Source organism: Mobula hypostoma, chromosome X2 (assembly GCF_963921235.1).
Source record: "Mobula hypostoma chromosome X2, sMobHyp1.1, whole genome shotgun sequence".
In the NCBI taxonomy this organism is placed as follows: domain Eukaryota; kingdom Metazoa; phylum Chordata; class Chondrichthyes; order Myliobatiformes; family Myliobatidae; genus Mobula; species Mobula hypostoma.
Window position 1 is genome coordinate 32013869 of NC_086129.1, and position 144179 is coordinate 32158047.

A 144179-nucleotide genomic window follows, 5' to 3' on the forward strand; every position below is an offset into this window, starting at 1 on the left:
CCAGCAGGTCACACCTTACGGAAACATCAACTATAGGAAGAAGAACAGTCAATGTTTCAGGCCGAGACCTTTCGTCAGAACTAACTCTTCTTTCAGATGCTGCCTGGCCTGCTGCATTCCACCAGCATTTTGTGTGCATTGCTTGGATTTCCAGCATCTGCAGATTCCTCGTGTTTCCATTGCAGATTATTGTCATGTTTCTGCAGTGAGCCACAGATGTGTCAGTGTTTCAGTCCAACAACATTTCAGTTGACTGAAAATACACATGCCAGGGTACAGGCTGAGTAGAATGATGGCCCTACCACAATGGGAAAGAACAGAGGGCCTTTGGCAATGCTGATGGAAGAAATGGAGCAGGAACCCCAGAGTGGTCCTGATGACACTACGACAGATATATCTGCTGGTGTCATTAATTGTGGAGATTGGCTTGCAGTCATTTATGACCAAAATTGGTGGTTAGCAGAGGCTGTCACTGTGGATGCTCATCATCAAGATGTTCAAGTGGAGTTTTTCCACCCTCATGGGCCCAACACGCGCTTCCATCCAAAACCAGATGGAAAGGCTATGTGCTTCATACCAGTTGAAGATATTCTGGTCAAACTGATGGAGCCATCATCACTGGGTCATGCAAGCAGGACGAGGGAGATCTGCCACCTGTCTGCTGAAGTTATGGACTTCATAGAGGAGGAGCATATTAATCGTCTACTTCCTGATAAAGCTGACTGAACGTTTTTGAAGATTTTCAGGCCCAGAAATGGAAGAATTTTTTTTTTAGTTCCTGGTGTGTTTTCTGATGTTTATGCTTAAATGTTGCAGTTGTACTGTAATTTTTATTTTGCTGTTTACCATTGTTGCTAATATTTACAGAAGGATAAAATGTACATGACAAATTGTTACTTGTTGTACCAAATTGTTAAATAAAGTTGTTAAGCAAGGAAGCATTGACTTGAGTGGTGAAAAGGTTGACAGAGCTCATCAAACTGTATGAAGACAAACTAAAGAGTGAAAAAAACAACACATGTATGCTTGGTTCAGAACCAGTCCATTGTTTGTTGTAATTAGGTCACTGCCACCACCGTCAGATGGAACTTTCTTTGTTTTAAATTAATATGCTTACAATCTGTTCCTCCAAAACGGTTGATTTACTAAAGTAATTGTCTCTTTAAAGTTAAAAATATGTTTTTATTTCCAAAATTGTTATTTTGTATATTTAATGCTTATGATAAAAGTTGCATGATGTAAGAGTTTTTAAAGGAGTACACGTGAAATAGTATAAAAAATGAACAAAAGTGAATATTCAACATTTAACAGCATATATGTGTAGCCCCCTGGTAAGCCTCAGGCTCGCTCAACTTACTTTCGTCTAGGGGGAGCAGTCTTCGGCCCCGCCAAACTGGGCAATCAAGCCTGTGGCATCATTTCGGACCGGAGGAATCCTAGGAGACCTGTAATGGCTGTCTTCTCCTTGTTGGCCTCACTCATCGGGATCTGGCAACATCCACTCCTCAGATCCAGCACATTAAACCACGTCGCACCACACAAACAGACCATAGCGTCTTTGGCCCTCAGGACCGTATTCTGGTCAATGACAGTGCGCCTGCTCAGAGTCCTATAATCCACACACACGCTGCCTACGTCTTCCACGGCAACGGGGTCCGGTCGCCGCGACCTCTCTCTCACCGAGGTGTCTTCAGCGGGCAACTCCCTTCCCTCGTGGTATTTCAGAGCATCTACTAAGAGGGTCTCACCCTCAGATACTTCCCCCAGGCCGTACCACTATCGGCTCTCATTTAAATTCAGTACCGGCCCAAGACTGCTAGACATGTCCTCACAAGCAGCTCGAAACACTGGGTGCACAGACAATGCCCCCATGAACTCCAGTTTCACTGACCAATAATCGTCTTCTGGATAATCATTGGCACTAGTACCCCAAATCTCCAGTGCCTTTAATGTCGTCAAGGGTAAATGCTTCAGAAACCGGTTGTAAAACGAACTGTACAACAACTTGACCTGCACCCCGGGGTCGAGGATGGCTTTAGCATCGCTTCCATCTATCTGTAACGACACATGGGGGCGTGGTCCCTCTAAGACTTCAGGAATAGGGTATTTTCCTTTCGGAAGTTCCTTGGTACATTGCTGGGAGCGTGCTCCCCCAGAGACCCCAAGCCGTTCCCCCACTGGGCCTCCACTAATTTTCCCGACACCTCTCTGATCAGCTGAACAACTGAAGGAGGGGCTGATCCCCCTGGCACTGCAAGCAATTTAGCTGCCCTTCTAGCCAGAGAAGATACACAGAAAGCTTTTCCTCAATCTCCTGACACAGGTATGGAAAGCCCCCCCAGGCGCTACATTTCGCTTCCATTCGAACCAGACGCATTTCCCCCTGCTTTCAGATAGCTGTCTGCTGTCACTATGGGGTAATTGACCCTGACAGTTCTAACACCATCAACAGCCCGCCGAGTCAAACTTTCAACCAATCCTTGTCGCTCTCCCTCAACCGAGCACTGCCATTCATCTAACAACAGAGAGATTCACTCTGCCCACGTCTCGTACGCCTCCGCCCCTTATCCCATTTATTCGAAACATTTATTCGCAGACACTACCTCCGAATCAGACCACTCTTTCCTCTCTCTCCTAACAGTATGGACAGCCCATGGTCCCGCCTCACCTGGGGCACCAATAGACACTGGCAGTCCCACCACCAACTCGTCAGCGCCAGTCTGAACTCGAACAAAGACCTCTGGGGTACCAACAGCCACCCCACCCAACACGCCTGCAGTAATAACCAGCAATCCCACAGAGACACACATTACTAACCACAGTCCCACAGAGACACAGCAGCACCGATTTAAACAGGGCAATCACACAGCACCCCACTGAATCCAATCTCAGACGAAACCCCCAAATGTAGCCCCCTGGTAAGCCTCAACTCCCTTTCGTCTGGGGGAGCAGCCTTTGGCCCCGCCAAACTGAGTAATCAAGTTTGTGTGGATGCTGTGTGATGTACCCCACCCCGCCAAATAACAGACAGTACACCATATGCAATTAAATGATTACACTTTATTGATCTTGCTGGAACTATGTAATTAATAGAGATAAAATATAAAAGGAAAATTAAAGGCGCCAAACTTATCAAAGTTCAACCACTTCATGCACAACAGTTGGAGCTAAAGTAATGGAGTCTTCTTTCCACCATTCGATCCCCTCCGACCCCCTCGACCCACCACCTGAGACCAACCACGGTGGTCGACCAGACGCTCCACACGAGTCTGTCTTCATCTCCTCTCCTCGCTGAAGACCCTGGGCCTCGGACTCCCGCTCAGGGTCACAGCATCACATCTCCTCTCTCTGTCCCCATCGCGCCTTCTCCCCCAATGCCTGCGAAACACAATAGCTTACAGACACACAAGAAAGAATAACATCTATCCCAATTGGTTCATTCTTCCTCTTATCAATAATATAACCCAAACAAGCAGAGAGAGAGAGAGAACTCCTTACATCGCAATTATCATTACAGAAAAGCCATTTTAATTATAACATAACAAAGAAGCCATTTTGTTAGCCTTCACAGTAACATAAAAGAAACCCCTTACATGCGTGTACCTATGGTGTAGACACAATGATTTAAAAGCTCTAAGTATATATATAAGACTAAATAAATAGGAATAATTAGCTTTTTATCGTGTCTGACTGTGTTGACAAAAGCTAAGTAATGACAGGAAAAATACATATTTTGTGAAAAAATTACAAAAATCAGGAGGTTGCACCAAAATATTGCTTGATTGCTGAGGCCTTGTTCTATATACATATAAGTTTAGATTTCTTAACATTTAAAGTTTTTTCTTTTCAAAATTAAAACCTGTTTTATCCAAATTCTAAAGAATCAGTGACATTTAAAGGAGCAGTTGAAATCACTGTGCCAACAGAAACAGCAGCCATAGATGCAACTCTGGAGGGAAAGTGAGCATGAAGAAAATTGCAACGTCTGAAAGAACTTGCCTGGCTGAACAAATTCTGTTGTCATGTAGCAAGGTCTCACCAGACCAATGCAGGTGTAAAGGAGAAACTTGCAGGAAATGCAATATACAAAGAGCGTGCTGGGCAGACAAGACTAAATCGATTGCACAGGGAAGAGAATAAGATAAAAAGCCAAGTTGCAGTTTCAAAAATAGCACTAATCCGTATGCTGTTGGTGAAAAATCTGGTAATGATGAGAATCACATGGGACTGAGTAGCCTTGCAATTTACAATGTGAAAACTAACAAGAGACAAGCAATACGGCTTACATCAGAAGTGAATGGCAAATTAATTAAAATGGAATTGGACACTAGCTCAGCTATTTCAATCATTCCACAAAATGAGTTTAACCAGCTTCTTAAAGATACTGAACTGAAGCCTGAAGAAATCCAACTATTAACTTGTACCGGGAAAAGATAACTCCTGTGGGAATGACATTTGTAACAGTGAAGTACAAGAACCAACAAGCCAAATTGGGCTTGCATGTGGTAAAAACAGCAAGGCCAGCATTGTGGGGCCATGATTGGCTGAGACAGCTACAACTTGATTGGAGATCCATTCACAATTTGTATGCCACATCCACTACAATAGAGTCAACTGAAAGTGAATTAAGAAATGTCCTGGATGATGCCACAGCAGTGTTCAAGGATGAAATTGGAAAACTCAATCATATCAAAAGTAAAATAGTGTTAAATGAAAATGCCACGCTCAAGTTTTACAAAGCCTGACTGGTTCCTTGTATGATCTATGATAAAGTAGCCAGTGAGCTAGATTGCATGGAGGCTAAAAGAATTCTCTCCAAGGTTGAATAGAGTCCATGTACAATGCCAGTGGTCCCATTAGCCATGAAGGATGGGTCTGTCAGGATCTGTGGTGATTTTAAGGTTACCATCAACCTAGTACTGAAAGTAGATCAATACCCTCTTCCCAGGATAGAGAATATCTTTGCAAACCTTTCTGGAGGAAAACACTTCAGCAAAGTGGACTTAGCTGATGCCTACCTATAGATGGAGATGGAAGAAACATCCAAAGTGTTTCTCACCATAAACACTCACAAGGGCTTTATCGCTATAACAGGCTTATTTCTCGAGCAGCATCTGCACCTGCACTCTGACAGAAAGCTTTGGACCAGGTGATGCAAGGCCACCCAGGCACTCGGTGTTACCTGGATGACATCATTGTTACTGGCGGGGATTACAAGAAACATCTCTAAAAACTCAAGCAACACACACAAAATGCTGTTAGAACTCAGAAGGCCAGGCAACATCTACAGAAGAGAGTGCCGTCGATGTTTTGGGCCGAGGCCCTTTAGCAGGACTGAAGACGGAAAGGTGCTGAGTCGGAGTTTAAAGGTGTGGAAAGGGGAGGGGAAAAGACGAATTAAGTATACGTATGTATATCAAATAGTTAAATTAAAAATAGTGCAAAAACAGAAATAAAAAAGTAGTGATGTAGTGTTTATGGATTCAACGTCCATTTAGATTCTGGACATTTAGAAATTGGTTGGCAGAGTGGAAGTAGTTGTTCCTGAATGGTTGAGTATGTGCATTCAAGCTTCTGTACCTCCTTCCTGATGGTAACATTGAGAAGAGGACATGTCCTTAATAATGGATGCTGCCTTTCTGAAGCACCGCTCCTTGAAGATGTGCAAAGGGTAGTACCCACGATGGAACTGACGAATATTACAACTTTCTGTAGCTTCTTTCGGTCCTGTGCAGTAGCCCCCCCTCGCCCATACCAGACAGTGACGCAGTCTGTCAGAATGCTCTCCACTGTACACCTGTAGAAATCTTTTGAGTGTTTTATGGGACAACTGAATCTCCTAATGAAATATATTCGCTGTCTTGCCTTCTTTATAGCTGTATTGATATGTTGGGACCAGGTTAGATCCTCAAAGATCTTGACACCCAGGAACTTAAAATTGCTCACTCTTTCCACTTCTGATCCCTAATCAGATGAAGCTTCTCCAAATACTCGTAAATCCTGTCTCTAAGAATCTTCTCCAATAATTTATCTAGCACTGACAGAAGACTCACTGGTCTATAATTCCCAAGATTATTCCTATTATTCTTGAAATAGCAATAACATTTGCAACCCTCCAATCTACTCCTGTGGCCAGTGAGGTCACAAAGATCATTGCCAATGGCACAACAATTTCTTCCCTCACTTCCTGTTGTAACCTTGGGTATATCCCATCTGACCTTGGGGACTTATCTATCGGAATGTTTTTCAAAAGTTCCAGCACATCCTCTTGCATGTTCTGGCATATCACCTTGTTTTACACTGTCCTCACAAACTTCAAAGTCCCGCTCACTGGTAAATATTGAAGCCATATTCATTAGCGACCTCCCCCACCTCCTATGACCCCAAGCATATGTTTTTTTTTTCACTCTTCCTGATCAGTCCTCCACTCACTCTGGCTATTGTCCTGTTCTTAATCCTATTTGTCAAGGCTTTCTCATGCCCCCTTCCAGCTCTCCTAAATCCATTCTTTGACTCTTTCATGGATACCTGGTAACTAACTGTCTGATTCTTGCTCCCCAACCCTAATGTGAGCTTCTTTCTTCCTCTTCACTCCACATCTCGTCAACCATGGTCCTTTCACCCTATCATCCTTTCGCTACCTCAATGGGACAAACCTATCCAGAACTCCCCAGCAAGTGCTCCTTAAACAACATCCACACACTTGCTGTTATATAGTTCCCTGAGTACATCTGTTCCCAATTTCTGCCCCCTATTTCCTGCCTAATAACATGATAATTCCCCCTCTCTCAATTAAATACTTTCACATATGGTCTGCTCCTATCCCTCTCCAAAATCTATAGTAAAGGTCAGGGAGCTGTGGTCATTGTCTGGTTATGGAATGTCCTAACGAATGTTCTTTTTAAACTGATGGTTACTGAGTTCCAGAATTTTGAATGATTGTGCATTGAATAATGTGACTATGTTCCCATTTGGATAATGTGAGATTTGTACAGAAACATGGAGGTGACAGTGTTTCCCTGTCCCTGGTGGTAGCTACTGCTGCAATACACCATGTTGACTGTGTACATTACACTCATATATGTTGAATAAGATAGATTGTGCTGCTTAAAGGGATGGATAAGCTGCCAATCAAGCAGATTGCTTTGTTATGAATGCTGCCACATTCTTTGAATGTTGTTGAAGATGGATACGACCCAGTCAGGTGGAAAATATCTTTTCCCTTCCTGATGTATCTTGTAGGTTGGAAGCCAAAAAATTATCCTCAGTGCAAACTATCAAGATCTGACACCTATTCATTGCATTTATACAGCTGTGTCTTTGCTAGTATTTGTCAGGCAGCCATTCAGGATGTTAAAGGTCGGGATACACTGATGCTAATGAATTGTCAAGGGGAGATATCTAGACTCCGGTTGTTGGGAGAGTCATTGCCTGGCAGATGTTTTACTTGCTATGTTCAACTTAAGTCTGGGTGTATCAACTGCTTCATTAATGAATGCTGGGTGACCATCAGTCAGAAGCCCTGTTTCTGACCATTTGGATGGAGAGAAGATTGTCGTCAAAGATTTCTAGAGCTATGACATTGGCCCTTGGAACTCCTGTAGCGAATGAAGTAATTAATCTGCTACAAAGTTATTCCTGACTATCTCATCTGAAAAAAAAAAGCATCTCCATATTGAGAAAATGCTGCATTAAATTCTCAGCCTGGATTTCATGTTCAGATCTATGAAGTAAGTTTAGATCCTTCGGAAACAGTAGTTTGTAAACATTGAGTCAAGCTTAACATTTTGAAGGTTATGTTTTCACCCAAGGTTAACTTAGCATGATTTACAAACAAAAGAAAATCTGCAGATGCTGGAAATCCAAGCAACATGGGTTAACCATGAAGGCAAAAGCACATTGAGCAAAGTACCTTTTTTTCATTCCTTTAAGTTTCCTACCTTCCTATGGCACTAAATTTCCCTCAGTTTTCTGATACTTCATAAACTTGTGTAGCTCCTTTTTAAATGTCTTCAATGCCTTATCTTCCACAATACCTCAGGGTGTAGAATTTCAGAGACTAGACTCTTTCTTCAAGAAGAAATTCCAGCACACTTCATTTTAAAATGACCTACCTATCATCACATAACTAAAACCTCTCATTTGAGACTTTCCTATTAGTGGAAACATCACAACATCTACCCTATCCTCCCTTAAAGTATACAAATATTTGCTATTTGCAATAGAAGAATTCTCTCATTCCTGGGATTAGTGAATCTATTCTGGACTGCCTACTCAAATAGAATTCTGACAATCCAGTATTCAGAAATCCCAACGGCCTATCACTTGATTCATGAAGTAGGGGTTCACCTGCTTCGTTGAAGACAGCAGAGCTGTCATTCCAAAAGTTCAAAGGTTCATTCCCACACTCCTTTGCAACTCACCATTGTCACAGTTTCTGCGCTCCCTTCAAACTCACTAAGGCCCTTACTCCCATTAGTTTTATTTTAATATTTTGTTCCTTATAATTGGGATTGTTACAAGTTTCTTCCTTTTTGGAACAATCCCATCCAATATTAGGATATTTGACTGAGAGATTTGCTAGTAGAAGAGTGATAAGACTGTAGGGAACTGTATAGCGTATGAGGATGTTGGCAGCATTGGTAAGGAATGTCATTGCAAAATGAGCTCACTCTCCTTAATCGTTCATGTGAATTCATTATGCTTTGTGAATTGTGTGCAGCATGTTTAATGAGCATCACTCCAAGCATTAATGGGTGCCACTGTTCCTTTTACTTGCAGCTGAGCATACATCTGGTAGGTCTCCCTCAGTTCTACCTCCTCTGGCATTTCCATCAATGATTCATCAAAAAATGCTTGACTGTGAGATTCAGCTCATAAAGGACTTCCACCATCTTTTGCAGCTACTCACAGGAGTGTATGCTGCCTTTCAGCAGAATGGTATATTCAGAACATTGGGCCCTTTTCTTAAGGAGAGTGTTGGAACATGTAGAGGAACTGTACCTTGTTGAGGGAACATTATACTTATTTTTAACAGACATTAATATTGCCTCATCTATATTTCCATGGTGTTCGGCAACTCTTTTGCCTGCAGCCCAGTGTCACTGGGTGTTCAGCATTGAATATGAGCACATGAATTTAATTGAGTGCTCAAAGTCAGCATAAACTCAATGGGCTAAAGTGTCTGTTTCTGTGCAGTACGACTCTATGGCATAGTCACAGGGTCACGGAGCATTCATCTAGTCTAGTCACATTTTAACTGCTTTTAACTATACTAAAGCTATCTTTTTGGATAATAAAGAAAGCAATAATTACTGTATGTTCACAACTTGTGGACTAATTTACTTGTAGAGCACGCAATACTCACCGTGCAAATGCTTAAAGTGTTGTTGAATGCAATATGTGTTAAATATACATTATAAGTTCAGCCTTGATCTTATGCACAGAAGACAGCCAACAACCAAATATGTACTGTTGAGATATTGCTTATTGAAGGCATAAAAGAAAGGCACATTTATTGTAAATAGGCCTGTGAATGCAGTGTGGCAGTTGGGTTGCAAAATACCGTTCTCACTTAAAACCACAATTAGTAATTGGTAAAAAACATGTTCACCTTTTAATTTCATTATTTTGCAAGAAAGACATTTCCAACATAAAAACAAAAGAAGTGAAAATTAGGTTGGAAGTAAATGAATGTGATTGTAAACTGCCTTCACCAATGTTTCCATGGCTTTGCTGATGCTCACTGCCCCCATTATGTCACTTCACGGAGTGGAACCAGAGCCATACACATGATATGTTGATCCATAGTTGAGGTAAACTAAAGTACAATTTATCAGCTTATAGATGAACTATCACAGAATTCCTCAGTGAAGACATAATAACTTCATTTCCACAAATGATTTTTCCTAATTCAGTCATGGAAATTACCCACCCCTATAGCTGCTATTGACAAGGTGTCTACTGTATGAGTGCCTAGCAGTTGGAACAGCTGGTGTGGTGAAGGTACGTGTGTAATGCTGACAGTGCCATAATTATTACCCAAAACAGTGCTTTATATCTAAGGCAGAATGTTATATCGATGGAGAGGAACTTAGAAATGGTGGTGCTCCTGTATGTGCCAATTGCCTTTGATCTACAGTATTTAATAATGGAGGACAGTGGTTTCTGAGGCACTTTAGGAAAAACCATCCATAAACATCACTTCAGACTTAACTCCTGAACAACATAGCACAAATAAATGGGAAGTGTAGATCAGAGTCAATGGAGGGGAACGCAAACACTACTATAAGCCTACTGACTCTCACAGCTATCTGGACTATTCCTCTTCTCACCCTGTCCATTGCAAAAATGCCATCCCATTCTCACAATTCCTCCGTCTCCGCCACATCTGCTCTCAGGATGAGGCTTTTCACTCCAGGACAAAGGAGGTGTCCTTTTTTACAGAAAGGGGCTTCCCTTCCTCCACCATAAACTCTGCTCTCAAATGCATCTCCCCCATTTCACGCACATCTGCATCCTTCCGCCACCCCACTAGGAATAGGGTTCTCCTTGTCCTCACCTTCCACCCCACCAGCCTCCGGGTCCAACACATAATTCTCCGTAACTTCTGCCACCTCCAATGGGATCCCACCATTCAGCACATCTTTCCCTCCCCCCCGCCTCTCTACTTTCTGCAGGGATCGCTCCCTACGCATCTTCCTTGTCCATTCGTTCCCCCCCATCCCTCCCCACCGATCTCCCTCCTGGCACTTATCCTTGTAAGCGGAACAAGTGCTACACACGCCCTTACACTTCCTCCCTCACCACCATTCAGGGCCCCAGACAGTCCTTCCAGGTGAAGCGATACTTCACCTGTGAGTCAGCTGGGGTGATATACTGCGTCCGGTGCTCCCGATGTGGCCCTCTATATATTGGCGAGACCTGACGCAGACTGGGAGATCATTTCACTGAGCACCTACACTCTGTCCGCCAGAGAAAGCAGGATCTCCCGGTGGCCACACATTTTAATTCCACGTCCCATTCCCATTCTGATATGTCTATCAACGGCCTCCTCTTCTGTAAAGATGAAGCCACACTCAGGTTGGAGGAACAACACCTTATATTCCGTCTGGGTAGCCTCCAACCTGATGGAATGAACATTGACAACTCAAACTTCCATTAATGCCTCACCTCCCCTTCGTACCTCATCTGTTATTTATTTATTTATATGCACACTTTCTTTCTCTCTCTCTCTCCTTTTTCTCCCTCTGTCCCCCTCTCTATACCCTTTGCCCATCCTCTGGGCTTTCCCCCCTCCCCCTTTTCTTTCTCCCTGGGCCTCCTGTCCCATGATCCTCTCATATCCCTTTTGCCAATCAACTGTTCAGCTCTTGGCTCCATCCCTCCCCCTCCTGTCTTCTCCTATCATTTCGGATCTCCCCCTCCCCCTCCCCCTCCCACTTTCAAGTCACTTACTAGCTCTTCTTTCAGTTAGCACTGATGAAGGTTAGCCCTGATGATTGGTATCCAAAACGTCGACTGTACCTCTTCCTAGAGATGCTGCCTGGCCAGCTGCGTTCACCAGCAACTTTTATGTGTGTTGTTTCAATGGAGGGGAAGCCGGTTTTCATGATGGGCTGTGTTGACAACTCTCTGCAGTATCTTCTGGTCTTGGGCAGAGCAGTTTCCATACCAAGCTCTAATACTTTCATGTAAAAGGCGTTTTATGGTTTCAAATCTTTGGCGGTTTATGTTTCTGCAGAGTTTCTGCAAGAGTCCTCTCGTGAGTGCCAATTACCATTTTATACTTGCTTTGAAGCTCCTCACATAGAAATTTGCAAAACAGCACAACCATCTCCAGCAGTAGAGAAGAATTGGTGAGCATGAAGAGATGCAACAAAGTGTGTGTTACAGTTAGGCATACGATCATAAAACATATAGTAGGAGCAGAATTAGGCCATTCAGCCCATCAAGTCGTCTTCGCTATTCTGTCATGGCTGATTTATTCTCCCTCTCAACCCCATTCTCCTGCTTTCTCCCCGTAACCTTTGATGCCCTGATTAATCAAGAACCTATCAGCCTCCGCCTTAAATAACCTAATGACTTGTTAGTTCAATTTTGCCTTTGACCTATGCAAATGACCCCAGTTTATAGAAGTGAGAGAAATTGAAAAATGCAATTCTGAGAACTGATTTCTCTGACTCAGAGATGTTTTCTCCGATTTTAAAGGTGATTATAATGTAGGTGCTGCCCTTCGACAATAATATGAGAATGTAGATTTCCAAAGATAAGAAAAATGTCCCTTGTCTCCATCTGTTTAACTCAAGTGAAAAAGCTGACCTTGATGGAAAATAGGGTAAATGTCTATGTAGTTATCAAGGTAAATATCTTGAAAAAACAGATTGTGTTAATGTTAACAATCTATTCTTTTTAATAGCTCTTAATTCAAAAACACTTAATATCATAGGGACTCTAACATATGAAAACCAAACTGCTTTTCCTTCAGCAATAATTCTAGAAAGAAGTTCACAATGTGCCACATAAAAGATTGGTACCCAGGACAATTAATCATTATATCAGGGGACATAGAAGAATGGTTATCAGATAGAAGAGAGAGTTGGTAAAAATGAGACTTTTTCAGACTGGAAGGAAGTATCTGCTAAAGTACCCCAAGAATCAGTTCCTAGTCCTCAATTATTTACAATTTATATTAGTAACCAAGAGGAGGGGCAAGAGTGCAAGATACCTAAATTTACTGATAATAGGTGGGAGGGCCAATTATGTTAGATTGAGGATATTTGGATTTTTCAATAGAATGTAGATGAGGTGACTGAGTAAGTGAAATATGGTTCTACAGAACTTAATGTGGGAAAGTGTGAGGAACCTAATAGGAGAGGATAGTAAACCATGGATGAAAGTGAAGGAGGGGAACCAGAGGAAAGTGATGGGTAGGTGACAAGATGAAAAGAGATAGGAGGATAACCAGAATGGGAAATGGGCAAAGAGAGAAAGGGGAGGTGAAGTAATTACTGGAAGTTAGAGTAATTGATGTTTCACCTATCCACCTCTTCCACCTTTCACCTTTCACCAAATTCTTACTTCATCCTCACTCCCCCACTCACTTACCTTCCCCCTCACCTGGTTTCACCGATCATCTGCTAGCTTGTACTTCTTCCTTCCCCGCCCCCCATACTTTTCTGGCTTCTGCCCATTTTCTTCCCAGTCCTGATGAAGGCTCTTGGCCTAAAGTGTTGACTGATGGTGCCTGATTTGCTGAGTCTCTCTAGCATTTTATGTGTGTAGCTCAAAAAGGTTCTTACACCAGATAAAAGTTCAAATTGTTGGGAGCAACATACTGAGCTGGTTTGGCTGAGTTTATCTAGATTGCCTGGACTCACCATGTTCCATACTCAACTTCCTCAGATGCAGAAGGCTGCATAAACTTCCCTTTGCAGTCAGGAAATGCCTGACAGATAGAGTCAGCAAGTGATAATTGTGTAAACTTCACCTGCTGTATTCTGAAAGGCCTTGATGGCCTTCTGGTAGCACATTGCTATCGAATTGACTTGAATTGACTTTATTACTTACACCCTTCACATACATAAGGAGTAAAAATCTTTATGCTTCTTCTCCGTCTAAATGTGCAATGTGCAATTTATAGTCATTTGTAATAAATGGTATCTACAACAGAACAGACAACAAAACATAGAAATACAATTGTCTCAGTGTGAATTAATCAGTCTAATAGCCTGGTGAAAGAAGCTGTCCCGGAGCCTGTTGGTCCTGGCTTTTATGCTGTGGTACCATTTTTCAGATGGTAGCAGCTGGAACAGTTTGTGTGAAGCACCTTCAATAACTCCAAAAGACTGAGGTTTGGTAAAATACTGAAAGGCTTTTATTCGCTGTACAATACGACCTCCACGACCTCCACAGTGAGTGTCTGCCCCCGGACTGAGGAGGAGGGGCAAGGCAAAACACCTTTATACAGGACTCTGTGGGAGGAGCCACAGGAGCAGTCAGCAGAGGGGCGTGTCCAGACAGTTAACCCAGTCACAACATATATATATATGGTCTACCACATTCACCCCTCCTTTTTTAAAAAGAGTCCCGCGGGGTGAAGTGACTGACAATATTTACAAGAAGTATATTTACAGGTTAAGTCTATCAGGCGGTTGAGTCCATCGCTGTGATCTAAGTAGCAGCGGCGATGGCGGTTGTGCTGGCTCCGGCCTGACTTCAGGTGCCAGCACGTTAGGCATCGGTAATCCCTCGTGCGTGTGCGTCGTGCCCGGTATGGGAGTGTCGTGTGGTGTCTGTGTAGGGTTTGGAGTGCGCGGTGTCTCGTGGGTACGTATATCGGTGGGTACGGGGTCAATAGTCACCACGGAGTGTTCAGGGTAGGAGCCCGGTGCTCCTGTGGGCGCCAAGTCGCGGATGGAGACCGTGTCCTCCCGCCCATCGGGTAAAACCACGTAGGCATACTGAGGGTTCGCATGAAGTAAGTGAGTCCTCTCAACCATCGGGGAGTATTTATTGCTCCTCGCCTGTTTCCGGAGCAGCACTGGCCCCGGGGACGTCAGCCAAGTTGGTAGGGTGGTCCCAGTGGTCGATTTTCTGGGAAAAGAAAAGAGCCGCTCATGAGGGGTAGCATTGGTGGCCGTGCATAACAGGGAGCAGATGGAGTGGAGTACCTCGGGAAGGACCTCCTGCCAACGGGAGACCGGCAGTCCCTTTGACCTGAGGGCTAAGAGTGTGGCTTTCCACACTGTGCCATTCTCCTTCTCTACCTGTCCATTCCCCCGGGGATTATAGCTCGTGGTCCTGCTGGTTGCAATTCCCCTAGCCAGTAGATATTGGCACAGCTCGTCACTCATAAACGAGGACCGTCTGTCACTGTGGATATAGCATGCGTATCCGAACAGAGTGAAGAGCTTGCGCAGGGCTTTTATAACTGACGTGGTAGTGGTGTCAGGGCAGGGGATGGCGAAGGGGAACCGCGAGTACTTGTCGATAACATTAAGAAAGTACACATTGCGGTCGGTGGAGGGAAGGGGGCCCTTAAAGTCAACACTCAGTCGCTCAAAAGGGCGGGTGGCCTTGATGAGTTGTGCCTTTTCGGGTCGGTAGAAGTGCGGTTTGCACTCTGCGCAGACTTGGCAGTCCCTGGTCATCATCCTGATCTCCTCAAGGGAGTAAGGCAGGTTCCGGGCTTTCACGAAGTGGAAAAACCGGGTGACTCCCGGGTGGCAAAGGTCTACATGTAGGGCGTATAGCCGGTTGATCTGCGCGCTGGCGCATGTTCCCCGGGATAGGACTTCGGAGGGCTCGTTGAGCTTCCCAGGCCTGTACATGACATCATAGTTGAAGGTGGATAGTTCGATTCTCCACCTCAGAATTTTATCATTTCTGATTTTGCCCCGCTGTTGGTTATTAAACATGAACGCGACTGAGCGCTGGTCAGTTAGCAGGGTGAACCTTTTGCCGGCAAGATAGTGCCTCCAGTGCCTAATAGCTTCCACTATGGCCTGGGCCTCTTTCTCCACCATGGAGTGCTGAATTTCAGGGCCTTGAAGGGTACGGGAGAAGAACGCCACTGGTCTTCCCGCCTGGTTGAGGGTAGCAGCCAGTGCAAAGTCGGAGACGTCACTCTCTACTTGGAAGGGAATGGCCTCATCCACCACATGCATTGCTGCTTTGGCAATGTCACCTTTTATGCGGCTGAAGGCCGCGTGGGCCTCGGCAGAGAGGGGGAATGTGGTGGACTTGACCAGAGGTCGGGCCTTGTCTGCGTAGTTAGAGACCCACTGGGCGTAATATGAAAAGAAGCCCAGGCACCTTTTGAGGGCTCTGAGGGTGTTGGGAAGAGGGAGTTCCAACAGGGGGCACATACGATCGGGGTCAGGGCCAATGACTCCATTCTCCACGACACACCCAAGGATAGCAAGTCGGGTGGTCCCGAACACACACTTGTCCTTGTTATAGGTGAGATTGAAAGCTTTGGCCGCTTGGAGAAATTGTTAGAGGTTGTTGTAGTGATCCTGCCGGTTGTGACCGCAGGTGGTGATGTTATCCAGATATGGGAACGTGGCCTTCAGTTGGCACTGGTCCACTATCCGGTCCATTGCCCTCTGGAAGACAGATACACCATTCGTGACACCAAAGGGGACGCGCAGGAATTGATAAAGCCTGCTGTCCGCCTCGAAGGCAGTGTAAGGGCGGTCCTCCCGGCGGATGGGGAGCTGATGGTAAGCGGATTTTAGGTCTATGGTCGAGTACACCTTGTACTGTGCTATCTGATTGACCATATCCGCGATGCGGGGTAGAGGGTACACGTCGAGCTGCGTGAACCTATTGATGGTCTGGCTATCGTCCACGACCATCCTATTCTTCTCCCTGTTCCGAACAACCACCACCTGCGCCCTCCAAGGACTTGTGCTTGCCTCAATGACCCCCTCCCTGAGCAGCCGCTGCACCTCCGACTTAATGAAAGCTCTGTCCTTCGCGCTGTACCTCCTGCTTTTAGTTGCCACAGGGTTACAGTCGGGGGTCAGGTTGGCGAACAGCGGTGGGGGAGGGATCCTGAGGGTGGAGAGGCGGCAAGTGGTGTCGGTAGCGTGGCAGTTGGCATGGTGTTGGGTGGGATGTGTGGGTCGGTGTGTGTGTGTGGTCAGTAGTGGGGTACGTGAAGTATCCCTACAAAACAGGGGATTTATGACAGTAATTGGCGGGAGGGGCCCATCATACTTCATTGTCACGCTCTTCAGGTGGCTCTGGAAGTTGAGCCCCAATAGCACAGGGACACACAGTTGACGCAAGACAGTAACGTAAAGTCTCGATGTTCTGTGCCCTGCACCACTAGTGTCGCTACACAACCCCCCCGGATGTCTGTTGTATGCGACCTGGAGGCCATGGTGACCCTCTGACTTACCGGCCGTATCATGAGTCCACAATGCTGCACCGTGGCCGGGTGGATAAAACTCTCCGTGCTGCCTGTGTCAAACAGGCAGCTTGTCCTGCGCCCCTCCACCAGGATGTCCATCACTGACCTTGTGAGCTGGTGGGAGCACTTTGGTCGAGGGTCACGGAGGCCAGGGTTGAGTCGCTGTCTTGGTCCGGCGCGGTGGGGTGGCCCGTGAGCACCCGTTGGTCGTAGGCGGTGGGAGGTGGCGCCGACCAAGATGGCCACCCCCATGTCTCACACGTGGTGGTGGCATGCAGGGAAGATGGCGGCAAGCAAGATGGCGACCCCCACGTCTCGCACGCAGCGCTGCTCGATCCCACTCGGGGTTTTGACTTACAGACCTTAGCAAACTGGCCCTTCTTTCCGCAGCTGGAGCAGGTAGCTTGTCGGGCCAGGCAGCATTTCCAGGGGTGCTTCTCCAGTCCGCAGAAGTAGCACTTCGCGGACTCACGACTGGTGGCAGCCGAGGTCGATTCGCCGGCGGGTTGCGGGGTCTTGCGACTGGCGGCAGCCGAGGTCGATTCACCAGCGGGTTGTGGGGACTTGCGACTGGCGGCAGCCGAGGACGATTCGCCGGCGGGTTGCGGGGTCTGCGGCGCCCACGAGGCCATTGGGGGATCGCGTGCCTGGAGACCCTCGGAGTTATGCAGAGCAGCCTCCAACGTATCAGCCAGCTCGATCGCCGAACTTAGGGTAAGATCGGCTTTTTCCAGCAGCCGCTGGCGCACGTACACTGACCTGGTCCCCGTGACGAAGGCGTCTCTCACTAGGAGCTCTGCATGCTGCGCCGTCATCAGCTCCTGGCAATTGCAGGCCCACACAAGCGTCTGTAGTGCCCGGACAAACTCAGCACTTGATTCCCCGGGCCGCTGTTGCCGTGTCGCTAAGCGGTGCCGAACATAGACGCTGTTTATCAGCCGCAGGTATTGGCCTTTGAGTGCGCTCATCACGCCGTCGTAGCTCTGCTGGTCTCTGATCAGTGAATAGACCAGTGGACTGACCCTGGAGAGTATAACTCTGCACTTCGCTACGGGGTCGGTCGCTTTAATCTCCTCTAGGTACGCTTCGAAGCAGGCCAGCCAGAGTTCGAAAGCGTTCCCAGCTTCTGGCGTTTTTTGCGGATCGAGGTCTAATTTGTCTGGTGTCAGTGCGTGTTCCAAGCTTTAAAATGTACAGCGAATAAAATTGAAGCACCTTCAATAACTCCAAAAGACTGAGGTTTGGTAAAATACTGAAAGGCTTTTATTCGCTGTACAATACGACCTCCACGACCTCCACGGTGAGTGTCTGCCCCTGGACTGAGGGGGAGGGGCAAGGCGAAACACCTTTATACAGGACTCTGTGGGAGGAGCCACAGTAGTCAGCAGAGGGGCGTGTCCAGACAGTTAACCCAGTCACAACATATATATATGGTTTACCACATTATGGTTGGGGTGTCTCGGGTCCCCAATGATCCTTTGGGCCCTTTTTACACACCTGTCTTTGTAAATGTCCTGAATAGTGGGAGATTCACATCTACAGATGCGCTGGGCTGTCCGCATCACTCTCTGTAGAGTCCTGCGATTGAAGGAAGTACAGTTCCCATACCAGGCAGTGATGCAGCCAGTCAGGATGCTCTGAATTAAAAATTTTTGAACTATATTATTAAATGTTTCTGATAAAATTAGATACTTAACAACTATTCAAAGGGACTGAAATAATGAAAATAAAAATGTGGAAAAATTAAATATGTAAAATGTTACTAAATAGTATCATGAAATAAATAGTAAAACAACTTCAGCATTTACAAAACCTTCTTTTGATGAGGATTGATAATCATCTTCAAGTTATTGGATCCCTACTTGTGCACAAGTCCTTCCTGGGACAAAGCCAAGATAAATGTGAAACATGTCAGCAGCACTACCGTGCCTTTGAACAGGAAGACAGATGAGCTGGGATAAAGTTCCTTGCAGCTTTCCACCAGGCACACATAAAACTTCAATTAGCTCTCTGGCTGTCTTTCCCTTCTGACCCTGCCTGATACATTTCATCCACGTGACCAGCTGCTCGGTTAGAATAAGCCAGGGTCACTTTTAAATTGACAGTCAATGAGGTGCCACAGAGACAGTACTGGGCCCTCCTACTGTTTGTTACTTACATTTGTGACAGACTAAGAGGAAGTGAGTGACATATCCAGATTCCCACTGATAGTGAAAAGTGAGGTGTATGTGAAAAGCAAGCTTCTGGAAATTGGAATTCACCCAGTTTCAGTGTGTTAATTTGGCACTGCAAGTAGCATTAGTGCCCAATCAGGAATCCAAAAAAATTTTGTTTAAAAAACCCTTATGAGGATGCTTATCACCAAATCATGTGCAAAGTTTGTACTTGTGCACCTTCCAATCTCAGCTTATAGCTACTCTGTCACTTCCACCCCAACTGTTGGAAAGTGTGCCAGCTCCAGGACAAAACTCTCTCCGGCAGAATTCATGTAGAACTGTTGGAGAATGTCATAAGCTACAGAGGTACGGACTGTCAGGACATTTGGCAGGGATGCAGAAGAGGGTGGCAAGAACATGATTGTCTTCTGACTATTTTATTGCTTTGGCTCAATGGGACCCATATTGGGAGTGACCCCCGAGCTGCCGTAAAGTACTAGATCATCAACAAGCGTTATCAAGGATGCAACTCACCTTAACCATGGACTTTTTACTCTCCTCCCATCCAGTAGGCGCTACAGGAGACTCCGCTCCCGCACCAGCAGGCACAGGAAAAGCTTCTTCCCTGAGGCTGTGACCCTGCTGAACCTCACATCACAGCGCTAAGCATGCCCATATTGTACTGTCTCAGTACTTTTATATTTGTGTACTGTAGCACTTCTTATTCACACTTATTTTGTAAATAACACTATTCTTTGCATTTCTGGTTAGATGCTAACTGCATTTCATTGGCTTTGTAACTGTACTCAGCACAATGACAATAAAGTTGAATCCAATCATCAAGGAGTGACTGATCACAACATGTGGCACTGGGCCTAATGTTATAATTATCGCCACTGAAGCTGTGGTGGCCAAAAGCAGATAAAAAATGTGTTTGGCAAAGACTGTGTGTAAGAGACAACCGTCCAAGTGGGACATACTAATTCATTGCCAACTAGCTGCAGTTACAGCTCACAGAGCAGCATGACTCTTAATCTCCCAAAGTTATTAAAATCCAATTAAATGTCATGAATAAAATAATATAAATACAAACACCATTGATAACATGACATATGGTGTTAGATGAAATTAATTTATATAAAATATTCCAAACTATCATATTCTAGCATTCTTGAGTATGATAGCTTGTAATTCTTGAGACAACTGACACTCTTTGTAACAATTATAAAACCCTTTTCCAGGACGTTCTTTATTTCAGACTTTGCTTCCTCTTCTGTCCAGGATTTGTGTGTTGACCTTCCTGATGATCATTTGAACATTTGAATTCAAAGCATCTTGGTGGGTGGGTGGGGGTGTTACCTTGCTTCTTCCCCCAGAGCATAACCAACTTCCTCAATACTCAAACCCTGTATTACAATCAATCAACTTGCCTTTCTCGATAACTATACCTTAACTCCATTTTCTTTTCTACTTCTCTCATTTCTCCAGTATTCCCTTCCATTTTCTTGCTATTACTATATCCTTCTCCTGCAACCTTTCATTCTGTTCTTGAAGATATTTTGTCTTTTCCAGCTAATGACAACAATTTTATATCTTCATCCATATGTTCCCACAATAACGGATTTCTGTTTATATGCTATCAGCCACATACACTTTCTCCATTTTTGATCTTTCTTAGCCACAGAAGTCTCTCTCCAGCTGTCTGATATTTTTAAAGGGTAAGTGGCAGGCATAGTAACACATATCCATTCCTTCAGATTTTCACACCTATTGCTTTACCTTCTAGTTCAATCATTTCTGCTATACATCAAATATGGAGGTAGCATCTCCTGAGTTATTCTCTGAGTTTGACCAAACCTCTCTAGGTAGGGAAAACTCAGTTAAGGCACAACTGAGAAGCCTTTTAAAAAGTTTATGAAAGCATAACCAAACACAATCTATGAAATAATACGGATACTAACACATTAAATAACATAAGGGCTATGGTCCCAGTGCAGGTTTGATGGGAATTGGCAGTTTAAATAGTTCATCATGGACTAGATGGGCCAAAGGACCTGTTTATGTGCTGAACTTTACTATGACTATGAAATTACCTGAAGTATTATATAAATATTATAAACATGAGAAATTATGCGGATGTTGGAAATCCAAAGCAATACACACATAAAGCTGGAGGAACTCAGTAGGTCAGGCAGCACCTATGAAAATGAATAAACAGTCGACATTACAGGTTGAGACCATTCATTTCTATAGATGCTGCCTGACCTGCTGAGTTCCTCCGGAATTTTGTGTGTGTTGATATAAAAATTATAAACTGTCATGTGTGAATATGATACCTGCATTCTGTACCTTACATCACTTTAACCCTTCACTGTAATTCCTGGTCTCTCTCTCTCTCTCTCTTTATTCCTCTTAACACTTCTCTCGCTATTTAACCTTTAACTCTAAATTCTACTTTTCCTTTAACTAGAGACTGAATGCACCATGGCAACCATTCAAGATGTTCTATGACTCTTTGCTCCTCATGTCTCCTTGAGCTCTCTTATCATTCAAAAATCATAATCTTGACAAATTAATTGACACAACCTCGCCTTCTGACTGCACCTTTATGTTTGACTGATAAAGAAATGCTTGCTGGCCAATCAGTAGTACATTAAGATGTTTTAATGGAATATAGGTATCCATTAGTCTCGTGAGACCATGGATTTGCGCCTTGGACGGTTTTCAGGGAGCAGGCCTGGGCAAGGTTGTATGGAAGATCGGCAGTTGCCCATGCTGCAAGTCTCCCCTCTCCATGCCACCGATGTTGTCCAAGGGAAGGGCACTAGGGCTGATACAGCTTGGCACTGGTGTCGCCGCAGAGCAACGTGTGGTTAAGTGCCTTGCTTGAGGACACAACACGCTGCCTCAGCTGAGGCTCGAACTAGCAACCTTCAGATCACTAGACCGACACCTTAACCACTTGGCCACTTGGAATAAGTTTGAGATAATTAACAGGCTAAAATTTGTAAGCACATATTTTCCTGAATACCATACCTGTAGATGCTTGTTGAGGACAAGGCCAGACACACTTGAGTCATGTTGTTATTCATACAATTTCTTGTTACGTTGGTTATGTTGTCACAGAAACAGAATGCAGAAAAAAAAAACTTGTGTTTGCCTAAACAAATAATTCTGAATAACTATCCCAGTGTATAGCACTTTTGAAAGTGTAGCACTGACTTTGAATTCTCCACAATCAGTCATTTTTGTTTTTGTCAGCATTTGGTTCACCATTCTTAGTGAAGACCATGCCTGAATCTATGGATGTGCAGGCAGAGATTTGAAATATCACTCTGGGGTCACAAGTTTAATGATTGCTCGGAAAATATCACAATTAAATAATTGAAGAATTCACGGATCAAATTTCCAACATATTTGTAAATTTGCTCTGTGTTGTCTCTCCACTACAATCCCATTTTTCTTGTAATGTGGTTCTGTTTCTGTACCTTGATACTGATGTGGTTGGTACAATCAAAAAGTCAGAAACGTAGTTTGCAACCATGAGATTTGTGATGTGTAGGTACAAATAACAACATAGAAAACCTGAGAAAGCAAATGGGAGTTTTGTATGCATTTCTAGCATAGCCATTTTGATCCACGCATCACATAAGGTATCTTTTTAACCAGAGTATTGATCTGCTACATACACTATGCATACATGTTCTTTCCACCAGTTAGTATCCTCCCATTTATTGTTCACGTCTGTTTGCACCTCCTCAAAGGTTCATTTTAAAAGTTCAAAGGTTCAATTAATATCAGAGAATGTATACAGTATACAACCTGAAATTTGTACTCTTCACAGACCAATGCTCCCTCTAATTTGTAATGACCAGTGTGCCCAAAAATCTTGTGCTGTGCAAGTTTTTGCCCAATGACAACATGTGCGCACTGATTTTTTAAGTGGAAGTAAACCATATACAGTTTGCTTGCTAAATGATGCTTTAAAAAGTTAAGTTTCCAAATATCACTCCACTTCTTCCTACTTGCAAATTCTCCAGCAACTTTTGCATCGTGACAATACGCGCCGGTAACACCAGTTTCTGTATTGTACATAACTATTTCTTGTAGCTGCACATTTCTGATTTCATGAGCTTTCGGTGTGACAGTTTCTACTGTTTCATTTAGCCATTCTGCTTTAAATGAGCTAGCAGTTCTTCTGCACTTCACACCCTTTGCTTGTTTGGAACTCGACATACTGAGTCAACAATTTCTTCAATAAAAACAGTATAAATAAGCCAGTTCTAAAATCTGCAGACAACTCATTGCCAGCTCCATGTTGTCAACACCGTCCACATCAGAAACTGGAAAAGGAAATGTGATTGTGTACAATTGTGAAATAAACTTAACATGCCAATGAGGTAGAAGACGACATTCTTTTGTGTACTAGTAGGGGAAAAAAAAGATTCAAAGGTTAATTTTATTACCAAAGTATGCAACTCTGAAATTCTTCAGTTCTCCAGGTAGCCACGAAACCAAGAATGAAAAGAAAGGCAGCACAATCACCAACCCCCAGATCCCACCTGTCCCCAAAAAAAAACAAACAAAACGGATCAGGCACATCGGCTCCCCCCAAATCTCCCTCCGTGCACAAAAAAAATGAGAAGATTGGGCCAAAAACCACAGAATATAGAAATGATACAATTGAAAACAAGATTTTATAGTCCAAGTCCACATCGACCTGGGCACCGCTTTCTGCAGCGACAGGCTCTCCCCTCTCTGGTATCGTAGCAGTGTGATCAAAAGACAGGCAGCCAGTGCTCACCCTCCACACTTGCTTCAATGCTTCTAATCTCTCTTGTTGCTTTAGTTGACGTTTAGTTTATGGGAGTTTTAACCATTGAAAAGGAGCTAAATATTGGCTTGCAATATTTAAGTCCTGCAGCTTGCCCGCTACGAGGTTTGCACACGCTGCCTCTGCCTCTTGGAATCCTCTCGGAGACTGCGGAGCACTTGAACATCCAAATGTTCTCCAAACTTCCGCATTCACCTTGATGTTTCAATAGCCCTCGTCGCTTTAATCAGCAAACAATGGAAGCTGTAATCGGCGATGTGGGGTCAAACTCTGGCTTGCACACCGTTCTGCGGACATCTCAGCATGAAGTTCGCTCATGCTGCTTCTGCCTCCCAGAATCTCAGAGACTGCAGAGTGCTGAAGCACACAAACAATCTCCAAACAGCAAAACACAGTCTCCAACCATTCTGGAATCACATCCAAGATGAGAAACAAATGTAAAAGACATAAAAGAAGGGAACATTGTCACAGACATTCACAAAACAATGATAGAAACACAAATACAATCATTTCAAATACAAGAAATTCAAATACAATAATCTGAACTAAATTCTATTGGCCACATTTCTTTGTTCAATTGTCCATATACATCTTCCACGCTGTCAAACTTGCATCTAATTTTTGTTTCATCTGTAAACTTCTAAGCTATTGATAAGGACAATTAAGGGACAAGTACTAAGATCTGATGAAGTCTCAGTTGTGTGAATATTTGTGTTTTGTGCCAGATTATGCTTTGGTTAATTGCAACGTGTGCACAGAGTAAATCAACAGTAACATGATCAGATAAGGTATAAATGTCATACTTGCATTCAGTTTCACAGTCAACAAAGGTTAAATGTGAATGAGATAAGGACGGATGCAGAAGCAGTGTAGCTTTGCAAACACTAACCCACACATCGACCTTCTCATTGGCTCACTGAGACTTTTAGGTTGCAAATGATTATGGAGCCGGATGGATATCTTAAAGTTATTGTGCGGGAAGGAATTGTGAGTTACTATGATTTTCATCTTGGAAGCTTCATTTTCCAAAGGATATAAAATTACTGTATACCGCAATTAAAATGTGTTCATGAAATTACACGTGTTTTACCTCATTCACCTACCTCCCTGCCCTGCCCTGCCCTGCATTTCTATAGGTGCGCCATGTCCGGGTGCATCACTGCTTTGCATTGCAACTGCTCTGCGCAAAACACAAGAAATCACAGAGAGTTGGGAACACAGCGAAGTCTATCACAAAAACCAGCCTTCCATCCATTGACTCTGTCCGCACTAACCGCTGCGTCGGGAAAGTAGCCAACATAAAGACCCTTCCCACCCCGGTCCATCAGGCACAAGATAGAAAAGCTTAAAAACATGCACTACCAGACTCAATGACAGCATCAACACTTTTGAAAGGACCTCTTGAATAATAAAGATGAACTTTTGATTTCTCAATTTGCCTTGCACCTTACTTGTCTGCCTGCACTACACTTTCTCTATAAATGGAACACTATACCTTGCATCTGTATTGCTTTTTGCTTTGTACTTATGTTTCAGAATTATCTGTTGTGGTGACATGCAAAAAAACTCTTTTACTGTATCTTGGTACGAGGTACCAATTACCCCACCCTTGATATCCCAGCCATCATCCCACAAGGGTGCCCTATTTCAAAGTGCTGACAAGAGATGATTCCAACACTAATCACCTGGTTACTCTAGCGTAATTGTGTTGTGAACTTGTACGACCTGTGGTTGTTATTAACTTGCAATTGTATTGACATGCAACTGTTAGGGTCATTAGCCAGTGACAATTGTTATTGCTCTATTTGGTATCTTAATTTAACCAATAATATTTAGATATTTCTTCAAGAAGGAGCTGTAGGGTGGGGGGCATGTTGGAATCAGTTCATTTTCTAATCAAACATATAAATAATGATCAGATGTTCCTTCGTACTGTTCACCAGAAACTATGCTCCCTGACAGGATTCTGTTTTCCGCTTTCATTCACTATAGTATGTACCCAGTCCTTGTTAACTCTCTCCTTTGGCTGTAATATACTTTTTATAGGGTGATGAGAAAGTTAAAGTATTGTAGCTGAAATAAGAACTGCAAAGAAAAATAGATGAGGTTTATGCTGTTATCACTTATTCAGATGTCTTTCTCTTGATCCATTTCCCCCAATGACTCATTTTTGATCTAACCAATCTGTCTTTTACAGGATTTCTTCTGGTATTTGTAGATGACTGGGACTCCTGCCTAGATTAGTTTACATGATTGTTTTTGCGGAGAGTCATACTGCACTTATCAATGATTGCGGGACAGATGTGTCCAAACCTGAAGTTTGCAAAAGTGCAGTTTGGGAGGCATCTGCATTATTCCAGGTTGTTTAAGTTTGAAAGCATTAAGGTAGAAAGTTTTGTCGAGTATAGAATTTGAGTGCTATACTTCTATTGACATTAATTATGTTCCCCAGAAGGCAGAGAAAAAGCATTAGGTTACACAAATCTCCCACATCAAAAACAAATAACAATACACAAATGGTATTAATTCCCATTAAAACACAAAATTCATCTTTCCGTGTTAGTACACTTGTGTAATATAATGGGCACACAAATATGAAGAACTATTTCTTCTATTGTACTAACTTCTTTTTGAACTTTTCATTTACAGTTTATATTCTCCAAACTCTGGGAGTACTAGATCCTGACACCAAGAGACAGAGCAAGGATCACAATATTAAGATGAAGTGTCGAGTGCTAGCAAATTATGATTATTCACCTGAAATATGGTGGACTTGTCCATATATGTGGTCCTAGACACATAGGTAAAGAGCAAGATGTCAAGGCTGCAGTGAACCTGACATGAGGCGCAGAGCATTTAACGTAGGAAGGTGAAACGTAATGCATTTTAAAAGGGAGAATTTTCATGAATAAATGATGGAATTCTGAAGGGGAAAATGAAAAGAGTGACTTGAATATATCTCCACAAACTCTAAATTTTACAGGACAATTTGAAAACTGTGATTATTTTCTTCTTCACATTGTTTTTTCTTGGAAGAGTAGGTTACCAGCAGAAAAGAAAACATTCTAACCTGCTAGAAGAGCACAGTTTGGGGCTTACATTGAATCTTGTAACTAATACTTAAAAAAAGAATGACAAAGCTTAGAAATAAGCACAGAAGTCTTATTTAGATTGTACCAAATTACGGGGAATGCACTTAATTCAAGAAGTTGTAAAAGCTGGGTTAATTCTTCCTAGGAATTAAGAGGAAATTTCATTGTGTTCAAACTCAAGAATGGAGTAGAACATAGAAACAAAGAAAACCTCCAGCACAATACAGGCCTTTCAGCCCACAATGCTGTGCCAAACATGCGCTTACTTTAGAAATTGCCTAGGGTTACCCATAGCCCTCTATTTTTCTAAGCTCCATGTACCTATCCAGGAGTCTCTTAAAAGACTCTATTGTATCCACCTCCACCACCGTCGCTGACAGCCCATTCCATGCACACTCCACTCTCTGCATAAAAAAACGTACCCCCTGATATCTCCTCTGTACCTACTTCCAAACACCTTAAAATTGTGCCCTCTCGTGCCAGCCATTTCAGCCCTGGGAAAAAGCCTCTGACTATCCACACAATCAATGCCTCTCATCATCTTATACACCTCTATCAGGTCATCTCTCATCTTCCGTCACTCCAAGGAGAAAAGACCAAGTTCATTCAACCTATTCTCATAAGGCATGCTCTCCAATCCAGGCAACATCCTTGTAAATCTCCTCTGCTCCCCTTCTATAGTTTCCACATCCTTCCTGTAGTGAGGTGACCAGAACTGAACACAGTACTCCACATGGGGTCTGACCAGGATCATATATAGCTGTAACATTACCTCTCGGCTCTTAAACTCACTCCTATGGTTGATGAAGGCCAATGCACCATATGCCTTCTTAAACACAGAGTCAACCTGCGCAGCAGCTTTGAGTGTCCTATGGACTCAAACCCCAAGATCCCTCTGATCCGCCAAACTGCCAAGAGTCTTACCATTAATACTATATTCTGCCATCATATTTGACCTACCGAAATGAACCACCTCACATTTATCTGGGTTGAACTCCATCTGCCACTTCTCAGCCCAGTTTTGCATCCTATCAATCTCCCACTGTAACATCTGACAGCCCTGCATACTATCCACAATACACCCAAGTTTTGTGTCATCAGCAAATTTACTAACCCATCCCTTCACTTCCTCATCCAGGTCATTTGTAATAATCATGAAGAGAAGGAGTCCCAGAACAGATCCCTGAGGCACTCCACTGGTCAGTGACCTCCGTGCAGAATATGACCCATCTACAGCCACTCTTTGCCTTCTGTGGGAAAGCCAGTTCTGGATCCACAAAGCAAGGTCGCCTTGGATCCCATGCCTCCTTACTTTCTCAATCAGCCTTGCATGGGGTACGTTATCAAATGCCTTGCTGAAATCCATATACACTACATCTACTGCTCTACCTTCTTCAGTGTGTTTAGTCACATCCTCAAAAAATTTAATCAGGCTCGTAAGGCATGACCAGCCTTTGACAAAGCCATGCTGACTATTTCTAATCATATTATGCCTCTCCAAATGTTCATAAATCCTGCCTCTCAGGATCTTTTCCATCAACTTACTGACCACTGATGTAAGAGTCCCTGGTCTATAATTTCCTGGGCTATCTCTACTCCCTTTCTTGAATAAGGGAACAATATTTGCAACCTACCAATCCTCCAGAACCGCTCCCGTCCCCATTGGTAAAGCAAAGATCATCGCCAGAGGATCAGCAATCTCCTCCCTCACCTCCCAGAGTAGCCTGGGGTACACCTTGTCCGGTTTGGGTGACCAATCCAACTTGATGCTTTCAAGCTGGATAAGTAAGCAAGGAGGAACTTTTTCCAGAAGAAGAAATATTAGTTACCAATTTTACAGAAGTGATTTTATTTAGAGTATTTTCCTCTCCCAGAATATTTTAGGGTGCTTCAGTTTTGGATTTCCTGTTTATTTATTTAGAGGTATAGGATGGCCCTTCCAGCCCAATGATCCACATTGCCCAGCAACCCATCTATTTAACCCTAGCCTATTTACAGAACAATTTACAATGACCAATTCACCTCCTAACTGGTACATCTTTGGACTGCGGGAGGAAACCAGATCACCCTGAGGAAACACATGCACTCGCAGGGTGAACATACAAACTCCTTACAGATGACGCTGGAAATGAACTCTGAACTCTGGAATGCAGCGAGCTCTAATTGCGCCACGCTTACCACTACAGTGCCGTGGTGCCCCTTGATTAACAATGTTGCTGATATAACAGATGGAATTTTCCTTAGGATTTCCCTCTTGATGCACATGACTGGTGAAATTGCCAAGGAAACTCCAATTCCATCAGTAAACCAAGTTTTGTTATTTTTCTGGTGACATTTCAACATTAGAGCAGCCACAGTTTCAATTAAGGTATGTCATTTCCTTCTTGATATAGCTTAAAGTAATTAAGTGTATAAAAGCAATGACATGCCCAATAACTACTTTGTATGCACTTTCACTGCCATTTAAAAATTGTGCAAACTAAGAATAGTCATCAGCAGAAAGTTTATACATTTTTTTTCCATTTTCTGCAGGGGCGGAAATGATGACTATCTAAATATATGCATCCCTGCAGCTTTTCTGCGTTCACTTGGAAAATATTCTGATACACTCTCTGATGTTCACTGAGATCTAGGACACAATAATTGGTAATTATATGTTTTGAATTTGTTTTTAATTCGGTTGTAACTTAGATGTCATTCTAAATAACTCAGCTGTTATTTTAAATTTAGTCATTGTGTTTTCAGTCATTGAATTCCCACTTAATGGAACAGCACTGCAATCTCATTGTCCTCAGCAATGACAATAAAGCTCTAACTATTAGCAACTTGGTAATAGGTTGCTAAATGAGGCTGTTAAACAAGGGCCAATGGCTGCCAAAGTGAGTGGTTAAAAATCTCAGTAAACACTGCAGCCAATTGATCACCTTAGGTCTTCAGGTACCCCATCTTGGCCGGATGTTTTTTGTGGGTTGACCCTCCCAAAGGCTGCTCGCACACCGGCCACAGAGACTGAAATCACAGGATCATTGAGGGGCTGTGGGAGTTCATGATGGTCACCCTATGTTTTCACCAGAGCAATAAGTCCACAGCAGATGTCATCTCATTGGCTCTTCACTCAACTCTGGAACATCTGGATAGCAAGGATGCATACATCAGGATGCTCTTTTTTGACTACAGCTCAGCATTCCATATCATCATCCCCTCAAAACTAATCAATAATCTTCAATTACTTGGTCTCAATTCCTCCTTGCGTAATTGGATCCTCAATTCCTCACTTGTAGACCCAGTCAGTTTGGATTGACAACATCTTCTCCATGATCTCCATCAGCACAGGTGTACCACAAGGCTAGGTGCTTCACCCCCTGCTTTACTCACTTCACACCTGTGACTGTGAGGCTAAGCACATCTATAATGCCATATTCAAGTTTGCTGATGATACCACTGTTGTGGGCTGTATCAAAGGTGGTGATGAATCAGCAAATAGGAGGGAGATTGAAAATTTGGCTGAGTGGTGCCATAACAACAACCTCTCACTCGATGTCAGCAAGACCAAGGAGCTGATGATTAACTTCAGGAGAAGGAAACCAGAGGTACCTGAGCTAGTACTCAGCAGAAAGTCAGCAACTCTAAATTCCTTGGTGTTTTCATTTTGCAGGACTTGCTATGAAGAAAGTGCGGCAGTGCCTCTACATAGGAGTTTGCAAAGATTCAGCATGACATCTAAAACCTTGACAAACTTCTATAGATGTGCAGTGGAAAGTATATTGAATGGCTGCATCACAGCCTGGTATGGAAATACCAATGCCCTTGAATGGAAAATCCTGTAAAAAGTAATGGATGCGACCCAGTCCATCATGGGTAAAGCCTTTCTCATCAATGAGCACATCTATGTGAAATTCTGTTGCAGGAAAGCAGCATTTTATCATAAGGCCACAAGACCATAAGATATATGAACAGAATTAGGCCGTTTGGCCCATTGAGTCTGCTCTGCCATTTCATTGTGGCTGATCCAATTTTTCTCTCAGCCCCAATTTCCTGCCTTCCCCCCTCCATATACCTTCATGCCCTGACCATTTAAGAATCTTGGGACTCCCACCACCCAGGACACGCTCTCTTCTCACTGCTGCTGTCAGGAAGAACGTACAGGAGCCTCAGGACTCACACAACCAATTTCACGAACAGTTATTACCCCTCAACCACCAGGCTCTTGAACCAAAGAGGATATCTTCTCTCAACTTCACTTGTCCAGTCATTGAAGTGTTCCCATAGCCTTTCACTTTCATTTCATGTTCTTGATATTTATTGCTTATTTATTTATTTTTGTTTTTGCACAGTTTGCTGGCTTTTGCACTCTGGTTGAACACCTGAGTCAGTGCGGTCTTTCATTGATTTTATTAAGGTTATTATTCCATTTTGAGTTTGTTGAGTATGCCTGCAAGACAATGAATCTCAGGGTTGTATATGATGACATATATTTAGTTTGATACTAAACTTACTTTGAACTTTGGTATTACAGGAAAAATACTAGCATGGATGGCTGACTGGCAGAAGGCAAAGAGTGGGAATAAAGGGAGCCTTTACTGGTTGGCTGCCAGTGACTAGTGGTGTTCTGCAGGTGTCAGTTTTGGGTCCGCTACTTTTCACATTATATGTTAATGATTTGGATGACGGAATTGATGGCTCTGTGGCTATGTTTGCAGATGATACAAAGATAGGTGGAGGGAGTGGGAATCTGAAGAAGGACGTGGACAAATAAGTGACAGATGGAATACAATGTAGGGAAATGTATTGTCATGCACCTTGGTATAAGGAATAAAGGCACAGACAATTTTCTAAACAGGATCAAAATCAGAAATTGGAAATGCAAAGGGATTTGGGAGTCTGAGTGCAAAATTCCATAAAGGTTAACTTGTTGATTGAGTCAGTAATAAGAAAGAAAAATGTAATGTACTGTTAGCATTCTTTTCAAGAAGACTAGAATATAAAAGCAAGAATGTAACGCTGAAGCTTTATAAGACATTAGTCAGACCACATTTGGAGTAATGTGATCAGTTTTGGGCCCTGTATCTCAAAAGGGATGTGTTGGCATTGGAGAGGGTCCAGAAGACATTCATTTGAGATTCTGGGTATGAGAGGGTTAACATATGAGCAGCATTTAATACCTCTGCACCTGTCTCACTGGATTTCAGAAGGGGGATCTCATTGAAATCTACCAAATATTGAAAGACCCAGACTGAGTTGACATGGAGTGGTATTTCCAAGAGTGGGAGATTCTAGCACAAGTACACAGCTTCATCATAGAAGGACATCCCTTTAGAACAGAATTAAGGAGGAATTTCTGTAGCCTGAGAGTGATGGAATTCATTGCCATGGATGGCTGTGGAGGCCAAGTCATTGGGTATATTTAAAGCAGCAGTTGATAGGTTCTTGGTTAGTCTGGGGGTCAAAGGTTTCAGGGAGAAGGCAGAAGAATACAGTTCAGAGCAGACTCGATGGACCGAGTGGCCTAATTCTGCTCCAATGTCTTATAGTTCTATACAAACTTACTTTACTAGTTTGAATGTCCAGGTCAATCCATTATACAACTCTCTGTCAGGAAATGTAGATGAGGCTTCACCCAAAAGCAGAGCAACAGAGATGATTTAGGGATGAGTGATAACTTTAATAATAAACTGCAAAATAACAAGCCACGAGGGGCCACAAAACAAGAGAGCACAGATACTTAACATGACAAGGCAACAAGGTAACTGAAGGCTAGGAGCAACTGGTTGAGGATGGTTGGTTCAAACGAGTGAACAAGGACTGTGGATGAGAGCTGGGTTTAAATAGGCTGCAGGTGATGAATTGGAAATGAGTTGTGGATGACTTCTGTTAGCTGGTTGGAGACTGGGATGTGAAGGCCTGGCCTGAAACTCTCTTCATCTAAAACTAATTTGGAAATTAAAGATATAATATTTACCTGGTTTTAGACTGATTGCTACAATTCAAGACCCAGACAGGCAGAACAATATTTTCACAACTTCGCTTATAATAACTAGGACAATAATTCTCCTGCTTTTCAGAGCTGGATAGAAGCAAATGCAGAGTGTATTTCAATATTATAGAAGATGGATTACATTACATTCAGGGAAATACTAACAATGTCTCCAAGTAGTCACATTCTATTTTTTTTTTAATTTGGAGCCTGGTTTTGGATTACAATTTGAATTTTTAAGATAGGCACAAAGCAGCCAAAACACAATGGCAGAAAACTTGCAGTTTACAAGGATAGTCCATGAATATTTGTATGGATTATGACTTCTCAACTTAGACCATAAGACAAAGGAGCAGAAGTCGGCCATTCGGCCCATCGAGTCTGCTCCGCCATTTTATCATGAGCTGATCCATTCTCCCATTTAGTCCCACTCCCCTGCCTTCTCACCATAACCTTTAATGCCCTGGCTACTCAGATACCTATCAATCTCTGCCTTAAATACACCCAATGACTTGGCCTCCACTGCCGCCCGTGGCAATAAATTCCACAGATTCACCACCTTCTGGCTGAAAAAATTTCTTTGCATCTCTGTTCCGAATGGACGCCCTTCAATCCTTAAGTCATGCACTCTCGTACTAGACTCCTCCACCATGGGAAACAATTTTGCCACATCCATGCCTTTCAACATTCGAAATGTTTCTAGGAGGTCCCCCCTCATTCTTCTAAACTCTTAGGAATACAGTCCAAGAGCGGACAAACGTCCTTCATATGTTAACCCTCTTATTCCCGGAATCATTCTAGTGAATCTTCTCTGAACCCTCTCCAATGTCAGCAGATCCTTTCTTAGATAAGGAGCCCAAAACTGCCCACAGTACTCCAAGTGAGGTCTTACCAGTGCCTTATAGAGCCTCAACATCACATCCCTGCTCCTATACTCTATTCCTCTAGAAATGAATGCCAACATTGCATTCGCCTTCTTCACCACCGACTCAACCTGGTGGTTAACCTTAAGGGTATCCTGCACGAGGACTCCCAAGTCCCGTTACATCTCAGAACTTTGAATTCTCTCCCCACTTAAATAATAGTCTGCCTGTTTATTTCTTCTGCCAAAGTGCATAACCATACACTTTCCAACATTGTATTTCATTTGCCACTTCTTTGCCCATTCTTCCAATCTATCCAAGTCTCTCTGCAGGCTCCCTGTTTCCTCAGCACTACCGGCCCCTCCACCTATCTTCGTATCATCAGCAAACTTAGCCACAAAGCCATCTATTCCATAATCCAAATCGTTGATGTACGACGTAAAAAGAAGCGGCCCCAACACGGACCCCTGTGGAACACCACTGGTAACTGGCAGCTAACTCTTGGAAATTTGTATGAGCTTTCAGTAATGCTTGCTTTTTTTTCAGTTTGAAATAAAAACTTAACCATCTAGTGATCTGCATAAGGGAGAGTAGACTGTTGACGAAGGCTGAATTTTTATTTTTCCATCACTTTCTTAATCTAATTCTATATCATTTGAACACTTTAATGTCCAAGAATCTATTTATCCCTATTCAGTATATACTTAGTGACTAAGTCCTCCCTGCCCCCTTGGTAAGAAATGCAAAGATTGACTGACCTCAATGTGAATGCATTTCATTTCATATTAGTCCTGAATGACCAACACTTTTGTTTTGCTAAGTGACTTCTGGTTATTGACATACTAGTGGTGGAAAAATCATTCTCAAATCTACTCTATCTCACCCGGTAAGAACGTAGTATGTTTTATTGAAGTCACTTCTCATTCTTCTAAATTCTTGATGCAGTCTATTTAATCTGTCCCTTAAGTGCAAACACCACATTATGAATTAACCAGAATTGTATTAATTACAAGTAATCTTTCCTTAGGTAAGAATATCCTGTGCTTAATATTTCAGATTTGGTCTCATCAGGTCACTGCATTATTGAATTAACATATTTTGAAATTTGTATTCAAATATCTTGCAATTAGAGCAAGCAAACTATCTGTCTATTTAGTTCTTTGCTGTATCTGCATGTTATCTTTCAGCAATCTATGCAGTAAGGAGGCTGAAGGGACTATATCGAAATAGTTACTGGTCCGTATTCTGGCTAACCATATTCTCAACTGAGTTCATTTCACACCATAAGCTTCAGTTCTGTCTAAACTACCTTTGACATCTTGCCCCCTGTTATTTAATGCACTAGGATGATGAGGTGGTGGGAAGGAACTAAGGTTGGATAACAAACCGATGCACTGAAGTGACAATGTCTAATGTTACGTCTTGACATTAAAGTACAGAATCTCAGCCAATGACGATGATTTAATCAGAGCTAAAACATCATCACTGGAAATGAAGCAGAAGACTCTCGGAAATATTGGTAAGGGCTGGAAGGTGTTCAAATAGATTAATGTATGGTTTGCAGTTGTTGTATATTTGTTTTTTTTATTGCTGACCTAGGTTTCAAAAACTGCTGAAATACTGAGAGGGCTCACAAGTAATAATTGTCAAGTGTGATTTATTGTAAGTTCCGAAGATGAAACAGTTACAATCATATCGTAAAGAAACATAATCCATATAAGCTTCATTCAATTCCAATTCATTGAATTAATTGCCATAGTGGTTTGTCAGAACTTCTACATCAGTGGCTCGGTTTTCTTCTGTTGCTTCAGCCATGATAAGGGTTATCAGATCCATAAATGTGAAAACACTATGCACCACTTCACACTTTTCACATTCACCACTGTCGTTATCTAAAACACAAAGAGGAGTGGTTAAAGCTGCTTTGTGGAACCATTGATAGTATTATGGTGAAATTCTATTATCCGGACTGTAATGTAAGTAGTACAGCAATGATGCTCTGAAGCTTGAGGACATCTTACAAGGCACTGGCAATCACCAAAGATTCAAAGTCCATCTATTATCAAAGAATGTATACCTGGAGATTTGTTTGCTTACAGGCAGCTACAAAGCAACAAATCTGAAAGAACCCAATTAAAGAAAAAAAATAAAAGACCAACACCCGATGCAAGAGAGAATAAAAAAAACACAAATCATGCAAATAGTTGAAGCAAACAGCAACATTCTGAACCAAACTGAGACCTCAGATACAAACCCCAGAGCATCCCGGAGTAGGCCCAAAGCCTCGCTTATCAGTTCATCATATTAGCGAGAACCACAATGTAGTCTTCCCCTTTCTCAACAATGGTTGCAAAAAGTGAAGAAAATGAAATAGAATGGCAGCGTAAATAAGGGGCAGCAAGATAAATGGAGCCAGAACAAACTAAAATAGACTAAGGAAGAGCAAAGTAGAGTAGCAGAGAACAAATGAGAATGCAGGAGACGGCACTGGGGTGGGGGAGGAAGAGAGAGTGAGGTAGAGTAAGGGAAAGAGGTAGAGCAAGGGACAAGAAAATGGAGGGAGGAGAGTGATGATAAGTGAGCAAGCAAGAAGGAGAGGAATTACAGAGAGAACAATCACACAAAGGTGAAAGAGGGAGGGATGGAGAGGAAAAAAAATGAAAGCGATTAATTGGGAGGGTAAGTGAAAGACAGCAAATGATGGGAGATTTTTGAACAATTTAAACACCGGCCCAGATAGACTGGAAAGACTGGGTGTCGAGAGTAGGTCGAGGTTGAATCGTTGAAGCTGATTTGGAACAGTCAAGAACGTCTTCTTTGTTAGCAAAATCTAGGTCCGGAGCCCAGGTCCTAATGTGAGATATGATCCGCTGTTCAGACAATTTAAACAGCTCCTCTCTCCACAATGCTAAGGCTGAGAGACTGCCCCCAGCTGCTTTGCTTCGTGTCTGTAAACTTTCCGCGATTTGCCCTGCTAATATGATGAATTGAATACCAAGGCTTTGGAGCTACTCCAGGCTTCTCCGGGGATTTGGATCTAAAGACTCAAATTGGTTCGGAATGCTGTTGTTGTTGCTCACGTCTATTGTTTATATGCTTTGTTTTGTTATTTTTCTTTCTCTGTGGGCATTGGGGGTTAGGGTTTAGTCTTTATTTTTTTTAAATTGGGTTCTTCGGAGTTTCTTGCTTTGCGGCTGCCTGTAAACAAACTGATCTCAAGGTTGTATAATTTATATGTTCTTTGATAATGTACTTTGAATCTTTGAAATGTATTATTCCTTTAACCTAGCCAAGGCTTTCTCTTCCATTTGTTCAAAACTGTCATCCCAATCCCAAATTCTTCTGAATTAAAACCTGCTTTTTCGCTAACTTTTCCCAGCTCTGAAGAAAGTTCATAAGATCATCTTCCCATTTTTTTTCTTTCCGTCTTTCCACAGAGACTGTTAGACCTCCTGAGTATTTCCTGTATTCTCTGTTCAACATCACTTCATAAAATTCCTCTGATAGTCAGTCTGTGGGAATCCCCTTGTATGTCCCATGAAAATGAAGATTATGTAGCACCAGTTAAAACACCAAGGAGCACAGGATGCTGGACAAGGACAAAGGATCATGATTAGATTAACTGGATAAACATAAAAGATCCAGATCATTGCCTTTAGAAAACTAATCAGGGGAAATATAGTTGGAGGAAATCCTTTTAAATTATTTATAAAGTAGTTACGAAACTATCCGATGTAGAAAGCAATGCTGCTTCTAGATCAAACCTCAGAAGTTATTCCTTTTGATCAGGAGGGTATAAACACTTCAAGCCAAGGTAACCTCACACAGTCTTAATAGATTGAATAGATTTGCTTGTGTTCCATTGATGGATCTACATTTTTAAAATATTCTAGCTTATGAGGATAGCCTTGAATGTAGTGATTATTTGAGGATATAATTCAAATCCTACCTACAAGGCTAAAAATACTTTTATGCTCTTTTCATTTTATCACTGCACTTAAAAGCCTTCTTTCTAATTATGTCCATCATATTTTGATGCAGGATAAATTCACTCATACAAGTAGGCCTGCAGTTAAGTAGGTATAAAGTTCCGGAATGTGAGGTGATACTTGTGGGCTTCCCTCAGCACACCCTCAGATTATGCCTGTTATTGACACAAGTGACATATTTCGTTATATGTTTCGATGTTTCCATGTACATGTGACAAATTAGGTAATCTAATCATTTTCCTTTCAAAATCTTTCCTTTCAATTTCCTTTCAAAAGTATTCACTACCGAAAAGATGTCAGGGGTAAGTTTTTTCACAGAGAGAGTGATGCGTGCATGCAATGGGCTGCCGGCGACGGTGGTGGAGGCGGATACGATAGGGTCTTTTAAGAAACTCCTGGATAGGTACATGGAGCTTAGAAAAATAGAGGGCTGTGGGTAACTCTAGGTAATTTCTAAAGTAAGTACAAACGGTACATGTTTGGCACAGCACTGTGGGTCGAAGGGCCCATATTGTGCTGTAGGTCTTTTATGTTTCTGTGTTTCTAAAGTCAAAAACGTCTGGAAATGGAAAATAAAAGCAAAATGTAAAGACATTCTCATCAGAGTAGGCGTATTTTCCAGCCCTGATGAAGAGCTATTGACCTGAATCAGTAACTCTGTCTTGACCCGTCTTGTCAGAGCTGCCCTGTATTCCCAGCATGCTCTGTTTTAGTGCAGCAGAACTTTTAATGCCCATAGATAAAAGTGAAGCACCAGTGCATCATCATGGGTTATTGCATTTTATTTGTGTAAGTTCATGGTAAAGGTCCATGATCATTGGAATAAGTGAAGGTCAATATCCTTTTAGTTCTGCAGAAACCCGAATACTCTTCTAAATTTGCTGCAAAACTTCAAGAACGGGTGGCCATGGCACTTTATTCATGGGTCTGAATTTCATAAAACATAGACCTTCAAAGAGACAGTTGTGTAATATTTGCTGTAGTTACATTTGCAAATAAGACAATGAAACTTACCCTGGATTTGTTCGACGATTATCACAAAGTGATTTAGTGACAAAGCCTGAGAGATTTTTCCAAGGGTGTCATTTAAATTTACCTATTTGGAGAGGAAAATTAGTTGATAAAGGATCTATGTATTGAGCATTACCATATCTTGTTAGAATCCAATAATATTGTTAAATACATCGTATCAAAATTAAAACAAAGAAAATATTTCAATGTACAGTATATTGTGGCTGTGCCTATGCTAATAGAAGTCTTCATAGATCGAGCCTTTATCTTGACCCACTGAGTAAGAGTGAAATGAATCAGGATACTCATCACATTTTTACCCTGTTGGGAAAAGCACAACGCATGTTTGATTTGATATGAATTATATTTTCATAGATTGGAAGGAAAGGGCAGTTTTAGAGGGAAGATGAACTTCTAATTTTCTTGGCAAAAATGAACTAGTAAATAACTATCTCTGCTAATGAATTTACAAACTGCAAATAAAATTCATAATAAAAATAAATTCTGCTATCAATATGTACTTTCCTAGTCAGTCGGCAATTTTTGTAACTTATGTGGTCATATTACTGTTACACACTTAAAATAACGGCAGCTTAAGTATGAAGAGTGATTTAATATTATTGAAATAAATTTGGCATGCCAGTCCTTAATTGGTGACAGTCCTCTCTTAATGTACAGAGTCAAAGAAAAAATTAGGAGTACAGGTGTCCCCCGCTTTTTGAACGTTCGCTTTACAAAACCTCACTGTTACGAAAGCCCTACATTAGTACCCTGTTTTCGCTTTCAGAAGGTGTTTTCACTGTTACGAAGAAAGGCAGCGCACGATAAAAAAATCAGCACGCGAAAAAATCAGCGCGCGATTAAAAGGCCGCGTGCGCCCTGAGCAGCCGCTCTCCCCTGGATTCGGAACAGCATTGCTTTAACACGTTGCATTGAGCAGCCATTTGCAAGATGAGTTCTGAGGTATTGGAAAAGCCTGAAAGAGCTCGTAAGGGTGTTACATTTAGCGTAAAACTAGACATAATTAAGCGTTTTGATCGTGGTGAACGAAGTAAGGACAAAGTGAGTTTGACTTGTGGAAGCTGACGAAGATGATGTTGAAGAGGTTTTGGCATCCCATGATCAAGAACTGATAGATGAAGAGTTGATACAATTGGAAGAGGAAAGGATAACAATCGAAACCGAATGCAGTAGTGAAATGAATGTGAAGCCACTGCGGGAGATTTTCGCTGCAATGATAAAGTATGACTTTAATTTTGAAAGGGTACGTCGGTTTAGGGGATATTTGCAGGATGGTTTCAGTCCTTACAAAGAACTGTATGATAGAAAAATGCACGAGGCTCAGCAGTCAAGCAAGCTTTCCACATCAACCACAGCAGATGACGAACCTCGACCTTCTGACATCGCGGCGGGCAGATGAGCCGCCTGCTCTAATGGAAACAGACGACGAGATGACACCCCAGTGTCCCACCACCCCAACACCCAGGCCGCGGACAGATACAGTACCGATTCACGGAGAATGCAGCAGTAGCCGGGAGACACACAGCACATCTTTAAGAAAAAAGCCAAAATAAACATTCTAATTGATTAGGTGCCGCCCCACACGTAAATGTCAGCCCAGATCAGAGGCGATGTAATCGGCAATTGGCACTGATCTGAGCCGACAATTACGTGTCGGGCAGCACCTAATTAATTAGCATGTTTATTTCGGCTTTTTTCTTAAATATATGCTGTGTGCCTCCCGGCTACCGCTGGACTCCTGCGTGCCTCGCGGCAATGTATCAGTCGGCGGCCTGGAGGGTGGGGGCCACTGCACCACTCAACCTGCGACGACTCAGTCTAACACACCATCAGCAAGCTGCCTTCCCGATTCCGGTAAGTGATACTACACTGTGCATAAATTATTTCTACTTTATATCGGCTATGTATTTTTACGTGTTATTTGGTATGATTTGGCAGCTTCATAGCTTAAAGGTTACTGGAGAGTACTTGCGCCATGTTTCTGTGGAGAGCGCGTGCGTGAGATTTTCTGCCGAGAGCGCTTGCGTGAGATTTTCTGCCGAGAGCGCTTGCGTTAGATTTTCGCTTCGGTGAACAGTGCCGGCAATGATTGTGGAAAAACATAGAAACATAGAAACATAGAAACATAGAAAATAGGTGCAGGAGTAGGCCACTCGGCCCTTCGAGCCTGCACCGCCATTTATTATGATCATGGCTGATCATCCAACTCAGAACCCCGCCCCAGCCTTCCCTCCATACCCCCTGACCCCTGTAACCACAAGGGCCATATCTAACTCCCTCTTAAACATAGCCAATGAACTTGCCTCAACAGTTTGCTGTGGCAGAGAATTCCACAGATTCACCACTCTCTGTGTGAAGAAGTTTTTCCTAATCTCGGGCCTAAAAGGCTTCCCCTCTATGCTCAAACTGTGACCCCTCGTTCTGGACTTCCCCAACATCGGGAACAATCTTCCTGCATCTAGCCTGTCCAATCCCTTTAGGATCTTATACATTTCAATCAGATCCCCCCTCAATCTTCTAAATTCCAACGAGTACAAGCCCAGTTCATCCAGTCTTTCTTCATATGAAAGTCCTGCCATCCCAGGAATCAATCCAGTGAACCTTCTTTGTACTCCCTCTATGGCAAAGATGTCTTTCCTCAGATTAGGGGACCAAAACTGCACACAATACTCCAGGTGTGGTCTCACCAAGGCCTTGTACAACTGCAGTAGTACCTCCCTGCTCCTGTACTCAAATCCTCTTGCTATGAATGCCAGCATACCATTCGCCTTTTTCACCACCTGCTGTACCTGCATGCCCACTTTCAATGACTGGTGTATAATGACACCCAGGTCTCGTTGCACCCCCCCTTTTCCTAATCGGCCACCATTCAGATAATAATCTGTTTTCCTATTTTTGCCACCAAAGTGGATAACTTCACATTTATCCACATTAAATTGCATCTGCCATGAGTTTGCCCACTCACCCAACCTATCCAAGTCACCCTGCATCCGCTTAGCATCCTCCTCACTGCTAACACTTCCGCCAAGCTTCGTGTCATCCGCAAACTTGGAGATGCTGCATTTAATTCCCTCATCCAAGTCATTAATATATATTGTAAACAACTGGGGTCCCAGCACTGAGCCTTGCGGTACCCCACTAGTCACCGCCTGCCATTCTGAAAAGGTCCCGTTTATTCCCACTCTTTGCTTCCTGTCTGCTAACCAATTCTCCACCCACACCAATACCTTACCCCCAATACCGTGTGCTTTAAGTTTGCACACTAATCTCCTATGTGGGACCTTGTCAAAAGTCTTTTGAAAATCCAAATATACCACATCCACTGGTTCTCCCCTATCCACTCTACTAGTTACATCCTCAAAAAATTCTATGAGATTCGTCAGACATGATTTTCCTTTCACAAATCCATGCTGACTTTGTCCGATCATTTCTCCGCTTTCCAAATGTGCTGTTATCACATCCTTGATAACTGACTCCAGCAGTTTCCCCACCACTGACGTTAGGCTAACCGGTCTATAATTCCCCGGTTTCTCTCTCCCTCCTTTTTTAAAAATTGGGGTTACATTAGCCACCCTCCAATCCTCAGGAACTAGTCCAGAATCTAACGAGTTTTGAAAAATTATCACTAATGCATCCACTATTTCTTGGGCTACTTCCTTAAGCACTCTAGGATGCAGACCATCTGGCCCTGGGGATTTATCTGCCTTCAATCCCTTCAATTTACCTAACACCACTTCCCTACTAACATGTATTTCACTCAGTTCCTCCATCTCACTGGACCCTCTGTCCCTTACTATTTCTGGAAGATTATTTGTGTCCTCCTTAGTGAAGACAGAACCAAAGTAATTATTCAATTGGTCTGCCATGTCCTTGCTCCCCATAATCAATTCACCTGTTTCTGTCTGCAGGGGACCTACATTTGTCTTTACCAGTCTTTTCCTTTTTACATATCTATAAAAGCTTTTACAGTCCGTTTTTATGTTCTCTGCCAGTTTTCTCTCATAATCTTTTTTCCCCTTCCTCATTAAGCCCTTTGTCCTTCTCTGCTGAACTCTGAATTCCTCCCAGTCCTCAGGTGAGCCACTTTCTCTGGCTAATTTGTATGCTACTTCTTTGGAATTGATACTATCCCTAATTTCTCTTGTCAGCCACGGGTGCACTACCTTCCTTGATTTATTCTTTTGCCAAACTGGGATGAACAATTGTTGTAGTTCATCCATGCAACCTATAAATGCTTGCCATTGCATATCCACCGTCAATCCTTTAAGTGTCATTTGCCAGTCTATCTTAGCTAATTCACGTCTCATACCTTCAAAGTTCCCCTTCTTTAAATTCAGAACCTTTGTTTCTGAATTAACTATGTCACTCTCCATATTAATGAAGAATTCCACCATATTATGGTCACTCTTACCCAAGGGGCCTCTCACGACAAGATCGCTAATTAACCCTTCCTCATTGCTCAAAACCCAGTCCAGAATAGCCTGCTCTCTAGTCGGTTCCTCGACATGTTGGTTCAAAAAACCATCCCGCATACATTCCAAGAAATCCTCTTCCTCAGCACCTTTACCAATTTGGTTCACCCAGTCTACATGTAGATTGAAGTCACCCATTATAACTGCTGTTCCTTTATTGCACACATTTCTAATTTCCTGTTTAATACCATCTCCGACCTCACTACTACTGTTAGGTGGCCTGTACACAACTCCCACCAGCGTCTTCTGCCCCTTAGTGTTACGCAGCTCTACCCATATCGATTCCACATCTTCCCGGCTTATGTCCTTCCTTTCTATTGCGTTAATCTCTTCTTTAACCAGCAACGCCACCCCACCTCCCATTCCTTCATGTCTATCCCTCCTGAATATTGAATATCCCTGAACGTTGAGCTCCCATCCCTGGTCACCCTGGAGCCATGTCTCTGTGATCCCAACTATATCATAATCATTAATAACAATCCGCACTTTCAATTCATCCACCTTATTACGAATGCTCCTTGCATTGACACATAAAGCCTTCAGGCGCTCTTTTATAACTCTCTTAGCCCTTGTACAATTATGTTGAAAAGTGGCCCTTTTTAATGCTTGCCCTGGATTTGTCGGCCTGCCACTTTTACTTTTCTCCTTTGTACTTTTTGCTTCTACGCTCACTTTACACCCCTCTGTCTCTCTGCACTGGTTCCCATCCCTCTGTTGTGAACTAACCTCCTCACGGCTAGCCTCTTTAATTTGATTCCCACCCCCCAACCATTCTAGTTTAAAGTCACCTCAGTAGCCCCCGCTAATCTCCCCACCAGGATATTGGTCCCCCTAGGATTGAAGTGTAACCCGTCCTTTTTGTACAGGTCACGCCTGCGCCAAAAGAGGTCCCAATGATCCAAAAACTTGAATCCCTGCCCCCTGCTCCAATCCCTCAGCCACGCATTTATCCTCCACCTCATCGCATTCCTACTCTCACTGTCGCGTGGCACAGGCAGTAATCCCGAGATTACTACCTTTGCGGTCCTTTTTCTCAACTCCCTTCCTAGCTCCCTATATTCTCCTTTCAGGACCTCATCCCTTTTCCTACCTATGTCATTGGTACCTATATATACCACGACCTCTGGCTCCTCACCCTCCCACTTCAGGATATCTTGGACACGATCAGAAATATCCTGGACCCTGGCACCAGGGAGGCAAACTACCATCCGGGTCTCTGGACTGCGTCCACAGAATCGCCTATCTGACCCCCTTACTATCGAGTCCCCTATCACAACTGCCCTCCTCTTCCTTGCCCTACCCTTCTGAGCTACAGGGCCAGACTCTGTGCCGGAGGCACGGCCACTGTCGCTTCCCCCGGGTAAGCTGTCCCCCCCAACAGTACTCAAACAGGAGTACCTGTTGTTAAGGGGCACAGCCACCGGGGTACTCCCCATCACCTGACTTTTCCCCTTCCCCCTCCTAACCGTGACCCACTTTGTCTGCCTCCCGTGGCCCCGGCGTGACCACCTGCCTTCCACTCCTCTCTATCACCTCCTCACTCTCCCTGACCAGACGAAGGTCATCGAGCTGCAGCTCCAGTTCCGTAACACGGTCCCTTAGGAGCTGCATCTCGATGCACTTGGCGCAGATGTAGACGTCCGGGAGGCTTGGAAACTCCAGGGCCTCCCACATCCGACACCGAGAACAGCAAACTGCCCTCACAGTCATAATGCCCCTCTCCTCAAATAGCAACAGAAAATGAATGTCAAACCTTCCTCGCCTCGCCCGCTTCCGCCTAAGCCCGGTGAGCCGAAGCCCTTAAGTCTTCACTCTGCTCCCGGCTCACTCCACCGCCCGCAAACTACGCTGCCCGCTCTATGAGGCTTTGTTCCTTTTAAATCTGCCGCGCTGCACTGCCCGACGTCACACGCCTGCAAAGTATTTCTACTTTATATAGGCTGTGTATTTATCATATCATTCCTACTTTTAATATATGTTACTGTTATTTTAGGTTTTATGTGTTGTTTGGCATGATTTGGTAGGTTATTTTTGGGTCTGCTAACGCTCACAAAATTTTCCCGTATAAGTAAATGGTAATTGCTTCTTCACTTTACGACATTTTGGCTTACGAACCGTTTCATTGGAACGCTCTACCTTCGGATGGTGGGGGAAACCTGTATATCTCAATGGAAAGAATTATAATAAACTTTCTAAAATATTTGAAAAATATCCGCAAAGCAGTGGTATCTTAAGAAGCATGGATCCATCCCCAAACCCTGTTTATATGCTCCACCTGGTGGTATAATGTTGAAATTATTTAATAAAAACACAAGCATAATAATGACTGTGTATTAAGACTGGAAGCATGAGAGCGTTTGATCTGCGGCACAATGTCCCATCCGGTGCAGCAACGTTAGAGAAATATCTTACTCCTCTACAGTTAGTAATACATCCTTTCGTGTAAAACTACTTTAAAATGCACAAATCTTCCCAAATATTGATGTAATCTCATTAAGTACTTAAATTATCTTCATGTATATGAATAAAGAGAACATATCATGCCAAGGTTTGAATAAATTAATCTTTCAATCAAAAGGTATTTTCACTGAGAGAGTTAACTTAATTCCATCTTAAATTCCTTACATGCACTGGTCTTTTCAGATGTCAGAATTCACATAAATTTTCCTATCCTATATCTAAGCAGTGATAGGTAAATATCATGACAATATTTTTAAATATCATTAAAAGTTTCAGAAATTTCTTAGATACAATTAAAGTCAAGCTCATGTAGTATACAAGAAAAATGTCCTACCTTGTTGAACCATTTGTAAATAACTTTAGTCACAGGGTCAGAGAGCTGCAGCTTTCCATCCTTAACCAATGACTCAATGTTCCCTAGTGTGACTATGCCTTGTATCGTGCTGCATATAAATTAAAAATTATTATTATTTACTTTCATGTCAAAGTATCATTGGTATTTTGCAGATACTGGCAATCCGGAGGAATGCACAGAAAATGGTGGGACAACTCGGCAGCTCAGGCATAAGGAGTCGAGGTTTCGGGCTGGGACCCTTCATCGGGATTCTAGAACTTTCTGTATTTTTAATTTCAGATTTCCAGCGTTTTCAGTTTTTTGTTTGAAATTCAGATCTGGTAAAGTGTTGCTTTTTAGACTACGGGATGTTGTCAGTGGTATTCCCTAGGAGTCAGTACCGTGGAACATTAAAAATATATCTGTTATCTAGACATGGGAAGGCGGATGAGTTGAGGGCGTGGATTGACACGTGGAATTATGATGTTGTAGCAATTAGTGAAACTTGGCTACAGGAAGGGCAGGACTGGCAGCTTAATATTCCAGGGTTCCGATGTTTCAGATGTGATTGAGGCAGAGGAATGAAAGGTGGGGGAGTAGCATTGCTTGTTAGGGAAAATATTACAGCAGTGCTCAGGCAGGGCAGATTAGAGGGCTTGTCTACTGAGTCCTTATGGGTGGAGCTGAGAAACAGGAAAGGTACGGCCACATTAGTGGGATTGTATTACAGACCACCCATAGTCAACGTGACTTGGAAGAGCAAATCTGCAGAGAGATAGCAGACAACTGCAGGAAACATAAAGTTGTGGTGGTAGGGGATTTTAATTTTCCATACATTGATTGGGACTCCCATACTGTTAGGGGTCTAGATGGTTTAGAGTTTGTAAAATGTGTTCAGGAAAGTTTTCTAAATCAGTATATAGAGGGACCAACTAGAGGGGATGCAATATTGGATCTCCTGTTAGGAAACGAATTAGGGCAAGTGACGGAAGTCTGTGTAGGGGAGCACTTTGGTTCCAGTGATCATAACGCCATTAGTTTCAATTTGATCATGGACAAGGATAGATCTGGTCCTAGGGTTGAGGTTCTGAACTGGAAGAAGGCCAAATTTGAAGAAATGAGAAAGGATCTAAAAAGCGTGGATTGGGACAGGTTGTTCTCTGGCAAAGATGTGATTGGTAGGTGGGAAGCCTTCAAAGGGGAAATTTTGAGAGTGCAGAGTTTGTATGTTCCTGTCAGGATTAAAGGCAAATTGAATAGGAATAAGGAACCTTGGTTCTCGAGGGATATTGCAACTCTGATAAAGAAGAAGAGGGAGTTGTATGAAATGTATAGGAAACAGGGGGTAAATCAGGTGCTTGAGGAGTATAAGAAGTGCGAGAAAATACTTAAGAAAGAAATCAGGAGGGCAAAAAGAAGACATGAGTTTGCCTTGGCAGTCAAAGTGAAGGATAATCCAAAGAGCTTTTACAAGTATATTAAGAGCAAAAGGATTGTAAGGGATAAAATTGGTCCTCTTGAAGATCAGAGTGGTCGGCTTTGTGGGAACCAAAGGAAATGGGGGAGATCTTAAACAGGTTTTTTGCGTCTGTATTTACTAAGGAAGCTGGCACGAAATCTATGGAATTGAGGGAATCAAGTAGTGAGACCATGGTAACTGTACAGATTGAAAAGGAGGAGGTGCTTGCTGTCTTGAGGAAATTTAAAGTGGATAAATCCCCGGGACCTGACAGAGTGTTCCCTCGGACCTTGAAGGAGACTAGTGTTGAAATTGCGGGGGCCCTGGCAGAAATATTTAAAATGTCGCTGTCTACGGGTGAAGTGCCGGAGGATTGGAGAGTGGCTCATGTTGTTCCGTTGTTTAAAAAAGGATCGAAAAGTAATCCGGAAAATTATAGGCCGGTGAGTTTAACGTCAGTAGTAGGTAAGTTATTGGAGGGAGTACTAAGAGACAGAATCTACAAGCATTTGGATAGACAGGGTCTTATTAGGGAGAGTCAACATGGCTTTGTGCGTGGTAGGTCATGTTTGACCAATCTGTTGGAGTTTTTCGAGGAGGTTACCAGGAAAGTGGATGAAGGGAAGGCAGTGGATATTGTCTACATGGACTTCAGTAAGGCCTTTGACAAGGTCCCGCATGGGAGGTTAGTTAGGAAAATTCAGTCGCTAGCTATACATGGAGAGGTGGTAAATTGGATTGGACATTAGCTCGATGGAAGAAGCCAGAGAGTGGTGGTAGAAAATTGCTTCTCTGAGTGGAGGCCTGTGACTAGTGGTGTGCCACAGGGATCAGTGCTGGGTCCATTGTTATTTGTCATCTATATCAATGATCTGGATGATAATGTGGTAAATTGGATCAGCAAATTTGCTGATGATACAAAGATTGGAGGTGTAGTAGACAGTGAGGAAGGTTTTCAGAGCCTGCAGAGGGACTTGGACCAGCTGGAAAAATGGGCTGAAAAATGGCAGATGGAGTTTAATACAGACAAGTGTGAGGTATTGCACGTTGGAAGGACAAACCAACGTAGAACATACAGGGTTAATGGTAAGGCACTGAGGAGTGCAGTGGAACAGAGGGATCTGGGAATACAGATACAAAATTCCCTAAAAGTGTCGTCACAGGTAGATAGGGTCGTAAAGAGAGCTTTTGGTACATTGGCCTTTATTAATCGAAGTATTGAGTATAAGAGCTGGAATGTTATGATGAGGTTGTATAAGGCATTGGTGAGGCCGAATCTGGAGTATTGTGTTCAGTTTTGGTCACCAAATTACAGGAAGGATATAAATAAGGTTGAAAGAGTGCAGAGAAGGTTTACAAGGATGTTGCCGGGACTTGAGAAACTCAGTTACAGAGAAAGGTTGAATAGGTTAGGACTTTATTCCCTGGAGCATAGATGAATGAGGGGAGATTTGATAGAGGTATATAAAATTATGATGGGTATAGATAGAGTGAATGCAAGCAGGCTTTTTCCACTGAGGCAAGGGGAGAAAAAAAACCAGAGGACATGGGTTAAGGGTGAGGGGGGAAAAGTTTAAAGGGAACATTAGTGGAGGCTTCTTCACACAGAGAGTGGTGGGAGTATGGAATGAGCTGCCAGACGAGGTGGTAAATGCGGGTTCTTTTTTAACATTTAAGAATAAATTGGACGGATACATGGATGGGAGGTGTATGGAGGGATATGGTCCGTGTGCAGGTCAGTGGGACTAGGCAGAAAATGGTTCGGCACAGCCAAGAAGGGCCAAAGGGCCTGTTTCTGTGCTGTAGTTTCTATGGTTCTATGGTTCTATGGGAAGATAAGATAAAATTCCAAACACTCTTATTGTCACAAGCCTAGAAAATACAGTGAAACAATGAGAATGAAAGTAGAGGAAAGAAAGGCGAGTGGAAAGTGCAGCCATGTGGAAGATTAAATTTAATGTAGAGAATTGTGAAAAGCTAAGTTTGGTGAAAAGAATGAGGAGAGGTGATTGGTACAATACTAGAAAGAGTGTCCTGGCAAAAGGGGCTGGGGACATTTTAAAATTTTATTTCATTTATTTAGAGATACAGCGTGAAATAGGCCCTTCCGGGTCTTCGAGCCACACCGCCAGCAACCCCAATTTAATCCTAGCCTACTCACAGGACAATTTACAATGACCAATTAGCCTACTAACTGGTACGTCCTTGGACTGTGGGAGCAAACTTGAGGACCTGGAGGAAGCCCATGCATTCCACGGGGAGGACGCACAGACTCCTTACAGATGACATCAGAATTCCACTCTGAACTTCGACACTCCGAGCTGTAATAGTGTCACGCTTACCACTATGTTACCATTTATATGAGTATCCTTGGATGCAGCTTGTGTGAGGGATTGTGTTTAGTTTAAATACTCCATTATTGGCTGGTATGTCTTTAGCTCTGGAATTCCTTTTTTGATTCCTGTCAGTTCCCCATATCTTTTTTCTCTGTTTGTTCCTTAAATCTCTTCAACCAGGCTTTCGTCACTTGCCTCATTACTTCCCCATGTAAATTGATAAAATTTGTTTCTTAACTTCTCTTTACAGTGCCTCAGGATAACTAACTTTGTTAAAATAATTCTATAGCATTGATAGCCCACATTCTCCATTCTGCTTGAAGATGTAATAGCCAGGGCATGAATAGAGAAGTGGCCAACTCAGAGAAACACTGGAGAAAACTGGGTAGTATTTTTAATTGGCAGTCTGTGACTAACACAGCATCAAAGGAGTTAATGCTAGGCTCTATATAATTTGTAATCATTATGAATGATTTGAAAATGTAAAGTTATTCATTTTGGAATGGCAAATGAGAAGTCAAATTATTATCTAAATAGAGTGAAACTACAAAAGTACGGAATTCAAAGGATCTGGAGGAATGGAGGTTGTATCTTGATACATGAAACACAAATACTTAGCATGCAGTTACAGCAGAAATTAAAATTACAAATGGAACATTGAACAGAACAATGGAAGAACTCAACAGGTGTGGAAGAATTTAAAACTCTTTGGATATGTAGGGTTTAACCTAATAGCTTGTGAATGCTCTTAAAATTCAGCAAAAGTCCTTGCTCTCAGAATTTAGCTGAAAGTCCTTGATAATGTCTAAAAAAAATGTTATAGCGCCGCATTTACGTAATGCTGTTGTTTGTTGAAAGTTAGGCCAAGTTCAAAGTCATGTTGTTTGTTACATTCTAGGCCTAAGTTCAGAGTCAAGCAATGTTATTGTTAAGTGCTTTTAGTTACATACGCTGTGTCTATGTAATGAAGCGTGTCTGAAAGCTAACCAGAGCTTCTGAACACCGCTTTTAGGAAAAGAGGCTCTCCGTGATATCACGTATAAATAAAGTCCTTTAGTCTGAAACAATTCTCTGAGTCGGCCGGATTTGTTCTGTCTGCTACTCCTGAGATTTTTCAGCAACAGAATGGCGACGAGGATGGGATCGCTATAGGGTACGCTTGAGCAAAAGCAAGACAGCGGCTCTTTCGCTTGAGCTAAGGCAAGATAGTGGGGAGTACGCTTGAGCGGAAGCAAGACAGCGGCTCTTACGCGATTCTAGGAAAGGAACCCTAGGCGGAAAAGGAGAAGCAAGACAGAAAGGTGCCTTCCAAATTGGGAAGGAGAATCGGTCTCCTAGCTGAAAGGGGGAGACTGGTGCCCTGCATCCTAGCTGAAAGGGGGACGGCTGGGGGTGCTTATGGGAGTACCAAGATAGCTACCGATCAATTCCGTGACTGAACTCAGAGACCTGTGGAATGACAAAGGAAACACACCAGTGAGCACTCATTGTGTACGTAGTGTGTATAAAGAAGCTTTGTGCTGTCGTAACTGAAATTAAAATCCTGAACAGGAAAAACGGGAAGAGCCAGCAGTCGATTGGCTAGTGCTGATCCTGCTAATAAACCGAGGAGTTCCGGAGGTAAGACGAAGGCTTTGAACACTCAACTGCAGGTAGGAAAAAGACTGCCAAAAAGATTAAAAAGATAGGACGGCACCACCAGCAAGTAGGAGACCTCTTAGTCCCGCCTGGATCCCCGGCGGGTATGGTAATCAGAGAGACCAGAGGTAATCCTTACACGGTAACATACAGTAGTGAGTGGTCACATGGGGATTGGCCATATAGGGGAAGTTTTAATTTGAGACTAATCCAGCACTGGGAGGACACCACCTGAAAAGGGGACGGCGACCCAAATTGGGATGCTGATAACATGTTAAGATGTTTTAAACAATGGAAGGAGGTGGCTAAAAGACACCAACCTCCAAAGAAAAAGGAGAGTAAGCAGCTTGAAACAGAGAAGGCTGGGGCCGAAACGAAACCTGCCATTTGACAGTGGCCATAAAACCACCAGCGAAGCCTAAAGATATCGGGACAATGGTAAAACGATTGGCGAAAGAAACCAAGGCTGTTTATACTATAACTCTGCTGGTACTGGGACAGGAAGCCCAAATAAAATCCTTTAACGAAAAGGAGGGGAGAATTATGTTAAAGTCCAAGAGCTGGGAAACAACCTTTGAAAAGCAACAGCCACCACTAGAAGACCCTCTACTTCCCCCTAGAGCCATAGCGCAGGTACCAGGGAACCTATGGGCCCAACATAGCAATCATGTGGGAAAGGCCCAAACAGCTCCCGAGCATAAAGTTACTCTCAAAAGAATGTGCCACTGACCCGTATTAAACTGTATCGTATAGCTACTGAAGCTGAAGAAAGTGTCACTCCAATAATTGACACATTGCAGCAAGGGGTGCTGGTGAAGACTCAAAGCATGTGTATATTACCTATATTACCTATCCCAAAAATGGGCTGGAGAAATGAATGGCGTTTTGTGCAGGACCTAAGAGCCATTAATAAGATAGTCATCCCTATCACTCTGCTGGTGCTGGACACCAACATTATGCTTACTTCTATACCTGTGGGAGCGAGTACCTTTACCATAATCGATCGGTGATCAGCACTTTTCTCCATACCTTTGCATGAGGAAGCCAGTATTTATTTGTCTTTACTTTTAAGAATGAGCAATCTACGTGGACACGTCTGCCCCAGGGATATACCAAAAGCCCCGCAGTTTATGCTGCAGCAGTTAAAAATGATTTGGCCGAATGCCACCTGTCCAAATATTCCACGCTGATTCAGTATGCAGACAACATCCTGTTAGCTTCTGCTACAGGGCCACAATGTCTGACCGATTCTTTAACACTCCTTGAACTTTTGGCGAGAAGAGGGCACAGGGTGCCTGTGGAGAAAATGCAGTTTTGCCAAGAGACTGTCCAGTACCTTGGATTCCAGCTCAGTAAAGGTTGGCAAAGTTTGGGAAGGGATCGAATAAAAGCAATAAAGAAGGTCTCATGGAATTGTGGAAGAATTTAAGACTCTTTGGATATGTAGGGGTTAACCTAATAGCTTGTGAATGCTCTTAAAATTCAGCTAAAACAGGTCAAGCTGCATCTGTGGAGGCAAAAGGTGTAAGACAATGTTTCAGCTTGAGAGACTGCATCAGGTCTGAGAGGGAAGATTGCTGATTGCCAGTACCTATCCACTCCTGATCATGGTCCTGTCTCTTCCACCACCCCAAACTCCAGCCCATGTACTGTAATATACTGGCAACCTTCCCTCTGTCTTTTTAGTCCTGATGCAAAGTCTTGACACAAAGGTTGACTTGCACCTTCTGTTTCCATATCTGGTGTTCTGTTTCTCGTTCTAAATTCCAGAATTTGCCATTGCTTTTGTCTTCATTTTGGGATACTGATTTCAAACACAGTCTGTAGGAGCTAGTGTATCTGCACCCAAAGTATTGTGTACGTGACTGAACTCCAATTATAAGGAATGATTCCAGAGAAGATTCATCAGGCTCACTCCTAGGGTTAAGAGATTGATGTATCAAGAAAGGTCGAGCTGATTGGTCATGTGCTCTTTGATGTTTAGAAGGATGAGAGGGATTGGCAACGTGCATTCCGAGAAGAAGTTTCCGCGGTTGGGGTTATCTAGAACTAGTGGGCACAGCTTCAGAAGAAGGGTTTTCTCATTTCAGATGGAGAAGAAGAGGAATTCTTTTCTCTTAGAGAATCGTGAAGATCTCTAATCCAGTCCAAGGTGGGGACTGGCAGAAAATTGCGCTGCGAGGGAGTCAAGGACTATGAGAAAGGAGCAGTTAAGTGCCTAGCCCAAATTAAACCAGCATCATCTTATGGACTAGCCGGCCAGTGGTGCATCAGCACCGGACTTCAAGGCAAATGGTCCTGGGTTCGAATCCGGCAGGCCCCTTGCACGCTTTCCATCTGCGTTGGGTTGAGCATCGAGCCAGCAAATGCTAAGGAAATGGCAAAAATGCCGCCCAGTGCGCCATAGGGCACAAAAAGGAACAACAATCTTATGGAATGGCAGAACCAATGGAACGGGCTAATAAGCTCACTCTGTGTTCTTTATTATGTTTTTGTTCTTCTAAGGTGTTGTTGAATGTGCTGAGTGTGATGAAGTTAATTATTCTTTACTTGACCACATCTAATGCTGCTTTCATCACATTAATTTTTATTTTACATTTTATTTTATTTAGAGATACAGCACAGTAACAAGCCTTTCCATTCCAATTACACCCACGTGATCAATTAGCCTCCTCATCCATACGTCTTTGGGATGAGAGAGAAAACCAGAGCATCTGAAGGAAATAAATCACGGGGAGAACGAATTTGAAACAATTCATACATACCCACTGAAGTCAACAACCACAGCATTGGCCAAGCTGTTTACTCTAAGAATCTGTATGACATCTTGACAGGAGATGGTAGAAGTGACTGTCTGTACTGTGGGCAGCTTCATCTGATTTATCGGTGTATCCCACCAACTACAAAAGATGAAAGAAACTGCAAATCATTTGTTCAAAGATGACATGAGCACTTCATGCATCCCTAAATGCAATATTCCTATGATTTGCTGGTGTTTGTTAAAAAATTTTCATTGTGGCTATAAGTAAGAAATTTCAGTGCTTTTCTAATCATCAAAAAATGACCCTCCATTTCCATTGTTTACCCTCTACTACTAGTCGTGGAATTCTGATTGTCGCACCAGTGCAGTATACATTTGGAAACCCAGGTAAATACAACAAATACCATCCATAAGACCATAAAATATAGGTGTAGCATCGGTAATTTCACCCATCGAGTCTGCTCCACCAATTCGTCATGAGTGTAGATGAACAAGTGGGGGTTTTAATGAAACCTATCAAATATTGGAAGCCCTAGATAGAGTGGATGATTCCTATAGTGGGGGAGTCCAGGGCGAGAGGGCACAGCCTCCGAATGCAAGGTCATCCCTTCAGAACAGAGATGAGGAGGAATTTCTTTAGCCAATCAGTGGAATTCGTTATCACGGATGGCTGTAGAGGTCATGTCACTGGGTATGCTTAAAACAGAGGTTGTAGGATCCTGATTAGTTAGGCTGTCAAAGGTTATAAGGACTAGGCAGGAGAATGGGATTGAGGGGGATAATAAGAAAGACTTAAAGCACACGGTATTGGGGGTAAGGTATTGGTGTGGGTGGAGAATTGGTTAGCAGACAGGAAGCAAAGAGTGGGAATAAACGGGACCTTTTCAGAATGGCAGGCGGTGACTAGTGGGGTACCGCAAGGCTCAGTGCTAGGACCCCAGTTGTTTACAATATATATTAATGACTTGGATGAGGGAATTAAATGCAGCATCTCCAAGTTTGCGGATGACACGAAGCTGGGTGGCAGTGTTAGCAGTGAGGAGGATGCTAAGAGGATGCAGGGTGACTTGGATAGGTTGGGTGAGTGGGCAAACTCATGGCAGATGCAATTTAATGTGGATAAATGTGAAGTTATCCACTTTGGTGGCAAAAATAGGAAAACAGATTATTATCTGAATGGTGGCCGATTAGGAAAAGGGGAGGTGCAACGAGACCTGGGTGTCATTATACACCAGTCATTGAAAGTGGGCATGCAGGTACAGCAGGCGGTGAAAAAGGCGAACGGTATGCTGGCATTTATAGCGAGAGGATTCGAGTACAGGAGCAGGGAGGTACTACTGCAGTTGTACAAGGCCTTGGTGAGACCACACCTGGAGTATTGTGTGCAGTTTTGGTCCCCTAATCTGAGGAAAGACATCTTTGCCATAGAGGGAGTACAAAGAAGGTTCACCAGATTGATTCCTGGGATGGCAGGTCTTTCATATGAAGAAAGACTGGATGAACTGGGCTTGTACTCGTTGGAATTTAGAAGATTGAGGGGGGATCTGATTGAAACGTATAAGATCCTAAAGGGATTGGACAGGCTAGATGCAGGAAGATTGTTCCCGATGTTGGGGAGGTCTAGAACGAGGGGTCACAGTTTGAGGATAGAGGGGAAGCCTTTTAGGACCGAGGTTAGGAAAAACTTCTTCACACAGAGAGTGGTGAATCTGTGGAATTCTCTGCCACAGCAAACTGTTGAGGCCAGTTCATTAGCTATGTTTAAAAGGAAGTTAGATATGGCCCTTGTGGCTACAGGGGTCAGGGGGTATGGAGGGAAGGCTGGGTTCTGAGTTGGATGATCAGCCATGATCATAATAAATGGCGGTGCAGGCTCGAAGGGCCGAATGGCCTACTCCTGCACCTATTTTCTATGTTTCTATGTTTCTATAATGGAATGGCAGAGAAAACTTGATGGGCCGAATGGCCTAATTCCACTCCTATGTCTTATGGCCTTTCCTCTGACTTCCCTATTATCCTCAACCCTCCTTTAGATCAAAAGTCTGTCTTACTAGGCCTTGAATGTCAAGGATTGCACCTCCACACTCTTGGATGGATAACTCCAAAGTTGCAGAACTATTTGATAGAATAAACTCCTTCTCCTCTCTGTTATATAGGGATAAATCCTTATTCTGAGATTATACCCTGTAGTTCAGCACTTCATGTACAAGAAGAAACATCCAAGACACAGTAATCTGCTTCTTAGCCCAAAATTACTAAGATCTCAGCAAACGTTGATGTCATACCTTTTTTGGTCATTCTCCACATGCAGAAACCCTTTCTGTTCCATCCAACCATCACTAAGAAATTTTGACCTATATGACAGTAGATTAAACATGAAGCAAAAGCAAACATGAAGTTCAATATTTTAGAAGTATTCAGTCCTGGATGTTTATACTGGTTCACACAACAAACTGTTATTGAAAATCTTCCTGAAACTTCAATTAGTCTAAAATTTAATGGTAATATTTTAGTCAATCATTCGCTATAACTTTTCCATCTTTCAACACTTGCACCAGTGTTTGAGGCTGGCATGGAGGCATGACTGGATTGCTAACCCCTCTATCCACTAACCTGCAGCAAAGTATGAAGCAAGAGTTGGTGGCTTCCAGTGCTGACTTACTGGTAAATATTGCTTTGCTCCAAAATGACGAGGCACTAGGTGCCCAAGTAGTGTCAACCAGCATGATGTGATCACATGAGAGAACTTGAATATAGTAAATGGATGGAAGGAAGCAGTTGGCTAAGGTCTGTCCCAAGACTATGCTGACTGTCAAATGTGAGTACACTGAATGTTTCTGAATGTTCGTAACATTGAGTGCATTCAAAACTGTCAAAATTTGATTAAAATGTTGATCTTTCAACATTTTTCAGAGGTCAGATGAAAGTGACAACACTTGACATCAAGGCACCATTTGATATGATGTGACATCAGGGTAGTTGTTGAAACATCAAAAGGAAAATACTCCAATGGTGACAATAGTCTCTTGCACAAAGGAAAGTGGTTGTAGTCGTTGGAGATTAAAGATCACAGATTCATGACTTCACTGCAGGAGTATCTCAGTGACATCAGCCAATGACATCATAAGGTCAGAAGTGAGGGTGTTTGCTCAAGTTTGAACAATTTCAGTTCCATTCTCAGCTCATCAGCAAGTGAGGCAGTCTATACTTGCAAGAAGCAAGACTAATCAATATTTGAAATACTCTGAAGAGTGGCAATAAGAATGTGACTGGCAATGGGCATCTTCAGCATGAGAGATGTTTAGGACCCAAGCTAGCGTGGCCCAAGCAAAATCGAAACTGGACATTGGTGAGCAAGTTATTGGTAGATGCTGTGTTAGTGATACCTTCCATCACTTTACTGATGGTTGAAAGAAGAGCAGGTAGTAATATCCAGCCAGAGTGGATTTGCTCTGCTTTTTATGAACAAGAAATACCTGGGCAATTTTCACGTTATTTGGTAGTTGCAAGTGTTTTAAATGCACTGGAATAGGTTGGCCAGATGCAGGTATCATTCTGGAGAACAGGTCTTTGGTACAACAGCTGGGACATTATCCGGTCCCATAGCTTTTGCTGTGTACAGTGCTCTCTGCCACATATTAATATCATATGCAGTGAATCGAGTTGCCTTTGGTTAATGGTAGGGGTCCATGGCATAAGGTGGTTGGGAACCCTGCTCTAGAGGAACCTGTGTATTTGTCCACAAAGATTCATGACTGAATGTGGTAGGATCTGTCGGTACTGACATTGTATAGCTCTATCTGTTGTTCTATGTCATTGCTTCCATCACAAATCAAATCTGGCAGCTATGTTTAACGTAGAACATAGAACACTACAGCACAATACAGGCCCTTCAGTTGACTTTTTAACCTACTCCAAGATCAATCTAACCTTTCCCTCCCACATCGTCTAGCATTTTTCTTTCATCCATCCGCCTATCTTAGAGTCTCTTAAATATTCCTCATGTACAGTATCTGCCTTTCTCATCACCCCTGGTAATGTGTTTCACACACTTTGCACTCTGTGTGGAAAAAACTACCTCCTGATTCCATGAGAGTTTTAAAGTCACTGTTGAGGATTCCCAGGGCTAGACACCTTGCCTGCATGGTACTATGCCTTCAGTGGGTTAGCCCTTCTGCAGGGAGGAACAAAATATACCCAGGGATTTTGAAGGGGCAATCCAGCATATTGTATGTAATGAATGACAACATAATAACATGGCCATGTCAGGCTGTTGTTTGGTTAGCTATGGAACGGCTCTGCCGCATTAGGCAGCAGATCCAGTATAATACATAAGTGTTAAGGATGGAAGCATTAGAGGGTCACTAGTTCTGCATTGGAGAATTTGCTTCTGTAACCCCTTCCCCCCACACTGGCTGGAAGTCCCTTATATTCCAATGCCGGTCTCCTTTGCTCAGCTGAGAGGTAAGATGGAGGATGCTGAACAACGAATACATACATTGGGACCTGTGTAGGACAGTCAGCCTTGTCAGCTTGAATAGCTTCACATTTCCCTACATTTCACTTGCCCTCTCATTTCACCTGGCCGGCTGGTGGCGTAGTGGCAGCAGCGGTGGACTCCAGAGTGAATGGTCCAGAGTTCAAATCCAGCCGGCTCTCTTGCATGCTTTCCTTCCATGCTGGTATGTGAGTCGAGCTAGCAACTCGACCTCGTAAAAAAACTGGAGAATGCTACAGAAATGCCACATGATGAGCAATCACCAAAAAAAGATCGGTGCAAAAAGCTTGTCATGACAGCGACCCAATGACTCCACCGGGAGTTAAGGGCATTCTTCTTTCTTCTTCTTCTCATTTCACCAAGCCATATTCCTCTGCAGGTTCTTTGTGGTTTCTGCACAATTTTCAAACAATCAATTTAATTCTCATCAGCAAAAGCGGCTGCAGTATACTTGTCCCTTCATCCACATCATTAACACAGAGTATTAATAGCCCCACAACTAAACACAGCACCAGTTACAGGTTGCCAGAGTTATCTCCCTAAGAGTGTCTCTCCTGCTGCTCCTCCTGCTCATGGCCCTCAGCTTCTGGGTGTCCTTGCCTATCTGCTGCTGACTTGGATTGGCAAGGTTGTGCAGCATGAAATCCTTGAGAGTGAACTATTTATGTGTTCTGCAAGGCTGCCACTAATCAGGTGAGTTAAGCAAACATTAAAGAAGCACGATGCCAGGGAGACTTCGACTGTGCTAATGTGAACTGACCCCAGAAATACCTGGGACAATTTTGTGCGTAGGTGCAGTTCACCTTGAAATGAACTCTGCTGTGACTTACACCAAGTAAGATCAAAGATAATAACTCAAAAGAATTAGCGAAAGTTAACCATTTTCTCAACAGAAATGAAACCATTTGAAATCATCAAAGATAACTGTGACAAGTTAGGAAAAGTTATTTATAATTGTCTTTTTTTCCTTCAAAGAATTTCCTCTCCATCCAAATGAAGGGGCTTGCAGACTTGTGCCAGGTTCAGCAGACAGACCCCTGATCTAATTGGCCGAGGAATCAAGCATGTATGTTTTCCACCATTAGGATCCATATAACAGACAAAGAATAGCCAATAATTCACTAGATTTGGTTAACTGATTTCCCAGTGTAAATGCAAGTTCAGAATGCAGAAAGCCTCTTCATTCTGAACTTCTTAGTATTTCAAATACAATGCCCCGGAACTGCTGACATTTTCCAGAAAGGCTTAGCCCATTAAATACCTCCAAAATCCCACAACAAGGCTGGAATTAGTGGCACTCTATGGTGCATCATTAAACACCCAGGGCCTTCAAAGGGTATTTGCATTACAATTGTCATACAGATTGTTCTGGGGAGCAAATAATTTTAATGAGTAATAATTTTAACTTGCATGTAATTCCGGATGGTGTCTGGGAGTATCACAACACAGCGCTGCCCTTCATTCAGTTCTTTTGCCACTGAAACAGCAGCACACATCGCACTGCCGGAACTCCCACCTACACAGCAAGAAAGATGAAGCTTAAAGTTACACATTTTAAAGTTAAAGACTGTCCCGAGCCTTGTGGCCCATCAGGCCGGTGCTTATGCCAGTTTCTGTGGCGTGAAGCGACTGAAAGTACGAGACTCCGCACCCCCCCACCCCAGACAGGACGCCAGTCTATCGCGAGGTTAACCCCCAACATTTTGTCGGCACCCATTTTCAGCTGGGTGGACTGGAGCAGTGTGTGGTTAAGTGCCTTGCTCAAAGACACAACACGCTGCCTTGGTCGAGACTTGAATCCACGACCTTCAGGTCATGAGCCCAACGCTCTAACTACTTGGCCACGCGCCACACTATTACGCATGGTCTAATGTTAATCGTACATGGACTCCAATTATCACCAATGCAAAATACTGACATGCGATTCAATTCATTTCAGCACTGCGCTGTGCTTAGGGTTGCCAACTTTCTCACTCCCAAATAAGGGACAAAAGTAGCAGTCAAATACGGAACACTTGTATTTACCCCAAGAGAGATTACCATGACCATGAAGCCTTGCGCGGGCACCTGTGTGCGCATGCGCGTATGTACCACTTTTTTTTTTACAAATTGGTTTTGGCTTAATCTTCCCGATTCTGTCTGAGTGAAACTACACTACGCACATTATTTCTACTGTATATAAGCTGTGTATTTATCAAATCATTCCTGCTTTTACTATATGTTAGTGTTATTTTAGGTTTTATGTGTTATTTAGTATGATTTGGTAGGTTATTTTTTGGGTCTGGGAATGCTCAAAAATTTTTCCCATATAAATTAATGGTAATTTCTTCTTCGCTTTATGTCATTTCGGCACGAAAGGTTTCATAGGAACGCCCTACCTTAGCGGGAGAAACACGGGACAAACCAATTTAGCCCAATATATGGGATGCCCTAGCTAATACGGGACAATTTTCAACCCTAGCTGTGCTGTATCATGACTTTTATTGCATTTATGTGATTCTCATTTCATTTTTTCAAGGAAAAGTTGGAGTGCAGAGTCCATCGTCTAACAGTAGACTGGGGATGGACTCAGGAGGCTGCCCAACATTTGAGGCAATTTCTGGACGCAAAAAGGACATAAGAAAATGCTATTGTTCTTTATTTGTGTAGCCATACGTAGAAATCCTGCATTACAATGATTGGTGCCACACGCAGTGCTGTGCAAAAGACTTAGGCACAGACATATGGCGAGGTACCTAAGACTTTTGCAAGGTACTGCATTTATCAACATGGAGCGGAGAGCAAGTTTGTAAATCAGGTGGGAGCAAAGGATGTTGGAGATGGTGAGGGTGTGGGACAGTTGGCAGAAATGAGTGCCAAGGGTGGGTGGGTGATGACATCAGGCAAGGTCTTTTGTTTCCAAACAACTAGTTTATTAATCAAATCAGAATGTCTCCCTGGTGTTTCCCACTCCCTTCCCTTTTTCCTAACCATGATTTCCTTCTCCCTGCCCTCTTCCCACTCTCAGTCCACAATAGAGACCTATATCAGAACCAGGTTTATCATCACTCACATATATCAAGACATTAGCTTTTTTGTGTCAGCTGTACAATGCAATACATAAAATTACTATATTACTGAGCAAAGGCCTTAGGTACCCTAACTATACTGTATATATGTGCCTAAGATTTTTGCTCAATCCTATATCTCAATAGACTCCTGATCCCATTAGACTGCCTTTAGCCTCAAATGTACATGCAAAGCAGTGGCTTATTTGCAAGACAACACATTAATGACTTTGATATGGATCCTCAGAGATATTGTTGTAAATGAAATGTCAGTGAACTGTTAAGTAACAGGCAAGCAACATGACTCTGACATTTGATAGGATCATAATATAAACACACAAATATGTTTGAAGAAAACGGCATGATCTTCACTTACAGATGCACAACAAGACAACTGGAGTACTGAAATCAGTCGTGGTAACCAAACTTTGGGAAAGGCACGAGTATGAGTAGCCCATCTAGTGTCTCAAGCCAGCTCCACCATTCATCAGGATTCTGTGACTCCACCACATTCCCAATTAATTCCCCAATCCTCATGTCCCCTTAATCCAAAACTCACTTGAGTTTAGACTTGGATATACTCAAGACTGAGCATTCACAGCACTCTGAGGTAGAGAATTCTTAAGATTTATAACCATATACAAAGAAATTTCTCCTCATCTCAGACCAAACTCCTGAAAGTTCCTGGTTCTAACAGCCCAACTGGATGAAACAGACTTTTGGAATCTACCTGCCAATCCCTATCAGGACCTATTTGTCTCCAAAAGATAATGTTTTATTTTTCTAAAATCCATTGATAATAGATTAGACTAATACACTCACTTCATTTATCAACCCCACCACCCTGGATATGATCAAGGAAACCTCAGCTGCACTAACTCCAAAACAGGTTCATTATACATGGGAACTGAGACAAATCCTAATTCTCAAATGATTCATCAAATTGCAGTATAACTTTCCAAGCGTTTTTCACATAAAATATTATCTGTTCCTCTTATCACAGCCTGATCTGTGCCATGTTTCAAACACTTTCAATTTTTATTTATGACTTTCTAAATCTTAGCAATTTTAACAATGAATTAAATACCTTGCCCAAAACGAATGTCAGCCCAGCTTGTTCCTAATACACCATATTTTTCACTTCTTCCCTCCTTAAGTAATGCATACAGTTGCTAAATACCAAGATGCTGATCCCAACACTTTGGAAGATGTTCATTAATATACAGTACTGGGCGAAAGTCTTAGGCACATCTATATAGCTGGGGTGCCTAAGACTTTTGCAGAATACTGTGGTAATTTTATGTATTGTACTGTACTGCTGCCACAAAAAAAACACATTTCATGACATACATGAGTGATGATAAACTCAATTCTGATATGGGTCTCTGTTGTGGACTGCAAGCGGGAAGGGGTTAGGAAGAGGGAATTCATGACTGGGAAAAGGGGAAGGGAGAGGAGAGGAAGCAGGAATCACCAGAGAAACATTCTGTCTAAACCAATAAACCAATTGTTTGGGATCAAATGACGCTCCTTGCTGTCTCAGGGCTAAGTGTGTCTACACCCGTGCCAACCCTGTCCCTCACTCCTGGCACTCCTTCTCTGCCACCTGTCCCACACTCCACCCTCGTAATTCCCAACTTCCTTTGCTCCTGCCAAAAGTCTCAGTCACCCCACCTATATATATGCCTAAGAATTTTGCGCAGTTGCAGTATCTGTTGCCTCTGAAGCCTTCTCTTTTCGAATGCTGAGAAACAATCTATCAGCAATAGCCCATAAATTTTTCCAATTTTAATCCACTTAATTTCTTCAACACATGTCAAGTTCTTTTTAATCTTCTCTCAGTCTCTGAATCCTTCTTTTCTCCCCCTTATCCACATCTATTGTGTCTTCTGCATTTGTTTAATGCTTCACCTACTTTTCTTATTTCCCACTATTAGTTCTCCTATTATTATTTTCAATGGCACCCATTTTTACAATTAATAATATTAATATCACCACTAACTGTCAAAGAACCACGTAGGGGTCTAAAATGGTGTGAGAGATTGTTCATTCACCCTTCCAGTTTTCCTTATAACTGGCAAAAAAAACATTCCTATTCAGAATGATACACCCATTGTTCAGGCCACGGAGTAGTAAATCCCACCATTTTATATTTTAGCATTATTATTCTGGAGAGGCACTTTATGGAAAGTATCATAGAGGAAAAAAAAAACAAGAAAAAGCTTTAAATATTATTTCAAACATCATTTACCACAAAGTAATCCTTCCATTCTGATTAACTTCCGTGCCATTGCAAAAGATTCCTTATCATTAGTCTTAATCCATTTGTCAATTACCTGATTGAGAAAGAATAATGTTGATACAATTGTGTTGTGTAGTTATGCTTTGAACATTTAAGCTAAACATCAAATTAATAATTTCTTAAAATGTTCAGTCTACACGAGAAAGTGATTATTTAATTAAAAACAAATATAAACTATAATTGGTTTTATCTTTAAAGTCTATAATCTGCTTGGGCTGCTAATTGCTACAAATAGTGTCCATAGTGTTCCCCAAATAGTGTTCCTACAAATAGTGTTCCCCAAATCCCCATGTTCCAATAAAACACAGTTATTTTGTTAAAATATGAATGCACTTCAGAGTGAGTATCACGGCCATATTCTGAATTTATTATAAAGCAGAAGATACTTTGCAACAAGTTCTAGATGACTGCTAATTTTTTCTGAGCCTGTGATTGTTTGTTGGAAGAAGCAGATTCACTGTACTGACAGTCTCTGTCAATGGTGTCAACTGTTTGAGACTTGAATCAGTAATGCTATGCAAAATGAAAAAATTCAAGCTGTGTAGAATACTGCATCCCCAACTTATATTAAACAAAAACAACTTTAAATTTACTTTCAAATCAATTCATCTTAAAATATTGCTTAAATTAAACCACAGTTCAGCTTGACCCAACCAAACATCACATCGCCCATTCATGAGAAAATCAGTGCTGGGACCATTAAAAGGTTATTGAAATAATCAGTGTTCTGAAATGTAAGTTCATACTTTTCTGTCCAGTATTGCAGGTATAAATTTGTGGCCAATCCCTTCCACTTCATACGAATCCTCACTTGTTCTGTTTAGTTCTTTTGGTTCGGCCATAATTGAACCTTCAGGGTCAACAGCAATGATCTAATAATGACAAACAAAAATTATGACATTTTTCAAATGTACTTTCATATTTCTGAATCTGTGAGTAAAACTTAGATAAGATAAAGCAGGTTACTGATAAGGTAAATGACAATTTTTTTTTCCCATTCTCACCACACAATTGGATTTGTGAACTCCTAGATAAGCTTGGAGACATACTGTGCTTTATCTTTTAACTTTTAACTCCATATTTTGAATCAAAGTTCTGCTGGGAGTGTTTTGAAGTGCTTTATTTAAGTTTTCCATAGTGCAGGAAAACACAGCTCTGATAGTGAATGTGAAATGCAGAAACATTCTTGCTTCACTGACCCATTAGCAAAGCAAAAGGACAATCAAGTCAAAATTAAGGGCATCAAACATGAGCTTCTTCCCTTCTTACTCCATTTAGCTCAGTCAATACATCATTCTTCACACTAGTTTCTTCTGAACAGCATCAAGCCTCCTCAATCGTTCCTTGGATACTGAGACCCACTTTGTCCCTATTTTGTAGAAATGAATGGTCTCCTGATTCTCAGCTGTAACAATCTTACATCTATAAATTTTGTTTTGGTGCCCCTACAAATAGAAACATTATTTCTACTTTTACACAAACCTTTCTTTAATTTCAATGATCATTATTAGGTCATCTTCAATGTTCTCATATCAAGAGAAAATGGCACCAACTTGCCCAGCCTTTGTTAGTGATGGAAATAGGTAATGTAAACCTTTCTGGCTCCTTCAATAAAACCTTTCCTCTCTGTCTATAATATGGACATTTCTCAATCAGTGTTATATTTTTTCATAGATCATTATAGATAAGTGGACCTCTATAGACATGTTGGATTATATAGACAACAGCTCTGAAGCTCTCTAATTGCAGTTTCATTTTGTATTTCACCAATCCTGGTCTGTTATTAATTGAGGTTAAATGAAATAATTAAGATAATTTTATTGGTTTAACCAAATGGATTTTTTTTTTGTTCGGCTGACAGGGGAGGTTGATGAAGAAAGTATTGGTGATATTTTCTCTATAACTTTTCAGACAACATTTAATGTAACAGGCAGTAGGTAGATTTGAGGAATAAAGGGGTTAGGGGAAACATGGTAGAACAAAAAGCAGAGTACAAGGTTAGTGGCAGGATTGAGTTCAAGAACCGTTCTGTAATGATGCAGATCTATGTAACTGTTCAGACTGCATTTGGAGTACTATGTTCAGTTCTGGTCTCCTCATTATAGGAAGAATGCAGAAGCTTCAAAGAGGGTGCAGAGATTTACCAAGATGCTGCCAGAATTAGAGAACACATGAAGAAAGGTTGAGTGAGCTAGGGTTTTTCTCTTTGGGGTGAAGGAGGATGAGAGGTGACTTGGTAAAGCTGTATAAGATTATGAGAGGTACAGATAGAGTGGACAGACAGCACCGTTTTCCCAGGGTGGCAGTGGCCAAAACTAGAAGACATCCTTTTAAGATGAGTGGAGTAAAGTTTAGGGGAAATGTCAGAGATAGTTTTTTTTTCCTGCACAGAGTGGTAGGTGCCTGATAGGCACTGCTGAGAGTGGTGGTGGAGGTTGATGCAACAGGGACATTTAAGTGATTCTTAGATAGGTACATGAATCTAAGAAAAATGGAGGGTCATGGGCTATGTGGAAGGCTAGGGTTAGGTTGATTGTGGAGTAAGTTTATATAGGTTGACACAATGGCAGAAGGACTTGTACTGTGCCGTACTATTCTATGAAGACAGAAAATAGAATCTTGTGTCTCCATAAAATTGGGAGCCTTCCTCTGGAGAGTCATGGAATCACCAGTGTGGAGAAAGCAAGATGATACAGAGGGATCAGTGTTGCAATATTAAGACTGAGTAGTTTCTACCTTTGCTGTCATAGCCTGAGATGATATGAAAGTGATATTAAATGTGTCTATTCCTTTTTCCTGGGGCACTATTGCTTGTTATGATGGAAAAAAGGGGAAACCCTACCAGAAAATGTAATAGAACATATCATAGATTTCGGAATGTTGACTAGATAGAAAACTTAATTTCCTCTATAATTCCTATTGAATTAATTAAAGTCGTTGGCAGGCAGGCCAGACTACATTTTAATTTAGTGCTCTCACTTTCTAAGTACTAAAAAAAAAGTCAATAGGCTCTATGTTTATTTTTCATGCATTTCTTTCATCTTGAAGGATGATGGTCTATAATGAGAAAACATTATTCAATCAGCAGCTCTTTGTTCTCCACTACATGACAAACCTGACAGGTGGGACATTTCTCCTTGAACTTCCATGCAATGCCAGTGATGGTACCGCCAGTTCCACAACCTGCTACCAAAGCATCAACTTGCCCTAAGGAGATAGAATTAAGTCTCTTAGTGCTGCAGTATCTCAGATGATGGAATTAGAAATTATTCAGCAATATTTTTGGAACTGCTCTGAAAATAATTATTTCTTGGAATAAAGGACAGGCTTACATAATTTATTATTCGCAAGATTTCATAACAAAATTATATCTCTAGATATTTTCAGAGCTGATTGATTTATGTTCACAATTATGGTAAATTGGGACTCTAAACTGATTAATTTAGTCCATAAAATCTACCTGTGCCTCTATGATTGAAATAATTATGTGAAATACCTCACAGGAAATAAAGTAATGAGAAACAAAGGGTAAGATTGAATTAAGGTCATGGCTTCTGTAAGTTGTTCTCTGAAACTAAAGAGAGAAGCAGTAATTTTTTTAAAAGTACCAGCAGCTGGAGAGTAGGGGAAGAAAAGTTACCATTGATGAATTAGGGAACACTATTCAGAACCACAGGAAAAAAAACATTGAAATATTGGTCACACGGCCAGGTAATGTAGCAATGTTTCAAGACTGTAGAGATATATTAGGTGAGGATCTGAGTCCAGGAACAAAGGTCTGGGCCAATACCGGATAAAGACTAAAATCAGCCTGTGGACTAGCAGAAGTATGTGAAGGGTGACCCGTTCTGTTAACTGCAAAGTTAAGCTTCATTCAGCATAATATAAGGCAGGCTGGCAAATGGTGCAACACCCTGAGGGTGGCCTCATTGTGGCTCAAGAGGAGGCCATGGACAGATATGTTGGAATAGGAGTGGAAATTGGAATTCAAATGTTGGGCCAGCGGGAAGTTCCGCTTTTGGTGAATGGAGCGGAGGTGCTTGACGACGCGGTCCCCTAACTTAAAGGACAAAATGACACAACACCCCATTGCAATGGTGGAGAGATAGAGCTGTATGGATTATCAATTTTCCATGGAAGCAGATAGCAGTGTTTGTAGATTATTTTGTTAGAGCAGTGGGTGGGTGAAGAGATAGGAATGTTGAAATGACATTGGTACCATCTGTGGTGAGTGACTGAACAAGGAGGAAGAAACTAATTAAAGATTCTTGAATTCAATTCATATCATGGTGTCAACGTGCATATTCTGGTGTAAGCAGATTGAAATATAGCATACATTTAGTTAATTATGAAGACAACTTTCAAAATATTTTCAGACACATTGGTATTTGGGGTCATGATCATATTCAGGGTTTGCCACTGAATATGAGCATGAAATCACTACTGGACTAGATGCTACAGCATTCCAGATAATATGAGTATACACATCTTTCCTCTTACTGGGCTAGTGGGATGGGTTCTTGTACTAGCTCTGATACTTTCCACAGGTGTCTATCTCTAACATTACAATATTCAGTCATCCATTTGAGAAATAAGGTGTCTGCTCCATGTTCTTCCTGCCACTCTTGTCAGGTCACTGAAATCAGCCCGACTACTTGAATTAATGGTTCCAGTTGAAGTTGGTTGGTATTTTTCCATTCAACTCTGGAAATTATGTACATATTTATGTGAATTGTGCTTGCATGAAAACCCCTCCCTCCAACTCCAAATGTATCTAATGAGGATTAATTGTATGTTTTCATTCGCTTTCAAATTTCTCACACTGTATGCAGCCTTAGCTCGGTTAAGGATATTTTCTGCAAATAAAAATTTTATTGATTTCACATACCATCACATTGTTCCAGAATTTCCTCTGCCGTTGTGTCATAATGTGCTAATGGGTTGCCTAGATTTTGATACTAAGGACAAAACAAAAGTTGACATTAATGTTTCTCTTTATTTGAAAGCAACATATTTATTGCTAAGACTTACAATTTAACTGGGAAATATTGGGGCATGTTTATAAATTGTAGATACTTTTGTTAGAGCAGTGGGTGGGTGAAGAGATAGGAATGTTGAAATGACATTGGTACCATCTACGGTGAGTGACTGAACGAGGAGGAAGAAACTAATTAAATATTGTGCTTTAGTGCGCATGTGCCGGTCGTGCATGCAGCCTGTTACAGCTGTTCCGATCAGTATTCTTACTTTTTTCTTCTTACTTTTTAACTTGTTATTTTTTGTATTTTTTTTCACGGTAACACGTCAAAGCTGCACCCTCTCTAACATGCTGGTAGAGAGAGTTTTATTTGGGTTTTTAGTGCTGGAAATAGTTACATTCCGACACGCCTCATTAGCAGGGCAGCAGTATGGTCGCATTGTTTATTCCAGGGACCAGCTGCTTGCGCTTATGTCAGCCGGTTTAGCGAGCAGAGCAGCGGACACCCCTGCTGAAATCTGGAGGAAAGCACACAGAGGATGCAGAGGGGGATCACAAAGTCAAGGAAAGAGGACCGGGTCGAGACAACAGAGACTTATGGAGAAGAGGAGTTCGGTAGGTAATAAAATGGACGAGTTCACGGCGCTAGCCAGGCGTCAGAGAACATTTCGGGAGTGCACTGTTATGCATTTCACTGGAATGGGGCTGCACGAGGACATACCCGATCAAAACTTTTCCATGGACAGCTTCCAGACCGTTCGGGCTGACCAGAAATGCACTGAGAGCGGTAAGCGTAAAGGAGTTGGGTGCTTACTCTTCTGGTTTACAACAGATGGCGCAATCCGGGTCATATTACGATCGAGGAACATGTTTTTAGACCAGATATTGAACTTTTTACTGTTGGACTTCGGCCATATTCCACCGAGGTACATCACCGGACGGCACGGGAGGTCGTTCCTGCCTGTGGCCATCGAACTTGCAGCTCCTCCCGTGGAGGGTCAGACACCCCGAGCCAATAGACTGGTCCTGGACTTATTTTCCATCTGGCATAGTTTGCATTTTGTTGTTTGATTGTTTGTGGTTTTTGTATTGCTATATTTATGCTCTATTCTTGGTTGGTGCGACTGTAACGAAACCCAATTTCTCTCGGGATCAGTAAAGTATTTCTATCTATCTAAAAGAAGAAACTGAAGCTCTCTGAACATGCCACTGTAGATCAATTGAAATAAAGTAGCTTAGTCCCTGCTGAGGAAATTAAGGTTCCATTTAAAATAGATTTTCTATAAGGTGTTGGTGTAATGTGTAGGATGCCAGTAGTTATACTGAAAGATGAGCTTTCACCTGATCAAACACATATGAGTTTGGAATTTCTTTCTTCAGTCTCCAAGCCACTTGAATATGTGAGTCAGGGCCATTGCAGTTTGCAGTATCTGGTGTTCTCACTATTTCAACCCCCAGGGATTTTAACACATCGGCCTACATAAAATGAAGACATTTGAGAAATTGTAGCCAAAACAATGAACCTTGAAGAAAAGATCAGAAGTTAAAAAAGATGCAGCTTTTACCATAAAAACTTACAGATGTAACAAGACACACAAATGAACAAGAACTTCCACAGTTTTGATTTTAACGTCAATGGATAATCATTCCACGTCTTTTCTTGGATGTCAATGGAGCAGAAGTAGTTAATGATGATCTAGAGCAGGGGTTCCCAAGCCCTCAGTTAATGGCAAAAAAAAGGGTTGGGAACCCTTAATCTAGAGCAATAAATCAACTCCTTCCAAATACCCAAGCAACACACATCAAAGTTGCTGCTGAACGCAGCAGGCCAGGCAGCATCTATAGGAAGAGGTACAGTTGACGTTTCAGGCCGAGACCCTTCGTCAGGACTAACTGAAGGAAGAGCTAGTAAGAGATTTGAAAGTGGGAGGGGGAGGAGGAGATCCAAAATGATAGGAGAAGACAGGAGGGGGAGGGGTGGAGCCAAGAGCTGGACAGTTGATTGACAAAAGGGATACGAGAGGATCATGAGACAGGAGGCCCAGGGAGAAAGAAAAAGAGGGGGGAACCCAGAGGATGGGCAAGGGGTATAGTCAGAGGGACAGAGGGAGAAAAAGGAGAGTGAGAGAAAGAATGTGTGTATATAAATAACAGATGGGGTACGAGGGGGAGGTGGGGAATTAGCGGAAGTTTGAGAAGTCAATGTTCATGCCATCAGGTTGGAGGCTACCCAGACGGAATATAAGGTGTTGTTCCTCCAACCTGAGTGTGGCTTCGTCTTTACAGTAGAGGAGGCCGTGGGTAGACATATCAGAATGGGAATGGGATGTGGAATTAAAATGTGTGGCCACTGGGAGATCCTGCTTTCTTTGGCGGATAGAGTGTAGGTGTTCAGCAAAACGGTCTCCCAGTCTGCGTCGGGTCTCGCCAATATATAGAAGGCCACATAGGGAGCACCGGACGCAGTATATCACCCCAGCCGACTCACAGGTGAAGTGTCGCCTCACCTGGAAGGACTATCTGGGGCCCTGAATGGTGGTGAGGGAGGAAGTGTCCCCGAATGGTGTGTATCTCCCAGTGGCCACACATTTTAATTCCACGTCCCATTCCCATTCTGATATGTCTATCCACGGCCTCCTCTACTGTAAAGATGAAGCCACAGTCAGGTTGGAGGAACAATACCTTATATTCTGTCTGGGTAGCCTCCAACCTGATGACATGAACATTGACTTCTCTAACTTCTGCTACTGCCCCACGTCCCCCTCGTGTCCCATCCATTATTTATTTATATACACACATTCTTTTTCTCTCTCTCCTTTTTCTCCCTCTGTCCCTCTTACTATACTCCTTGCCCATCCTCTGGGTTTTCCCCCCCCTCCCCCTTTTCTTTCTCCCTAGGCCTCCTGTCCCATGATCCTCTCATATCCCTTTTGCCTATCACCTGTCCAGCTCTTGGCCCCACCCCTCCCCCTCCTGTCTTCTCCCATCATTTTGGATCTCCCCCTCCCCCTCCCACTTTCTAATCTCTTACTAGCTCTTCTTTCAATTAGTCCTGACCAAGGGTCGCGGCCCGAAACATCGACTATACCTCTTCCTATAGATGCTGCCTGGCCTGCTGCGTTCACCAGCAACTTTGATTTGATATGCGTTGCTTGAATTTCCAGCATCTGCAGATTTCCTCGTGTTTGCCAAATACCCAAACTTGTTTTTGGAGTGCTGTGTCCTCAGGCAGTTCACCTAAATATATATCATGACAATCACTGAAAAATAGGAAAAAAAGCAAACAAAATGCCATTATAGACAATCTTTGCCCAGGACAAACCTATTCTGCCAAAGAAGTTTTGAACTATTGTATACATATTCAAATCTCTTTAACTTCTCTATGTCAGTACCATTCTGTTAGCCTTATTAATGGCTAGATCTACCTGTGTACTAACCATCTGTGAAATACACACCCAGACCTCAGGTACCTCTGCATTGCAGAGTTCCATTGTCTCCCATTATCTAGATAACAACATTTCCGGACAATTTCACACTTTCACACTTGCAACCTGTAAGGTTAAAATTAAGAGAGCAAGGATAGATCAAGTGGGCCCTCAAGCCTGGCCTACCATGTCATAAGACCTTAGATGGAATTCTACATTCCAGCTTCTTCCCCACAACCTTTGATTGCCCCGTAGTTCAGACTCCCAACTATCACAGCCTGTTCATTATGTTCAATGACAGTCTCTTTAACTCTCCAGTGTAATGAGGTTTTTGGGCCTGTGCGAGGAACTGGAGAATATTGGGCTCTGAGGTTCCAAGAGCACCTGAATTATTTAATTGGAGATTAATGAGAGTCATTAATCATTTAGAGTTCCTTTTGTCTTTCTCAAGGTACTCGCTCTTCATAATACAGTCTCCTGGTACTTTCTGTTTAAACTTAAGTTTATTTTGATAGGATCAGGAATTCCATGATACATGTATTGTTTAAGCAGATTGAATTGACTTTATTACTTATATCCTTCATGTACATGAGGAGTAAAAATCTTTACATTATGTCTCCTAGATGTGCAATGTGCAATTACAGTAATTTACAATAAATATTATGTACAACAGGGTAGTCAATATAACATAGAAATACAGTTGTGTCAGCATGAATTAATCAGTCTGATTGCCTGGTGGAAGAAGCTGTCCTGGAACCTGTTGGTCCTGGCTTTTATGCTGCGGTACCGTTTCCCGGATGGTAGCAACCGAACAGTTTGTGGTTGGGGTGACTCAGGTCTCCAATGATCCTTTGGGCCTTTTTTTTACACATCTGTCTTTGTAAATGTCCTGAATAGTGGGAAGTTCACATCTACAGATGTGCTGGACTGACGACACCACTCTCTGCAGAGTCCTGCGATTGAGGGAAATACAGTTCCCATACAAGGCAGTGATGCAGCCAGTCAGGATGCTCTCAGTTGTGCCCCTATAGAAAGTTCATAGAATTTGGGGGCCCATACCAAACTTTCTCAGCTGTCTGAGGTGAAAGAGGCGCTGTTGTGCTTTTTTCACCACACAGCCGGTATGTACAGACCACTTGAGATCCTTGGTGATGTGGATGCCAAGGATCTGTTCACCCTCTCAACCCCAGATCCATTGATGTCAATAGGGGTTAGCCTGTCTCCATTCCTCCTGTAGTCCACAACCAGCTCCCTTGTTTTTGTGACATTGAGGGAGAGGTTGTTTTCTTGACATCACTGTGTCAGAGTGATGACTTCTCTGTTGGCTGCTTCATTATTATTTGAGATTAGGCCAATCAGTGTAGTGTAATCAGCAAATTTAATTAGCAGATTAGAGCTGTGGGTGGCGACACAGTCATGGGTATACAGAGAGTAAAGGAGGGGGCTTAGCACACAGCCCTGAGGGGCACCTGTGTTGAGGGTCAGAGGGGCAGAGGTGAGGGAGCCCACTCTTACCACCTGCCGGTGAGCTGACAAGAAGTCCAGAATCCAGCTACACAAGGCAAGATGAAGGCCGAGGTCTCTGAGCTTCTGGAGGGAATTATGGTGTTGAATAGTGAACTGCAGTCCAAGAACAGCGTTCCCACACCTCACATTGGCATCCCTTCTCTCCAAATGGGTAAGCAGGTGCCTGTTTAGCGCTAATCACAGGGTCCTTGTTTTGAGAATGTTATGACTTGCGGTGTTGCTCAGCTGAGCCACCAAAATTCTGTTGGAATGCTTATGAATAAACTCTGATCGCTGTCACGGGAGTCTGTCTTTCCTCCACACTTGGGTTCCAACATTGCCAGTGCACATCATGAACTCTAGGGCTGAGAATTCCAAAGATCTATAGCCCTCTGAAAAAGCCTTCCTTGCCATCTCCATTTTAAATGGGCAATCTCTTACTCTAAAACTGCGTCCCAAAACGTTTTCTAAGCCCCCTTAGAATTTTATAATACAATAGCATCACATCTCATTCTTCTGAACCAGAACGGATAGAGGTCCAAACTGCTCAGTTGTTCCTCTTAGGACAAATCATTTATCCCAGAAATGAAATTATTTCATCTTCTCTGAACTGTATCCGATGCTGATGTATTTCTCTCCTTAAGTATGTATGGCAAGATAACATTTGTCCAGCTATAGTCTCACCAATCTTCATATAAAATTTTTTCCAGCTGGTCTGTGTGAGCCAGCTGTATAATTCTACCCATATTTTCTCTTTGACTATAAGTTGATGACCATGCAAGTTGATGTTAGATGGTACATTCAGTTTGCCATCAGGATAGGTGATATACCCCTGGTCCTATATTCCTCTTAAAGATATCAGAAAAAGATTGTGTCAGCTTGAACCTCCTGTCAAATAACAGAGCCGTGCCTCGTCATTTGCTGAACCACTGGTGCTACAGATTTCTGGCAATACTGGCTTTTCAAAGGATACCCGAACCCAAAGTCTTCCTGTCTCCAGGACATGACCCCTATTTATAAGACCATAAGTATAGGTTGCAGAATTAGGCCATTTGGCCCATCACATCATTTCTGCAATTTCATCATAGCTGATCTATTTTCCCTCTCAGCCCCAATCTCCTGCCACCTCCTCGTATCCCTTCATGCCCAGACCAATCAAGAACCTATCAACCTCTACTTACATAAAGACTTGCCCTCCATAGCATCCTGTGGCAAGGAATTCCACAAATTCGCCACTCTCTGGTAAAAGAAATTCCCCCCATCTCCTTTCTGAAAGGACGCCCCTGTATTCTGAGGCTATGTCCTCTGGTCTGACACTCCCCACTATAGGAAACATCCTCTCAACATCCACTCTGTCACCATGCAATAGGTTTCACCATTTCACTATTTGGTAGGTTTCAATGAGGCCACTCCTCATTCTTCTGAATTCTAGTGAATACAGGCTCAAAGCCGCCAAACACTCTTCATATGACAAGCAAATCAATCCTGGAATTAGTTTCATAAATCTCCTTTGAACCCTCACCATTTCAGCACATCCTTTCTAAGATGAGGGGCCCAAACCTGCTCACAATACTCCAAGTGAGGTCTCACCAGTGCTTTATAAAGATTCAACATTACATCCTTTCTTTTATATTCTAGTCCTCTTGAAATGAATACTAACATTGCACTCACCTTCCTCACCAGAGACTCAACCTGCAAATTAACCTTTCGGGAATCCTGCACATGGACTCCAAGTCCCTTTACATCTCAGTTTTTTGTATTTTCTCTCCATTTAAAAATATCAACCCTTTCATTTCTTCTTCCAAGGTACATGACCATACACTTCCCAACAATGTATTAAATTGATCTGCCATTTCTTTGCCCATTCTTCTAATCTGTCTAAGTCCTTCTGTAGCCTCTCTACATCCTAAAACTACCTGCTCCTACGCCTATCTTCATATCACCTGCAAAATTTGCAACAAAGCCATCAATTCCATCATCCAAATCATTGACATATAATGTAAAAAGAATCACTCCAAACACAGACCCCTGTGGAACACCACTAGTCACTGGCAGCCAGCCAGAAATGGTTCCTTTTATTCCCACTCTTACCCTCCTGCCAATCTGCCACTGCTTTATCCATGCTAGTATCCATCCTGTAATACCATGGGCTAGTAGCTTGTTAAGCAGCCTCATGTGTGGCACCTTGTCATAAGCCTTCTGAAAATCCAAGTACACAACATCAACCAATTCTCCTTTGTCTATCCTGCTCGTTATTTCTTCAAAGAATTCCAATAGATTTGTCAGGCAAGATTTTCCCTTGAACAACCATGCTGACTATGACCTTTTTTATTATGTGCCTCCAAATACCCTGAAACCTCATCCTTAATTATCGACTCCAACATCTTCCCAACCACTGAAGTCAGACTAATTGGCTTATAGTTTCCATTCTTCTGCCTCTCCCTTCTTGAAGAGTGGAGTGACATTTTCAATTTTCCAGTCTTCCAGAACCATTCCAGAATCGAAGTGATACTTTAAAGATCAATACTAATGCCTCTGCTATCTCTTTAGCAATCACTTTCAGAACTCTGGGTGTACACCATCTGGTCCAGGTGACTTATCTACCGTCAGACATTTCAGTTTCCCAAGAACCTTCTCTTTAGTTATGGTAACTTCACCCACTTCATGCCTCCGACACCTGGAACTTCCCCCATACTGCTAGTGCACTCCACAGTGAAAATTGATGCTTATTCAGTTCATCTGCCATTTCATTGTCCCTCATTACTACCTCTACAGTATTATTTTCTGGCGGTCTGATATCCACTCTTGCCTCTCTTTTGCACTATGTATTTGAAGAATCTTTTGGTATCCTCTTTAATATTATCGGTGACCTTACTTTCATATTCCATCTTTACCTTCTTAATTACATTGTTAGTTGCCTTCTTTTGGTATTTAAAATCTTTCCAATGCTACGCCCCGCAAGTTTCACACATATTACCAGATAGGCAAAGCAGTCATCTCATGGAAAATGTTACAACACCATGCCCCACTTTAGCTATTACAGCTCATTTGTGTCATGTCTAGCTCATCTTTTTGGAAAATTAGAGACAAAGGGGGAAGTCATTAAGACCATAAGTAAGGATTACAATTTTCCATTATACTGTGATCATATTTTGCCATTTGCTTCAACATTGCAAGATTAATTCACAACTATAAGAATTGCTGCCTCAAATCAATTGATTGGCTGTTTTTGCCTGGTATGGGCTCATACCACCTCTTACCTTTTCTGAGCTCATCTTTTCTGGCATGACAATAATGCAGTGATAGCCCTTCACTGCAGCCACTAATCCCAGACCAAGTCCTGTGAAAAGATAAAGATATATTTAAATCACCTTCTCTTGACAGAACCTTAAACCCTCCATCCAAAGCTATGATCCCTGTCAATCAAATTACATTTTTTTCTGAAAAAACTTTAAAAGATAACTCTACCTTTTGACTTCTCAACATGTCATGGTTCACTGGAATGGGAGTATGAAAGGAAGTAAATGCTTCCTAAAGTGGGCTCATTTACCTAATTGTAGATTCATTGATTCATGCAGACCAAGATGCCGAGCTAACATAGTCCTTTTTGCCTCTGTTTAACCCATATCCCTCTAAACCATTTCTACCTATATCTTTTAAATGTTATTACTGTAGCTGCCTCAAACACGCCCACTGGAAAGAATGTATTTAACTCCGAGTGAAGCAACATCGATCAAAAATTAAGCAAGACCTCCATCTGAGTTTCCGTCAATACTTTTTCTTATAAAGAGATTTATAAAACTGGAGAATCTCAAAAGGAGTCATTTGTAACCCAAATGCATATTTCAGTTCTCTGTTTTCACTCCACAGCTTTAGGGACATGACTTTCTGCAGAATTTCTACATCACTCAATGTGTTGACTCAGGCATACTCTCATCTGGAAGACATGAATACCGTGAAGTGTGAGTTCTCTGTGGATCAACATTGCTGTATAGTTCAGGACAGCCAATCAGCTGACAAAATGCCTCCAAAATACACAGGTAATTCCATCAGTTTGCACCTAGGGTGCCTACAAAGAGGCCTCCATGCATTTATCAGTTCGAATAAGAAATAGGAACAGGAGTAGTCCACCTGGCCCAGACCCTGCTCTGCCATTCAAAAAGATCATGATTGATCTGGCCATGGACTCATCTCAACCTTCTTGTATTTTCCCCATAACCCTTAATTCCCCTACTACGCAGAAATCTATCCAACCTTGTCTTAAATATATTTACTGAGATAGCCTTCACTACTTCATTGGGCAGAGAATTCCACAGAATAAAGCTAGCACAGATTGTATATAGTTAAATTACTATATTTTCTGGCCTTTTTCTACAAATAATTTTTTTGGTCATTCACATCTGCTTATGCCTGAAGACACAGGCATTGGAAATGAGATGCTATCGCAACATCTTGGGCATCTCATACTTGGACCACATCACAAACGAGCAGGTCCGCAAGACCGTCCAGCACCACATTGGCCCCCATGAAGACCTTCTTACAACGGTGAAGAAAAGAAAGCTGAGATGGTACGGCCACGTAACGAGATCCAGTGGCCTTGCAAAGACCGTTCTACAAGGAACTGTGGAGGGGAAGAGGAGGAGAGGGAGACAGAGGAAAAGATGGACAGACAACATAAAAGAATGGACAGGGAAAACATTTGCAGTGATCTAGGCTCTGGTACACAACCGCAACAGATGGAACAGACTGCGCAAAGCTTGTCATGACGGCACCTGCTTATACCCCAAATGTTCTGTAGGTCTTTAGACACACTTCTGGAGTTCAAGATAAGGGCCACGAAATGAGTCAGAACCAGTGTGATCCAAAATCTCAGTTTAAGCTCTACCTGTGTTACCCGATGTCGGTTCGATGATGACAACACCTGGTTTCAGAATCCCCTGTTTCTCAGCATCCTCGATCATCCGTAATGCAATGCGGTCCTTAATGCTTCCGGCGGCACTGAAGAACTCACACTTAGCCACTAGAATAGGCATCAGCAAAATTACACTTAGGGAGAAGGTGTTTCCATGTAATTTCTTTTCAAAGTTTTCTTAATATCAAACACAAAGGAAAAGAAAACATTGAAGCAAGTTCAAATTAAGAACCACCCAAATTAATTGACTTATGATGCTGATGTACAGTATAATGGAAGGGCTTTAAGTAATGTCATATTTTCAATGAAAACTTCTCATGAGACAAATTTTATTGCATGCCAGCTGCAGCAATGACTTAACTTTGATTGTATTGTCAAAAGGATGCAAACATAAATGGAAGTAAAAGTGTGATGGTGAGTCTAAGTCTTCCAAGAGGACCACAACCTTGTCGTAGGGTTTGGAGGCTCGTGTGCCTCAATGACCCAGAGAGCTGTGTTGGCTAGATTCAGGGCCTGGTGTTTTGGCTCTTGGTATGGTCATTCATGCCAAACAGGTCAAAGGGTAAAGGCCAGACTAAGATAGCCCACTGGTCCTCCCGGTTCTGGGGTTCAACTCAGGGCTAACAACCCTGAATGGTCAAAAAATTGTTATGGAAGCAGCAATGAGGAATCCTTCTACATCTGTGTGCAATGTATGGACAGCAGAATTGGAGGACCTTCATTGTTGCCCTAAACGCCAGTGGTGTAATGGGTAGTAAGATAAGTCTAAGTACAGGCTGATACTCTGGTATATTTTAGCAAGAATAATGCTAAAATTTTAGCAAGAGTAAGCTTATTATTCCCCAATAATAGTTTAGACAGTTGGATTTAAAGAACAGTAAAATATAACAGTGAACAATAAAAATAGCAGACAAGTCTTGTATTAAATAACCACAACTCACATAAAGCAAAAACAGCAGGTTGTTTTACTCGTGCAGGTAAAAATATTAGTCCAGACTAAGAGTTGGTTGATAGGTAAAATACAGCGAGGAGGGTAATTTGGTCTATAATTTTGGTATCCAATAATAGAAACAAAATACTATTTGACATTAACGAAGAGCTCTGGTGAGACAATGCCAGGAATATTGTGTACAGTTTTGGTTTTCATTTATAAGAAAGCTTTTACTTGTCTGGGAAGAAATGGAACAAACACTCAGCAAACAATTTTCTGAGATGAGGGAAGCAGTTTATGAGGAGATTTAATACCAGTCTTAAATGTTACATGTTTTAGAAGAATCAGCACTGCTCCAATTGAAATAAAGACTCGAGAAGGATATTTCTCTTCAGCTATTGATTCCAAAACTGAGGTTAATTGTCTCAGAAGAATGGGTCCACTATTTAGAACTGAGAGGAGGAGAGATTTGTGCAGGGCATTCTGAATCTTTGGAATTTGCCACCCTACAAGGCAGTTGATGATCAATTGATGAATATATTCAGGACAGAGATAAATACAGAAATGGGGATCTTGCAGGAAGGCGGCATTGAGATGGAAGATTATCCTTGATCATTCTAAATTATGCAGCAGAGTAGAATTCTGATGACCGATTCCTCCTCCCAATTTACATTTTTCTATGAAATTGTAAGTCTCCTAATAAATGAAAATTCCCTTTTGTTATTACACAATTTATAAATAAGGTAGGGAAATTCTAGTTATTGTTCCTAAACAAAATAAAAAGTATATAATTTTTTTAGTGTTGCTAACTCTTTCTGGTGTTTATTATCTTATGACCATTTTAAATATTGGATATTGCTTATTATTCTTGTTTTCACATTTCTCTGCAAAATTTATCAGCATTAAAAACAATATTTGGAGTGTTCCCTCTAATTTTGATCTATATTGTAATCAGTATATTGTTTGCCTTTTTATTACACAGACACTTGGAATATAGTAACCACGCATATAATTAGGATTAATTAAAATGCAGGAATAAACAGGTAAACTAAAGCCCAGGGCATACCCTTATCACTGCCTATGTTCATATGTTGCATTTCCAAGGAATTGTTAAACATCACAGTCTGGAAATTGGCAGAATCTACAAACGTTTGTATATTAATTCATGAGAGACAGAAATAGTGTTACTTACATAGTTCACATTTGATTCCATACTCTTTTGCAATATTGTTGATTCGAATGAGGGGTGTGTTGCCAATTTGAGCAAGGACATTTGGGAAAATCTTGGGCGAACTCTTGCTGCAAAGAAGATGAATGACATCTATTTTAGCCCAGTGCCGTAAAACACAATAAAACTCTCCAGTAATGAATACAACACTTGATGTGCTGTTGACTCAATTACAATAGTAAGGTCCTTGATTTGGTCTGCAGTCTGTGATGAATTAAGCTCTTGTAGGTAATTTAGAATGGCAACAAAGGGCTACAACCAGTCAAGCCTCACTGCCCTGCAGCAGCAGAGGTCTAGGTTCAATCCTGCCTTTAGGTGCTGTCTGTGTGGAGTTCATACGTTCTCCCTGTGCTTTATTTACAGGGAGCTTGGGTTTCTTCCCACATTCTAAAATTGTGTCAGCTGGTAGTTTCATTGGTCACTGTGACTTGCCCCTATTGTGTAGTTGAGTTGTAAGATCTGGGAATGTGAATGAAATTGTGGGGAGAATTAAATAAAAACTAAATTAAAGTCAGATTAATGTAAGTCGTGGTTGATGGTTAGTGCAGATTGAGTGGATTTCTGTGCTGTATCTCTCTATAACTCTGATGTTCTTGTTCTCCAGCCATGATATATTTTGAAAATGGTGCACAGGTAGGAATTAGATAGAAGGAAACAGTGCCTGGACTGCTATTCCAGCCCCAGCCAGCACTCTGAAATAAAACTGAAAACTCTGGTCATTCAGCAATGCAGGCAGCAGTAGCCATGGAAAGGAAAACAAAGCTTACATTTCAGGTCAAAGTCTCTTCATCAGAATGTTAATAGTTTTGGCTTAGTTTCTCTTTCTACAGATGATACTTGACCAGAATTTTACGTTTTTAATTCTCCATGTTCATTTTATATTTTGATTTTTCAGAATCCCAACTTTCACTATACACAGTAGGTTTATTCAATCAGGAGTTTCTTTGGGTAATCTATCATTACAGCTTGCAAAGTTGTAGACTTTCAAAGAAACTGGGTAAAAATTCCATTGTACTATGTTGGGAAATCTTCCAATGACCAGGCTAATATCTTTCCTTCGACATTGTCAACAAAATTTGATCTGATCATATATTTTATTGAAGCTTCATGTAATTATTGTTCTATGCAAAACAGCTCATGAATTCATCTGTGTGAGGTGAAAGCAAAGCACTGGGATAACTTTTAATTTGATTACTGGTTTTGGGTGGATGGCTCACAAAGGGCAACAGTTAGTGAGTGTCCAATTTGGTTTGAGGTCTTAGTTTTGTCAGCAAATGAAGTGTGGACACTCCGAGACAGCCTGTTACCTCACTGCATAGACAAGATCAGAGGAGGTGGATGCAGGTGCCGAAATTGGATGGGTTGGGAGCGGTGCTAGCTGAAAATGCACAGCTAAACTTGGAAACTCACTGGATATAGGACTCCAGTAGTTAAAAATTACAAAGGTTACAAGATTTTCTGAATAAGCTCACAACCAGGGTCTTCTCGTTTTCATCTTTGTCTTCAGCAGAAAAGAACTCAAGGCCATTAGGGGTGGCTGTAAAATTGCCTGCAGAGAAAGGACAACCATTCCACATTAAAGGGCCCAAATTCATGAAAGCCTGGAGATGAGTTGAACTTTCATATTCTTCACTCAAGATCATTGGGCAGTTTTTTCAAATGTATTTAGTTCCTCAGTTTATAAATTACAAAACTGTAGTGAGTAGACTAATTATACTTTAAGTACAAGTATTGTGTCAGGTCTAAACCTAGTGCTTAAGATAGAAAATGCAATGAAACCAGATGTATAGTGATGAATAAAGCCTATAGCTTCAGTCAGTATGAGATAAATCAAAGGTGCTCAAAGATGAATTTCTCTTTCTAAAACCCCTTGACTGTCAAGCATGTCTTATACAGCCGCATTATCCAGTGGAGAATTGAGAGATCAGCAGTTTCATAGAAGGGATTAAAATGACAGCTTCCAATGTTTATCAGTATTGTCAAGTACCTCACAAATGTTCAGATCTGTGGCCTCCTGCAATTATGATTTTCCTTTATTTTCAGAAGATAAAGCTTCTGAATTAGATAAAGCTTGAAGTTCTCCAGTGTACTTTTGAATCCTGGAATCATTGAAGTTATGGTGTAGAAGAAGGCTGTTCAACCCATCGTATTCATGCTAGCCAAAGAATAGATTTTAGGATAATCCCACCCCTTTGTTCTTCATGAAACCTGATATGTTATAGGTCTTCAGGTACTTTTGAAATGTGATGAGTTTTGCCAGTTCTATTATCCTCTCACACTCGTCAAGTAAAACATATTTTTTCTCAATTCTCCTCTAATCTTCCTACCTTTGGCTTACCTTTGCTAACAACCAACCTCAATGCTATGAGCAATAGGTCCTGCTTCTTTATCCTATCTCTACCACTTAAGGGGTGTATGGGGTGTCTAGGGAGAGGTAGCACCTCTGGTGGGGGGTCTGCCGTGCCCTTTTTCAGGGCAGCTCGTCCATCTTTGGTCCCCACCTGGCGCTCAGCTCCCACCTGTGGCTCCAGGTAGCTGTAACACATGCAGCGGCCACACCCCGGTAAACCGTTTTGGCAGGCGGGCCAAACCAGGTGAGGCTAGCCAACGGGTCTTCGACCCTCGGTAAGGTAGGGGATCTATCTATCCCAGCATGTGAAGTCTGGCCATGGCGGATTGAGCAGAAGAGACCGATTAATGGTCCAATGGTCAAGAAGGCAGGCCAGCAGGCGTTGGTGGAGTGCTAAGAGCATGACAAGGCACTTAGACGTCCTGATCATCCACTGCAAGAGGTGGTGATCTCTTTAAACTCACCCAGCAGAAGGCAAAGGCAAACCACTGCTGTTACCTGCCGAGTACATGATTTCCCAATATATCAGAGCGGCGTGGAGGGAAATGGTCCGCCAACTGGAATTTCCAGCTGCGACCTAAAACGAGCGATACCACTTAAAATGTTATTTACATCAGTTATGTCTCCCCCCGCTCTCCTTTGTTCTAAGTGAAACAAATCCAACCTGGATAGTTTCTCCTCATGACCATACGACTCTGGCCCAGGTCATTGATACCAAGTAAAGGAAAGTTGCTGTTCTCAGACCTCTGGTCTAGTGGATTTCAGGACAAGTTTCCAAGCCTGAGCATCTGTGGAGATCTTAGCCTCACAATAAAGTAAATTTGGTTGGCCTCATCTCTAGTTGGGCAGCCTCTTGACAGTGCAGATTCTGAATTGTCCACAATTGAGCAGGCCCCTCAGGTCAGGATTCTCATGTTCCACTCTTTGACTTACTGGTGTGTCGATCAGCTGGGCAGAAGCTTAACCACGTGGCCATTTACCCTACAGGACACCAACCAGCATGAAGTGAGCAAAAAAACTGATTGGCACAATGTAGTAAGTTGACAAGGCTCTCCTTTGACAGCCCCTTCCAAACTTTTAGACTTCTGTCATCTAAAAGGACAACATCAACAAAGGTAGAGGAATCTCACCACCTGAAAAATTCCCTTCAAGTACATCCAACCATCTGACTTGGAAATACGCCTCTGGTTCTTTAGGTGTCTGGTACTAAATGGGCTTTGACACTAATTCCCATGTCCTGTGAGTGAATAACAATATAAGTCACAATTCATCTATCATCATTCTTGGAACTCTTAATACTTTACCACTTGAACTGAAGGAGTTTAGGGAAATGCTCACTGCTACTCTCCCAAAGATAGCTAGGAATGGGGAATAAATATTAATTTTGACAGTGAAGCTTGCATTCTGTAAAAGTATAAATAGAAAATAAAACATGAATCTTATGGAATTCCACAAATAAGAGGAGCTTCTACCTTTGCAGGGTTTATACATCAGGTCTGCTGAACCCTTTGATTAGATTACAGTCTTGCAATCCATTCTGTATTCACTCTTAAGTGTTGGTAAGGATTCCATTAGATGAAGCAGTTGTAGATAATAGATTATCTTCCAGAGAGTTAAGTGAATAACAGCATAAACAAACTGAATGTTTAATCCAGTGTCCTTCATGTTTAAAGATCTTGATAACTCTTTCAGGGTTACGTCAAGTGCTGTTGGACATTAATAGTTAAACTGAATCATCACGTCAATCTTTATCAAGACCACTGACTTTTAAAATACCTGATTGCTATCTACCAAAACATCACTGAGAAGTATTTAGTAAGAAAACTTTACCAGAGGCTACAAAGCAAAGTTTTAGTTTATACAGCTTTATGTGTCTCATTTGTTCTGATACTTTTAGTATGTGGTACTCACATCACACCGTTGGAGAGTGGAGGTTTAAATGTTGGCATTTCAGGACTCCAGAAACACTGAGATGAATGGTCTTGCTCCATCTTTCCCCTTGCTTGAAGCCCTTGTATCTCTTTAGATGTCTCCACGTCAACCAAAAATCTAAGAGCAAATTAAAAATGATAATACTTTTACTTTTATGCTTCCGCATTTTATAAATGGTATATTGAATGTCCATGAAGGACTGAGCTAAATCAAGGCTCCAATTTCAATTGTCTGTGTTCACTGCATTAGCCAGTATCATGGAGGTAACAGTAATTATAACATAATGGACCTCACTTCTCTGATTTAAGAAGCAATGCCTCTAATGAATGGGTTCCCAACCTGGGGTCCATGGACCCCTCAGTTAATGGTAGGGGTCCATGGGATGAAAAAAAAGGGTTGGGAACGCCTGGTCTAATGTGTTCTTGATTCTTATCCTACAATCCTGCAGTCAGGAATTCTACTGCCATGGGACATTGAAAGATTGGGCTTTCAAACACTTTATGGGTGCTTTTTTTGAGGAAACATAGTGACATTGTGAAGAATGAGAGGGGGGGTCTTATCAAAACATACAGAATTTTGAAAGGGATAGATAAGATAGAAGTCGGAAAGTTGTTTTCATTGGTAAGTGAGGTTAGAACTAGGTGACATTGCCTCAAGATTCAGGGGAGAAGACTTAGGACGGAGATGAGGAGAAACTGTTTTTCCCCAGGGAGTGGTGAATCTGTGGAATTCTCTGCCCAGGGAAGCGGTTGAGGTTTCTTCACTAAATATATTTAAGATACAGTTAGGTAGGTTTTTACGTAGTAGGGGAGTTAAGGGTTATGGGGAAAAGGCAGGTAAATGGACAACACACATCAAAGTTGCTGGTGAACGCAGCGGGCCAGGCAGCATCTCTAGGAAGAGGTACAGTCGACGTTTCAGGCCGAGACCCTTCGTCAGGACTAAATGAAGGAAGAGTTAGTAAGAGATTTGAAAGTTGGAGGGGGAGGAGGAGATCCAAAATGATAGGAGAAGACAGGAGGGGGAGGGATGGAGCCAAGAGCTGGACAGGTGATTGGCAAAAGGGGATATGAGAGGATCATGGGACAGGATCAGGATTATATTCCGTCTGGGTAGCTTCCAACCTGATGGCATGAACATTGACTTCTCTAACTTCCGCTAATACCCCACGTCCCCCTCATACCCCATCTGTTATTTATTTTTATACACACATTCTTTCTCTCACTCTCCTTTTTCTCCCTCTGTCCCTCTGACTATACCCCTTGCCCATCCTCTGGGTTCCCCCCCCCCCCGTCTTTCTCCCCGGACCTCCTGTCCCAGGATCCTCTCGTATCCCCTTTGCCAATCACCTGTCCAGCTCTTGGCTCCATCCCTCCCCCTCCTGTCTTCTCCTATCATTTTGGATCTCCCCCTCCCCCTTCCACTTTCAAATCTCTTACTAACTCTTCCTTCAGTTAGTCCTGACGCAGGGTCTCGGCCTGAAACATCAACTGTAGCTCTTCCTAGAGATGCTGCCTGGCCTGCTGCGTTCAGCAGCAACTTTGATGTGTGTTGCTTGAATTTCCAGCATCTGCAGAATTCCTGTTGTTTGCGTCAGGTAAATGGAGCTGAGTTTACGGACAGATCAGCCATGATCTTATTGAATGGCGGAGCTGGCTCAATGGGCCGGATGGCCTACTCCTGCTCCTATTTCTTATGTTCATTGACTCATTATAAGATAACATTGAACTGATATTAAAGCGGAGAAAATGCATACTGATTATATTTACTGTATTAATTATGAATAAAATACATTTTCAAAAGAAAATTAAAATAGACTGTCAGTATCTAATGATCATGCAGGTTTTCCACAAGATCCTCAATTCTCAGTTTCAATCAGGCTGAAAATTGCAATGCAAAGGCATTCAAATACATTTGACGAATATGTATTGCACAGTAACTTATTCATTGGCTTAACAGAAGATTAGAAGACACCTCTCAACCATTAAGCTCGTAAAACACTCTGCCCATCTTTAAAAGGAGAGAGATGAAAGGCAAGACAGCCTGCTAAAGAGAAGTCCCGCTCCCTCAAACGGAATATTGCTGAAAACAAAAACCCTTAAAAGAGGCAAAGCCAGTAAATTCTAATGCGGACCATTTAATTTGATCTAAAACAATCCAATAAAATGAGTTGGCATCATTGTTCGTTACTTTGGAAATAATTCGGAAGATGTGTAACCCGGGTGGTTGGTGGTTGGGTTGAGTTGTTCTCCGATCTTCGCAATTTACTTGAAAATGTTTTATCAGCATGCATAAGGGAGACCTTTACAGAAAGGCCACGCATTCAGAGGACACACCACTATCAACAGTGCACTGACGATGTCTCCTCGCATGGTGATGAAAAGTTGGCAAGTAAATTGCCAAGGTCAGAGAACAATTGAACCCATTATTTTACATTATTTTTGAAAGGCTCATGTTTTCATTAAATTGTACATCTGATCAAACCCAATGTTCATAAAATATTGCAGATGTTGAAAATCTGGAAAATTAAAAAATATCACGAATACTATACAGTTTAAAGCAACTTAATGATTTTAACTAATCCTTGCCCCACTTTGTTTTAACTTTGGAGAGAATTACGTATTTAAATGTGAGATTTGGAGCGCATTGATACAAACCACACACACAAATTTTAATATAAAAGAAACCTATTAGACCTTAAAAATGCATTCAGCAATTTTCAGAAACTAGTTTATCTGTAAATTTTTTAAACTCGGGTTTAACTTTGCTTATTGAATGCAGAGAATTGTTTACTTTTTTCAGATTTCCTTAAATTGAGAAGGTCATATTCAAGTGGATATGCTGTGAAATTTTAGTACCTGGGTGTTCCACATCTGGACTCAAAACAGTCCTGTCATAAAATGTACTGACGAGGTTTATCAGCTGGAATCTGTACTCATAATAGGATCTCAGTGTTTGAATATGTGTGTTCTAAAGTCATGAACGTCCTAGGGTAAAGGCTGGTGGCTTGCTATGGAACTGATGACATCAATCATCAAGACAGAGCCCATCAGCTTTTCAATATAGCTCATTATGTATACGTTGGTTGTGATTTTTGTTATTACAATAGGAACCACACATTAGCTGGAACATAGTCTTGAACGTTCCAAGGATGTCCAGTCAGACTCTCCCTTTTAAAGCATCTTTCACAAATGCATAAAAGAGTCTGTGAATACTTTTGTAAACTATAGGAATTACCTTATATTTTCTTTGCAAATACCCGTTTTTTGTTGAATAAATTTAGATACCCATTTTACACTGAGATGAACGCAAACAAAACAATTCCAGACATTTTCTCCTGTACTGCTTATGTGCAAAAACACTTTTCCAAGCTGCAATTGATTACAATTCCCAGTTTAATCAGCATAATGGCAGTCATTACAAAAACTGATACTACCTTGTTTTTTCCAATTGCTCGACACAGTTATTACTATGAATGCCGTTGTTTTAATATTAAAAGTAGACATTAAGAGATAGATAAAAAATAAATCACATTAAAGCATACCTGTGGAATATCAGCAGTCAAAAAAGCTGATGTGTTTCTCCTGAAGAAGGTAGTGATCTAAGGGGAGGGCAGAGTGAAGTAAGATTTTACTTCAACAGTGCACTGGCAGATTTATTGATAAGACTTAGTGCCTATCTTCGGTGCTGTGACCTTATGGCTCATGAACCCTCCTACTTGGTACTTTTCCTTTATATTCATTCCATTTTCTTTACAATTTGAAGGTAATGTTATTTGCAACCAACTTTTTATTTTTACTGTTTTTAAATTTTAAAAGGTTAGAAGGAAGTTATTTTCAGTAACACACGTCAAAGTTGCTGGTGAACGCAGCAGGCCAGGCAGCCATCTCTAGGAAGAGGTACAGTCGATGTTTCAGGCCGAGACGTGAGTCCTGACGAAGGGTCTCGGCCTGAAACGTCGACTGTACCTCTTCCTAGAGATGCTGCCTGGCCTGCTGCGTTCACCAGCAACTTTGATGTGTGTTGCTTGAATTTCCAGCATCTGCAGAATTCCTGTTGTTTGAGTTATTTTCAGTACTTCAGTTTGTTGTAGTATCAAATGGATTATGTGAATGGATGGTGGATTTGTTTTTTTTTATTGCTCATGGAGGATATGGGCATCTTAGTCAAGACCACGTTTCCCTCATTCCCCCACGTAACCCAGAGTGGCATTCAGCTGTTGCAGAGAATGTTCTTTTTTAATCTTTTTCTCAGCGTCCAATGAGATGATGCATTCTGGAGTTCTAGGTAAAGAAGTATAAACAATATTCATTAATCTCCTAATATTAAAGAAGGAGTAACGATTTTTAATAAATCCAGTCTGATCAACAGAAATAATTTGAAGTAATACATTCTCCAGTCTTATTGCCAATATTTTAGAAAAAATCTTAGAATCCGCATTCAGCAAGATATAGGCCTATAAGATGCACATTCAGTAGGATCCTTATCTTTTTTAAGAATTAGGGAAATAGAAGCTCGATAAAAAGATTGAGGTAATTTACCTATAGATACTGCATCCATAAAGGTTCTACATAACCAAGGAGAAAGTATAGTAGAGGAGGATTTTAAAATTTCTGCTGTATAACCGTCTGGATCAGGTGCTTTACCTGAATTCATCGAAGAAATAGCATTTTTTATTTCTTCTACCGTAATAGGTACATCTAGTTTTAAACGTTCATTAGGTGGTAATTTTGGAATATTCAATTTCTTTAAAAATTTGTGCATTAAAGTGGAGTCATCAGGAAATTCTGATGGGTATAAAGAAGTATAAAATTCTTGAAAGGATTTGTTTATCTCATCATGATCAACCGTCAGAGTACCATCATTTTTATGAATCTTAACAATCTGGCGTTTAACCGAAGCCGATTTCAGTTGATTAGCCAGTAGTTTCCCAGTTTTATCACCACGTATATAGAATTGACTCCGAGTTTTAATTAATTGATTTTCAATCGAAGATGATAGTAATAGACTATGTTCCATTTGAAGTTCGACTCTCTCTTCAAAAATAATGTTTAAGAGCTAATCAGACTGCTAGTTTTGGAGACAGCATACTGGGTAAAGACAGCAGAAATCTTACCCTGAAGAACGTGAATGAAGCAAAGTGGTTAATTGGTTTATTATTCTCACGTGTACCAAGGTACAGCAAAAAACTTGTCTTGTTTACCATTCATACAGATCAGTTCATTACAATGGTGCGTTGAAGTAAAGCAATATCAGAGTGCAGAATAAAGGGTTTACAGAGAAAGAGCACTGCATGTAGACAAAACTATATAGCGGGGTAAATTGAAGTCAAGGGTCCATCTGATTGAACTAGGGATCCTGTCATTTAACAACAGTGGGATAGCTGTCCGTCCTTGAGATTGATGGTGCATGCATTCAGGCTTATGTATCATCTGTGTGACAAGAGGGGAGGGAAGGAAGAATGAATGGTATGGGTGGGGCCTTTGATTATGCTGGCTGCTTTAGCAAGGAGTTCGAGCAGAAGTTGGCCGTGCAGGACGAATGTATAGGACACAGAGTAGGGGGCTGAAATTGGAGCCATGTGGGGAACCAGTATTGAGGATAGTTGCTGCATATCCTTTCTGATTGCGGTCTGTTGGTCAGGAAGTCAAGGATCCAGATGCAGGGGGAGGTGTTGAGTTCAAGGTCCAGGACAGCTCCAAGATATGACTTGCCAGTAATTTCAGCTGGATACGTTCCTGCACACCTGGCTGCCAGGGAGCTACCTTCTCTCATAGCCCAGTTAGAAAACAGCACAGCTTTGAGCTATCCTTTTTCGAAACACCACTAAACTCTCTTTAGTTAATCCTCATAATACTGATCACAAGATGGATTTGTTCCATTCCAAGTACTACTTACCTTTAAGTATTTTCTTTATTTATTCTAATGAACTCTCATAGCAAAAATAGTAGAAATATTCACCTTAGTTTAATTGCCAATCACATTCCCGACCATTGCCAAACCTCTGTGCTTTCGAGCTCTGTGGGTCGTACTCCTTGCACCCACCTATCCCACTGGCAGAAATATCACACCACTAAACCAGTGGCCAGTGTTCGTACATTCTACAGATCCCCACAGATTCTGTGCATGAAAGCCCAGACACTTACCGAAAACAACACTCTGCACTCCGAGGGCAACTGAGAAATGGAGATTCCTGTTACCCCATTTACAGAGACATCACTGATTAATTCAGTAGGTTGACAATTTTCATTTGCATCTTTCTGTTTATTCTCATATTGTCACCTAACAGTTAGGAAGGTTTCATAGACAAAATGAAAAAATAGCAGATAATGAAATTATAAGTCAGGAAACAGAAGTGAGTACATTTTGCACTCAGCGGGCATTTCTGCTGACATCCGAGATGACTTGCTTGAACAATTTGGGCTTGGGGTGATAAGATAGAAGACTGGAGTTTATAGTTAACTGAAGCAATAATCAACAGCAGAAGAGATTAGATTAAAATACAAAGATATAGAACAGCAGCCTTATGTAAAGTAGGAGCAGATGGAACATTTCAAAATTTTATGTGCAGTGTATTTTTTATCTTAAATTTCGGAATTTAAAATGAAATGTGTAAATGAGAATTGAAGATTAAATTATAGATAGAAGGCTAATAAGAGTGCATTGAATAGGAAAAGGGAAAGAGCGTGATTTATTTTTTAAAATTCACTTTAACATTAGCTGTTTCTGTCAAGCTAATACTTCATTGCTGAAGGAACAGTTGGAATAGGCTATTGACTCAATATTGGGTTTTGTTTAAATACCGTAGAAAGTTTAAACTAAACTCCTTCAATATGAAGGTGAGTGTAATAGTCGAGATCATTTTAATTCAGACCAAAATTTAACGTGCAATGTATCTTGTATTTATATGCCAACATTAACAAAATAAAAGAGCCAAAGGTACTGTAAGAGCAATGTATCTATTTTCACTTTCTGTATTGTATTTTATGGTGCACATTTTTATTACAATTTACAGTAATTTGTCATGTAGGTCAGGGCATGGTAGAAGTAAATTAGTATAGTCATATATGCACCTTTTGTGCCATTAGTTTAGTTAGTGATAGACGAAGCAAGGGATGTATATTTTTTTGTTGACTGCTCTCTTTACTCACTTATATCACTCATTCTGCAAACTTTCATGAATATTGATAATTCCATTATCACTATTTTTGATCGCTCGTCTTTGCTGGTTTCATAGTAAAGATTGAACGTACTTTTTTGACTTGGAACTCAGTTATTTGGAAGTGCATTATACAGTGTTAATTCCCTCAATAAGTCTCTCAGCAGTTTTGGTTTGGTTTTTAAGTAGCCGCTACAGGTTCATCACACCAGGAGCATAAAAGAAAAATTGGACTCAAGAGTCTGAAGAAATATTAGGCCAAGTGATCAAATGTGTACAGTTGGTATGGAGTATCTTAAAGTGGGAGTAGGGGTTCAAGAAATTTCAACAGGGAAATCCAGAGCTGCCCAGGCAATAGAATGGACAACCATGAACAAAGGAGTGATGAAAACTGGGGATGTACAAGAGGCCAGACCTAGAGAAGCACTGAGATTTTGGAAGGTTTCAGGACTGAAGAAAGTTACAGATAAAAGTGCCTGGCAAGATCATGGTTGCTTTTGATAACCAGGGTGAGAATTTAAAAACAGAGGCATTCCTAGACTGAGAAGAATGTTGTAAAAATGGGTAAGTGGGCCTTGGTGTAACCATTCTAATACAGTAGTATTTTGGATGACCTTGGACTTTGCCATTCAGCACAACAAAGAATATGTAGAACGCCATGCCAATCACATACAGACCACTTATGGATTTTTGCTCATTCGTAATGAAAGGTTAAAAAAAGTGTATGTTCCGTGATAATTTCAAAAACTATTAATGTATGATTTTGTTTCTCTGCCCAAAATTTAAAACAAAATTAATTAAAGGAAAAACACAAGAAAATCTGCAGATGCTGGATATCCAACACACAAATATCACATGCAAGATGCTAGAGGAACTCAGCAGGCCAGGCAGCATCTATGGAAAAGAGTAAACAATGGGTTTCGGACCGACGATCAGGACTGGAAAGGAAGAGAGACGAAGTCAGAATAAGAAGGTGGGAGGAAGAAGTCATTGATCGGAGTACTGCGCAGACGCAACAGAAGTGTTCCCGTGCAGGTCCAGTGAAGAGCTTTAAAAAGCAGGAAGTTTTTCGATAGGAGTTGTTGACTGGAGGACGGTGCAGATGCAACAGAAGCATTCCTGCTTCGGTAAGAACAGACGGAGGGAAGGTAAGTAGGTAAGTTTATTCCTCATTTCTTATTTAAATCTTAGAGACCGTGTTAGGGAACTGGAGCTGCAGCTCGATGACCTTCAACTTGTTAGGGAAAGTGAAGCAGTGATAGATAGGAATGACATGAAGGTGGTCACAGCAAGGCTGCAGGAGACAGATAAATGAATAACTGTTAGGAGAGGGAAGGGAGAACATCAGTTAGTGGAGAGCACACCTGTGGCTGTCCCCTTAACAATAGATACTCCATTTTGAGTATTGTTAGGGAGGTGGGGGAACCTACCTGGGGGAAGCAACAGCGGCCGTGTCTCAGGCACTGAGTCTGGCCCTGTAGGTAAGACGAGTAGGGAGCAGAAGAGGCTGGCAGCAGTAATAGGGGACTCTATAATCAGGGGGACAGATAGGCAATTCTGTGGACACAAGAAGGAAACACGGATGGTAGTTTGCCTTCCAGGTGCCAGAGACCGAGATGTTTCTGGGTGTGTCTACAATATCCTGAAAAGGGAGGATGAGCAGCAGTCGTGGTACATATTGGTACCAATGACATAGGTAGAAAAAGGGAGGAGGTCCTGAAAAAAGAATACAGGGAGTTAGGAAGGAAGCTGAGAAGCAGGACCTCAAAGGTAGTGATCTCGGGATTGCCGCCTGTGCCACACAACAGTGAGGATTAGGAATAGAATGAGGTGGCAGATAAATTGGAGCAGGGAGCAGGGATTCAGATTTCTGGATAATTGGGACCTCTTCTGGGGCAGATGGGACCTGTAACAAAAGGGACGAGTTGTACTTGAATCTGAGTGGGACCAATACTTTTGTGGGCAGGTTTACTAGAGCTGTTGGGAGTGGTTTAAACTAATATGGCGGGGGGGATGGGAACCAGTATGGTAGAGCTGAGGAAGAGCCAACAGGTTTACAAGTAGATGATGGATGTAACATGAATATAAGGAAGGACAAGCCAATGATTGGGTACAAATGCAGACAGAGCAAAGAGTTAAATTGTACCACAGAGGCTAAATTCAGAAGATCAAAGAATACTGAATTCAAATTGCTGTATTTAAATGCATGTAGCATTTGAAATTAATGGCTTTGTGGCAAAGTTTGCAGATGATATAAAGATAGGTGTCGGGGTAGGAGGAAGCAATGCGATTGCAGCAGGACTTAGTCAAATTGGAAGGATGGACAAAAAAGTGGCAGATGGAATACAATGTTGGGAAATGTATGATAATGCATGTTGGTAAAAGGAGCAATAGTGCAGACTATTATCTAAATGGGGAGAAAGTTCAAACATCAGAGGTGCAGAGAGACTTAGGAGTCATCGTGCAAGACTCTTAGAAGGTTAATTTACAGGTTGAGCCTGTGGTAAAGAAGGCAAACACAATGTTGGCATTTATTTCAAGGGGAAAGGAGATAATGCTGAGCCTTTATAAGACACTAGTCAGGCCGCACTTGGAGTATTGTCAACAGTTTTGGGCCCCTTATCTTAGAATGGATGTGTCGTCATTGAAGAGAGTCCAGAGGAGGTTCATGTGGATGATTCCAGGAATGAAAGGGTTAACATATGAGGAGCATTTGGCAGCTTTGGGCCTGTACTCACTGGAATTTAGAAGAATGTGTGGGGATCTCATTGAAACCCACCGAAATTTGAAAGGAATAGATAGGGTGGATGTGGAGAGGATGTTTTCTATGGTGGAGTTATCAAGAACTAGAGGGAACAGCTTCAAAATTGAGGGGCGACCCTTTAGAACAGACAGAAGGAGGAATATTTTTAGCCAAAGAGTAGTGATCTGTGGAATGCGCTGCCACAGACTGCGGTGGAGGCCAAGTCCATGGGTATACTTAAGGTGGAAGTTGATTGTTTTCTGATCGGTCAGGGCATCAGAGGAAATGGCGAGAAGGCAGGTGCATGGGGTTGAGTGGAATCTGGGATCAGCCATGATGGAATGGCGGAGCAAACTCGATGTTGGGCCCAGGATAGACCTCAGATGTTTACTTCCAGGAATATGAAGTTGAGCACTCTTCCCACTTCTGATCCCTCGATGAGGACTGGTGCATGTTCCCTTGTCTTACCCGTTCTGAAGTCCACAATCAATTCTTTGGTCTTGATGTTGAGTGCGATGTTTTCGCTGTGACACCGCTCAGCCAACTGATCTATCTTGCTCCTGTATGCCTGCTCGTCGCTATCTGAAATTCTGACAAAAATAGTTGTGTCGTCAGCATAGTTATAGATGGCATTTGAGCTGTGCCTGGCCACACAGTCAAGAATGTAGAGAGAGTAGAGCAGTGGGCTAAGCACACATCCTCGAGGTGCGCCTGAGTTGATTATCAGCGAGATAGAGATGTTATTTCTGATCCGCACAGACTGTGAGGAAGTCAAGGATCTAGTTGTGCAGCGGGAGTTACCCAGGTTGTGGAGCTTTTTGATCAGAAATGTGGGAATAATTGTGTTAAACACTGAGTTGTAGTCAACAAACAGCAGCCTGACATAAATATTAGTGCTGTCCAAGTGATCCAAGGCTGCATGAAACGATAATGAGATCGCATCTGCTGCAGACCTATTGTGACAATAGGCAAATTGCAGTGGGTCCAGATGGCTGGCAGGCTAGAGCTGGTGATTCATTGGGCCGTTTTGACTACCTGTTGTAAAGCCTTCTTGTGCACCACAGTGCAGTTTCCATGGCATGCAGTGATGCAGCTTGTTAAGATGTGCATTGCCACGACTTTGAAACTTCAGGCCTTGGGTTCTTCTCCCTCCTCTCTGCAGGCTGTCTCTTCGTTGTTGGTGATGAGCCCCACCACTGTCCTGTCACCAGCAAACTTGACAACGTGATTACACGGGTGTTTGGCCGTGCAGTCACATGTGAGCAGGGTGTACAGCAATCAGCTCAGCACACAGCCCTGGGGGACGCCCATGTTGAGGATGACGGGGAGGGAGGAGTGGTTGTGCATCCTGTCCATCCGAGGTCTGCTAGTTACGAAGTCCAACACCCAGCTGCACAGTGGTGTATTTGGACTGCGGAGTTGGACTTTGTTCACCAAGGTCTATCACCACAGAATCTCCTACCTGTCTACCTAATTATTGTATCTCCTAACACCAGTTCCTTTCTTGGCTTCACCCTTTCCTGCTGAGGCTCACAACTAGCTGCAGTGCCACTGACCTGGCAATGGCTGTGCCCTGATATGTCACCACCCCAATGGTATCCAAATAGATATACGTTGCTAAGAGTACTGGCCACTGGGGAATCCTGCACTATTTGCCTACCCTCTCTAACTTACCTGTTGGTCGCCCAACTAGCCGCAGCTTGCACCTTATGTGTGACCACCTTGCTAAAAACCTAATCTATGATGCATTTAGCATCCTGGATGATCCAAAGTACATCAGACTGCAGCTCCATTTCCTTCACACCACCAGTCAAAAGTTGCATCTGGATGCCTTCTGCAGATGATGTAACCATGCACGCTAACAACAGGAATTCTGCAGATGCTGGAAATTCAAGCAACACACATCAAAGTTGCTGGTGAACGCAGCAGGCCAGGCAGCATCTCTAGGAAGGGGTACAGTCGACGTTTCAGGCCGAGACCCTTCGTCAGGACTAACTGAAGGAAGAGTTAGTAAGAGATTTGAAAGTGGGAGGTGGAGGGGGAGATCCAAAATGATAGGAGAAGACAGGAGGGGGAGGGATGGAGCCAAGAGCTGGACAGGTGATTGGCAAAGGGGATATGAGAGGATCATGGGACAGGAGAGACGGTGGAAGAAGAGTTCCGCATCGTGGCGAACACGGAACTCGCTGAGGTGTGGGCGAAGGGGGACAAAGGTGAGGCCCTTACTGAGGACAGAGCGTTCTGCCTCCGACAGTTGAAGGTCGGAGGGGATAGTAAAGGCCCAAGACAGCGGAAGAAGAGTTCCACATCGTGGTAAACACGGAACTCGCTGAGACGTGGGCGAAGGGGGACAAGGGTGAGGCCCTTACTGAGGACAGAGCGTTCTGCCTCCGACAGTTGAAGGTCGGAGGGGATGGTAAAGACCTGTCCCATGATCCTCTCATATCCCCTTTTCCAATCACCTGTCCAGCTCTTGGCTCCATCCCTCCCCCTCCTGTCTTCTCCTATCATTTTGGATCTCCCCCTCCCCTTCCCACTTTCAAATCTCTTAACTCTTCCTTCAGTTAGTCCTGATGAAGGATCTCGGCCTGAACATCGACTGTACCTCTTCCTAGAGATGCTGCCTGGCCTGCTGCGTTCACCAGAACTTTGATGTGTGTTACCATGCACGCTACATTGGTCCTGCCACTACCTTAACTGCTATTCCAGCTACTCATGTAGGAAGAGCAATTCTATGGAAAACACTTATAGCCATTATCTGATTCTGCGCAACCTCCTGTCACCGAAAACTCTTGAACCAAAGTCTCAGCACCTTGACTACCACGGTAGTGTGGTGGTTACCATGGCACTATTACAGCTCGGGGCATTCCGGAGTTCGGAACTTGACTCTGGCGCGGTTCTGTAAGGAGCCTCTGTACGCCCTCCCCGTGGAACGTGTGGGTTTCCTCCATGTTCTCTGGTTTCCCCCCACATCCCAAAGATGAACCAGGTAGGTTATTTGGTCATTGTAAATTGTCCTATGATTAGGTTAGGGTTAATCAGGGTTGTCGAGGTTTGCTGGGCTGACTCAAAGGGCCAGAAGGGCCTACTCCACACTGTATCGCTAAGTAATAAAATAAAATTATTCTCAACCACAGCTCAGGCATGGCCACTCACCAAAACAGTCACTCCATAATAGCCACACTGCTAAAGTCTGTTTCCCTTTTACTGTATACCTGTAAACAAATCTTAAGCACTACTGACTCCTTCACTCTGTTGATCAGATGGCTGGGACTGAAAAATAACAAGTCCTTAGCTTTAAAGCAACCTTTAAAAAGTTACTGCTGCTCTGATTGCTGGGACTGGAAATATAGTGGATGCATTTGAGCACAGAATTGAATGTGGATCCAAGGAGTCAAAGTTATCTGATCAGTAATATAACCAAGGCATACGGAATGACCAAGTCCAGACATATGCAGGAGGAAAATGCAGCAAACTTGCTTGCATTCTTCACTGTAACAGAAGTGGACAAATTTTAATGCCCCCGTACTTTCAGTGTGTAATGCAAAGGCAAGGGATCCAGATGGTCCATGAGATTGGCTGCCATTATTTCTGATCATGTATGGGATTGACAAGTAAAAGGTACTCCTACATAAGATTGTGCTGGGTCACTGGTCATAAACATGACTTACCCTAACTTGGAGGAACAAGTTGAGAATTTAAGGCATATTCTTAGATATTACAACAGTCCGATAAATTGCAAAAGCACTAACAGACACTCCGATAGTTACAGAACAGTTCATTGTGCAGCGATGCCCACATAAAATTGAAGGATTTAAACAAATATATCCATGTATAGATAAGAACTGGACTTACGTATATCTGTAAAATAGGCAATAAAGGACTAAGCAATGTCTGAAGGTATACAAAGTAACGTACAAAAATATGCCTTACAAGATAACTCAGGGACTCGGAGGAGAACTCACCGCATCAAACTCCAACAAGGTTCATCTAGAACTGGTGATATCTAAATAACGGAAGAGAGTTTTGGAAGTTGTTGAAGTACACTAACAAATTGTGTAACTTAGACAGTATGAAGCTAAAGAGTTTCACAATGTTTTGAATTATGAGTATGGGGGAAATCCATTGCTTCCCAAGGACTTCTACAGATACATTAATGTTAAAATAGATAGTAAGGGCCAAAATTAGAACTCTAAAGCATCAGAGTGGTGATTTATGTGAGGACCTGAAAAGGATGGGGGAATATTAAATGGCTTTGCTCGGGAGCCAGACACAGGACCAAAGGAAGTGAGTCAACACAGCAGTGAGGTCATGGACTGTATATAGATTACAGCGGAGGAGGAGATGCTTGTTATTTTGAGACAAATTAGGGTAGATAAATCCCCAGGATTTGACAATTGCTCCTCTGGAAGATCAAAGTGAATGGAGCCGAAAGAGATGGGGCAGATCTTAAATGGATTTTTTGCATCTGTGTTTACCTGGGAGATGGACTCAGAGCCTATAGAAGTGAGGCAAAGCAACAGTGAGGTCATGAACCTCTCTCTCACACACACACCCCCAGGGGCAGCTTTTTCACGCAGAGGATGGTGGGTATATGCCAAAGGAAGATGTAAAGGTAGGTAGAATTAGAATGTTTAAGATTTTGAAACAGGTACTGAGTTAGGAAACGTTCGGAGTGATATGGACCAAATACAGGCTCGTTGAATCACATTGTCAGAATGGAAGAGTTGGAACTGTTTCTGTGCTGACTGATTCTCTGTCTCTATCTCAAAATTAACTCACATGTTGCTATACCTCATTCAACATTTAAAACTCACAGATTGTTCGCATTTCTTCAAAGTTCAAAGTAAATTTATTATCCAAGTACATATATGTCACCACATACAACCGTGAGATTCATTTTCTTGTGGGCATACTCAATCATTCCAATAAACACAATAGAATCATTGAAAGAACTGCACCAACTTGGGCATTCAAGCAGTGTGCAAATGTAAAAAGAAAGAAGAAGAAATAATAATAATACATAAATATTGAGAGCAAGAGTCCTTGAAAGTGAGTCCATAGATGGTGAGAATGTTTCAATGATGGGACAAGTGTAGCTGAGTGAAGTTATCCCCTTTCATTCAAGAGCCTGATTTTTGAGGGGCAATATCCGTTCCTGAACCTGGTGATGTGAGTCCTGAGGTTTCTGTACCTTCTACTTGATGGCAGCAGTGAGAAGAGGGCATGTCCCATGTGGTGGGATCCCTGATGATGGATGCTGCTTTCCAGCGACAACTCTTCATGTAGGCATGCTCAATGGTGGGGAGGGCTTTACCCGTGATGGACTGGGCCTTAACCATTACTTTTTGTAGGATTTTCCATCCAAGGGCATTGGTGTTTCCATACCAGACTGTGATGCAGTCAGTCAATACACATCTATGGAAGTGTACATGTGTACAATACACATGTGCAAACTCCTAAGGAAGTAGAGATGCTGCCATACTTTCTTCATAATGGCACTTACGTGCTGGGCCCAAGACAGATCCTCTGAAATGATAACACTGAGTAATTTAAAGTTGCTGACCCTTTCCACTTCTGATCCCCCGACGAGGACTGGCTCATGGATCTCCAGTTTCCTCCTCCTGAAGTCAATAATCAGCTCCTTGGTCTAGCTGACATTGAGTGAGAGGTTGTTGTTGTGGCACCACTCAGACGGATTTTCAATCTCACTCCTAAATGCTGATTCATCACCATCTTTGATTCGGCATACAACGTGGTTTGTCATCAAACTTGAATATGGCATTGGAGCTGTGCTTAGCCACACAGTCATAGGTGTAAAGTGAGTAGAGCAGGGGGCTATGTACACAGCCCTGTGGGTGCACCTGAGCTGATGGAGGAGATGTTGTTGCCAATCCAAACCGACAGGGGTCTGCAAGTGAGGAAATCTCAGATCCATTTGCACAAGGAGGTACTGAGGCCAAAGACTTGAAGCTTATTGATTAGTTTTGAGGGGATGATGGTATTGAATGCTGAGCTGTAGTCGATAAAGACCATTCTTATTGACGCACCTTTGCTGCCCAGGTGTTCAGGGTTGAGTGAAGAGCCAATGAAAAGGCATCTGCTGTGGATCGGTTGGCAAACTGAAGTGGATCTAAGACACTTCTCAGGCAGATGTTGATATGTTTCATCACCAACCTCTCAAAATACTTCATCACTGTAGATGTAAGTGCTACGTCCCAGTTCTGTAACCAGTTCTATAAATGACTTACTCTTCTAGGGTTGAACTGTTCACAAACTATGTTAAAGAACAATCTTACAATCTTTATGGAAACATAACCGTTAAGACTTTAAAACAAACAAGTGCTTATTGATCAGGGAAAAAACAATCTGTCAAACATCCAACTGCACCAGCTTCTAGGATTCCTCACATTTCAAATCCTGATCAATGCCGTGTCTCAGATTATGTGACCTCTTTGTTTTACAATTCTCAGCATGATGACCCACGTGGCCACAGCTGAACCAATGGATTTGTGAACCCTCTTGGGATAGCACATTTCCTGGGGATCCCATTGCTAGTGTATCTCATTTACCTGAAACTTCTACCCATTTGGACAATTTTTAATTGACTACTGTCACAGAACTATCCACCACAATCCCTTGACTCCTGTTATTGTCTCATGTTTACGGTTATAGTGCAACAACCTAGCAATAACACAAATAAATATTCCAGTACTGACGGTGGCAGTGCAACCATGAGGATAGGTAAACGTGAAATCATAGAGTTCTAGAACACTATTACACAGAACCAGGCCCTTCAGTCCATCTAGTTCATGCTGAAACTTTAATCTGACAAGTCCCATTGACCTGCACCTGGACCATAGCCCTCCATACCCCTCCTATCCATGTACTCATCCAAATTTTTCTTAAGTGTTGAAATCAACCCCGCATCCACCACTTCCGCTAGCAGCACGTTCCACATTATCACCACACTTTCTATACACCACATAATTTTGCATACATCGATCAAATCTCCCCTCAACCTTCTACGTTCTAGGAAATAAAGTTCTAATCTATTCAAGTCCTGCAACATCGTTGTAAATTTTCTCTGCACTCTTTCAATCTTATTTATATCTTTCCTGTTGGTAGGTCACCAAAACTTCACAAAATACTCCAAATTAGGCCTCAGCAACATCTTATACAAAGTCAAGATACTATCCCATTTACTTTACTCAACACTTTGATTTTGAAGGTCATTGTGCAAAGAGCTCCCTTTATAAACCTATCTAACTGTGATGCCACGTTGAAGGAATTATGGATCAGTATTCTCAGATCCCTCTGTTCTACAGCACTCCTCAGTGTCCTACTGCTCACCATAGAAGACTTACCCTGATTTGTCCTCCCAAAGTGCAACACCTCACACTTGTCTGCACTGAGTTCCATCTCAAACAACAGGAATTCTGCAGATGCTGGAAATTCAAGCAACATACATCAAAGTTGCTGGTGAACGCAGCAGGCCAAGCAGCATCTCTAGGAAGAGGTGCAGTCGACGTTTCAGGCCGAGACCCTTCGTCAGGACTAACTGAAGGAAGAGTGAGTAAGGGATTTGAAAGTTGGAGGGGGAGGGGGAGATCCAAAATGATAGGAGAAGACGGGGGGGGGGGGGATGGAGCCAAGAGCTGGACAGGTGATAGGCAAAAGGGGATACGAGAGGATCATGGGACAGGAGGTCCTTATATACTTCCATCCCCCATCAGGAAGGTCTCCTGTGAGTCGACTGGGGTGATATACTGCGTCCGGTGCTCCCGATGTGGCCTTTTATATATTGGCGAGACCCGACGCAGACTGGGAGACCGCTTTGCTGAACATCTACGCTCTGTCCGCCAGAGAAAGCAGGATCTCCTAGTGGCCACACATTTTAATTCCACATCCCATTCCCATTCTGACATGTCTATCCACGGCCTCCTCTACTGTAAAGATGAAGCCACACTCAGGTTGGAGGAACAACACCTTATACTCCGTCTGGGTAGCCTCCAACCTGATGGCATGAACATCGACTTCTCTAACTTCCGCTAAGGCCCCACCTTCCCCTCGTACCCCATCTGTTACTCATTTTTATGCACACATTCTTTCTCTCACTCTCCTTTTTCTCCCTCTGTCCCTCTGAATATACCTCTTGCCCATCCTCTGGGTCACACCCCCCCCCTTCTTGTCTTTCTTCCCGGACCTCCTGTCCCATGATCCTCTCGTATCCCCTTTTGCCTATCACCTGTCCAGCTCTCGGCTCTATCCCTCCCCCTCCTGTCTTCTCCTATCATTTTGGATCTCCCCCTCCCCCTCCAGCTTTCAAATCCCTTACTCACTCTTCCTTCAGTTAGTCCTGACGAAGGGTCTCGGCCTGAAACGTCGACTGCACCTCTTCCTACAGATGCTGCCTGGCCTGCTGCGTTCACCAACAACTTTGATGTATGTTGCTTGAGTTCCATCTGCCATTTTTCAGGCCATTTTCCCAGCTGGTCCGGATCCTGCTGCAAGCTTTGACAGTCTTCCTCGACATCCACTACATCCCCAATCTTGGTGTCATCTGTAAATTTGCTGATCTAGTTAACCACATTATCATCCAGATGATTGATATTGGTAACAAACAACAACGGACCCAGCACTGATTCCCTGCAGCACACCACTAGTCACAGGCCTCCAGTTAGAGAGGCAACCATCTACTACCACTCTCTGATTTCTCCAGCAAGGCCAATGTCTAATCCAATTTACTGCTTCATCTTGAATGCCAATCGACTGAACCTTCTTGACCAACCTCCCACGTGGGACCATGTAGACAACACTCACTGCCTTGCCTTCATCAGTTTCCTGGTAACTTCCTCAAAAAAAAAACTGTATAAGATTGGTTAGACGTAAATTACCATGCACAAAGCCTTGTTGACTATCCCAAATCAGTTCCTGTCTATCCAAATATTTGTATTATATATCCGGCCCCTTAGAATACTTTCCAATAACTTTTCCACTGCTGATGTCAGGCTATATTTTCCTGGCTTATTCTTAGAATCTTTCTTAAACAACAGAACAACATTAGGTATCCCCCAATCCTCCAGCACCTCACCTGAGGCTAAGGATGTTTTAAATATCTTTGCTAGGGCCCCTGCAGTTTTTGTACTAGCCTCCCACACAGTCTGAGGGAACACCATGTTAGGCCCTGGGGAATTAACCACCTTAATTTGCCTCAAGACAGCAGACTCTCCCTCCTCTGTAATCTGTATAGAGTCTATGACCTTGCTGCTGCATTGCCTCACATCTATAGATCACGTGTCTATCTCCTGAGTAAATACAGATGCAAAAAGTCCATTTAAGATCTTCCCCATCTCTTTTGGCTCCTTGCATAGATTACCACTCTGATCTTCTGGATGAGCAATTTTGACCTTTGCTATCCTTTTGCTCTTAATATATCTGTAGAAGCCCTTAGGACTCTTCTTCACCTTGTCTGCTAGAGCAACCTAGTGTCCTCTTTTAGCTCTCCTGATTTCCTTCTTATACTCCTCAAGTACCTCAATTGTCCCTGCCTGCCTATACATGCTATGCTCTACCTTCCTTTTCTTAAACTGGGCCTCAATATCCCTCAAAAACCAAAGTTTCCTACAGCTGTTATCTTTGCCATTTATTCTGACAGGAATAATCAAACTCTTTACTCTCAAAATTTAACTTTTGAAGGCCTCCCATGTACTAAGTACACCTTAGACAGAAAACAACCTATCCCAATCCACACTTGCCAAATGCTTTCTGATACCATCAAAATGGGACTTTCTTCAATTTAGAATCTCAACCTGAGGACCAGACCTATCCTTTTCCATAATTACCTTGAAAGCAATGGCTTTATGTTCACTAGTTGCAAAATTTCCCCTACAGAAACTTCTGTCATTTGTCCTGTCTCATACCCTAATAGGAAATCTAGTATCACTCTCTCTCTAGTTGGGACTTCTATATTCTAATTAAGGAAACTTTTCTGAACACATTTGATAAACTCTTTCCCATCCAGCCCTTTTACAGTGTGCGAATCCTAATCAATATGTGGAAAGTTAAATCAGCTACTATCAGAGCCTTAAGTTTCTTGCAACAGTCTGCGATCTCTGTACAAATTTGTTCCTCTCAATCCAGCACATTGTTGGGTGGGGTTATTAATATTTAGTTACCTTTTATTCACGCTATTGGGAGCATTTAATTGGCTGTGAGAGATTGCCCCCACTACCACTCCCTGCTATAACAACCTTAAGGAACCATAAGGACTCAAATAGCCTCTGTATCGGTCTCCTTTGGGTTCATCACATCAGTGGAGAGGTGGAGCTTGCTACATGGGCAACAGCTTGTTCTCCTTATCGCACTGCACAGGGTCACATATTATGCAGACAGCTAGGACACAGCATTCATGGTCAACTGTGATCGATGGAGGCCCTCATCAAGTTTATTCATTTCTTAGAAAAGAGAAATTACCTCACAGTTACATGTGGCATTTAAATTACTTAAATAAACCTGTTGATTGAGTGTAGTTACTGAATGGATTTGATGAATGTACACTATTTAGTTGTACCACAACTTCCAAAGGTATGTTGCCTGTGCTTGGATTTACCTTCTTAGATAACTTGTGTGATCCATTAACCATGTTGGTCATGGATCAAAGGGAGGGTTCACAGCAGTCAGGGAGAGATGTCGAGTACCCATCAGGCTCTGGCTAGAACGGAAGATGTTAGAAGCCAAGACCAACAAAGTACAGTGAAGGGAAGGAAGACCACGCAATGGACAACTGGTCAGAATTGATGTGAGGACAGAGCTGGGATCGCACCGTGAATTATCTCACTGTGTGCCATCCAGAGAAGCAAATGGAAATATTTTGAGAATTAACACCTTGTGAAATGGGTAGCCTTATAAATTGCAAAAATGAAACAGACACTCTGATAATTACAGAACTGGCAGTTGAGGTAATTGTGTAACAGTGCCCACAGAAATTTGAAGAAGTTAGAGAAACACAGATGTTAATGTGTGAGGAATGGACTTACAGCTGTATGATTGGCAAAAAGAACTCACCAATGTCTGTCAAGTATCCAATAAAAAAGATACCTTGCTGCAACAATCACTCTGGAGACTAACCCCTGAAGAGAAAGACCCTGAGTCACTAAATCACTATTGTTAAGGCCATTCAGACAAGCAATTGAACAGGCAAGGCATAGGAGGGTACGGGTACAATATAGGCAAAAGAGATTAGTATTGATGGGCATGATGGCTGACATTGACATGATGGGTCAAAGGGACCTGTTGGTGTACTGTATGACTCTAAGACCACAATTTATTCTGACAGTAGTGAGAGTGAGAAAATAGAATTGAAATGTTATTGCCATGAGGGTTAGCTTTACATATCTCTTTAGTACAGGGATATTTCCATATAGCGATTGTAGCATCCTGCCGGAGTCTCTTAATTAAACGTTTTTGTAAAACTGTTCGAGGAATACTTCCTCTCATTAAACATCCTGGGGTATCAGTGATGAAATCCAAAGGTTCAAAGTTCAAAGTAAATTTATTGTCAAAAGACATATTTGTCACCATATACTACCCTGAGATTCATTTTCTTGCGGGCATTTACAGTAAGTACAAAGAAACACAATGGAATTAATGAAAAACTGCACATGAAGAAAAATGGACAAACAAGCAATGTGCAAAAGACAACAAATTGTGCAAATACAAAAGAAAAAAAACAAAACAATAATATCAAATAAATAAGTGATAAATATTGAGAACACAAGTTGTAGAGTCCTTAAAAGTAAGTCCATAGATTATAGAATCAGATCAGTGTAGGGATGAGTGAAGGTATCCACACTGGTTCAAGAGCCTGATGGCTGAGGGGTAATAACTGGTCCTGGACCTGGTGGTGTAGATCCTAAGGCTCCTGTACCTCCTTCCTGATGGCAGCAGTGAATAAAGAGCATGGCCTGGATGGTAGGGGTCCTTGATGATGGATGCTGCTTTCCTGCTACAGTGCTCCTTGTAAATAAAGGCATCCGTTAGTCTTGCGAGACCATGGATCTGCGCCTGGAAAGTCTTCACTCTCCAGGGCGCAGGCCTGGGCAAGGTTGTATGGAAGACCAGCAGTTGCCCATGCTGCAAGTCTCCCCTCTCCACGACACTGATGTTGTCCAAGGGAAGGGCATTAGGACCCATACAGCTTGGCACCAGTGTCGTCACAGAGCAATGTGTGATTAAGTGCCTTGATCAAGGACACAACACATTCCCTCTGCTGGGGCTCGAACTCACGACCTTCAGGTAGCTAGTCCAATTCCTTAACCACTTGGCCACGTGCCCACAGTGCTCCTTGTAGATGTGTTCAATAGTGGGAAGGGCTCTACCTGCGATAAAGAGGGCTTATTTGCCCCAACTTGGTCTGACTACACTGCAACTTGCTTTTTATTATTCAGGAACCTCACTCTACAATTCTTGAACCAGACTAACAGTTCTTTGCAATAATCATGACACCCTCTGCCTGCATTCATCTTTAACTTCTGCATCTAATAACAGTGAACAATAAAGGTTTGGCTTCATGACTAATTTTGGGTGTATCTTATGGATTTCAGGCTCCTGATCATGAAAATCACCATGAAATTTCCCTGCCATGCACCATTTTTTAAAAATCGCTGATATTTGTTATTTCAATTCATAACTTAAGTTAGAATAACTGATGCCAAGATTAAGGAAGGCATTTTTTGTTGGTCCACAAATCAGACAAGTCATAATGACAGGTAATTCAGTGAACTTCTCGTGGGACTGGAGAAAAAAGCATGGAAGGCATTCAAGGATGTTTTCTTGCAAGTACAGAGCACCAAACTAATTCAGCTGGTTGATAACATGCAAAACCATAAAGTACAACATGTCACTAAAGATTCACTTTCTGCATTCCCATTTAGATTTCTTTCCTGCAAATCTTGGCGCTGTCAGTGACAACCATGTTGAAAGCTTTCACCAGGACTTTGCAGTCATGGAGAAACGGTATCAGGGCAACTGGAATCCATCAATGCTGGCTGATTATTGTTGGACACTTAAATGAGAAGTCTCAGACACTAAGTACAAATTAAAATCATCAACAAAATATTTTAGCATAGTAGAACTATTACAAAGCGTCAGTACCATTATGTAATTAAACACATTATATTTCTACGTGATACAAATAGTCTGACGTTAGATTTGTGTTCAGCTGCAAGCAGTCTATCATAAACAAACAAAATTTCTGAGGAAGCAATACTTTTGAAAAAAATTGTTGTCCAGTGTTGCCCTTCGAAGATTTTGAAATTTGGTTATAGTCAAAATAATTGTGTATAATTATACAACAGAGTAGAAGTGAACATGCAGATATCATTGTGTAGTTTGATAAATCATCTGACAAATTTCAATATTTTTAATTTCAAATTTGCTAAAATAATTACTAGACATTACATAAAACTGTCAGGAATACTTAACTGTGTCATGGTCCGGTCCGTGAAGTCCACATTCCAGTTCACAGTCTGGTCCGTGGATTCAGGACTCTGGGTATTCCAGCTGTCCCTTGTTTGAGTTAATCATAGGCACCTCATTCCCATCTTTGGGCTTGCAATATAAGTAGCCTTGGGAGTGAGTGTGGGCTGCTGGTTTGTTTTGTCAAGATCCCCTGGGAGTAACCTGCTGGTGGAAGGCTAGAGCAGCCAATTGCCATCTTTAGGCTGTGTTGGGGAACCATCCCCTCATGGAGCCTTGCTGTCAGTAGTTGGAGCAGACTCTGTGGTATGGATTTGGCTGTTTCCTGGGCCAGCTGAGTGGCTGCCAGTCTCTCCAAGCTAGGTAGGGATCTGGTTGTTTCTGTAGCCAGCTGAGGTTGCTGGCTAAACTGAGACTTGGAGCTTCCCTGGAGCAGAGATGGAACTGTCTGTTGCTCTTTGGTGTTTTTCTCTTCTTGTCCTTGCCTCCGTGGGGTAAGCCAGGCCGTTTTGCAGTTGCCCTGCAGGGGGACCTGTCTTGTCTTGTCCTTGCCTCTTGGGTAAGTCTGGCTGTTCTGCCGTTACCTGACAGAGAGACCTGTCCCACCTTGGTGTGGAGATGAAGTTGAGTCCTGGCTTGTTGTAGGATAAGTCCCAGCTCTATGTCTATGTTCTGTCCTGTCTCATGTTTGTGTTGTGTTAAAGATGAGTCCTGGCTTGTCGAAGGATGAGTCCCGGCTCTATGTTGATGTTCAGTTCCCAGTTTGTCTCTCAGCTCCAGTCTCTGAGTTATCAGCCTCTGCATTTCTAGACAAAGATCCCGCAGCCAAGCTCCAAGAACCCGAGCCTCGAGGATCCCGCAGCCAAGCTCCAAGAACCCGAGCCTCGAGGATCCCGCAGCCAAGCTCCAAGAACCCGAGCCTCGAGGATCCCGCAGCCAAGCTCAAGACCCAAGACCCCAAGCCTCGAGGATCCCAAGCCAAGCTCGGGCCTCTAGACCCCAGCCATGTCCTGTCCTGAAACCATGTCATGTCCTTGCCTGGTTCCGGGGTCCGAGCCCGAGGCAAGACCCAGGTTCTCTGTCCTTGTCCAGTCTCAGGCTCGGAGACCAAGCCTTGTCTCCTAGTCCACGGTTCCTAGTCCTGGTCCTGCTTTCCCTAGCCCAAGTCTGCATTCTTGTCCCTGCTCCTTGCCTGTATCCTGTCACGTCCCTACTCTAGTCAAGTCCTGTTTTTCTTGTACTTCAGTGTCTGTGTCTTGCATTTGGGTCCATCCCCAGCACCCCATTATGACAAACTGAAAATAAGTAAATCAATTACAATGATTTCATTGTGTCTCAAAACAGCTTCTATTGGAGATGTTTTATTTTTAAGACACAAAGCATACACAAGAGAATTTAGAAAAATCTACATCTTGCGTGTTTAATACAGATGGTTGACAGGGATCTTTAACCCTAGGTTTGGCTGTGATGTGCTTGAATCCTTTTAAAATTCATGTTCATGTTGGGCTTCTTGTTAGAATTAGTTAAAACACACAATTCATTTATCTTAGATGGTTCTGAACAGACTCTTTATACTAATCAATTTTATTTGTTAATTTGTTATTTTCGCATTCCATATTTTGCCTACTCAACTCAAAAAATAATGTTTATGACATTAATGAACAAATATATAACATTGCTTTTATTTTATGTTCCTGTCCCAATATTTTAACATAGATATTAATCTTTTTTTACTTGAAATGGCTGAAGTCTCTAGTAAAGCAGCATTTGTACAATGTGATAAGAATAAGTGAAGTGTTTGAGATTACAGCAGTCAAGGAAGTAATTCACACTGAAGCATAAGATTGTGGGTTCAAGCCCAAAGGATCATTTGGGGTGATAATTCCACTCAATAGAAGGGAATGCTGCTATTTTGGAAATTCAAAGGATTGAGTAAGATGTTAAAGCAAAACTCCCAGGTTCAACCCTGTCATTGTGTCAACATGTGGACTTTGGCGAGTACTAGCCTTTCAGTGAAGAGGGAAAGCAGCATTAAGATAAGACAAGGTAAGCTTCTTCCTTTTTCTTAAATCACTAGTTTTTTTAAATGGGCAGTAAAGGCAGTCATTGGAGTGGAATGCTCCTCCTGTGAGTTTAGTGCCTGCTCACATTACCTGCAAGCATAGTCATTAGGGCATGAGAGCAGCGATTTGACCTCAAAGGAGCCCTTCTCAAAATGGCTGTTCTATAGAAACCATTTCCGTTTTTCTTGCTTCTAAGCCTGGCAGCTGCTTACTTGTAATGGATGTTTTAGACTTCCACTGCTTCCCCTCTTTTTTTCTTCTTAAGATATTCTCATTGATTTAATATACTTGACATAATACAATAAGACATCTAGCAGCGTCCATCTGAACAATGTTAGTTATTAAATAATGGAATAATTTGCTTGTGCATAGCTGATACGGGACTGTTGAAATGGTACAAGCATCAATTAAATTCTAGTGGAACAAACACTAAAAAATATTTGGTTGTCACAGATGCATCCTAAGAGCAAATTATTTAAAGAGATGGTTGAAATATTTAATATGCTTTATCAAATTACTAATAAGGAATATATTGATGTAACCAACAATATGCCATGTTGGGATGTAATAAAACACACCCAAGCTTTTCATCTTGAAGTAGAAAAGATATTTTGCTCATGAAATTAGTTCCATATGGCAGACTTTTAATTTTTCTCAAATGTAATACCAGCCCAAATTTTCTTTTACTCAAACTAGCCACAAACTTTCCATCTGCACTTACAGTTGGGAAGAAAGTTGACAAAATGAAGTAAGAAGGCAGAGCATACTGTCACCCTTTTCAATCCTTCACTGTTTTCATCAAGATCTTGTTTTTCAAAGGTATGTAGTTGGATGTTCCACCTGAATCAGGCAGGAGCCATCTGAAAATGCAAATCAGCTTATGAATTTTGGGGGGAAAATATCGACTTCAGACATGGGCTAAAATTTTCAGAGGAATATTGAAGGTTTAGAACTAGAGGGGAGACTTACTGAGATAAGCACACCTCCAACAACTCTGAAGCAGTGAGGTGAATGTGTTGCCAAGATTGCCTTAGATCAATATTCCAAGTAACATTATGAATATGTTTTTTCAAAATGCAGTTAAAATTTCATTAATGTCACCAGAGACCACAGTTATCGTGCTACAGTAAAGCCGTTTTCACATCACAGATGCAATGTACCAGAAAGTGATCTATTTTGATATTGTAGCTCATTTTACATGGACCAGCTGTCATCCTGGATGAATAGAATCACGATTCTTAATGGGATGTTTGTGCTTTGCCTAGGCTTCAATCTTATACATGCAGTAAACGTGGACAAATCATCCTATTATAAGTGCAAGTCTTTAACGATTTTTCTAATTGAAAATTTGTTACTGTAATATCCTACATGAAGTGCTCAGGTAATTAATTAATAATAATAGGAACATTTTGTTCTGAACTAATCTGACCATTAACAACTATTATTTAATCAGAATGAATTAGAATAATTCCCACCTTTACAGTATTGTATACATCTATTATTATAAAACTCTCTATTACTCTCTTTGCTTGAAGTTAACTCCATATACTTTACCTTGTTTGTCTCATTGAAACCATCAGAACATGTGTTATTAAGATCCATATACGTAAAGAAACCAAAAAGAAATAAATCTTCAGCAATTAAATCATAGCAATGTCCTTTCCTCCATAGGCAAAAAAAATCCACACAATGAGGGTTTCTGTTTCTGTCCAGATTATAGTCATTAATTCCAGACTTGTTGAAGCAGTTGTAATCAGACTAGTGGTACAGGGGGCTCTTTCAAAAATACTCGCAGAAGTTCAATTACAAAGCAGAAAAACATAGTTAGGGTGAAAGGTTCATAATGAGGCAAATCAGTTATCTTCAGTGCGGCTGGTAATATTTGTGAATGCCCACTGGCCAAGGATTCATGTGCAGATAATGTACAAAGAATTTTATTAATTAACATTCAAGTCTCAATCCTTTTCATGTTTCAGGCACACTCTGCAGGAATCTTTCAGCCAGTGTCAGAAGTACCACCATATTTAGGAATCAGACAATTCTATAAATAAGTACTGATTGGTTGTTTAATTGCTCCCAATATGCAGCTGAGTGGTGGTAATTTTGGGGGAGTCGATGGAAATGCTGGGAAGAAACAAATGGGTTATTGTAGGATTAACATAAAAGCCCTGCAATTGATTTACACTTCCTTGTGAATTTCTCTTGGCTGAATTGATGATCTTCCCCTCTGCTCTTTCTCTCTGTCTCTCTCTGGGTTCTTGCCTTTAACAAAGAGCAGAATTAGAACATCTTTCACCAATCTGCAATAGTGCTGCACAGAGAAAATAAACAAAACAATAATGACAACCAAAAATATTCAAATGCTAGGTCCTTAATAAAAGCAGAAAATGCTTACAATCCACATCAGGTCAAACAGCATCTGGAAAAGACAAGGCAAACAACAATTAGGAGGTCAGTTATTCAAAAAATTAATGCAAAATATTAGCCAATCTCTCTCTTCCATTGCTGTAGATTTTGACCATTTTCCAGTTCAATTCAGATTATTCAATTTTTTTTTCCTCTTTGCTCATTTGGACTCTAAACTTTGGTTCCTTCTATCTTCACCCAATAACTGTTGATTGTTTTTTATCTGTAAAATTGGTCAACTCAGCAAACACCATTTAATCCTTGAAATCCCCAATTAAGGTCAATATTCTACATTTGGGAATGCAGGGAGGAGGTGGGTGGGATAGAAAGTAACTAATTAATCCTTAAACTCCAACTATCATGATGTAAAAAAAAAATACAAGTAATGTGAACCCACCTCATGGTGTTGGTGGTTTGGTATACAACTCATGTTAAAATGAGCAGTGTTGTATAGATGTACATCAAATACGAATTGGAGAATACCACAGAGGAAAGGAACCAGCAGCTATTCAGAGCAGAACAGAGGTGAAATGACAGCAGTAACTAGGAGTGGGTGGAGAAGCTACAAATAACACCAGTTTGATCCTACCTGTCAATCTTATGAGCATACATGTTTCATGCTCTTCTCAAGTGTATGTCCTCCTTTATAGACTTCACAGAAGAGGAAAGTCTGTGAGGACAATAAGTATAAAAATGAAGATGACAGAAATATAAACAAAAACAAACACTGGGCAGATAAAGCATGACAAAGTTGTGAAATACTCATGCTTATTTTACATCTCAATAGCAATACTAAGTTGATATCTAGAATTGTGATGGATATTCACTTCCTCTGTCAGAGGGTTTCATGTTTTGCCAAGCTGGCTTTCTAAACACAGCAGCTCCACTTGTCAAGATCGAACAGTTGTAGGTAAACTTCTAAGTAGCATTGTTTCATTTCTGGTCTTAAACAGGAGCCAGTCTTCAGTTCTTAAAATATAAATGGAAAGCAGTAATCAGCTTGAAGTTTGATAACAGTTTTGTAAACAAGACCTGTACAGAGCCTCTGACTTGCTGGCTCATACCATGAAGCTAATTGCTCAAGAGGTCCAGTATAAGACACTGGGTCATTTAATTTAACTTGTTTCAAAACAGACAAGCTGACTAAGTTGCTTAGTTCAAGGAAGCTTGCAAACCAGATGGATTGTACCATTTAGCATATCAAATAACTGATCTATTAATAAGTTGGTAGTTTTATGTACTCAAGGAAGTTAGCTTCACAGCATTTGTTATGGGTACCTGAGATCTGTGTCTAAAAAGCTTTTAGACCATTTGTGTAAAAAGAGTATCTGAAGAAATATCATTATGTGTGAAGTCAGCCAAGTGGCAAAGGAACTGCATACATGTAGAGAGCAATTCAGGCACATTTGGAATAGGATAAGGAACATCAAAGAGCATGAAAGAAACATGGGGTGAACTGGAGACCATTCCTCTGGCTTTGGTTTCTGCAACAGACTTGTTCATCTGCATCATTGGTATGTCCTTTTAGTTTAAAGGAATTGTATCTGTGTTTTGGAAACTCTTTGTGCTTTAGAAATGGTTTGTAATTTTGAACTGTCTAAAATAGAAATCCTCTGAGTTTTAAATCTGTTTTAAGAATGTTGTTTGGATTTAAATGTGTTTCACTGAAAATAAAAGAACTGTATCTCCAAGTACTTTGTTAGCTGGAAGTATCTTATCTTTGATAGGGAGAGGGAACCCACCACTTGAATAGTGGGTATTGGCAGCGAAACGCACTGTGGAGAATAAACTGGGAAGTGAACAAACATATTAAATATTTATATCCGATAAGGCTTAAGTTCCTCATTTTAGTTTAGAACTGCATTGTCAGCAAACCTAATACTATCACAAAATGCACTGCCAGAGCAGGTGGTAGAATCAGATGCCATTACTATGCTTAAAGAGGCATTTAAATGGTATAGGCATAGAAATTTATGAATCTAATGCAGAGAAATGAGATTAGTTCAGATGGACAGAAAGATCACTATGACATGGTGGACCAAAGGATCTATGTCTGCCTAACTTTGAAATCCTACAGCATGTTTCCCAAGCAGATGTCAGCAGTTCAAAGGTTCATTTATTATCAAAGCATGTATCCATATACAACTCTGAAATTTGTCTTTCCCAGATAGCCATGAAACAAAGAAAGAACACGAAAGTTGTTCAGAGAGAAACATCAAACCCACATCCCTGCACAAAAAAGAATGGCATCCCAATCATCAACCGTGCCCCCCCCCCAAACTCCCTTCGCTCCACAGAAAACAGAACAGGAACATCGATTCCCAAAAAAAACCCTTCCCCCGCACAAAAAACTAACAGAACATTAACCCCCAAACTCCCTCCCCTCACACAACAAAATGGAAAAGAAATGGGCAATAAAAACACAGAATATAAAAACCATAAGTCTGAAAAAGTCCACAGTCCAAAATCACAAAAGTCCAACCCATAAATGCAGAGCCGCAATACCATCCGACGATATCATCACATTCATTAAAAGAGACGGACACCATACGAGGCAGACAGGCCTAACCACCATGCAGCGATAGGCTGTTCACTGACTCCTTCTGCAGCAGTGATCAAAAGGAAGGCAGACTGTGCTGAACTCTCACTTGCCTTCTGCATACGCTTCGATGTCTCAATCTTCCTCAGTGCTTTAATCGGCGATTAATGGATGCCTTAACCAGTGAAATGGAGTCAAACAATGGCTTGAGGGCTGTTTTGAAGTTACTTCACATTGAGGCCATCCGAGTATGTGTTCACTTCCCGGAATCTTCTTGCAGTCAGCAAAGCACTGGATCACTCAAACAATCTCCAAACTGTAAATCGCAGGCTCTAACAGTCTCAGAATCACATCTAAGGTGAAAAACATATGTAAACAAAGTAAAAAAGACATTTTTGAGAGTTGTCTGGAAGATGTTGATCGAGGGAGCGTTGTACGCTGGCGCGATCTTAACCAGAAGATGCTATCGGTCCCTTTAAGAACTCCTGGCTTAATTACTTTCCAGATATTTCAATGAGCTGCACTTATGAAATTCACCCTCTGCCCAAGGCGAGTTCTAAATTTTAGCAAGGGTTAAAAAACATCCTGTGACCTTGATTTGTAGGTACATGCAAACCTCTTGCATGCTGACTGCAAAGATTGTGGCCTGATGGAAAATCCCCACGTTTGTTATTTTCTGACATTACTTGCATTGGAAAATGAGACACAATCATTTGCAAAGAATTATGGAAGGGAAATACGATAACCTAAATGTCTTTGCTGTCTATTTAACAGTAAATTATTCGCATTCGTTGGAGCAAGTCATGAGATTCAAAGCTCAGAGATAATATATTTCAGGAAAGGAGCAAAAGGCTGGACAACATCAGAATATGGGGAGCTGTGCAGGTGCTTAACATGTTAGATAGCATTTTAAAGCAATGTAGTCGTACATGATGTGCAATTACTGAAAATACGTGGATTGAGATGGATGCATTAAGTAATCAAAGTTCTGACTTTGGCCTGTCAGCATGGGTCATGTGAATCACAAAGACCATAAGAGACATGTGTATATTCAAATTCTCAGCCTGCTTGAATGATTAGTATATCTGAAACATTATTTGGCTTACATTGGCAAGAGAAAGCAGAGGGAGAGGTGGTAAGGGGGTAATGGAGAAAATGGGTGAAAGGAGGAGATTGAAAGAGGGAGGTAAAGAAAGGGGCAGAGAACTGGTTGAGGGGAAAAAGAGATACAAGAAAAACAGGAGATACAAGAGGCACGAGAGAGAGAGAGAGAGAGAGAGAGAAAAGAGAGAAACAGCCATCTGCCTCAGAGTAAAGATATATCTATAATCTGTATAACATTCTTAAACATTGCTCACATATACCCTGTTATTAAAGTTAGCATCAAATAGTAACAGTGACCAGATGAAACATACTGTATGTTTTCAACAACCTCCCTCCCTCATTAAAACAGAAAATAATTACTTTCATGCTTTCTTAATCCCTGCCGAAGCAAATGAGCTAAAGGTTTTAGATGCTATCTGATGCCAGACAATCATTAGTCAAAGCTCAGCATTTAAGGTTCGGCTAAACCTATCAGATGTACAACTGAAATTAATTGAAACTGGAGTTAGATTAAGCAGTGAGACCTTTCTCATCCCTTTCAGAAATTGCCACTGAAGAAAAGAAAATGAGGATTAGTTGCTGTTTAGTGATTCCTTACAATTGTGGACAATGAGTCTCCTTTATTCATTAGACACAGAAAAAATAGCTTGTGCATCACTCACCATGTACAAACAGAAGCTTAAAGATTATAAATGAGATGACCTCCTCTCTGGAAATCATGCTTTTGAGAAGAATCAAAAGCTTGGAATTAAATGATGTGAACTTCTGTTACCTACTCTTTCAAGGCCAACAATTCTGTGAAACACTAATTTCTTGTTCTACAAAGAGTCAGATATGGATTCTATACCAGAATTCTTCATATGATGACTTACCATATTCAGTCAGGGCTAACAAGGGAGTTATTGTTCTGAGGCGTGATTTTCCTTATACAGAATTAGGGAAAATAAACAGAAGTTCAGTTCTCTGGTCTGCTGAGTAATTGGTTATAGATTAGTTAATGTGATTTCAAGTTAGTCATTATCTGGTATTTCTCAGCCATTCTGTTCAGCCTGTTAAGACGCAGGTGGCAACAATTGCAGGGAGAGATTGACCTGTGGAGCTCATTCTCCAACATCCTGTGTGAGTGAATAAATGGGTAGATGGTGTGAGGACCTTTTTGAGTTCAATACTGTATTTTGAAATCAATATAAGGAAATTCACAGAAAATGTATCTTGCCTTTACATACTGCCTTTAATAAACTTAAATGGCCAACTCTTCTCTTGAGATAGGTCTCATCTCTAAAATTGCCAATCAAATGCATCAGCTTTCTTCAAGTGAAAAGCAAAAGCAGAACAATCCAAGGCACTTAAAGCTATGCTACACCATAGGAAGGAACTACATTCTTACCATGAGTACTGGGAATTGTATAATCTTGTATTCAGGCTAGTAGATGACATGAATAGTGAGACAAATATTTGTTAGAGAAGCGCTAATGAATATCAAGATACTATGTTTGAACTTAGGCGACTCTGTCAAAAGCATTCCTGCATTTACCACCCCCATCCTGTAAGTTAAATGACTGATAGGGCCTGGATGTGGAAATCAAGGTGCACCCAAGATAAAAGACAACAATTGTACTCTAAGAAAACAATGTGCTGCCAGATACTGATCATATGAATTTACTTTTATTCCTGTATAATGTGGTGACTCTTGACTCATCTGCAAAACAGAGTAACTAAGGGATTGCTGTCAATTTGTTTGAAATTCAGCCATCCTCTCAAAAATTCTCTGTGCCATTTTGGCTTCCCAGATCTTGAATACAAGAAAAGGAGAGAACAATCTATTTGTAAGGCCCAACACTGCACAACACTGGTCCACATGCCAGAGTTCCAGGGAAGAATCTGCAGAACTTTACCATTGTGTTACCATGACCAAAACCATTACCACACCCAAAAGTGTAGACAGTAACCTTTATCAAGCTAGGGTTAGGGATTGAAAGAAACATTGTTTTTGATCAGTTCATTGCAATGCTTTGGTTATTTGATTCCAGGTTTTGTGGGTATTAATGAATAAATATTTAGGAACCAATGCCTCAGATAGTTTGCATGTACTCCCCGTGACTAAATGGGTTTCCTCCCACAGTCCAAAGACATACCAGTTGATAGGTTAATTGGTTATTGTAGATTGTCCAATGATTAGGCTAGGGCAGGGGTTCCCAACTTGGGTTCACAGACCCCTTGTTCAATACTAAGGGTTCGTGGCATAAAAAAGGTTGGGAACCACTTGGCTAGGGTTATAATGGGGATTGCTGGCCAGCATGGTTCAAAGAGCTGGAAGGGTCTATTCCACACTGTATCTCAATAAATAAATAAATACAATAAAAAATGTTCAGTCACTTCCACTCAGCATGCTCCCCAACTGTCCCTCCCACACCATTACTGGCAGCCACCACCTAGGTCCCATTTTCCTTTTTGTGGGATTCACTCTCTAAAAGAGCAAATTTCCAAATCATTAACAAATTTGGATGTTACCTTCTGATGTTAGTTACGTCTATGTTCAAATCATCAATCAAAGTTGGGACCCAGGAAAGAACTCTTGGATACATTACTTCAAATTCTTGTGTCAAGCCAAGTATTTTACCTTTAACTCTGCTTCCAGTTTAGCATATAATGTTCCATAAATAATATTGCATTTCTTCCTATTGCATCCATTTTAATTATGACCATCTTACTGAACACGATTACTTTGCAATGAACTCACTTTACATGTCCAGAATCTATTGGTTGCTAAAGATTATCATTGTTTCAAGCTAATTATGATTTGACACCAAGGAACTCTGCCAGGTAATACAACCCATTATAACTTCCATAAAACTAAACATGTTGATTACTGGTTGTTTAAGTCACAAGTTTATTTGATCCTCATTCTAATTATGGACACTGTTGTTTCCACTCTCAAAGGGACACCAGTCAACCTGCATGCCATTCATAGAAACATAGAAAACCTACAGCACAATACAGACCCTTCGGCCCACAAAGTTGTGCCTAATATGTCTTTACCTTGGAAATTACCTAGGGTTACCCATAGCCCTCTATTTTTCTGAGCTCCGTGTACCTGTCCAGGAGTCTCTTAAAAGATCCTATCGTATCCGCCTCCACTACCGTCGCTGGCAGCCCATTCCACGCACTCACCACTCTCTGCGTAAAAAACTTACCCCTGACATCTCCTCTGTACCTACTTCCAAGCACCTTAAAACTGCCCTCTCGTGCTAGCCATTTCAGCCCAAGGAAAAAGCCTCTGACTATCCACACGATCAATGCCTCTCATCATCTTATACACCTCTATCAGGTCATCTCTCATCCCTCGTCGCTCCAAGGAGAAAAGGCCGACTTCACTCAACCTATTCTCATAAGGCCCCAATTCAGGCAACATCCTTGTAAATCTCCTCTGTACCCTTTCAATGGTTTCCACATCCTTCCTATAGTGAGGCGACCAGAACTGAGCACAGTACTCCTAGTGGGGTCTGACCAGGGTCCTATATAGCTGCAACATTACCTCTCAGCTCCTAAACTCAATCCCACAATTGATGAAGACCAATGCATCATATGCTTTCTTAACCACAGAGTCAACCTGTGCAGCAGCTTTGAGTGTCCTATGGACTCAGACCCCAAGATCTCTCTGATCCTCCACTTTGCCAAGAGTCTTACCATTAATACTATATTCTGCCATCATATTTGACCTACCAAAATGAACCACTTCACACTTATCTGGGTTGAACTCCATCTGCCACTTCTCAGCCCAGTTTTGCAACCTATCAATTTCCCGATGTAACCTCTGACAGCCCTCCACACTATCCACACCACCTCCAACCTTTGTGTCATCAGCAAATTTACTAACCCATCCCTCCACTTCTTCATACAGGTCATTCATAAAAATCACGAAGAGAAGGGGTCCCAGAACAGATCAGGCACACCACTGGTGACCGACCTCCATACAGAATATGACCCCTCTACAACCACTCTTTGCCTTCTGTGGGCAAGCCAGTTCTGGATCCACGAAGCAATGTTCCCTTGGATCCCATACCTCCTTACTTTATCAATAAACCTTGCATGGGGTACCTTGGCAAATGCCTTGCTGAAATCCATATACACTACATCTACCACTCTACCTTCATCAATATGTTTAGTCACATCCTCAAAAAATTCAATCAGGCTCATAAGGCACCATCTACCTTTGACAAAGCCATGCCGACTATTCCTAATTATATTATGCCTCTCCAAATGTTGATAAATCCTGCATCTCAGGATTTTCTCCATCAACTTACCAACCACTGAAGTAAGACTCACTGGTCTATAATTTCCTGGACTACCTGCACTCCCTTTCTTGAATAAGGGAACAATATCCTCAACCCTTCGAAACCTCTCCCGTCCCCATTGATGATGCAAAGATCATCGCCAGAAGATCAGCAATCTCCTCCCTCGCCTCACACAGTAGCCTGGGTTACATCTCGTTCGGTCCTGGTGGCTTATCCAACTTGATGCTTTCCAAATGCTCCAGCACAACCTCTTTCTTAATATCTACATGCTCAAGCTTTTCAGTCCACTGTAAGGCATCCCTACATTGACAAGATCCTTTTCCATATTGAATACTGAAGCAAAGTACTCATTAAGTACCTCTGCTATCTCCTCCGGTTCCATACACACTTTTCCACTGTCACACTTGATTGGTCCTATTCTCTCACATCCTATCCTCTTGCTCTTCACATACTTGTAGAATGCCTTGGGGTTTTCTTTAATCCTGTCTGCCAAGGCCTTCTCATGGCCCCTTCTGGCTCTCCTAATTCCATTCTTAAGCTCCTTCCTGCTGGCCTTATAATCTTCTAGATCTCTATCATTACCTAGTTTTTTGTATCTTTCATAAGCCCTTCTTTTCTTCTGGACTACATTTACAACAGCCTTTGTACATCATGGTTCCTGTTCCCTACTATCCTTTCCCTGTCTCATTGGAACATATCTATGCAGAACTCCCGCAAATATCCTCTGAACATTTGCCACATTTCTTCCGTACATTTCCCTGAGAGCATCTCTTCCCAATTTATGCTTCCAAGTTCCTGCCTGATAGCCTCATATTTCTTCTTACTCCAATTAAATGCTTTCCTAACTTGTCTGTTCCTATCCCTCTTCAATGCTATGGTTAAGGAGATAGAATTATGATCACTATCTACAAAATGCTCTCCCACTGAGAGACCTGACACCTGACCAGGTTCATTTCCCAATATCAGATCAAGTACAGCCTCTCTCCTTGTAGACTTATCTATATATTGTGTCAAGAAACCTTCCTGAACACACGTAACAAACTCCACCCCATCTGAACCCCTCGCTCTGGGGAGATGCCAATCGATATTTGGGAAATTAAAATTTCCCACCACGACAACCCTGCTATTATTACACCTTTCCAGAATCTGTCTCCCTATCTCTGTTACTATTGAGTGGTCTATAAAAAACATCCAGTATAGTTATTGACCCTTTCCTGTTCCTAACTTCCACCCACAGAGACTCCGTAGACAATCCCTCCATGTCTTCCTCCTTTTCTACGGCCGTGACACTATCTCTGATCAACAGTGCCATGCCCCCACCTCTTTTGCCTCCTTCCCTGTCATTTCTGAAACATCTAAAGCCTGGCACTCGAAGTAACCATTCCTGCCCCTGAGCCATCCAAGTCTCTGTAATGGCCACAACATCATAGCTCCAAGTACTGATCCACGCTCTAAGCTAATCCGCTTTGTTCATAATACTCCTTGAATTAAAATAGACACATCTCAAACCATCGGTCTGAGCGCCTCCCTTCTCTATCACCTGCCTATCCTCCGTCTCTCACTGTCTCCAAGCTTTCTCTATTTGTGAGCCAACTGCCTCTTCCTCTGTCTCTTTAGTTTGGTTCCCACCCCCCCAACAATTCTAGTTTAAACTCTCTCCAATAGCCTTAGCAAACCTCCCCGCCAGGATATTGGTCCCCCTGGGATTCAGGTGCAACCCTTCCTTTTTGTACAGGTCACTCCTGCCCCAAAAGAAGTCCCAATGATCCAGAAATCTGAATCCCTGCCCCCTGCTCCAATCCCTCAGCCACGCATTTATCCTCCACCTCATTCTATTCCTATTCTCACTGTCCTGTGGCACAAGCAGTAATCCCAAGATGACTACCTTTGTAGTCCTGCTTCTCAACTTCCCTCCTAACTCCCTGTAGTCTGCTTTCAGGACTTCCTCCCTTTTCCTGCCTATGTCATTGGTACCAATATGTACCACAACCTCTGGCTTTTCTCCTTCCCACTTCCGGATATCGTGGACACGATCAAAAAACATCCCGGACCCTGGCACCCAGGAGGCAAACTACCATCCATGCTTTTTGCCTGTGTCCACAGAATTGCTTGTCTGACTCCCTAACTATAGAGTCCCCTATCACTGCTGCCATCCTCTTCCTTTCCCTACCCTTCTAAGCCACAGGGCCAGACTCTGTGCCCAATTCACCCAATTTGCTGCTGCATACGACCAAATATCAATGGGGACTTAATGTTTTTCATCGCCACATTTCAGTCTAGAGGCTTGGGTCGAAACCTCACTGTGAAAGCCTCTGACATAAGGTTTATTAGGTTTGATAACCACAAAAAATAAAATGAAGGTTATGAGATTTTGCAGATGGTGAAGGATACTCAATTGCACTTTAATTTCATTCAAAAAGATATAATGTGTGTATGATTTCAGTTCCACTTAACATGGTTAAATTTCACAGATTTTGAAGGGTCTAGCATATTACTCATCACAAGATGCACACAAGATAAATAGTGTCTTCCGGCTGTTCACCACATCCTGAAAAATAATAAGAAATGCAACCTTGGATTTTTGCAGTATGCATAAAATTTTTGCAGAATTACCACTGAGCACAAAGATTGAGTCCAAGCTCAGAGCACCACCAGAGGAGTCCAGCTGGCAAGTTCAGGACTTCTGCTCCTGTGATGAGTCTCAAACATCCCGCCATTTATTGGGATTAAAGCTGCAACAATTCAGCACTGAAGTAACTGCAATTCAACACTGACAATTGATATTTACAGTATTATTCAATTTATTTATAACAGGATTCTTTCAATTACCTTGTTTTTCTTTGTTGACAATCACATAAGCAGTTAGAAATACCCTGGGCAGGGAAGCAGAATATAAAATATTTTATAGCTTTGGAGGAAAGAAAAGTTGAAATAACTTTCCTACTGATAAGTGAGAATTTTGTAACTATACCAACGTTTAAAAAAGCTATGTCCATTTATTGTCCAAAACATAGAAAACAATAATCATTATTCCAAGTTTCAGTAAATATAGGCTAGAGCTGCTTAAAATATTAGTTCAACCACACTAGATTGCTGTGTACAGTTCTGGTCACCTTGCTGAGAAGGGTGTAATAGAACTATGGTGCAAAGAGGATTTGCAGGCATGTCATTAGGACAGAGGAATTGTGATTTCCATCTGAATTAAGGAGACTGAGTTAAGAGAAAGGACCTGGATCCATTGGCACAGATGTCAGTAAATTGGGGTTATGGACTTAAATTATTCAATAATAGTCATAGTCATACTTTATTGATCCCGGGGGGAAATTGGTTTTCATTACAGTTGCACCATAAACTGTTGGAGGGAACAAAAAAATCTCTCAGTGAAAATAGGAGCATTTTACCGGAAATGAAGTTGAAGGAACCTTCACCATTTTGTCATATGTACCTGAAGAACTCTAAGAACTATAATCTGCAGAGCTATGGACTAAAGCTAGGGAATGATGCTAACTTAAAGTCCATTTTGATAGTCATAAAGTTTTATGATTCTATGGAACAGATTCCATAAAAGGCTTCAGATTTATGATGCCCTACCTTGTTAGGTGACCCAAGTAGAACTGACATCCTCCTCTGTTCTACACACTGTATACACACAACTAGTAATTTAATTATGTTTGTGGTGATACATCTGATTCTGATGACTAATTGTGCAGTTATCCTAGCCGGGGATTTTAGTAAACAGCAGAAAACCAGAATTCCTTTATTCCTGGTAAATTGCATTTATTTAAATACAATAAAATAACCATAATGCAATGAATAACAATAAGGTATGCTAATCTTCGAGTGCATGAGCTGAGTTCAACATACTTTAACAAATGTAACAGGAGTAAATCCATAGATGACTTCTGGTGACTGACCGTAGCTGTAGTACACATGGTTGTGCAGTTTCACGGGTAAAACACTACTATTGTTAACAGCAGAATTGCAGTTTTCCCTTTGATCTAACACCAAGTGCTGCACTTCATTCCTCTCACTGGTCTGAGAAACCAGATCTTCATCTCATTCCCCCTCTCCCAGCTGGCATCCATTTCATATTAAAAGTCACAATTTTGAGTTACCTTACAGCAGGTTTTCACAGCTTGTACACTTAGAGTCTGTTTTCTGAAAAAGAGAGAACACAGATTTATGGTAAGGGGTAAAAAAAAAAGAATTAGAGGAGCTCTCAGGGAAAACTTTCAAAGTTCAAAAATTTAAAGTAAATTTTATTTATCAAAGTACATATATGTCACCATATACAATCTTGAGATTCATTTTCTTGTGGGCATACTCAACAAATCTATAGAATAGTAACTATAACAGAATCGCTAAGAGCATAAGGCACAAGATATTGGAGCAGAAGTCTGTTCCGCCATTCCATTATGGCTGATCCCAGATCCCACTCAACTCTATACACCTGCCTTCTCGCCATATCCTTTGATGTCCTGACCGATCAGGAAACGATCAACTTCTGCCTTAAATATACACACCGACTTGGCCTGCATCGCAGCCTGTGGTAGAGCATTCCACAGATTCACTATTCTCTGGATAAAAAATGCCTCCTTACCTCTGTTCTAAAGGGTCGCTCCTCAATTTAGAGGCTGTGTGCTCTGGCTCCGGATAGCCCCACCATAGGAAACATCCTCTCCACATCCACCCTATCTAGTCCCTTCAACATTCGGTAGGTTTCAATGAGATACCCCAGCATTCTTCTAAATTCCAGTCAGTACAGGCCCAAAGCTCCTCATATGTTAAACCCTTCATTCCTAGAATCATCCTCGTGAATCTCCTCTAGACTGTCTCCAATGACAACACGTCCTTTCCGATATAAGGGGCACAAAACTGTTGACAATACTCCAAGTGCGACCTGACTAATGTCTTATAAAGGCTAGGCATTATCTCCTTCATTTTATATTCTATTCCCCCTGAAATAACTGCCAACATTGCAGTTACCTTCTTTACCACAGACTCAACCTGTAAATTAACCTTTTGGGAGTCTTGTATGAGGACTCCTACTCCCTCTGCACCTCTGATGTTTAAACCTTTTCCCCATTTAGATAATAGTCCACACTATTGTTCCTTTTACCAAAATGCATTATCATACATTTCCCAACACTGTATTCCATCTGCCACTTTTTTGCCCATTCTTCCATTTTGTCTAAGTCCTGCTGCAATTGCATTGCTTCCTCAGCACTACCTACCCCTCCACCTATCTTCGTATCATCCGCAAACTTTGCCACAAAGCCATCAATTCCATTATCCAAATCGTTGACAAACAATGTGAAAAGTAGTGGTCTAAATACCAGCCCCTGACGAACACCACTAGTCACTGGCAGCCAACCAGAAAAGGCCCCTTTTATTTCAACTCACTACCTCCTGCCTGTCAGCCATTCAGCTATCCATGCCAGTATGTTTCATGTAATGCCATAGCATCTTATCCTGTTAAGCAGCTTCATGTGTGGCACCTTATCAAATGCCTTCTTAAAGTCCAATTAAATGACATCCACTGCCTCTCCTTTGTCCACCCTGCTTTTTACTTCCTTAAATAACTCTAATAGATTTGTCAGGCAAGATTACCCTTTACAGAAACCATGCTGACTTTGGCTTTTTTTGATCATTAGTCTCCAAGTACCTCAAAACCTCATCCTTAATCAATGAACAACTGCCCAACGAGGGCTTTCAACCAGAGTGCAGAAAACAACAAACTATGCAAATACTAAAAAAATATGAAAAATAAGCAATAAATATTGAAAACATGAGATGAAGAGTCCTTGGAAGTGAGTCCACTGGTTGTGGGAATATTTCAATGATGGGGCAAGTGAAACTGATTGAAGTTATCCCCTTTGTTCAAGAGCCTGATGGCTGAAGGGTAGTAACTGTTCCAAAACCTGGTGGTAAAAGTCCTAAGGCTCTTGTACTTTCTTTCTGACGGCAGCAACGAGAAGAGAGCAGGTACTGGGTGGTGGGGGTTCCTGATGTTGGATGCTGCACATAGAGAGTGCAATACACTGCCCAAGAGAGAAATAGAAGCAGAGTCACTAACAGCATTAAAGAAGTATCCAGACAAGCACTTGAGCTACCTGGGTATAGATGGCAATGCACTAAGAGCTGGAGATAAGAGTAATAAAGATGGGTGCCCACTGTTCAGCATAGACATGAAGGGCTGAATAGCCTGTTCCTTACTCTACGAGTGTGCTGGTATATCAAACTTGGGTCAGTTTCTGGATCTGCGGACCACAGCCATCTATAACTATACACCTGTCCAGTCCTTTTAAACTGCAGATAACCACTTCTTTTGCAAATATTGAGGACATTTTTCTGCAGCAGAACTGATAATTTCTTTCTTTGTTAAGAATATGTAATTACACAATAAGGACTCTGGAGGACACTATATCACTGCAAATACTGAATGATGCTGAGCCAGTGAGAATATGGTGAAATGAACTGCAAAATATCATTTATTTTAACGTCTGCAGAAACACCAGGTAGTTTGATTCAGCAAAGTGAGTATCTGAACAGTGGATATTTCTAATTGATTGAGTGGGGAATGAAAGTGCAAGTACTTCCTCTTTTCTCTTGTGTTCACTCTCACTATGTCTCATGTTAACTATTCTTTTGCAATGGGATATTGCAACTTGCTTGCTCTGCGCTCTTTAAAGAAACTGTATATCTGCCTTTGTTGAAGACAATGGAAATCCGCTATTGGAGAGCCACCTACTAACAGAGAAAGCATATACTGGTTTCCATTTCATGTATATAATTTTCAAACACAAAAATTCAAATTCTTGTTTATTGTCAATTGATTGTACCTACTGAAAAAGGGCAGAGCTACAACAGCAGTTAACAGCAACTCCTTCAAGCTCATTTGCAGAAACAGCTTAATTTCTACCTTCGATGTCTCTTTTTTTCCCCTTTTCAGGGTGGATGTCAGAGACCGGCCGGCTGCTTTGCGAAAACCTGACAACGCGGCCCAGAAGATGCATGTGCCTTCAGGGTTCTGAGTCTTTGCGGCCCTGTGGAAAACTGACTCTATGCTATTGCCACCAACTAAAGCATCATGGGAGAAAATGGAACATTGGGAACAGTGGCTCAGATGTTGCGGCTCTGTACTCAGCAAATTTTGCTCTCTCTCTCTCTCTCGTTGGTGAGGGAGAGTTTGCTGCCAACTCTCTAGTCAGGGAACTTGGGAAAAAAGCGATGTGGCAGACTTTATCATTGCAAATCAGCAAGTTGTTTTGTTTATGTCTCCCCTCTTCAAGAGTGACACCTCTCTGGCCCTTTATTAGGGGGAGAGAGAGAGCCTATGATATGTCGAATATGTCAGGTTAGCAATTAGTTTTTGTTATACTGCAGATCATGGTCTTTCTTGGGAGCTTTGCTATTGCTTGCTTAGTGGGTGGAGGGTGAGGCTGATGGCTTTTGCTGAAGCAAATGGGGGAGGGGAAAAGTCGATGCTTTGCTGCTGCTTGTACGTTGGAGGGGGGAATAGGGCGGCTTTGGGGTTCTAACATTTTTACTGTCATATCCTTTGAGGCACTCTTATGTTTTCATGGATGTCTGTGAAGAACAAGAATTTCAGGATGTATATTGTACACATTTCTTAAATGGAATTTATTAAATGGAACTATTGAACTATTCTGTATGTACAAACAAGTAAAAAAACATTCCTCCAGAACACAGTGCAGCCACAAAACATATATCACACAAAACACATAAACCAAAATATTACCATAAATATAAAATATAATTGGTAAAATATCATTCAAAGTGCACGTGGTGTGCAGCACAGGTAAACAGTCAACAGTACAGTAACCAGCTCGCCGTCCTAGTGATGAGATCTCGGTGGTGGCAGTAGTCTCAAAGTCTAAGAGAAGAAGCTGCTACCCAGTCTGGCAATCCAAGTCCTGACTGTGTACTTTCTTCCTGACATCAGTGAGTCAAAGAGATCGTAAGGGGTAGGGATCCTCAACAATGCTTCGAGCCCTTCTTCTGCAATACTCATGGTAGATATCACAAATGGGTGAGGGAAGCCCCAGTTATTTTCTTAGTGGTTTTTACTATCCTCTGCACGATCCTGCGGTCTGATGCCTCGCAACTTCTGGACCACACAACGATGCAGCCAGACAGGACATTCTCAATGGTGCTGCTATGGAAAGTTGTTAGAATGGGGATGGGGTGCCTTGCATGCCTCAATCTCCTCAGAAAGTGTAGACGTTGACCTTTTTGACTCGTGAGGAGGTGTTATGGGGTCAGGTTATATCATCCATTATGTGTACACCAAAGAACTTTGTGTTTTTCACTCTCTCTATGGTAGAGCCATTGCTGTGCAATGGAGAGTGGTCAACCTGTTCCTTCCTGAAGTCCACAGTCATCTCTTTTGCCTCGTCCACGTTGAGGCCCAGGTTGTTGTTCTCACACCATTTGACAAACCTCGCTACCTCCTCTCTGTATGCTGACTCACCTTTGTTGCTGATGAGGCCAACCATCAGCGAACTTGATGACGCACTTTGAGTTGGATTTGGCAGGGCAGTCACGAGTCAGCAGCATGAGCAACAGCGGGCTGAACTCACAGCCCTGGGGGGCACCAGTGCTTCTTGACGTGTTACTGCCATTTTTTAAATATAGTCTGCAGGAAGTTTCTAAGTCACATGAAGATGTTATGATGAATGAAGTAACCTTGCAGGATATTTGTAGTTATGATCAAAGCAAAGAGAAACTGCCGATGGCCAGTAATGTAGTGGCATCAGCACCAGACTTCAAGGCCAGTGGTCCTGGGTTCAAACCCAGCCAGCTGCTTGCATGTTTTCCATCCATACTGGGTTGAGGGCCTCATAAAAAAAACAGACAAATGCTAAGGAAATGGCAAAAAATGCCACCTATTGTGCCACAAAAAGAAACAATAAAAAAAAAAGAAAAGCTGCACCAATTAAAGTAGCACTTAAAGAATTTCTAAAGTAACGGCCTGGTTACAAAATAATTTAAAATGATGAAAAGGTTGGATAATAGTTCACTGATGTACAGAGGTTGGGTAATGCAGTCACATGGAATATAATTGTAATTCTCTCTACTCAGTATTACAGACGTTAGCATCAGTGGTTAACATGCTTTATGCACCATTTCCCCACACAAAAGCTGCAGAGCAAACCACTTTTCCCTATCTTAACAGTGCACTTTAACTCTAATGTTAAAAGCACATTTCTTTGTCAAATTACACAATTCAAACTACAAAACAGAAGACAGCATACTACTCCATAAATAAAAGATGACAACAAAACTGTGCAAAAACTACTATTTTCTTGAGTTTAATTTTACTGATTTATTTTAGTATTCAAAGCTTCTTCAATATTGCCACTTTAGTGCCATATTTCACTTTGTTACTGCCACTGTTCCATCCAAGATTATTTTTCATATTTTCAGACAAGGTTCAGAATGCAAGGTGGCTAAGTTGGCAGATGAGGAGGGAAGAGCTAAGATAGCCCCAGAGGACAACTTCTTCGAGTTCATCTGCGAAACAGCTTAAGTTCCTCTCTTTAATGGCTCTTCTTTTCTTTACAAGGTAGCTGGGGTTCTGTCATAGCTCTCTCTTGCTCATTAGTGAGAGAGAGAGAGAGCCTGTGGCATATCAAAATGCTGGGCTTTGGACTATCGTTTTTGATGGACTCTAGATCATGGTCTCTTTGGGGGCTTAGCTATTGCTTGCATGGCGCTGGCAGCTGGTGGAGGGTGCTGATGCTTCCTGCTGGAGCAAGGGGGAGGAGGGTTAATGCTTTGCTGCTGCTAGTGCATGGGAGGGAGGAGCGGGGCTTTGGGGTTCTAACATTTTTCTGTCATTCATTCTTTGTGGTTTTCTTCTGTTAAATGGATGTCTGCGAGGAGTAAGAATCTCAGGTTGTAAACTGCATACATTCTCTGATATTAAACTGAACCTTTGAACCATTGAACCACTAATACAAAATACCTGGAAAGTTGAATCAGAGGAGACAAAGTAACAATTTGGAATGTGCTGAAAAAATCTATATAACCTCAGTGTAATGTCGGATAAAATTTAATTCGGAGAGGAGAAAAACACTGCAGGCAGAAAGCACTTCACCTTTATACTTCACCAATGCTGTTGAATTAGCTTACAATGAAGCTGAAATATTCTGAGTGTCAGTACATTGGGCAGTAAGCATCCGGTCAGTGCAAAACAGCAAAGGCAATATTTTCAGAAAATGCTGGAACCACTCGCCAACTTCAGTTATACTGTCTCTATGGAAATGGAGGATGAGTGAGAATATGATGGTTGAAAACCCATTAGAGCTCAGAAAGAATAAAAACATTATTTTTTGTTGCAGAGGTGCTTGGAGAAGGTGAAGGGGATAGGGGGAGCAGCAGATGTGGAAAAAGGAATGATGCCAATAGGGTAAGGCCAGAGTTGGTGTGGTGATAGTGAAGGAGGTGGGGCAGTGACAAATAAGGCAAAGGGAATATCTCCAATTGTGCAGACCATGATTGATGTGGAGACTACTATGGTATTCTGATCCCTCCTTATCAGAGATACTTTTTCTTCCTTGTTCAGCTCTTCTGTACTTTATCTGAAACTGAAAACAAACTGAAGAAAAAATGTGTAATGCAAGAACTTTGAGCTGAAATTAGCCCTGCTTTCTGCCCACCAATGCTGCCCAATCCACTGTACATAACCACCATTTTCAGCTTCTATTTCAGACTTCGAACTGCTCAATAGATTTGTTTTCGATTTTCAAATGTTGAGGGAGCACAGTCAAATAAATGTCAGTGGAGGTAATAGTAATGCTCCCTGGTGCATTAGTAAGGAGACATTTTGAATATAACACCCATTTCTCAAAAAAACTATTCTTAGACACATTCAAGTACTGGATGCCATAAGATAAAGGAAAGAGCTACCAGACTGATTTCCACAGTCTGAGATGTGGCTTAGAGTCAGATTTGATTTGGTCTGAGGAGATACTGGATGAAAGATCTCAAGGGTGGTAATCTCTGGATAGCTGCCTGTGCCACGCACCAGTGAGGGTAAGAATAGAATGATCTGGCAGATGAATGCACGGCTGAGGAATTGGTGTATGGTGCAAGGTGTCAGTTTTGTTGATCATTGGGATCTCTTATGCGGAAGGTATGACCTTTACAAAATGGACAAGTTACACCTGACTCAAAGGAGAGCAATATCCTTGCAGACAGATCTTCTAGAGTTGTTGGGGAGGGTTTAAGTTATGTAGGTTGGCAAGGGATGGGAACCAGGGTGATAGGTCAAAGGATGGAGCAATTGGCGTAAAGATAAATGCAGCCTGTAGAGAGACTGTGAGTAAGGAGGCAGTAGAAAGGGTATAATTGCAGTCAGTTGGATGTTTATTTTAATGTGGGAAATATCAGGAACAAAAGGTGAAAAACTTAGAGCATAGGTCAGTATATGGAACTATGACATTCTGGTTATTAGATAGACTTGTTTGTCATAAGGGCATGAATGGCTGCTGGATGCTCTGAGGTTTAGATGTTTCAGAAGGGACAGGGAGGGAGGTAAAAGAGGTGGGGCCGTGGCATTGCTAATCAGGGATAGTATCACGGCTGCAGAAAAGGAGGACGGTGTGGAGGGATTGTCTGCTGTTGGTTGTTGAACCCCTGGTCTACTGAGTCATTATGGGTGGAACTCTGAAAGAGACAGGGAGCAATCACTCTATTGGAGCAATTCCATACACCTCTCAATAACATCAAGAGAGATACTGAGGGAAAATTTTGGAAAGGTGCAAGAATACCAAGGATTTTGTTAAAGGTGATTTTCAACTTCCCCAATATTGGTTGGCACCTCCTTAGTGCAAAAGGTTTAGATGGGGTTGGATTTTTGGGATGGATTCCTGATCCAATATTTAGACAGGCCAGCTAGAGGACAGTCCATGCTGGATCTGTACAAGGCAATGGACCTGGTCAGGTGAGAAATCTCTCAGTGGGTCAGAATTTTGGAGACAGTGGCTATAACTCCCTAACCTTTATCATAGCTTTGGACAGGGATAGGAGCAGACAGTGTGGGAAAGTATTTAATTGGAGGAATCATGATGCTATTAGGCAGGAAGCATTATATTTGAGAGCATAAATTGAGAACGGATGTACTCAGGAAGATGCACAATGGAAATGGATTTTAAAAATGCAAGGCATTCTGCACGTAAATGAAGAATGGGAGGATGACCAGAGGGAGGGTAGGACCAATTAGGGATAAAAGAATTATGTACCTGGAGTTGAAGGAGGTAGGGGAGGTCCTTAATGAATATGTTGCTTCAGTGTTCACCTGTGAGAGGGACTTTGACAAATATGAAGTCAGCATAGAACAAGCTGATTTGCTGGAACATGTCAACATAAGATGATGTGGTGAACTTCTGAAAAGCACAAGATTGACAAGTCCCCACAGCCAGACAGGTTACTACAGGAAGCAAGGGAAGAGATTGCTGCACCTTTGGTGATGATCTTTGCATCTGCATTGGGCACAGGAGTAGATTGGAGGGTGGCAAAAGTTATTCCTTTGTTTAAGAAAGATAATAGGGATAACCCTGGGAATTATAGACCTGTGAGTTGTACATCAGTGGTGGGCAAACTATTGAAGAGGATTCCTAGAGACAGGATTTATGAGCATTTGGAGAAGTATAGTCTGATTAGCGATAGTCAGCATGGCTTTGTGAGGGACAGATCATGCCTCTCAAGCCTGAATTCTTTGAGAAAGTGACAAAACATATTGATTAAGGTAGAGCAGTAAATGTGGTGTATATAGACTTTAGTAAGGCATTTGATAAGGTTCCCCATGGCAAGTTTATTTAGAACATTAGGATGCATAGGATCCAGGGAAAATTGGCTTGCCCACAGAAGGCAGAAGGTGGTAGTAGATGGAGTTTATTCTGCCTGAACGCGAGTGACCTGTTGTGCTCTGCAGAGATCTGTTCTGGAATCCCTGCTTTATGTGATTTTGAGAAACAACTTGTAGAATTGGAAGGGATGGATTAGTAAGTTTTCAGATGACACAAAGGTTGGTGGAGTTTTGGATAGTGTGAAGGGTTAAAATGGGACAGTGATAGGATACAGAGCTGGGCTGACAAGCGGCAGATGGAGTTCAATCCAGAAAAGCGTGAAGTGATTCACTTGGAAGGTTGAACTTGAAGGCAGAATACATGGTTATGTATATACAAAATACAGTGTGGATGAATAGAGAGATCTTTGTGTTCATGTTCATAGATCCCTCAAAGTTACAGCACATTGATAGAGTGATTGAGAATGCATATGGTGTGTTGACCTTCATTAATCTGTAATCAGTTCTGGTCATTTCATTATAGAAAGGATGTGGAAGCTTAAGAGAAGGTGCAGAGGAGATTTATCAGGATGCTGCCTGGATTAGAAATGTTGTCTTATGAGGATAATTGAGCGAACTAGGGCTTTTCTCTTTGGAGTAAAGGAGGATGGGAGGTGACTTGATGGAGGTGTGCAAGATGATAAGGAGCATAGATTGGATAGCTGGAGACTTTTCCCCAGGGCGGAAATGGCTAATACTATAGCTTTAACCTGATTGGAGGAAAGTATAGGAGGGATGTCAGAGGTAGGTATTTCATGCAAACAGTGGTTGGTGCTTGGAATGCATTGCCAGAGGTGATGGGAGAGGCAGATACTTTAAGGATATTTATGAGACTCTTGGTTAGGTGTTTGGATGAAAGAAAACAGAGGGCTATGTGAGAGGAAAGGGTTAGATTGATCTTTGAGTCGGTTAAAGGGTCAGTACAACTTTGTGGGCCAAAGGGCCTGTCCTATGTTTTAATGCAAATGTACAAGATTGAGGTATCAAATGGTTATCTTGGAATGAGACTTGAAGCTCAACAATAGGAATAGACTCAGAATCAATTTAGGATTCCTATTAAAGCAATCAATTTGTGGAATATATCCTCATATAGAGTTTAAGAGGAGTAATTCCTCACATAATATAAACAACAATTAAATGCTGCAACAGGGTATGTTAGAACTTTATTGGGTTATTAAATTGACTTCTTCATCCATGGCTATTTTGTGCTTATCTATCAGACGGAATACTAAAGTTGGTCTAGAAAGTATAACAATACACAAAGGAGAACATAGAGATAGTCACAGCAAAAATTATCCTTCAATGTTAACCATCAAAACCAATTAATCAGCCATTCAAGAGCAAAATAGCACCAATTTGAACTGAAAACTAGAAAGGCTTGAAATCACCAGCAGGTCAGGCAGCATCTGTATAGCGAGAGTAAATGTTTCAGAGCTTTATAATGAAAGGACATCAAGTCAGAACAGTAATCAGCTTCATCCTTGATAGATGTTGCCTGACTTGTATACTTACAGCATTTTCTTTTTGTTGTACTGAATACCTGTTTACACTAGTTATAGTAAGAACAATCACTCCTCAAAAAATAATCCTTAGTTATAAAGGACTTATGGATGTTCTGAAATTGAAGACAAGTGTAATATAATGGAATGGAGTATACCGGACATAAAATATTAACTATTTCTCATCCTTGGATGCTGTCTGACTTGCAGGGTACTTCCAATAGTTTCTGCTTTTATTGTACATTATTAATGAGACTCTGCACGTCACATTTTCAGGAACTTTTCAAAATCCAGTTTCAGTCTTAAACCACAGTTTGTTGCCAAGCAGGTTTGAAAGTTGAAGCCTCTCGTCATTTTTGAGAATATACAATGGAAGCTTACAAATGGATTTTTTATGTGCCAGCTGGAAATCCACGTAATAGATATTGAAACAAAATGAATTGGGAACCAAATTAAGTCAACTCACCTGAGTAAACTAATTTTAAAATGCTTTGCATTTTGTAAAAAGAGAATGCAACTTAGTATTTATGGCAAATTACCATTATTCTGAATCGCGATTATGTGCCTGAGGAAATATTGTAGGATGCACACGAAATGTTGTTGTCAGAAGCCTGATCCTAGCTTTTTTTAAACAGAAGAGAAATGAGGGTTCCATTAGCTGAGCACACACACGATTCCAGGTTACAACAGAGGCTGGCAGCTCTTGAGCGTTGACAGAAGTCTCCTTGAAGCATTGAATCTCCAAGGGCCTCACATAGCCACCTCTTTTTTATTGATTCCACACAATGTCTAATTCTATTAATCAGTCCAATTTCCCAGTGGGCACTGGTTTATTTCTATCATCAAACCTCTGATGAAATCTTTAGACACAATGTATTAAGCCCAATCACAACAAATAGCTGATAGTGTTAACATGTCACAAGCTGTGAGGAGCCAGCATTATGTTCTAATTTGAAAGGGAGTGAAGTGATAATGCAGTGTGTAGTCTTTTTGTGAGCCTGCATTAATGCCTCTGCCTGAGATGGCAATTGACAGCAAATCGACTCCTTCTAATGGTATGTGAAGAAGATGAAATAGGGGTCATGGAGGAAATAAAGAATATTGACTGGAAAACTGCAGCTCCGCAGCGGCCTTTAATCCATTATTACCCTTGATGGGGAGGTTTAGTGCAACTTTAGTGTCAATTGCATTTGCATCTCTCTTCTTCCTGCTGTTTGCACCCTGTGCTGAGCCCAGTGGTGCTTGAATGCTGAAATATATTTTATAACACCCGTGTGTAAGCATAAATCAAGTACCAAATCATTGAAATGTATGCTTTACATCCTTCTACACTGAAACATTATTGTCTTTAACAGAAGTAGTTACGAGCTAGTTTTGCCAGGCTTGAAGATTCTGCCTCATGAGAATTTGCTCTCACTATGCAAAGTTTCCCCTTGATATAGTGTTCTACTGCCTTGGGTAACAGAGTCCAATCGGCTCTATGTTTGATAATTTTCTTTCACTTCTGATAAGAAGCTTACCATATGATATATCTACTTCCATTACAGAAGCTCAATTGAAATCACTCATGGCATCACTGCCTTTGATATATTCTGCCCAATTTACAAAAGAAAACAAAGAATATTTAACAGTATTTTAGGTTGTGTATAATTTGGCAGTTCTGAGCAATTTATTGATGTTTGATTGCCTTTATTCATCTTTTTACATTGTTTGGAAGAATGTTTACCAGCCTGCAAATATTGCACTCTTAATGCAGTTATTATTGTCCATTCATGTGGAACCAACTGCTTAACCTAGATTTTTGATCTACTGCCTCACACTGGGGCATACCTCTTATGAGATTTGAGCCAAATTGTTCAATTAGAGGTCTCAATGTCAGGTTAATTCTGAATGCTTTAAAAACCACTGCATATATTTTCTGTTTAATCATTGTGGTTTCAATTAAAGCAGCTAGAGAAATAGTTAAAACTTCTTGACACTTATGTGAATCTGCTCATTTTTGTTATTTTCTTGCTCATTAAAGGATGTTACCTCATGACAAAAGAAATTTTCACTTTGGTAATTTATAAATGGATAAGTTTCATAGCAGTAGTCTATCACTAAAGGTTTAATTGTCCAACCAATGGAGCTTTTCCAAAGATATCCGAAGCACTCTCATTAAATAGCTTTATGCACTGAAAATGAATCATGTCAAATGCAGAGGAATTTGGTGTGAATAGCGATTTAGGTCTGATTGGAGCAGCATGTTAGCGTAACGGTTCACATAATGCTACTATAGCGTGACCTGTAAGATCAGAGTTCAATTCCTGCCACTGTGTATAAGGAGTTGTATGTTCTCCCAGTTACTGTTTGGGTTTTCTCAAGGTGGTCCAGTTTCCTCTCACATTCCTACCTATGGGCTAGGGTTAGGTAGTTGTGAGCTTACTATGTTGGCATCAGAAGCATGACAACACTTGTGGGCTGCCCTGCAAAATACTTGCTGATTTGATTTGATGAAAATGATACTTTTCACTTGATGTTTCAAAGCACCAAAGACAAATAAAGCTAATCGCAAAGACTTTTCATTAAAAGGTCTTTAAAAATCTTTGATTGGATGACCTAACAGTAACATATCTCTGTTTTTCACTGAAACATAGCAAACACTCTGCACACAGATTTAAAGTACATTTCTTGGCTGCCCAAATTATGAAAGTGAATTTCTGGAGCAGTTGGAAGAATTGGTTCTTTCTGGAAGGAAAGCTGTCTGAATATTCTCTTACTGTATTGCTGAGGCCTAATCAGACACATATCCAATTCATGTCTGCTGCATTTGAAGGAAACTTAAATCCGTTTGTCGGAATCAGGTTTATTATCACTGACATACACTTAGTGGCCACTTTATCAGGTATATTTGCTTGTTAATGTAAATATCTAATCACATGGAAGCAACTCAATGCATAAAAGCATGCAGACATGGTCAAGAGGTTCAGTTGTTCATGCCAAATATCAGAATGGTGAAGAAATGAGATCTAAATGACTTTGACGTCGACTGTACCTCTTCCTGGAGATGCTGCCTGGCCTGCTGCGTTCACCAGCAACTTTTATGTGTGTTGCTTGAATTTCCAGCATCTGCAGAATTCCTGTTGTTTGACCATGGAATGATTGTTGCTGCCAGACTGGAAGGTCCAAGTATCTCAGAAACTGCTGATCTCCTGGGATTTTCATGCACACCAGTCTCTAGAGTTTACAGAGAATGGTGCGAAAAACCACATGTTACAACAATGGTGTGCGGAAGAGCATCTCTGAAGGCACAACATCACCGAATGTTGAAGTGGATGGACTCCAGCAGCAAACGACCATAAACATGCACTCAGTGGCCACTTTATTAGGTACAGAAGATAGCTAATAAAGTAGCCATTGAGAGTATGTCACGAAATGTGTTACTTAGCAGAAGCAGTACAGTGCAATACATAAAAATTATGGCAAATTACAATATATTAAAAAAGTTAATAGTGCAAAAAAGTGAGCAATATAGTGAGGTAATGTTCATTGACTATTCAGAAATCTGATGATGGAGGGGAAGAAGCTGTTCCCAAAATGTTGAGCGTGCATCCTAAGGCAACTGTATCTCCACCCTGATGGTGCTAATGAGCTGGATGGTGGGTGTCCTTGATGATGAATGATGCCTTCTTGAGATATCGCCTTTTAAAGGTGCCCTTGGTGCAGGAGAGGCTAGTGCCCATGCTGGATCTGGCTGAGCTGACAACTTTCTGCAGATTTTTCTGATACTGTGCAGTGGCCCCTGCATACCAGATGGTGATGCAACCAGTCAGAATACTCTTCACAGTGCATCTGCAGAAATTTGCTAGAGTCTTTGGTGACATAACAAATCTCTTCAAACTCCTGTACAGCCACTGGCATGCCTTCTTTGTTATTGCATCAATATGTTGGGTGCAGGATAGATCCTCAGTGATATTGACACCCAGGAATTTGAAGCTGTTCATCCTTTGAGGTCCCCTAACTTACCCTACCTGAAGTCCATAATTACTGACTTACTGACATTGAGTGCAATGTTGTTATTGCGACACCACTCAACCAGCTGACCTACCTCACTCCTATATGCCTTCTTGTCACCATCTGAGATTCTGCCAACAACAGTGAATTTATAGATAGCATTTGAGCTGTGCCTAACCACACAATCATGGGTGTAGAGAGAGTAGAGCACTGGGAAGACCACACATCCTTGAAGTCTGCCTGTGTTGATTAATCAGCAAGGAGGAGATGCTACTTCTGCACACAGGAGATTCTGCAGATGCTGGAAATCCAGAGCAATGCACACAAAGTACTGGAGGAATCAGCAGGTCAGGCAGCATCTATGGCAATGAATAAATCGTCAATGTTTTAGGTCGAGACCCTTCACCACACTGACTGTAGTCTCCCAATAAGGAAGTCAAGGATCCAGTTGCAGAGGGAGGTACAGAGGCCCAGGTTTTGGAGCTTGGTGACTAGTATCGAGGGGGACACTGAGCTGTCATTCATACACAGTATCCAGACATACAGTAGGTATTGTTGTTGTCCAGATAGTCCAAGGTCGAATCGAGAGCCAGTTTTATTAAATATGCTTCTAAAATAGTGACTCAAAGTTGTTATTCAGTGAAAAGCAAGGCTAATCAGATAATGTGACCTGATATTCATTCGAAGTTTATTAATATGAATTGACAATACTTGTTCAACATGAATAACCATAAACAAAAGACTGACATCTTTTATATACTTGAGAATACTTATGCCTTTCTACCTAAACAACACAAATGAGACAAACCACTTCCTTTTCATCAAAATAAAATCAAAGCACACATGATCAGAAGATAGCTTGCCACCTACATTTAGTAAGAAAGTTGAACATAAGATAAAATTAAGCAATTTGACCCATCAAGTCTGCTCCCCGATTCCATCATGGCCAATTTATTAGCCTTCTCAACCCCATTCTCCTATCCTCTTCCCATAACCTTTGATTCCTGATTAATCAAGAACCTACTTTTCTTTACATATACTCAATGACATGGCCCACATTTCTCTATGGCAATGAATTCCACAGATTCACCACCCTCTGGCTAAAGAAATTCCTCTTCACCTCTGTTCTAAATAGACATCCCTCTATTGTGAAACTGTAGCCCTCTGCTCCTAGACTCACCCACTATAGGAAAATTCGTCTCCATATCCATATCCACTAAGCCATTCAATATTTGATATGTTTCAATAAGATACACCTCATTCTTCTAAACACCAGCAAGTACAGGTCCAGAGCCATCAAGCACTCCTCATATGTAAACCCTTTCATTCCTGGAATCATTTCCTTGAATCTCCTCTGGACTCTCTCCAATGCCAGCACATCTTTTTTGTATATATAAGAGGCCCAAAACTGCTCAAAATGATCCCACTGCAGTCTGACCAAAGCCTCATAAAGCCTCAGCATTACATCCTTACTCTTATATTTTAGTCCTCTCGAAATAAAAGCTAACAATGCATCTTCCTTCCTTACCACCGACTCAATCGACAAATTAACCTTCAGGGAATCCTGCTCGAAGACTCCCATGTCCCTTTGCACACAGATTTTTGAATGTTCTCCCCATTTAGAAAATAGGACAAAGGGTCTCGGCCTGAAACGTCGACTGTACCTCTTCCCAGAGATGCTGCCTTGCCTGCTGCGTCCACCAGCAACTTTGATGTGTGTTGCTTGAAGTTCCAGCATCTGCAGAATTCTTGTTCATTGGTGCCAATATGTTCTGGCTGCTCACCACCCTTATTTAGAATGCTGTAAACCCAATCTGAGACATCTCTGACCCTGGCACCTCAGAGGGAACATACCATCTGGGTTTCTTCTTCACGCCCACAGAACCTCCTGTTTGCTCCTCTAAATATGGAATCCCCTATCACTACACCACTCCTCTTCTCCCCCTTTCTTTCTGAACCACAGAGGCAGACTCAGTGTCAGAGACCTGGTCACTGTGGCTTCCCATGGTAGGCTGTTCCCCCAACAGTATCCAAAATGGTATACTTATTACTGAAGGAAATGGCCACAGGAGTACTCTGCACTGGCTGCCGACTCCCTTTCCCTCTCCTGACAGTCGCCCAGGTATCTGCTTTCTGCAACTTAGTGGTGATTACTGCTCTGTAGCTCTTATCTATCACCTCATCATTATCCTGTATGAGCTGACGGTCATCGAGCTGCAGCTCCAGTTCCTTAACATGGTTTGTAAGGAGTTGCAGCTCAGTGCACTTCGTGCAGATGTAGTTGTCAGGGAGATTTGAGGCCTCCCAGAGTTCCCACATCTCACACAAAGAACATATCGCTAACTCGGAACCCAGTCTCAGCGCACTTGTTATGTACCAATACACAAAGAAAGAGAAAAAAAAACTTACAAGAAATTCACTTAGAACCTTTGCCTTTACTTGCCTAAGGATGTAGATGAATCTCACAACATTGGATTTCAGACTGTGGGTATGAGAAAAGGAAAGAAAAGAAATTCCATTTCAGGCTCATAGACTGAGTAGAATTTATGATTAGTCATGTAGGTAGAAGAGGAAGCAAACACCATCTTCTTAGTCCTAATGGACATAATTGGCTTCCATCAAATGGAAGAGATGAATTGGTTTATATAAGTTCCACATGCCTCCCTTAATACCATTGATACATTACTAGCAACACCTCTGACAAAAGATATCTTCAGTTTAAGGCACAAAAGTTAGAATTAATTATATAACTATAAACAAATAACTTTAGAAATGAATTTATGGTTCTAGAAATTTCTTGCTAGGCTTACCATTGAGCTTGTAATCAACATAGGGAGAGTAAGCAAAATTCACCACATTTGTCCAAATAAATGATGCAATCTTTTGTAAACAGTGTCCCTTGAAGTTGATTGAGAGATTGGGGTACAGTGATATGATACAGTGGAGCCAAAATTCCATCTAGTGGCCACAGTCTACAACTACAGCATTACTGGGACCTGTCTTTGGCAAAAATACCATTATACAGTATATGATAGGTATTAACAATATTACAGACTAATAAAAAATGCCTAGCCAAAAGTGTAGCAATGGAAAGTGGGATTTAATGATATAAACATACAAGATTTTAAAAGTAATGCAGACAAGAGAAGTCAAGATCAATTATGGTCTTCAGGAGAGGTGGGGGTTAGAGGCCAGGGGTTACTTTGACCTATGAGTACAGATGTAATACATTCCGCAGATGAAAGCCATTAGTTGTATTTGATAGTGCTGGAAGTAGGGAATTATTGCTAAGTGCCAAAATTTATGTTGATAGTCCCCATTACTGAGGTAATATTATTTGTCAAAATATATTAAGCATTTGAACATTACAAACACAACAAATACTCAGAGTATTTGAATGTGGTGTAATGCTTAACATATTTTGCACTATCTAAAACAAATCAGACCATGAAGGAACTTAGATATTTTTTGCAGCTCATCTGATTCCACTTATTACCTCTAATCTTCTGCCCCCCCTCCTTCCTCTCCCGCCAGGTTCCATCTGCCCATCATCCCATCCCCATCTGGATTCTCCTATCATGTAACACCCTATGTACTGCTGTTTATTTGACAGTCTTTTCTGTTCCCTCTTGGGCATGATGCAGGGTCTCAACCTGAAACATCAGCTTACGCCCTCTTCCTTCACAGATGCTGCTTGAAACACTGAGTTCTTCTGGTGTCCTGTTTTTGTCTTAGATGACCATATAACTTGCTGAAAGAATCTCCAGATCAGTTTAATTTAGTTTCTTTTCATAAAAGTATTATCCTAATAATAACATAAGTCTGTTTAAATGAATGAATGGACTGATGAGAAAGTTTTAATAGCTGACTCCATCCTCGTGAATGTTTGGTGATGCTTTTCAAAATAAAGTTTAGAATCAGAATCAGGCTTAATATCACCAGCATATGTCATGAAATTTGTTGTTATGCAGCAGCAGTAAATTACATAATAAAAACTGTAGATTACAGAATATATATATACACACACATATACATAGTATATAACAGTTAAATTAAACGAGTAGTGCAAAAAAGGTAGTAAGGGAATGTTCATAGGTTCAATGTCCATTCAGAGATCTAGTGGCAGAGGGGATGAAGCTATTCCTGAACTGTTGGGTGTGTGCCTTCTGGCTCCTGTACCTCCTCCCTGATGTCAGCAATGAGAAGAGGGCATGTCCCTATTTGATGATAGATGCCTCCTTTTTGAGACATTGCTTCTTGAAGCTGTCCTGGATGCTGGGGAGGCTGGTGCCCATGATGGAGCTGACTGAGTTTACAACTTTCTGCAGCTTATTTCAATCTTGTTCAGTAGCCCCCTCCCCCCATACCAGATGGAGATGCAGCCAGCTAGAATGCTCTCCACAGTACATCCGTAGAAATTTGCGAGTGTCTTTGATGACATACCAAATCTCCTCAAACTCCTAATGAAATATAGTCAGTGTCATGCCTTCTTCGCATCGATGTGTCGGGACCAGGATAGATCCTCAGAGATATGGACACCCAGGAACTTAAAATTGCTCACTCTCTCCACTTCTGATCCATCTTTAAGGACTGGT

General features: G+C 41.8%; 1 protein-coding gene across 1 annotated transcript; it reads right to left on the bottom strand.

The window, feature by feature from the left end:
- Nucleotides 1-35497: 35497 nt before the first annotated feature.
- On the bottom strand, nucleotides 35498-111707 carry LOC134341036 (cystathionine beta-synthase-like). The gene is made up of 16 exons (XM_063038771.1): nucleotides 111596-111707; nucleotides 85410-85547; nucleotides 81113-81219; nucleotides 78963-79097; nucleotides 77338-77417; nucleotides 70488-70622; nucleotides 69057-69126; nucleotides 67284-67375; nucleotides 64915-65040; nucleotides 64118-64202; nucleotides 60230-60335; nucleotides 56607-56675; nucleotides 54326-54460; nucleotides 46128-46236; nucleotides 38844-38925; nucleotides 35498-35732 (listed from the first exon to the last, which is right to left on the bottom strand). Exons 1-16 carry the CDS (start codon nucleotides 111637-111639, stop codon nucleotides 35587-35589), a joined length of 1659 nt encoding a protein of 552 aa, XP_062894841.1. The 5' UTR covers nucleotides 111640-111707; the 3' UTR covers nucleotides 35498-35586.
- Between the last annotated feature and the right edge of the window lie 32472 nt (nucleotides 111708-144179).

What these genes read in the sequence shown, in the direction of transcription:
- LOC134341036 (XM_063038771.1), bottom strand. Translation starts at nt 111,639, where the DNA reads ATGCTCTGCCTTCTTACTTCATTTTGTCAACTTTCTTCCCAACT. An exon ending in TGGAATCAAATGTGAACTAT is followed by an intron (nt 79,098 to 81,112) that starts GTAAGTAACACT and finishes TGCCTATTCTAG; the next exon opens with TGGCTAAGTGTGAGTTCTTC. An exon ending in GTGGAGAATGACCAAAAAAG is followed by an intron (nt 54,461 to 56,606) that starts GTATGACATCAA and finishes CATCTTTTGTAG; the next exon opens with TTGGTGGGATACACCGATAA.